The sequence below is a fragment of the Oryctolagus cuniculus genome, chromosome 1 (assembly GCF_964237555.1).
Source record: "Oryctolagus cuniculus chromosome 1, mOryCun1.1, whole genome shotgun sequence".
NCBI lineage: Eukaryota > Metazoa > Chordata > Mammalia > Lagomorpha > Leporidae > Oryctolagus > Oryctolagus cuniculus.
In genome coordinates this window covers 39,264,348-39,408,526 of record NC_091432.1, presented here as the reverse complement: position 1 = coordinate 39,408,526, position 144,179 = coordinate 39,264,348, and the positions used below count along the sequence as shown (strand labels likewise).

The 144,179-nt window shown below is 38.5% G+C and overlaps 2 protein-coding genes and 1 long non-coding RNA gene across 5 annotated transcripts in view; 2 read left to right on the top strand and 1 right to left on the bottom strand.

The window, feature by feature from the left end:
- Positions 1-1,385, top strand: part of FIBIN (fin bud initiation factor homolog) — a 2,861-nt gene extending 1,476 nt beyond the window's left edge. The window contains exon 1 of the mRNA XM_002709021.5: positions 1-1,385. This exon is cut by the window's left edge and continues 1,476 nt beyond it. Coding sequence (XP_002709067.2) covers positions 1-393 — 393 coding nt within the window. The 3' untranslated portion in view covers positions 394-1,385.
- Positions 1,386-39,016: 37,631 nt separating this feature from the next.
- On the top strand, positions 39,017-117,201 carry BBOX1 (gamma-butyrobetaine hydroxylase 1). Of its 3 annotated transcripts, none has more exons than XM_008269063.4 (9): positions 39,017-39,334; positions 39,499-39,725; positions 57,429-57,682; positions 58,458-58,572; positions 76,434-76,632; positions 102,820-102,925; positions 107,110-107,306; positions 114,546-114,712; positions 116,662-117,201. In XM_008269063.4, the coding sequence occupies exons 3-9, from the start codon at positions 57,464-57,466 to the stop codon at positions 116,820-116,822; spliced, it is 1,164 nt and encodes a 387-aa protein (XP_008267285.3). In that variant the 5' UTR covers positions 39,017-39,334; positions 39,499-39,725; positions 57,429-57,463; the 3' UTR covers positions 116,823-117,201. The 3 variants fall into 3 exon arrangements, with proteins under 3 accessions (XP_008267285.3, XP_002709068.3, XP_008267282.3); XM_002709022.5 differs by having other exon boundaries at positions 39,441-39,725; positions 57,432-57,682; XM_008269060.4 differs by having other exon boundaries at positions 39,441-39,725.
- Positions 114,646-120,333, bottom strand: LOC127484451 (uncharacterized). Its single transcript, XR_007911452.2, has 3 exons — positions 119,834-120,333; positions 117,588-117,692; positions 114,646-114,771 (listed from the first exon to the last, which is right to left on the bottom strand). It is a non-coding gene; the product is annotated as an uncharacterized lncRNA (long non-coding RNA).
- Positions 120,334-144,179: the final 23,846 nt, after the last annotated feature.

Below are 144,179 nucleotides of genomic sequence, written 5' to 3'. Positions count from 1 at the left end.
GAGGAGTTCACCGTGCTGGGCCGCCAGGTGGAGGACGCTGGGCGCGTCCTGGAGGGCATCAGCAAGAGCATCTCCTACGACCTGGACGGGGAAGAGAGCTACGGGAAGTATCTTCGGCGGGAATCCCACCAGATCGGGGATGCCTACTCCAACTCCGACAAGTCCCTCACGGAACTGGAAAGCAAGTTCAAGCAGGGCCAGGAACAGGATAGCCGGCAGGAGAGCAGGCTCAACGAGGACTTCCTGGGGATGCTGGTCCACACCAGATCCCTGCTAAAGGAAACGCTGGACATCTCAGTGGGGCTCAGGGACAAATACGAGCTGCTGGCCCTGACCATCAGGAGCCACGGGACCCGGCTAGGTCGGCTGAAAAACGATTATCTGAAAGTATAGGTGGAAGGGTGCAAATGCCTGGGCCCTGGGCGAGGGAATTGGAGCCGCCCTACTGTGGAGGGGGAGGGGGCAGAGAGAAGAGGGGGCTCACATTTCCCTTAGGCCTATTATTTTTTATATACATATTTGCACTTTGAAAATGAATCTGAGGTCATCTTTTAAAAGAGAGAGTTGAGAATTGAGTATAGTTTTGTTTTTTGGTTTTGCATACGTTATTTATGTTATTGTTATGGATTTATCACCTGGAAAGAAAACTTAAAGCAATAAATGAACTCCTGCCTTTCCTAGTGGAGTGCTGCAGAGAGAGCTGACACAGCCACATCAAAAGGACACAGTTTATGCAGGAGGGACAGATTAAACTTCCCTGACCTGGAGTTTCTGCTAAATACCCAAAGAGCATAGTACAGAGCTCCTTTCTGCCTTTAACATTCTCTCTCTTGGGTCTCAAAGCTGTCAGAGTTGTGTGTTTCGCAAATGTCCAAAGTGCTGCTCTGCTTGCCTGCCAGCCCATGGGAGTCACTTAATTCTTTTCTCTTTTATTTATTAACCAAGGTCTGCAAGTTGTTTTGAGTTTTTTGTTGTTTTTTTTTTTTTTTGTAAATATTGGCGAGAAATTATAGGCAAAGCATGCTTTGCAGGGAGATTTCCAAAGTGTCTCTATGGGTGTACGTCAGTTAAAGCAGCCACATTTCAGAAGTCTAAGCTTTGTAATGGCTGCACAGTCACATGCATATGCTGATTCACTATGTCTCTCATCATATGTCTTTGCTTTGTCATCAGTTCTACAGTCAATTACAAAAAAGTAGAGAGATTGCTTGAATACACCCCCTAAATGCCTATGAAAAGGTTACCAATGTATTCATTGTCATTGGGAGAGATTTGCTTCTGTTTGCTTATGGAAACTTGTACTTGGGGGGGGGGGGTGCGATTCCAACTCTAATGACCCGTTAGCTGAGCTTTATTATTCAGCCAATAAATATGTTTTCATATAATACTGGCTTATTTTCTAATTCACATCTATATTTCAAAAGGGGTGCAATGCCAATGGAGAAAGGGTGGGATTTAAGCCAGTTTATTTAGACTGCCCAGCAAAGAAGGCAGAGGGACAAAAATTTTTAGCAATTCTTCCCTTGGATCCCCTGACCGCCCAAAAATAACCTAATCTATGTAAAACTTTTGAATCTCTGTGAGTCTGCTAAAAATCTTTAGTTTTCTCCCAAGTTCCCAGTGTTCCTGACAGCTTCAACAGGAGACGTTCGTGAATGTGCTCTTAGCATACGGGGAGAATCATTTTCTGGGTTAGTAACAGCAGTAGTGCTTCATAATTCTGAAGCTAAGTCAATGCTATTTAATTACCAGCTTTAAAAGTTGAAAATTTACTTTGTTTCATATCTTCCACTGGACAATCAATCATCACCCTCAACTTAAATGTGCATCTTTCACACATACATGTGCAGGCACATATATGCATATATGTACATACACACAAATAAGTAAATATTAATCTTACTTTATTCTTCAGAATACTCTATTCTCTCTCATACGTGGAGAAACCAATGTTCTGTTCCTATGAATTATCTGTTACTCTCCTATCACAGTAGGGGAAACCAAGACCCAGAAAGGATGAGTGACTGATCCTCAGCGAGCTGTCACAGCCTCAGTACTCATAGATCTAAGTACAGGACTTCTCCACACTGCTCTTTCTAGACATTTAAGGACGAGAGAGAATAGCCTGAAGCCTAAACCTTTGGTTAACTAACTTACCTCTTAAAATTAAAACAAAAGAACAGAGGAAGGAACAATACTGAAAAATCATCATTTATAATTTCATTTCAGCACTCAAAGGCTTACTTGTAGCTGCTTTCTGGACTTGTTTGTGGAAATAAGGCCACTGATCATTTAAAAGGGTTTCTTTCTTTATTCTATGAAAAATGAGAGAAAAAATGATGGCAGATGTAAAAGAGTGGATGTTTGGTACTTAGATGTTTGTAGGTTAATGCTGCAGCCCATGACACTCACTTCACAGTGCTCAGGGCTGATCTGTAGACATATCAGTTGTAATCTCCTTGACTTTCCAAACTGTTATGGGGGGATATGAGATGTGTGGCAGTCATAGAAAACTGCTTTCCTCATGCATGCTAATTTCAATCAACAGCCAATGGTTGCCCATGGTATTATGTTAAGAAGGAGTCATAAGGCAAAGAAATAAAGAGTGCTGTCCCCAATTAGAGATGTCTTCCATGGGCGTAGAAAAGGGAGTGGTGACACATCTGCTACAAATTTGGAAACACTTAAATAGATTATGCATGAGGTTCTTTCCAGTGCTAACATTCTACAATTCCTACAAAACCAGAACAAAATTATCTGGCACTGAATCACTCCATTCAAGCCCAGATGTGTGGCCAGCAATCCCACAGAATCTTATGTAAATGGCCCCGGAGGGCAAATGGGAATTTCCAGGTAGGGAAAGAAGCAGTCCTGTACCACCAGCCCGAAGGCCAGCATCACAAACCTTTTCTAAACCTTCTGATGGTGAGAAGCCAGCCCCACTCAGATCTTTCTTCCCCACTTGCTCATTATTCTCATTAGACTTTAGTACTCACATAGTGACAAAATACCTTTTAAAATTGTGGTTCCATATTAGACCATGAAATATTCAGAGAATCCAAGGGGGAAAAAACTGACATATTCTCTTCCCTGAGCAAAATCTACTTAAAAATACAACCACACAATTTAGGATATTAGCTATTTTTATAAATATCTGTTAACCACTCAATCTGTACCAGGCTCTGAGCTAGGTTGCGGGCAATTCTGAGATGTAACAAACCTTGGGACTTCATCTAAGAATCTCTTAGAGTTTTAGTTGGAGCATGAATTATTTATTGTTATTGCTGTTAGTTACAGTAACATTAAAATATCTAATTTTTTGAGCATTTAACATTAATGGGAAGGCCCTGTGCTAAGAATTTTGCTTGGGCAATAATTCTTCATTCCACAACAAAGTGTGTGAGGAAAGTGCTTTATAAAAGGAAATTGTATGTGCCCAGTATTTAGAACAGTTCCTGGACAGGGTAAATCCTCAATAAATGTTACTTGTTGTTTTTACCCTTTTTAGTATTACCATTTTTTAAAATAACTGAGACCCAGGACAACTACCTATTTTCCCAAAGTTAAAAACCGCGATGGCTTATGTACGAATTTCACTTGCTTTCACATTTGTCTGCTGGGTATCTTGGGGAATATACAATCAAATGAAAGGAGAATGTGGAAGATAGGGATCCACTCAGGCATCTGCCCATCTACCTGCCCCAAACGGTGTCTACAGTTCAGAATGATGATACTGCAGCAGTCAGAGCACTGTGCCTCAGCACCCCGTTTATAGAATCACTCATTGCTACTTTCTCTTTGAGATGCATTGTTCAATACCACTAATTCTCACTCTTGATCTGATCATGTTAAAAATTTCCATAGACAAGAGTACTTCAGAAAGTTTATGGAAAACAGAATTAAAAGGTTATTTAACTGCAAAAAAGTTGTGAAACCTGTGTATTATTTTTCTGTAATATACATTTTCTATGAAATCTTTGAAGATCACTCATACCCATTTTTTAAGCATGTTGCAGATAACATGTATCTAGAGTCTGTTGGTAAAAACACTAGGCAACTTTAGCCTCTACAAAAATCAAAGTCAGGCCCAAAGAATTCACTGAAGCCTCCAGCAGCTGGCAGGTTTGTTGTGCATGGCAGAACTGAGGGGATGTCCAATACTTCACAAGCTTCTCATTGCCTTTTTAACTGTCAATTACATAAGGGCTCAAACCTTTGTGATAGAGGCCTTGAAACTTAGATTATAAACTATTTTAATAAGTAATGAAAATATCTGTGAGAAACATTAGCAATATAAAATTACCCTAAGGATAGTGTGGTCCAATTTCCTTGGGATGTTTTTCAGAGGATGATTATTAAAATCTTCTTGAGATAGAATATTACCTTGGTAGGAAATAGTAGTGTCAAATGCAGTTTTTAAAATTATTTTTTGTAACATGGAAAACAATTAGAAATATAGGAAGTATTGGTTAGAAATTGAATACAAAAAGGTGTAAATCATCTTACTAATTATGCAATTGGGGTGGTACTTCAGAATACCATTTTTTTTTCTTTTTCTTTTTTGACAGGCAGAGTGGACAGTGAGAGAGAGACAGAGAGAAAGGTCTTCCTTTGCCGTTGGTTCACCCTCCAATGGCCGCCGCAGCCGGTGTGCTGTGGCCGGCGCACCGCGCTGATCCAAAGGCAGGAGCCAGGCGCTTCCTCCTGGTCTCCCATGGGGTGCAGGGCCCAAGCACTTGGGCCATCCTCCACTGCACTCCCTGGCCACAACAGAGAGCTGGCCTGGAAGAGGGGCAACCGGGACAGGACCGGTGCCCCAACCGGGACCAGAACCCGGTGTGCCAGCGCCGCAAGGTGGAGGATTAGCCTATTGAGCCGCAGCACCGGCCCGGAATACCATTTTTGAAGTCAGCATAGTGATGGGTAAATTACTCACCAAATAGTTTTGATTTATCACCATAAAAGATACCCAGGTTAGAAATCGCATATAGATATGTGAGGAAAATGACACCTAAATAAAGAATTAGTGTGTAATAATGTAGGGGACTAGAGATTTATAGTGCTCTATAGAGGCTCTGCAAGAGTCTAAATTAGAAGTGCCTGGAAGATGCAAACCAGTGTACAAAAGATGAGAATTTTACATAATCACACATTCAGGAGCTGTAGAGCATTGATTCCTGTTATTAATGTTGTTATTTTGTCTTTTTAATAACATTTTCTCTCTCATTATAAACATCATACTTTAAATGCTAAAGGAGCCGGCGCAGTGGCTCACTAGGCTAATCCTCCACCTTGTGGCGCCCGCACACCGGGTTCTAGTCCCGGTTGGGGCGCCGGATTCTGTCCCGGTTGCCCCTCTTCCAGGCCAGCTCTCTGCTGTGGCCAGGGAGTGCAGTGGAGGATGACCCAAGTGCTTGGGCCTGGCACCCCATGGGAGACCAGGATAAGTACCTGGCTCCTGCCATAGGATCAGCGCGGTGCACCGGCCGCAGCGCGCCGGCTGCAGCAGCCATTGGAGGGTGAACCAACAGCAAAGGAAGACCTTTCTCTCTCTCACTGTCCACTCTGCCTGTCAAAAAATAAAAATAAAAAATAAAAAAATAAAAATAAAATGCTAAAGGAAAACACAGTAAGCACAAGGAAACCAAACTCATTCATATTCTGGAATTTGCTCTATCATACACACCCTGTTTGCACTTTGGCATGTGTTCTTTCAGTATTTTTATGTGTGTCTGTAATACATTCCTATGTAGTCTATGTCTATTTTAGATATTTAATATGTTTAGCAGCATGTTTTTTAAAGATTTATTTATTTGAGAGGCAGAGTTACAGACAGAAAGGGAGAGACAGAGAGAGAGATCTTTCATACACTGGTTTACTCCCCAAATGACTGCAATGGCCAGAGTTGGGTCAACCTGAAGCCAAGAGCTGCAAGCTTTTTCCAGGTCTCCCACATGGGTGCAAGGTCCCAATCACTTGGGCCATCTTCCACTGCCTTCCTAGGCCATTAACACAAAGCTGAATCAGGAGAGGAGCAGCTGGGAATTGAACTGTCACCCATATTGGTTACCACAGGTGGAGGCTTAACCTACTACACTACAGTTCTGGCCCCTAGTAGCATAATTTTTTCAAATATGTATTTATTTATTTGAAAGGCCGAGAGACTCACAGAGAAAGATACAGAGAGAGGGAACTCCCACCTGCTGTTTCATTCCCCCAGATAGTTGCGACCACCAGGACTGGGTAGGGACAAAGCTGGGAGCCAAGAACTAAATCCAAATCTCTCATGTAGGTGGCAGGAACCCAACATCTGAGTGATAAATACTGACTCTCAGGGTTCACCTTTGCTGGAAGCTAGAGTCAGGAGTAAGAACTAGGAGTTGAACACAGACACTTTGATATAACATGCAGACATCTTTACTGCTAGGTCAAATGTTCTCCCTTAACTGCACTAATCTTTTTTAAATGCTTAGAGCTATCCATAATGATTCAGAAGCCAGAAATTTCAGATTCTATATCTTGGTTCACAATATATTAACTATGCTACTTTGAATGAATCCCTTAAATGGTATGAAATTCAGATACTTTGTTTGCAACATGTAGGTAAGAATAGCTAATGTTTATTGACTAGGAATTTTTCAAAGTGTTTTCCATATATTATCCTATGTAATCCTCCCAGAATTATATATAAGAGCAATATACATTTTTAAATGTTTTAGATTTTCCTTCTTTAATACATAAATGGGATAAATGATTTGCCTCAGGTTTCATAGCTAGACAAGAATGGAATCAAGACTCAAACCCACAGGACTGGTGCTGTGGTGTAGCAGGTAAAGCCAACATCTGCAGTGCCAGCATCCCATATGGGCACAAGTTCAAGTCCTGGCTGCTCCACTTCCCATGCTGCTCTCTGCTATGGCCTGGGAAAGCAGTACAAAATGGCCCAAGTTCTTGGGCCCTTGCACCCACATGGGAAACCTGGAAGAAGATCCTGGCTCCTGGCTTTAGATCAGCACAGCTCTGGCTGTTGCAGCCATTTGGGACATGACCCAACGGATGGAAGACCTCTCTCTCTCTCTCTCTGCCTTTCTTTCTCTCTCTGTGTAACTCTGACTTTCAAATAAATAAATAAATCTTAAAAAAAAAAGACTCAAACCCAGGGCATCTGATTCCTATACCTTCGTGAATGCTTCCCATTTCTGAAGACAGGAGACTGGACACACTATTTTTAACTCTCTATTGTAGGATCTATAAACAGCTGCCTATGAAATAAGCACTTCTATTTTATAGTTTCCTTAATTGAAAAATTTCAACCCAATTCCCCTCAAATAAGCCTTTTCTTTCTCTGCTTGATTTTTTTGTTAGGTAGATTATAAATTCCTTAAGCCTGCTGTGTCACTCTGATTCTTCGTCCAAGAACAACTGCTTCTTGCTAAATCTACCATTCTCTGAGCACTTTCCCGTGTATTATCACATTTGACTGTAACAAATTTTTGTAGATCCTGAACTGGCAAATTCAGTTCGTGACATTCAATATTTGGTAAGTGGTAGCCCCATGTTCACAAGTAGCAAGTAATTCTGTCAGTGCTTATGGAGTCCGGATATAAAGACCTCTCATTTATGCAGGTCTGTCAAACTAAAAAATATATCATGTTAGACAGTGTTCTGTCTTATTTTAGATAAGATGGCTTTAAAAGCCTTGCCTGAATAAGTAGAAGATATTTAAACTGAGGATTAAATTTTGAGTAGGAGCCAAGAATGTAAATGTCCGAGGAATGTTCCTGGTAAAAGAACAGCAAGTACAAAGTCTTCTGAGCAGAGAAAACACTGCATGTTTCAGAGATGAAAAGAAAAGGAGAAAGAAGCAGAGTTTATCAAATAAAAGAGAGTGAAAAACTTTGAATTGAGAGAAGAGGGGCTAGGTAATTTCAGAAATGGATGGCCATCAAAAGAAATTTGGGTACTATTCTAATTTTATCAGGAAGCCAGTTGGGGTTTAGACAGAGGACTAGCATGATCCAACTTAGCAAAAAAAAAAAAATCATAATAGATGAGCCTGCCTAGTGTCTGCTAATACTAACTGATAGAATTAAAAAGGAGAGAATGATCCAACATGGGAAGCAGGATACACAGCAGACTCATAGAATGGCAGATGTCCTAAACAGCACCCTGGCTTCAGAAGCAGCCCTTAAGACAGACATTCGGATCTGGCTAAAAAGCCCATGAGAGTATTTCAGGCATGGAAAGCCAAGACACTCTGGAAAAAAAAAAAAAAAAAAAAAAAAAACTAAATGAAAGATCTTTGTGAGTGAGATCCCAGTGGAAAGAACAGACCATCAAAGAAGGAGGTACCTTTCTCTGAAGGGAGAACTTCCACTTTGACTATGACCTTGTCTAAATAAGATCAGAGTTGGTGAACTCAAGAGGCTTCCATAGCCTTGGCAGCTCATGACAAGAGCCTCGGATGATTACTGACGTCATAAATCAGAGTGTCAATTGTTAAATTGACAACAGGAGTCACTGTGCACTTACTCCCCATGTAGGATCTCTGTCCTTAATGTGTTGTACTATGTGAATTAACAGCATAACTAGTACTCAAATATACTAAATTGATCTTCTGTATATAAAGATAATTGAAAATAAATCTTGATGTGAATGGGATGGGCGAAGGAGTAGGAGATGGGATGGTTGCAGATGGACGGGAGGTTATGGGGGAAAAAGCCACTATAATCCAAAAGTTGTACTTTGGAAATTTATATTTATTAAATAAAAGTTAAAAAAAATAAAAATGCTTGGGCCCTGCACCCTCATGGGAGACTGGGAGGAAGCACCTGGCTCCAGGCTTCAGATTGGCGCAGTGCGCCAGCCATAGCAGCCATTTGGGGGGTGAACCAACAGAAAAGGAGGACCTTTCTCTCTGTCTCTCTCTCTCTCTCACTGTCTGACTCTGCCTGTCAAAAAAATATAGAATAACAAAAAAAAAAAAAAGATGAGTCTGCAAGGCAACAAGGATAGAGCAGGAAGGTCACCTGGCTGGATGGACACTAGGTCATATTGATCATAGGTGATCGTTGCTTCTACTAAGAACGTAGTGGTGAAAAAGTCAGCAACTGGTCTGGACCCTGTGCAAATATGTGCTGTTAGTGCTTTTGCCCCCTGAAAAATGTGTCATTCTTCTCAGTCTACTCCTTCAATGGTTCCCCAATTCTCACTTCCATTTCATTTCTTCCCCCTCTACCCTTTTGGATTTGATGCTAGCATTATCTCCATTTGATTATTTTTAAGTTTATTTTTATTTATTTGAAATGCAGAGTTAAATAAAGATTGACTGACTGACAGGCATAAATTTCCTATTCACTCAAATATTTATAATGGTTGAGGCTGGGCCAGCCCAAAGTCAGGAGCTGAAAACTCAGTATAGTTCTCCCATGTAGGTGAACTAGGCACCCAACTACTATAGCCAACACCTGCTAAATGCTAGGGTGTGCAATAGCAGGAAGCTGGACCACTTTCTCCTCCCTACTCTCAAGAGATCCCAATATATATGAATAAGATATAGTTACTCCTCCCAAACATGTTAGGATATCTATAGACACTAGATGATCTCTCTGACCTTAAACCCCAACTATGACCCACAAGCTCTAGCTCTATCTACCCTATCTGATGGACTAGAATAGAGACACCTGTGAAGTTGGGCCTTTTAGTCAAACACAGGCATTCCTGATATATTTCATTATTACACAGAACAACTACAATTGCACAAAAGTTTTTATATCTTCCCCTTATCAATGATCTCAAGTGTCATCACATGTCTTTATTCTACAGTTTTCTTTATAATAGTTAAGATATGTCAATATACATAAGCTATATTAAGGATAAAATGTTGTCTTGAGGAATTCTAATGACTTTAAAATTTTGCATTTCCCTCTATTCACTAAGACAAAGAACATCCTATTTTGATCTAGCCAACATGTTCTTTGATGGCTTGTATTTTACCATTTCCCTCTTTTGCTTTTCCATGAAATACAGAAGATATTTTGTATGTCAACAGCTTGCTGTTTACGGAAAGAAACCTGACAGCTATGATAAATGAGGTAAAATCTCCATGCTCTGGGGTTGGCAGTAACGGCTTGCATTTTCCAGTTGTGAAAAGTTTCTTCCTTCAGGCAGTTAGAGAAATGTGTTTCCTAAATGTCTTCTCTTGCTTTGATCTTTGCACAACTCTAATTACAAGACCGAGCAAACATGGGTGCTCCCTCAACTTTCAAAGTGTGTGCGATGTTGGCAATACTGTTGCCACTAACATTTTCCACAAGTCTCTACTACAGATTAAATTATGCAGACAAGAAAATCTCATGGACTTGCTTTGCTCTGAATTATATTTTTGCCAACACTTCAAGGGTCAGTTTTCTCCTAGCCTGGTTCCTCAGTCCCCTTGCCTCAGCCAACCTCTTTGTTTTCTGTTCTCTCCTGTCTGCCTCAAGACAGAAAAATTTGCTGCTATGGGAACGGGTAGTAGAGACAGAACCATTTTCACATTGTGCCTCCGCTGATCATTAGCAGAGGAAACCAAGCAAACACTAACTTCTGAGAGCCTCAGTATCCTCTTCCATTTACCAGGGACTATGATATATACCTACCAGGGTTTTGGGAAGATACAGAAAGGATTTACTGTAAGACTTCTTACATAATCTGGCAATGTACAGTTCATCAAGAGGGCCCTCTTTTTAATGTTTACTTATTCATTTTTAATTTATTTGAAAGGCAAAAGTTGCAATCAGAGAATGACACAGAGAGGTCTTCCATTCTCTGGCTCACAAACAAATGCCTGCAATAATTGGGGCTGTGCCAGACAAAAGTCACAAGCCAGTAACTCCATCCTGGTCTCCCATGTGGGTGTCCCCAAGTTCTTGAACTATCACATGCTGCCTCCCAGGAACATTATCAGAAAGCTGGATTGAAAGGGAAGGTAGAACTCAACCCTAGGCATACGTGGAAGGGATGTGGGCATCCCAAGCACTGTGCTGCAAGGCCCACCCCAAGAGACCCCTCTTTTAAGAAGGGATATCTCATGGACTTATGTGTTCTTCAGTCGAAATGAAAAGGATTGTGTTCCAAATAAGCCTTAGACATTCTGTGCATTTCCTATTAACTAGTCTTGACCTCCCCATTCTAGGCAGGCTCCATAGACGCCAAAGACGCATTTGTTCTTACTTATATAAAACAAGCTCCTATACTACATGTGATCCCTATTTGGGCTAAGTGAGTGAATGTGCCACAAGAAATACCAGAAAAATGTTTATCCTTAATTTCTAAATGTTAACAGTGCCTTTGCTTTATGCTGTGAGCATGAGAGTGATGCATATGGAAGAAATTCGGGTATTTTGAAATACAGAGAGCCACAGTGCAAGAACTCTCAACACTTCTGAGTAAAGCAACCACCAGAGAGAAATTAAGAATATTAACTCCTGATCTTTACTGAGCATTAACCACATAGTAGGTTTTCTCCTTGAAATGTCCAGTTTTTAGGCCTATAATCCTGAAAGTCACACCCCAGTTCTGGTGACAGTCTGTAAGTTATCTCAATGTGGAAAATATTAGGGTAACAGCTTGAACCTCTGCATGTAACCCCAGACTCTCAGTGTATGATTGCTATGCCTAAATTCCTGACCAGATTTTGTAGTCTCTGGACATGAGCTTTCCAGAGCATTTCCTTGGCATTCCAGCTCCTATGTAAATGGGCTTTAATGAGTACCTGGAGACATATATTTGCATGTAGCTTTGCAGGCTTCCTGAAGTGAGAATGTAGCCGGGTTACACTCAGTTGAATAAGAACTCAGAAAAGGACCCAGGGACCCTCCAACTCATGCCCAGAAAAGACTTGAAACTGTACCCTTTTTATTACAAAAGTAGACAATCTGACCCAGTGAATACTAATATGTGCATATATTTAGTTCTAAGTATAAAGAATGAATAAATCTATTTCTTTTCTGATTTAAATGCATTTGTTCACATGAAAATTCAGAAATAGAATAATTTTAAATGCTTGACTCAAAAATTTATTTAGGCTTATAAATTGGCAAAAGTCTCACTAATGATAAATACTTATCCCATAGTCATATTTTCCATAGACCTTCTAATTTCCAAGAGTTTCACATTAAAAAAAAGTCACGGTGAAAATGTGGGCAGACAGCTCCCAATAATGGCATTATATTAGGAGGATGTCAGGGTTTGCAGGGCTTTCCCATTTCCTCTGTAAAACTCTAACCATTCCCAAGGCACACAGCCACCACCTCTGCCTTTGAATCATTGTTTCATTACGCTCTTAAAACTGTATGCATGAAATACATAAAATTTGTTCCCCTTTTATAAATAAAAAGATTTTTTAAAAAATTTTCACCAAACATATCATTGTTTCAAAACCATTATTCACTGAATAGTTGTTTAAAGCCCTATTTTTCAAAGAGGCCATTGATTCATTTCTTCACTCTTTCAACAAATATTTTTTGAGCATGCGCTATATGCGGTGGCTGTAACAAACTCAGAGATGATATTAGTAATGGCAAAATAAATCACATTTTTTATACTATTTGTTATGTGGCAGGAACACCATCCTAAGGAAATCATACATGTTTGACACAAAGTAATCACCATGACAACCTTTCACAAAGGTTGATTATAAGTTGCTCAACTACCTATCTAGAATGTCATCTGATGCCTATGACAACCCTCCCCTGTTGCTCTCCTTGGCCACTGTCCTATTTCAGAACTGACCTATTCTGACCTGGCCCATCTTGCCTTCTCACAGAACAATAATTCTGGGAAATCAGGATATCTTCAGATCAGGAGTTCAGGAGTATGTGGAGAAAGTGACCTCAAGAACTGAATAAAACAAACATTAAACTAAGGAAGAAATAAGAGCAAATTAGCAAGAGAAGACCTTGACCCTAAGCTCAAGTTTCTAGTTTTGAGCCAGCCAACAAAAAGATTAAACTTAAGATCTCAGTATTGTGCTAACCTATTAGACTAATAAAACCATACTTATAATTACACCCCCAGCTATGATTTTACCCTCAGAGATACATAGTCAAATAACATCAGAGATAGAAATAACCTTAAAAGAGAATCAATATGAGACCTAAGCAGGTGAAGATAATTGTCCAAAGTCAAGTGAACTAGTGTTGCAATAGGAAGCCACAGAATTACAAATCCAGAAGGCCAACCTCATCCAGTTCATCCCCAGGAGAAGGCTCAATCCTCCCTATAAAATAACAGCCCAACCAACTGATTCCCCCAGCCCATGTTTGAATTATTTAACTTACAGGGCAATCTCTTCCCTCTACAGGAGAGGAGTTCTCAATCATAAGACATTCTTCAATATTTGATCCGCAATCTCTTTCCATGTATTTTCCACCATTCATGGATATATAGGCCTGATTTATTCCTTTTCCACACCAAGTAAATAGAATATTCTGACACAAAATCCCCAGCTCCTTCATCCCTTCCTCAAGTAACAGAAATAACTCACATTTCACCACTCTGGTTTGTTACTAAGAAGAGAGGATTTTAGTGCTTAAAGCATAAAATTCACTCACTGGGTTGAATACAATTTTACATTCATATTAATGACCAAGGGCAGTTTACATAACCGAACCACACCTTGAGCTAATTTTTCATAAATAAATAATAATAAAACCTACTTGTAGAGTTCTTTGGGGTGAAAAAATGAAATTATATATATATAAGATGCATGGATAAAAAATAAAATTATATTTAATGCCTAGCACCATATTCTACTACCTTGTATGAATCCAAACATATTTGAATGGATAACTAAAAGAATTCCTCATTGGATGCTTCCTCTAAATTTGACACAAATAGTGAGTTTTATGGATGAACAGTAAACCTGGAGAAGATATTGTGTGAGAGAAGGGCAAAGGAAGAATAAAGATGAAAGGCCCCAAGGAGAGCCCAAATTACTGTGTCTAGAAACTTTCTCCATTGGGCACCCACAGCCCTTTCTGTCCCAAGTTCACCAACAGCTAACAAGCAACATGCTTCACACTCACCACTCTGCTCAATAAGGGGAGAGGGAGAACGACTTTAAGTTCAAGTCCTTTTCAATTAATTCTGGACTTTCTCATAAGGGTCTGGTCACTTATGAGTTTGAAAGTCCAAATATTATGTTATTTTGGGATTGGGAGGAAAGGTACTTTATATCTTTTTTTTCCCCCTCTACAAAAACAGCTGAACAGAATTTCCTAACTCTCTCCCAAAACCTTCATGTTTGGGCTGAGCTCAGCCCTGGAAGGTCTCATTCGAGAGGAAGGCCTGAGAAAGTCATTACAGGCAAGTGAAAGCCCTGGAATGGAAATACAGGGGAGATGGAAATTCAATTGGCTTTTTCTCCCAGGTGATCCATCTTCAGTGCCAGGAAGATGAAACCCTGTCACAAGGATCACATCCCGTAAATCATTATAAACTTAAACATAATCTAAAGCAGAGACTTTGCACACAGTCTGCATTGCCTTATAGCATGATTCCTTTCTTTGTTATCTGTGCTGAGTGTTGGGTGAAAGTCCCTGCACCTCAGTTTTCTCCTCTGTAAAATGGGAATTATGGTACATATGAGACTTTGAGGGAGATCAAATGAGAGAATCCATTGTTGATATATACATATGTAATGTATTGCATTAGTTGTAAAGCAACATATGGCAATACAGTCTTTTTTCTTATTAACACAATGAGATCAAATTATTAACACCAGAAGTCTACCCTCTTCTCCCTTACCAGTTTAGCCTCTCTTCTTCATCCTTTGTCTCTCCTAGCTCTCCATAGAAGCAGAAAAAAAAAAAAAAAAAAAACTGCAGTAGCACATTATCCACCTTGCTTCCCAACAAAACATTTATCCAAGAGAAGAATGTGTACTATAGGCATAGAGCATGACATGAAAGAAAAGAAAGGCCCAAGACGAGGCTGGGAACCCTGCAGTGTACAGGGCAACCCCCTCAGCAAGGAATTATCTGACGCAAAATGTCACTAGTGCAAGGGATAAGAAACCCTAATGTAGAACACAGAAAACACAGGGATTAATGGGACAAGAGGAAGGTTGTAGAAAGATTGAGGATCTTGAATATCAGGCTAAGGTTTCTTCCAGTAGTATGTTACAGGATGTGATGCATGTGGACAAACTAATATTAGGAAGATTTGTGTTACAAAAGTATGACAAATATATCAGAACATAGATATACTAGAAAGTTCCAGGAATCCTAACATGCATTCATTATATAGCATTATGGTTACAATGCAACAATCCCTAATTTAAAAATAAAAGAATGTATCAATATGTTTATTTTATTACCTTGACTTCAATGAATAAAGAGGATAAATTTTTGGTCTTCATATTGATTAGGCCTTCCTCTTCCTACATTCTAACAAGACAATTAAAGGTGAGCCATGTTGGTCTAGTAAAACTGTTTGACATTATGTAGACAAAACATCTGATTGGTGCTTTCATTTTACAGTTGATGGTTTTGATGTGGAGAAAATGTGTATTATTGAAAGAATACACATAGGCCGGCGCCGCGGCTCACTAGGCTAATCCTCCACCTTGCGGCACCAGCACACCAGGTTCTAGTCCCGGTCGGGGCGCCGGATTCTGTCCCGGTTGCCCCTCTTCCAGGCCAGTTCTCTGCTGTGGCCAGGGAGTGCAGTGGAGGATGGCCCAAGTCCTTGGGCCCTGCACCCCATGGGAGACCAGGATAAGTACCTGGCTCCTGCCATAGGATCAGCGCGGTGCGCCGGCCACAGCACACCGGCCGCGGCGGCCATTGGAGGGTGAACCAACGGCAAAAGGAAGACCTTTCTCTCGGTCTCTCTCACTGTCCACTCTGCCTGTCCAAAAAAAAAAAAAAAAAAAAAAAGAATACACATGAATACATGAATATCAATGGTTTTCTTCTAAGTATACTTATTTTAATTTAATTTTCCATGAACTTTTTGAATTATCTTTATATATGCTCATGAATGTTTACATTTTAGGTTTCTATTTTTTAATTTTGTCTAAATTATTGTTTTGATTTTATTTAAACCTTAACCTGGGCTGTTTTCTGGAAAGGTGGATAAATTGTTGATAGGAAAATAAGGGATTCAACTCTGAGATGAATTCAAACAGAAAAATGCTAACACTCAGTGTTTAAGAGGTTAAAATTCAGATCAACAAGTAAGCACAGACTCTAGACTAATTGGGAACTTTGTTTGAATCTTGTATCCAACACTCCAGATATTAGGAGCATTATATAATAATGTATCTTTAATGGATAGATTCTTTGTATTTAACAAGTATTTGTGGAGCACATGCTATTCTAGATTTTGAGAATATAACAGAACACAAGGTAGACAGCCTTTTCTTTCATGAAGGTCATAGTTAATCAATGGAAAAAAGGTATCTGAAATGTAAATTATAAGTAACCTAAGCATTTCCTCAAAAAATTCTGATTTAGCAATGATCTCCTATAAAGTGGTTGAGATGGGTAGATATTGTGATGCAATGGGATCAACCACAAATTGGGATGCCTGCATCCTATGTCGGTGTGCCAGTTTGAGTACCAACTACTCCGTTTCTGGTCCAGATCCCTGCAAGTGAGTGTGAAAAGCAGCAGATGATGGCTCAAGTACTGTGTTTCTGCCACCCATGTGGGAGACCCAGAAGGAGTTCCTGACTCCTACTTTGCTTGCCCCAGCCATAGCTTTTCCAGTCATTTGGGCAGTGAAATTGCAGATAAATGAACTCTCCCCCATCTCTCTGTCTATCTCTTCCTTTCAAATAAATAATAAATCTTTTAAATTGTTGACATGATTTTGTAAAATAATGCACATGAAGTCTTTTTTACTGTGTGGTACATCCTACATTCAATAATTTGGGGTTCTCCAGTCCCTGGACATCGAAGAACACAGAAAATGAACTCTCAATATGTCCTGGATTTGAAATATGCATGACAAAAGCCGTATCTGTCCATTCTCCATTATAGTTCTAATGCTTGATTTGGGTTAGTGAATGACTGAACTGGTCTCTCTTAAAGCTCAATTCTGGCTGGCGCTGCGGCTCAATAGGCTAATCCTCCACCTAGCCGCGCCAGCACACCGGGTTCTAGTCCCAGTCGGGCGCCAGATTCTGTCCCGGTTGCCCCTCTTCCAGGCCAGCTCTCTGCTGTGGCCCGGGAAGGCAATGGAGGATGGCCCAAGTACTCGGGCCCTGCACCCCATGGGAGACCAGGAGAAGCACCTGGCTCCTGGCTTAGGATCAGCGTGGTGCGCTGGCCACAGTGTGCCAGCCGCGGCGGCCATTGGAGGGTGAACCAACAGCAAAGGAAGACCTTTCTCTCTGTCTCTCTCTCACTATCCACTCTGCCTGTCAAAAAAAAAAACTCAACTCTAATTGAATTTTGCAAGTATGTAGCTTTTAGGAACTTCCTTCTCTTCAAGAGCCAAAATATGCCTCAATCACCTTTTGCAAACCCCTAGTGATCAGCACAATGTGAAAAATACAGAAAATGGAGACCAATGGGAAAACACTGCACTGATAGAATAGTTCCAGCTCTGCCACTTCTCACCTGTAAATCACATAATCTCTAAATGCCAATGCCCTACTTGTCAAGTGGGTTCTACAACCCTTCTTCCCTCACAAAGTAGTCAACTGAGGTAATGTAAATAGAAATGCTTTGAAAATTCTCGAGATATAACAGATATAAAGGAGTATTAATGTTAAGACATTTTCATGTTTTAACCCTCTGCAGTATGGTTTTATCCAACCATCTCTTCACTGAGACTCTTTTCCCCAAAGTTAACTATTTAAGACAATTGAGACAGATTAGGCGATTAAGTGTTTTTTTGGTTTTTTTTGTTGTTGTTGTTCAGAGAAAAGTAGACAGCTAGCTGCCAAGATACCTCTTACTATGCCACTTACTTTGAAGAGCTCAGTAAAATACAGACTCTGACCCTTAAATTGTCAGTTCCAAAACAACCTTGGCAGTTTTGCAGAACTTATCAAATCATGACTCATGCTGATTTCCATATGTGAACCAGGATATGCATTACCAAAAAAAACTGTCAAACCATCTCTTTCTATTGCATATTCTCTCTCACTATAGAGATATATATTATATATATTTTATATACATTATATATATTATGTATTATTTATAGTATATATCTATATATATATAATATATTTCCTATAGAGAGAAAGTTATGTGAAAGCCAATTTATCAAAAGTGATCTTGGTGGGCAAAGAATGAAATATGTTGTCATTCATTCTGGTTATTGGAATGCTTAACCAATGAGTCTGTTTCCTTGATAAGGATGCATCAGCCTGAGAAAAATGTGTGTTTATAACATTTAATCAGGGCACTGTTTTCTGGCTGTGTCTCTCTGCTTCTCCCTTGCTGTCCAACATTTCTTCTGAATCACACCTTATTAGATAAGGGAACACCTTCAGTTCTGCCTTACTGGTATGGACAACATTCTGTCTTTTATGTAACTTTCCCTATTTCAAACTTATCAAATCTAAAGTATTAACTTTAAAGATGAACTCTGATGTGTTCATCTTACCTCATTTTCTCTGGTCCATTTGGGGACACTTCTTTGTTGCTTCACCTATCAATAGCAAGAATTATCACCTTCATATTCAACTATCCATTCTTGCTCCTTCATTTCTGTGTAGCATGACAATGTTTATGCCGTCTACAGTACTTAGCATCATCTCTTTTCCAAATACTACCCAATTTTTTGTGAGGAAATGAATACTTTTTCCCATTGTGTTTGACTTTTGTAGAACTCTTGCAAATGTCCACCTCCACCCATGGACTCTGAGGAGACCAGAATTTGGTTCCACCAGGACAGGTTTGTGACTGGACCTCAGACTCTGCTGGAGCTTTAAGTGGAAGTCATCTTCACTACTGGAAAAGATTGTGTAGCAATAGTGGTGATGTCACCAGTGTACAGTCATGTGTATTCCTGCTAGAGATATTTGTTGAATTCCTGCATTTCAAACCTCTGGACTGACATGTGTATATGTGTGTATGTGCATGCACACAACATAGATAGATGATAGATGACGTAGATAGATAGAGGAATAGGCAGGCAGACATATAAACAGATTTGTCCTTGGTTCTCCACATTCATAAACCTGGTCTCTTGATTCTATAAGTCCCTAACATCCTGTCATTAAATCTTTGCTTAAAGTACTCCAGCTGTTTGTATTGCTTACTATCAAGAATATTTTTGTCTCCCAAAGTAAACCAAAAACAGCAAAAACTTTTTCATTATCTCCCCCAGCAAGTGCCTTGCACGTAGTAAATGTTCCATGAAGTTTCATAATTGAACTATTGTGTCTTAAATGTTTAGCAACTATAACTCGGTTGAATTTAATTCAAATAAATTAAAATGATCTCTTTCAAACACGTTTCAATATACGATCCAGAAAACTAGTTCAAGATTAGATTCTGGATTCTTGACAGATAGGATTACAGCAACTCCCTATTTAAACACCTTTTAGACAAATTATGTGTCTCACTATGTTACTGAGAGTCCTGGTGGGTATCTATTTGGGTATCTATAAGCGAAATGTTCAAAAACAACTGTGTTTGTAGGTGGTATGTCATCAAGAAGTTGCTGTAATGGGTTTCAGTGTTAGTTTAGGCTTATGACTTAACCACAGACTAAATCAACAGCAACACTGGTTTTCAGAATCAGAAGAAGGAATGCATGCTGAATAGTAATTATTGATAATAGTGTGGATTGAATTTTTTTTTCCTTCTGAAAGGGGAAAAATCTGTTCAGGATAAAAAAAAAATTTGTTTTCCCTTCACGTCATTGGGTTTCTACAGTATCTCCTTATCCAGCGTTAGATCAATTCTTATATGCAGTGTGCAAAGATCTGATAAATGAAGTGAGACAGAAATTTTGTTTCAGGGAAACTCTTTCCCTTAAGCAACCAATTAATAAAATGCAGTTTAAAAATAAGTAACAACAGGCCGGCGCCGCAGCTCACTAGGCTAATCCTCCGCCTAGCGGCGCCGGCACACCGGGTTCTAGTCCCGGTCGGGGCACCGGATTCTGTCCCGGTTGCGCCTCTTCCAGGCCAGCCCTCTGCTGTGGCCAGGGAGTGCAGTGGAGGATGGCCCAGGTGCTTGGGCCCTGCACCCCATGGGAGACCAGGATAAGTACCTGGCTCCTGCCATCGGATCAGCGCGGTGCGCCGGCCACGGCGGCCATTGGAGGGTGAACTAACGGCAAAGGAAGACCTTTCTCTCTGTCTCTCTCTCTCACTGTCCACTCTGCCTGTCAAAAAAAAAAAAAAATAAGTAACAATAGATCTTGATGTTTTTCAAAAATGGCTCATATATGTGTGGCTGAAAAGTTTCTTGAAACAAAACTATACACTAACTCCATCAAGTAACTATTTCTACTTCTTTCTAGTAATGAACCTATCCCTGGGGAGAAATGTCATTGAAAGCCACAATTTACTGCTAGCCACAGCAGATCTGGATTTCATCAAGCAGAACGTGTTGAACACTGCCCCATACTTCTACCGGGGAGGCACACAATGCAGAGAACACTATTTCAGCAGCTCTCCGACCCTGGGAAGGGTGTCCCTTCCCAGCTATGCAGAGGACTCAAACTTGAATGTGCATGATTCACCCTTCACTCAGGTAGACAAGGCACACAAGGTACCCAGGTTTCATCTTCACTGATTGTGAACTTGGAGGAAGGTTCTATGGGCTACTATATGGGGCCTACCCCAGGACAATCACTCTGAGGCCAATTCGTTAAGAGACATGACTTAAAGCAAATAGTTTTGACATAAAGAAGAATATAAGCAATAGAATATAATATGCAGTTCAGAGGCATCCATGAGTAATTAAACAAGTAAATAGCACTGAGAGGGAAAGTCTTACCTTACCTCATTTAAATTATCATAGTCTGTTAAGATTGGTGTAACAGAAAATCATAGACTGATGGCTTATAAACAAACAAAATTTATTTCTCAGAGTTCTGGAGTCTGTGAAGTCCAAGATGAAGGTACTGGTAGTTTCAATGTCAGGCAGGGACCTCTTGTCTTGTTCTTGGGGGAAACTTTCTCACCTTTTCATATAGCGGAAGCCTCTTTTGTAAGGGTACTAGTCCCATTTGTAAGGGCTCTGCCCTCATGACCCAGTTGCATCTGAAAGACCTGACTTCCTAACACTCATGTTGGTGATTCAGTTTCAACATTTGAATTTAGGTAAGACACAAATATTCAAACCAAAGCAGTAATGAAGGGTGAGTTGACCTACTGGATGTGATGTGGTTGATGATGTACAAAGAATGATTTTAATCTGGGTGGAATGCCATATTCACTTCCCAGAAATTATAGATAATGAAAAAAGGCCACTACAAATTACTGATCTATACCAGAAAAAATAAAATTGTATTTTCACCTGCCCTATAAAAATCAGTTCCAGAAAGATTAAACATCTAAGTGCCAAAATAGAGATTTTTTTGGAAAATATGTGACTTTGTTTCTGACTCTAAAGTAAAGAATTTCTTTTTAAAAAAATTTATTTATTTGAAAGTCAGAGTTTCAGAGAGAGAGGGAGAGTCAGGAAGAGAGATCTTCTATCTGCTGGTTCACTCCCAAATAGCAGCAACAGCTAGGGCTGGGAAGTTCAGAAGCTAGGAGCCAGGAGCTTCTTCCAGGTCTCCCAAGTGGGTGCAGGGGCCCAAGCATTTGGGCCATCTTCCACTGCTTTCTCACAGATTAGCAAAGAGCTGGATCAGAAGTGGAGCAGCTGGGACTTGAACTGAAACCCTTATTGGATATTGATGCTGCAAATGGAGGCTTAACTTGCTGCACCAAGCTCCAGCCCTGAGAAGAATTTCTTAAAACATAAAATGTGTCAATATAAGTGGGAAAAAATAATGGATTTAACTATATTAAAGTTAGCATCAGTTGCTAATCAAAAGAGACATTAAAGGAAGTGAAAACACACGTTATAAACTGGAAGAAGCTATTTCCTACATGTACAACTAATAAAATGTTAACAAGAACATATATAGAACATTTGGAAATCATAAGGAAAGAACAACATCAACAATAAAAATGGTTAAAAGGAATGAGAAAACACTCCAAGAAAATGGAAACACATATATTCAATACATATACAAATAAATATTCAGTGTCAATAAATATCTGGAAAATACAAAGTACAACAAAAGATACCATTTCAGACTCATTATTTGGCAAAAGTAGTCAAAATTACAATAATGTTTGATAATATCAAGTATGAGAAAGAATGTTGATGAACAGGTTTGAGAGGTAAAAGATAAAATTTACAAGACCAATACACTGCAAGTTGATTTTTTGGAAAAGAATCTGACCTTTCTTTCTACAAAGCTTCATGGAAACTAGCTTTGTTCAAATGCTTAAGACAGTCAATACTAGTCAACCACAAGGTTTAAACCACAACTCCCAGATTATACCACAGGATGGGATGGGCTTGTGCTTCTTGAAACATAGACTTTCATGTCATGTGGAAAATCCTACCACTCACTTACATCATTCTACAGCTGCAGTTACTAGATTTGGAAGCTGACCTCCTGATTCTTATAAGGGAGGGGTTGGTGCTACCCCTATTAAGAAGAATCAATTAGCAGGCTAGAACAGTACCTAACAATTCTACTAGGTTACATTGCTGTGTTCATCTGGACTTCAGCACAAAAAAGAGGAGCTGGAGAAACCTAAATCATACAGATTAAAAACCCTACAAGAGCCAAGTGCCTAGCTCAAAGAATAAGATGCCTGTGTCCCACATTAGAGTGCCTGGGCTCTACTTCGTGACTCCAGTTCCAGATAGGCAGTGGTGATGGCTTAGGTGATTGGGCCCCTGCTACCCTTTGAGATACCTACGCTGAGTTTCTGGCTCTTGACTCCAGCTTAACCTAATTTCAGCCATTGTAGGCATTTAGAGAGTGAATCAGCAGATGAGAGCTCTCTCTCTGTTTCTCTCAAATAAATAAATAAATAAATAATTTAAAAGCTCCTCAACCCAAGAGTTGTAATCTCACCCCATAATTAGAAATCTGGCTAGCCTAAGTGTCTGTGACCTACAATACATGGGTAGCCAACGTATTTTTTTCAAGCATTACTCTTATTCTTATATTGATTAGTACAAACTCGAGTATGGGCTGTGATGTTGAAAATAAATAAATAAACTGACAGACAAAGCCACAAGGCAAGCATGACCATTCATGAGCAACAACTCTGATTAATCCAATCTTGTACTGTTGAACCCCAAACAAAAGGAAAAATGGTTGTATATATCTTATGTAATATTTTATATATTATGCTGTTTTGACATCTTAAAAGCCTTTCTGGCTGGAGAGAGACTGACCCTCCTGGGACTAACCAATTTTGAAAGATAGCAAAGGACTCAGCAGGGAGTATGCATTTGATATGCAAACTGTTCCACAGCCAGATGGCCTACATAAGGCCTGGTTACCCTGGAGGCAATATCCCATGCCTTCATCATCCCAGAGCAAGGTGCCAGGCAACCCCTACATAGAATCCACCAAAATTATTCAAACTATTCAATCCTAAACTGTCTACTCTGCCCAGCTTTGTCTTTATCACAGAAAAGGCTCTCGCCTCACTTCTGCTCTTTCTGCCTAACTGACCCTGGCACTTTCCAATGTGTCCTGTGCGAAGTGCCATGCCTCCCGCTTCTGGGACTTAAGAATGTAACAAACTTTGCTTCTCTGAGTCTCTCCTATGTCTCCTGCATTTCCAGACACACCCAACTGAGCATCACATGAAAGAACACAAAACCTGCGGCTATTACCATATCCTTATTTCACACAAAACAACAAGCTCAGACAGGCTAAGTGAATAAGCTCAACTCTAAGTACATAACAAGAATTAAACATCCGTCTGTATCTAAATTTGTCTGATTATGTAATTTGACTAAGATGGGCTATAGTAAGATTGAGTACTTAGTGACTTAATAGATCTAAAGGCCAAAAGAGTCAGCAGGGTGATTGTCCTCTTTGTAGTCAAAGAAAGATCAAACCCTTTACCTTGTGGCTCCACAATCCTTGGGGGTGTCATCACTATATGTAGAAAACAGCATAGAAGAGAACACTGGGGAGAGTTGTGTAGGTCGAATATAGAACTACATTCATCATTCCTACTCTCATTTCATTGGAAAGAATTCACACACATGTACACACTTAACTGGAGGAACCTTTGAAGAAGTGTGGGAAGGGTGAATTTGGGTGGACAACTGACGACTGCCCTTGCAGATTCCAAATATCATGCTTTTCCCAATGTGAAAGGATGCTTCCTATGAAGACAGATGCCAAAGGTCAGACAACTTCAGAATAACACATGGAAACAGCAGGTGATGAGCAGTAAGTTGTGTGTGATTCTAAAGTACATAAGCTGCACGGACTAATGTACCAATTCTCCTAGAGTATTAAAAAAAAATCCCAGAGCTAATGGCTAAGATGCCCATATCCCACATTGAAATGTCTGTGTTCTGGGCCAGTGCTCTGATGCAGCAGGTTAAGCCATCTGCAGCACTGGCATCTCATATGGGCACCAGTTCCAGTTTGCATTCAATTTCCAGCTCCAACTCCTGAGTCAAGGTGCTGGCAATAACCAGGTGATGGCTTAAAAAACTGTGTTCCTGCCTTCTACATGGAAAACTTGGATTGTGTTTTCAGTTGCTGGCTCAGGAACCAGCCCAGCTTATTCTTGGCTTGGCTGTGGTAGGCATTTGGAGAGTAAACCACCAGATGGGAGACAGGAAGATATTTCTCTCTCTCTCTCTCACTCTCGCTCTTGCTCTCTCGCTCTCTCGCTCTCTCACCTCTCCCAAATAAAAAATAAAATGTTTAAAAATTCCAAGCAAACCTGGTGAGGTACTTTCTTATGCTGGAATCCATGGATGCCCACTGAATAACTGTACTGTACTGTACCAGGAGCAGACCATCATTCAACTGGTAACCATGGAGGGGAGAAAGGGATGTATTAATATAGTGTATGTGTGTTCTATGGAAGAGTACAAAGAAATAATGAAAGATGGAAACAATCATAACATAGAAAAAGTTATATTTTGGTTAATTTCCTGGGCTTTGCTTTGCAGGCATAGAATTTTCCTTTTGTTTTGATTTTGGTCAGACAGCCATTTCAGCATAATATATTCAATAATAATCAATGCCTTTACTAGGTTCTTAAAAATTAGAACTCAAAAGAGGGAAGGTTACTCAAACAAAACTAAAATCATAAGTATGTCTAAGTTATTAGAGGATGTGGAAAATATTTCCTAGCAAAGTATGCATGAGTATATGTCATTCTGATTTAGTTATCTTTCAAAATTTCCTAAATATTAAATGTCTACTGTGTGCCAAGAGTTTTGTGTACATTATATCATTTCAATGCAACTCTTATGAAGTAATTATCACTCAGATGAAGATACTGAATTTAAATCATTTAAACTGGGGCAGGCATTGTGGTTCAACAGGTAAGGCTGCCACTGGGAAAGCCCACATCCCTTATCAAAGCTTGTTTGAGTCCCAGGTATTCCACTTCTCACCAGCTTTTGGCAAACGCACCTGGGAAGGCAGTGTAAAATGGCCCAAGTACTTGGGCCCCTACACCACATGAGAAGCCTGGATAGAATTCCAGGCTCCTGGGTCTGACCCAGCTTAACCCAGACTTTTACAGGCATTTCTAGAGGGAAATATTTCGGTTTGAGCATTTCTAAGAGGAATGGTATAGCTACTCTAAATAGGATGAGTACAAATTATACCTTTAACCTCAGGTTGACTCCAATAAACCATCAATTTTGGCCTACCAGGGAATAGGGTGCCAGACAGTTACACTGAAAATAAAAGAGATTTAAATTTTCTCTTAGATTAGTCCCTGTAGACCAATGCTTTTCCTACAGATTACAACCTGTTTTGGAATTGAGGAGTATGTATTTTTAGCCAGGACAAGATCTTTCCAGGGCATTTAAATTATATCCTGTAGGCATAACAATTTCCCTAGTAGCGTGCCTGATTTTAACTGGAAACCCCAGATTTCTATATGCTAAGTAAAATGAGACTGAACGTTTTCATTTCCTTAGAACTGACTCTTGTAATCCAGTACTAAAGATACAGGAGTGTTAAATATTTTACATTTCAAAAACAGTAGAAATAAAGGTGGACCAGAGTCTCTCCAAGGCTTATTTAGAAGAGATGGAACTGGTTCTTCCCATTCCAACTGCATCTCAGCTACATGAATCATCTTCCTCTCTCTTCCTCCACAATCTCAAGTCAGGATAAAGAGAGTGGCAAAAGTGTGTAGATGGCCAAGTGGAGAGTACTGTGTGTTCTCTCTAACACCTTCTTCCTATGGATTGGGGAATAATGCCCACAACTCCATTCCAAACCAATTGAGGATGACACATAGAGAATCACTTGAGATCCAGAAGGTGCCTGCACTAGCATGGAATAGGCACCTAATTCCCTAGTTGAACCTGTACAAAGGTAGCACCCATGTTAATCTTCCTTCTGTGTCTATGTAAGCAAAGGAAAAATGACTTGGGATGAGGTGGCAACATGCAGGAAGGAACGGCAATGGTGATGCTTGACAAAGGTGTATGAACATTTCAAGGTTAAGCAGACATTGAAAATGGTAATTAAGGTCCAGTGCTATAGCCTAGTGGGTAAAGCAACCACGTGCAGTGCTGACATACCATATGGGCACCGGTTTGAGACCTGGCTGCTACACTTCCAATTCAAGTCCCTGCTAATATGCCTGGGAAAGCAGCAGAAGATGGTCCAAGTGCTTGGGCCCTTGCACCCCTGGGGAAGACCTGGATGAAGCTCCTGGTTCCTGACATTGGCCTGGCCCTGCCCTAGTCATTACGGCCATTTGGAGGGTGAACCAGTGGATGCAGGATATTTCTCTCTCTCTCTCTCTCTCACTTGCTCGCTCTCGCTCTGCTTCTGCCTCTTCCTCTCTATAACTCTGCCTTTCAAATAATTAAATAAACCTTTAAAAGAAGAAAAAAGAAAATGGTGGTTAAACAGAAAATATATTACTGATACACACCCAAGAGGACTAGGCATCTAGTGAGGTATCAAATCATTGAGAGAAGCTGAGATAGATTGCCAGGAGCACAGGCTGAAAGGATTAAAGATAATTAATCTAAAACAAATCTCAAATTGGGAAAACTCCATAGTAGGAAAATCTCAAAGATCCCTCTTTCATATCACATTACATACAGAATGTGCATGTTTGTCATACAGGGGCATCAGCAGACAGGTTTTGCCATAGATTCAAAGACACTTAAGAAACATAGAAAGTTGTTGTGATCTAAATTAATAATATATGTACTATTTCATCTTTTTCCATATTGGAAAGAACAAGAAAAGGAGGAGAAAAAAACACATCTTTGCAAGTATCCTTACCCTATGTCAATTGAAGTTGGATGCAGATGAATAGGACATGAACATTAAATTGAATCTATGACAATGAAGCTTGACTGAGTTTCTGCCACTTATGTGGGACCTGGTTTGCATTTCACTCCTGACTTTGGCCCTTTATAGGGGCTTATTTGGCATTTGGGGAGTGACCCAGCAGATAGAAGAATTTTCTCTGTCTCTGTCTCTCTCTCTCCTGTCCATTAATTAATTAATTATTTTTAAAGAGTGGAAAATATTAAAAGATAAACTTATTTCTGTGCAAAAAGTTTTGAAATCTGTTCATATGATGGTTTTTCAAAATATTCTTAGAAAAGGTATATTATGAAAAAGTATGTATGGATTTCAAAAATGTTTTGCACCAAAATAACCATCTTTTAATTCTATTTTCCATAATCTTTTTGAGTTATATTTGTAAAGCATCACAAACTTTTGGGCCTAAATTTCCCTGAATAGGTTTTAAGACTGTTTATATCTCTACCTACTGGATATAAGGACACCTGTTTCTCCAAACCTTCCTACATATAGGCCTTAACATTTTTTAACATTTTACAAAACTGTTGAAAAACAGAATCTCCTTGTTTTGATATTATTGGTTAAGGTATAAAATAGAATCTTACAGTTTTAATATCAGAGGTTACAAATAGTAAGGTATCACTGTGTGTGTATACATGGGAAAGTTTCCCCTACATAATTGAAATTACAAGTGCAGAACTTTGTGTGATAGGATGTGATTTCTGTGTGCACATACAACCTTATACATGCCTCACATATGAATATGTATTTATGTGTATGTGTGTGTAGCTATTCCCTTATGTAAACATTAAAATATGGATGATATTCCTTAAACTACTACCATGGTTCTTCCTAAAAAATTAGTTGGGAGATATAGAATTTTTTTTAAGATTTATTCATTTTATTTGAAAGGCAGAGTTAGAGAGAGAGAGAGAAGAGAGAGACAGTGAGAGAAAGATCTTCCATCTACTGTTTCACTCCCCAAATGGCCAAAATGGCTGGAGCTGAGCTAGACCAAATCTAGGAGCCAGGAGTTTCTTCTAGGTCTCCCACGTGGGCACAGAGGCCCAAGCACTTGGACCATTTTCCATTGCTTTCCCACACACATTATCAGGGACCTGAATTGGAAGTGGAGAAACTGGAAATTAAACTGGCACCCACATTGGATGCCATCATTGCAGGGCATAGTGCAGGCCCTTAAGGGAGAAGTTTCATTGTTCTCTTCAAATACCCCCATATTATTTAAAATTTTATGTTCATACAATATTTTCTAATAAAATTATAGAGAATAAAATGCTTCTTTCAGTGTAAAACAAAGATCTTTGTTAGATGACAGTATGCAGCCATAGTCTTCATTTAATGATCTATTTCCAATCTCACTGTGAAAAACAAATAAATTACTATATTTATACAATAAGCTACCATTCTTCAGTGTCTAGCATTTATCAGTAATGATAATTTAGTAATATCAAACATGGTAAGCTATAAACAAAAAAGTTCTCAACATCATTTACTGGTAAGGTGGTCAATAGTTACAATCCTCTGACTAATTAAAGAAAGATGAAGTAAAAGAAAACCACATGCTACTTATATCTATGACTGAGTTCATGAAACTAACCAAGCAATGTCAGTGTACTATAAAACAAATGAGTTCCAGATTTCCATTTGAACTGCAAGAGGTTCTCAGCCTCAGAGCTCTCTGTTTATCAATTTCTAAAGCCATTAATGGGCCAGCCTCACTTTTTTAAATAATTTATTAGGAGAACAAAATAACTTCTTCATTGAGATGTTTTGATGTTTCCAGCTTATCTGTCTAAGAGGATCACAGAATTAAAACTCACTCCTGCATTTGCAAATAAAGTACACATGTCTGGATAAAGCATTTTTTTTCAGTTACTTTTGAAACTCAAATATGACATAATTTTCTGAAGTACCAAAAAATAGTGTTTTGAGGTTCAAACCAATGTTAGGGTGTTGATTTGGGCATCATTTGTGAATCATACAAAGGAACTAGTATGTTTATGTCCTCAAATTCACAGAAAGCATTTGTTTTGCACCACGTACCACATTTTGAGTTACCTCAGGCAGTTAGTGTGTTATACATCTTTCTGAATGTTCAGATTCTGACACTAACTTCTGAAAGTGGCAGAGGTGGCAAAGGACCAACTCTTTGTTTTCTTTTTTCTTAAAGATTTATTTATTTATTTGAAAAATGGCATTACACAGAGAGAGAAGGAAAGGCGGGGAAAGAGAGAGAGAGTCTTCCATCCACTGGTTCACTCCCCAGGTGGCCACAACAGCCAGAGCTATGCCGATCCAAAGCCATGTGCCAGGAGCTTCTTCCAGGTTTCCTATGTGTTTGCAGGGGCCCAAGGATTTGGGCCATCGTCTACTGCTTTCCCAGGCCACAACAGAGAGCTGGATTGGAAGTGGAGCAGCTGGGACTTGAGCTGGCACCCATATGGGATGCCAGCACTGCAGGCAGTGGCTTTACCTGCTATGTCACAGTGCCGGCCACAAGGACCAACTCTTTGTAACTAGTAACACTATAGAAAATCATGTGTTTTGTGTTCAAGAGATGCTCCAATGAATGCAATGTGAAACCTAAGCACTTCACCAGATCTGAGGGGAAGGGTAGAGTGAAAATTAAGAGTAATTGTGGGCAGTCCTTTGTTCTGGCAGTTAAGATGTCACTTGGGACAACTGTATCATATATCAGAGTGCCTGTTTCTAGTATTCTTTACACTGCTTCTGACCCACCTTCCTATATTGTGTACCCTGGTATACAGCAATCTTTTTTTTTTTTTTTTTTTTTTTTGACAGGCAGAGTGGACAGTGAGAGAGAGAAAGAGAGAAAGGTCTTCCTTTGCCGTTGGTTCACCTTCCAATGGCCGCCGCGGCCAGCGTGCTGTGGCCGGCACACCGCGCTGATCCGATGGCAGGAGCCAGGTACTTCTCCTGGTCTCCCATGGGGTGCAGGGCCCAAGTACTTGGGCCATCCTCCACTGCACTCCCTGGCCACAGCAGAGAGCTGGACTGGAAGAGGGGCAACCGGGACAGAATCCGGCGCCCTGACCAGGACTAGAACCCGGTGTGCCAGCGCCGGCCGGTATACAGCAATCTTAATGGAGCCCTTTCTAGCTTGTTTTTATTGAAACCTAGATCCTGTCATCAAAACCTAGATCTTGTGATGGTTGATAAGTATGTGTTACAAGGGGCTTCCATTCTGTTCTCTTTGGTGCGTTCATGCTGGGAAGGAGCTGCAGGATGGCATGAGTCTGGCCTGCTTCCAGCCCTGGGCTCCCTCCGTATCTTAAAAGAAATGTAAGAGGAGGTTCTGCTCCCCACTTTTCATTGGGACTGACTTGAGCCCTGCCATTATAACTTCAGCTTCTCCCAATCGCCCCTTTACAATCACGTGCATTCGCAGTAGCCTGTCTCGCCATGGAATACACCAAGTGAACCCCTGTCTCCAACACTTTTGCTTTGCCTTTCTGCCTTATCTTCTCTCTACCCTGCTATTCTCTCTGCCTGAATGTTTCTCACTTCTAACGGAGTAGGTCTCATTTAGGTCTCAGCTTAGGCATTTTATCCTTAAAATATACAAAAAAAAAAAAAAGCTTTCTTTGATCCACAAAACTAATGTCACTTCATTACATTTCTGTCCATTCTATCATCCTATTGAATATTCTTTAAAACACTCAACACTATTTCAGCTTATTTATTATTGCCTGTGTTCCTCAATAGAATAAAATAAAAGCTCCTGGGGCATCTTGAGAAGTTGTAGTGGACTCTTAAACATGCTCATTGAATAAATGAGTAGATGAATACTGTGTCCACTTTCAGTCTCTTCATTAACACATAATGGTGATGAGCTCAGGTTTTGAAGTCAGAACTGCATTTATACATCAGTCTTGTTCATTACTAGTTTAGTAAACTTGGGAAAGTTATTTAACTTCAACTTCCATTTCCTCATCTATGATCCTTGAAGTAGGATTAAGATTATCTACCCCATTGGGTTTTATGAAAATTAAGCAAAACAAAGCACAAGCACGAGACACTAAAATATCTGTCCTATGGTAAGTATTCAATCAACATTGGAAACAAAGTAGTGCTTCTCTCAGAGGGCATTCATGTGTGAAAAGATAGCAAGAGATGCTGTGGGGTTTGCACTGTGGTGTAGCAGGTAAAGCTACCACCTGCAGTGCCAGCATCCCATATAGATGCCGGTTCAAGTCCCAGCTGCTCCACTTCTGATCCAGATCTCAACTATGGCCTGGGAAAGCAGTAGACGATGGCCCAAATCCTTGGGTCCCTGCACCCGTGTGGGAGAAGGGGAAGAAACTGCTGGCTCCTGGCTTTGGATCGGCCCAGCTCAAGCTGTTGTGGCCATCTGGGGAGTGAAGCAGCAGATGGAAGACTTCTCTGCCTCTGCCTCTGCTTCTGCCTCTAGGTAACTCTGCCTTTCAAATAAATAAATAAATCTTTAGAGAGAGAGAGAGAGAGAGATGCTGTGCCCTTCTGTGGATAGGGCATCTCCCGCTGGTGTGGTTTCTTTGGACAGAGAAGAGATCTCACTAAGAAGAAAACTAAACTAGTACTCTACACATCACACTCTGATATCAATGGGGAAGACCTGAACTGTCTCTTGGGTGATGAGAGAGTGTAAGAGCAGAAGCCAGATTTTGCCAGGATGTTATCTGGATGATTAGTAGAATACCTTACTGGTATTTCCTGGGTGAATTTACCACAATCAATTATTGGCCATGCACACTTTGAAAATGTCAGCTTTCCAGAGTTGATGAAGCTTACTGAGATTGCCCTGAATGCTCCAACCTGAAGTCTATAAATCAGAGTCCAGTTAGTTGACATAAGACATGCACTCTAATTTTCAAATATCAAACCTGAATGGCCCATTCATTCCCTCTAAGAAAATAATTCCTGGAAGCCAATTTTTGATATGAAAACAGTTTGAGTTAGGAAAATTATTTGTAGGTCTCAAGCATTATTGTATATGTGTTATAAAAAATAATGCTTCCAAATGTACTGTAAAATACCTGGGCACAGAAGGATAAATGCTATCAGTTTTTCTCCTCTAGCTCCAGTTTGTCAATGCTTCCTCACATTCTGGCCAGTCCTGTGCTTATCCTGTAACATCTTAGTCTCAATTGAGCCAGATGACAGCTTGATCGCTAGGACAGGACAGACTTTTCAGATACTCAGTTACATGATAATCTCTTAGAATACATTTGTATAGTTACATTCTCAAAACTAGTTATTGTTCTTAAAGTCTTAATATGCTTTTCTATTCAATGCTTTTTTTATGCACATCAATGAGAATACATTTGAAAATTGTCAATAATTCTAGGAATAATAAGGATTTGCAGATGTTGTGATTGCTCAAAAATATCCATTTTTCTCCTTCCAAGAACAAAGTAAGTTTGCCACCCATACTCCTTGAAGGGATGCATGACTATTGACTTACTTGACTAATGAGAACAGTGAAGTGATATGGGACACTTTCAGTGTGGAGTCTTTAAGTTTTGGGCATGATTAGCTACTATTATTTTTCTCTCTGCCACAGGATGTTACAATTAGTGAAGTCCTCATCAATTTTGACTGCCAAACTCATGGATCAGATCCTCCTGCTCACCACAATGGGTATGTCATATATATATATATATATATATATATGCTATATTAGCACCATATGCTAATTAGTTTCAACCAGTATAAAGATGAAAATGTCTAGAATATAACCTGGATAATATCTGGCATTACTTTAGCTTCAACGTATCTCATGTTCATCATCTTTAAAAATCAGACTGTTAGATCAGAAAATGTCTAACAGTCTTCTAACTTTCATACTTCTAAATTCAGAGTTGATTATTTTGTGCTGTGTTTCTAAGTTAATGTCCCTACCTGTTTTTATTCCATAGCCTGTTCAGATGAGTTTCCAAAGCCATTTGAGAGAGAGAGAGACAGAGAGAGAGAGAGAGAGAGAGAAAACCATTATATATATTATATTATGTATTATGTATATACAGATCATGAGACTCTTTTTGGAAAGGATTGCTTTTTGATAGCATAAAAGAAGACTCCCAGACAAGATCTTTGCTGTGTTTAGAAGAAATTCTTTTCCTATGGATTTGAAGCAGGGCTCAGCCAAAGCAAGTTTCTCTTAGTAATAGGTAGGCTAAACATAAAGGTATTTGTGGCAATGAGAGTGAGAGAGAGAGGGAGGGAGGGAGAAAGAGAGAAGAGAATATTGAGGAGGAGACAACTCATTTATATCCTGGTGCAATATTGAAATACTTTGGAGGGGAAGAAAAATTCATCATGAGAGGTAAACATCTGCCATTAGAAATTACTGAGAAAAAATGTTATACTAAATGTATAAACTAGCAAGCATGGAACATATGCATGAGTTACAACTGCTTCAAGTAGAAACTATCATTCATCATTAAGTTTTATTCCATTAGCCAAGCAAATAAGAGAAATAGAGAGTGCCACTGCTGAATCTTTTATACTTCCTATTTCTTGGTGTTCATATTAAAAACTCAGCATATTCCGCTGTAAAGACAATATATGGATGGCTAAATCTCAAGTATTAATTCAAAGCCATTTTTCTGTCCACTGTCCCAGAATACAAATAGAGCTGAGCACAAAGTACATAAAACATAAACTTTCCTCCCGTAGGTTCAGATAACAGATGTGCAGCCAAATGGAATTTTACCAAACTTTCTAAAATGAGTAACATTGTATGAGCAGTGTTCCCTTGGGAACTTTATGAAAATGAGTTATCTATCACAAAGGGTTCCCCCAGAAGAAAACCTGGAAGAAATGGGTATTTGTCTTGACCTAGAGACAAGTGCAGAAAATTGTAAATACCTAACAATAGCTTAAAGTACTTGAATTATCCCCAAATATGATAATAAAAAATAAATTAAAATTTATTGAATGTCTGCTATTCATTCTTTCAGCAACATTTATTGGTTGTATTTAAATGCCAAAAACTGGGCTAAATGCTTTCACATGAACTGTCTCATTTAGTCAAGTAACATATTTAGTATAGATTAGTTTACAGATGAATGACTTGCCTAAAGTCACACAACTAATAGGACCTGTTATACAGGGGGTATTTATTAAGAGTCTACTACTACATGTTAGCACTTATCTATGTACTATGGCCCATCATTAACATTGCAGGGAGGTAGGCAGAATAATAATATAAGTTGAAGTTCCTATGCCACATATCTAAATGTTTAAAAGTACACAATAGTGGGAGGCAGCCAGCTCTTACGGGCTTGGGAAAGCAGATTGTACACATCTCTTCCCAAATGCACATTCAGCAATGTTGTATTGGAAGCTTACAATAAGCCATGGTGAAGCATTTAAATGTAAATGATGAATAACATGATTGAGTGCTAGTTAAATATTTACCAAAACAGTACAGCTTATAAAGCATAACTGTTGAATAAGATAAGTCCTAGTCTAAGACTTGAAAATAGAGGCCGCATCATAATAACATACAGACTTTCACATTAGTTCCAGGTTCCCTAGACCTTCGCCCTCAGCTGGCAGCTGCCTAATGCCCTGGCTCTCTTTACTTCTCATATGATCCCTATTTTCATCGTGCACTAGGAGGAAGCTCATGTGAGTATATGTGAACAGGCCAGCATGAGCTCAGCTTCTTCTGTGTGTACAGCATGCACTCATATGGCGTTGCTTCTAACTCACCTCCTAGCTTAGGGACATATTTGCCAGGGATTCAGCACAACCTCAGTGGTATGAACAAAGAAAGAGATCACTCATAATAACCCCTGGAAGTTGGTCCAAGCCTTGAAGGATCTGAAATTGTAAGGCCTATGTTCTCAGAGTATTAATTAAATAGAGGGATCATGAAGCTTTTGAGGGATCCATTGGTCCCAGAGACAACTTACTCTATGAAAAGTGGTACAGATAGAAAGGGACCAGAAGAGAGTCCTCTAAAACAGACTGTCTAGGGTAGACACCCTACTGCCTGACCTAACAATGGTACCAAGTACAGATATCCCAAAGCCCTCACAGAGCTCCTGTTCCATTGAGAGGAGACATAAACAAATTATTCTGAAGATCAAAAAGTCTTTTCAGTCTAAGTAAAATATTTTTGTAATTATCATAATTGGCAATTTGTAAATTCAGAGCTTACTAAGCCCTTGTAGACTGAATGACTAAAAATTCAAAGCTTAAGTCAGCAAAATGATTACTATTACTTATTTATCAGAAAATATTTGTCACTAGAAAGACTCAGGGCAGCTTCCCACTCAATGACAGTGCTTCCTGTATCTTCCCAGCTGAATCATTTTGCCAGTTCCCGACTGGCCTTGCTCCTTGTTTGTGGGTTCAGTCACCATCAGTAATAAGAGTACTTTTATTAGTCAGCTGAGACTCAGGAACATACAGACAAACATGAGCAACATTGCCATCAATGCCAGTGGTGCCACTTATATTTCCTGGGTAGTTCCTGGATCATGGTGGTCTCATTTCCTCCATCTTAAATCCATATTAATATTGTTTCCTACTTCCAGGCTAATACTCTGAGAGACCATATATGAAAGTGAGTTGAAGACTGTAAATGGTTAATACAGATAAGGGAGCACACTAAGTGAAATGCTTTTTATTAATCTTAAGGAGGCATTTTTAAAATAATGTTTTTGTTAAGGTATGTTTGAAAAACAAAAATTATATATATATATATATTTGTACTGCATGATATGATGTTTTGATATATGTGAACATTGTGAAGTGGTTAAATAAAGCTAATTAACATATTCTTCACCTCACACACTTATTTTTTGTTGTGAAGACACTTAAGATATACTCTTGGGGCCTGCACTGTGGTACAGCAGGTTAAAGCCCCAGCCTGCAACATCGGCATCCCATATGGGCTCAGGTTCAAGTCCTGGCTGTTCTGCTTCCCATCCAGCTCCCTGCTAATGGCCTGGGAAAGCAGCAGAGGATGGCCCAAGTCCTTGGGCCCCTGAACCCATGGGGAAGACCCAGAAGAAGCTCCTGGCTCCTGGCTTTGGATCAGCTCAGCTCTGGCCATTGCAGCCATTTGGAGAGTGAACCAGCTGATGGAAGACCTCTCTCTCTCTCTCTCTCTCTCTCTCAGTCTGTAACTATCAAATAAATAAATTTTAAAAATAAATTTTTAAAAAGGATCTACTCTCTTAGCAATTTTCATTTATACAGTATGCTAGTATTATCTATAGTCACTATGGTGTACAATAGATCTCTAGAACTCATCCATTCTAAGTGAAATTTTATACCCTTGAATACATCTCCCTTACCCCAGTGCCTGACAATCACCATCCTATTCTTTGCTTCTACAAGTCTGACTGTTTGGATCCCACATGTAAGTGAAATAATTCATTACTTGTTTTTCTATGCCTGGCTTGTTTCACTTAGCACAATGTCTTTTTTTACTTATCCGTGTTGTTGAAAATGACTGGAACTCCTTTTTTAAGGACAAATAATACACACACACACACACACACACACACATCACATTTTTTGATCGACCCATCTGCTGATAGACACTTAGGTTGATTCCCTTTGCCATTGTGAACAATGTCACAAGGGAATTGATCTGAGCCATATTTTTTTTGGATATGCTCCCAAAACACAGACAACAAAGGAAAGAATAGACAAGTGGGATTGCATCAAGCTAAAAAGCGTCTGCACAGCAAAGAAAGTAGTCAACATAGTGGAAAGACAACCTTTTCCTACAGAGAAAATATTTGCAAATAAGGAGTATAAGGAGCTCATATCTAATTTGTATAAAGAAGTCAAACAACTCAATAGCAAAATGATAACTTGATTTAAAAAAGGGCAAAGAACCTGAATAGACTTTTCTCAAAGGAAGACATGCAATGCCTAACAGGTATGTGAAACAACACTCAACATCACTACCCATGAGAGAAATGGCAAACTAAACCACAATGATATCTCACCTTACACAAGAACAGCTATTATCAAAAAGATGAAAGATACATTTGATGGAATGTGAAGAAAATAGAACCATTACACACTTTTGGTGGGAATGTAAATTGGTAAAGACATGGGAAACAGTACAGAACTTTCTCAAAAAATTGATAATTGAGCCATAATATGATTTAGCAATCCCGCTATATCCCGCATATCCAAGGAATATGAAGTCAATATGTCAAAGTTATACCTGTACTCTCTTGCTCATTGAAGAGGCTTCTTACAGTAGAGAGCAAACTCTAGGTTTATGTGCCTATTTGTTTCATTTTTGCCTGTTTGCAGGTATTAATGATTTATGTGCAGGTTTTTAATTTAATTATATCAGAATATAATTAACTGGTTCCTTGTAGCATGTCTACACCTTCAGTTTCTGTGGGTTTATTTTTTTCAGCTTTATTTTATTAAAGAATAAAGATTTATTTATTTGAAAAGCAGAGTGACAGAGAATGAGGAACAGAGAGAGTAAGAAATTTTCTATCTGCTGTTTCTCTTCTCAAATGGCCCCAACAGCTGGGGTTGGGCCAAACTCAATCCAGGAGCCCAGAACTACATTGGGATCTACTATGTGGGTATCAGGAAACTAAGTGCCTGCACCATCTTTCACAGCTTTCTCAGTCGCATTAGCAGGGGGTTGTATTGGAAGTGTAGCAGCCAGGCTTCTGCTATGGATGCCAAAATCACAGGCAGTGGATTAATCTGCTGTGCCAGAATGCCTTCTCTTATTGTGAGTTTAAAATGCTGGCAACATTTACCACAGCACCCTACATACACATACCTAACTTCCACACATGGAAATGAAACCTGCTGTCATTTTTACTGGACACTAGATGTCAGTAATTTGACCTTGAGACTTGGGAAAGGGAAGGGGGAGGTGGACAAGAGGATCTAAATACAGGACACAAGTTAAATTTTAATGTGGAACAAACTGACAGAGCACCACTGAGGGAGGGGGCAGGGGCATTGCAATTCTGGGAGCAGCAGTTGCCTGGCCAAGAAAACATGGAGGTTACAGGAGAGCAGGGTTACATTCTCTCTCCCTCTCTCTCTCTCTCTCTCTCTCTCTCTCTCTCTCTCATTAGCTCTTCTGTTCCTTTTTGTCTGAGTCTCACAGCCATGTGAGTCCTGTGGGCAAGAAGCAACAAGTTGCTGACTGAAGCTGGTTTTGTGTCTTCCTGGGAGGGTTGGTGACGGTGGGAATAAAGCAGAGGGCTCTTGCTTCTCTTTCTTGGACTTTAGTTGACACCTGAAGACTTTCTTTATAATGTATTCTGGACCCTGTTGGAACTAGGATTTGGGACCTGTCCAATGAGCCCTCCCCTGGGCACTGAACACTCCCCAGTGAATGCCTGGCAGCCAGGCTCTGGGTCCATGGCATGCTGCCCATCCTGGCCGTCCACTTTTGTTGTCCTAAAGGCTGTGTGTTGTGAGTCAAGTCACTGAGCAACCAAGCGCCTTCAGAAGAGCCCCACTCTGGCAATTGCTGTTCATTTCAGCCAAAACTACAGAGACAAGGGCACTGGAGTCAGGGAGACCAATACCAGTCTTTCTACAACTAAACGAATCCCCTCCAAAGAGGCTGATATTGGAAAATCCTATGGTCAGGTAGATTCCACCCACCTCTGCTCAAGTGAAAGCTGAAACTCCTGCCTGAAAACATACATCTCAATTCCTCTTCTAGTGAATTTTGCAATAAAATTGTGATCAGGTGGGAAAGAAGTAGAACTGCTTGTTCTTATTCCTGTGACTGCCATTGGGTCAGGGACAGGAGACGAAACAGGTGAGAACTGTAAGGAAAAATTCTAAACTGAGATAATGTTTTGCATTGAATCCTAGGGGGTTGTGGTTTTGGGAACTGATGATATTTAAAATATTTTCTCTCCTAGCTACCTCTCTTTGGGGTCATAAAAGCTCTTTACTTTTCATTTTGTTAAAACCTCCAAGCTCCCTCCAGGAGTTGCTACATGTTCAGATTGAGACATCCTTCCTCATTTGCAAGCCTCAACTGTGGGGGCAGGGCCACAGAAGAGCTGCCAAAGCATAAAGGCGTCCAAGGAAAAGCATTACAACAGACTTGAAAGTGGGGGCAGATGAACCCTTGTATGTGACAGGCACAGAAGGCTCCTTCCCCAAAGGACATCTGGGACCTACACTGACCTTTTCTTTACTTGGTAAGTTTTGTGTGCTTCCGTAACTAAAGCATATCTGAGAACAGGTATGACTGAGCCTGGCTTGCCCTTATTTGAAGAGCTTGTGGATTCAGGTGTGCGGATTGGGGGCTGGGGAGAGCCTCCAGTTGGAACTCCAGTCACACGTAGCTTGCAGACATGTGGGCTGCTCTGGGAATGATGCATCAGGCATTTGGAATAGGCTTGATTTTGGAATGCCATGGATCTGATTGCTTCTTGGCAGCTTCCCTTTCTCAATTATATTTGGCTTAGTCTGGTAGTCAAGTTACTTTGCAAACCCTGAGCTGATGCAGAACATATACAGAGGGGACAGCAGACTGGGAATGAGAGAAGGAGGGTTCTGACTGGATTTCTGAAATGTTCCCTGAATAATCCTCTACCCAAACCAGGGCAAGCTGATTTCCTATTATACCTTGGCCTTTTGCTAAGCTCTGAAAACTGAATGTAATGAGGTTTTCTAAAATGCTGGTCAGCCTAGTACATGTATATACCTTCAATCATTTTGTTCTCTTGGTAAAGCTCAAGAGGAGATATTATAGATATTTTAAATTGATTCGATTAGGGATATAAGATTTCTCGTTGTAAATGTGTGTTCTGGTTCAAAGAATTAAGAAATCTTTCTAATTTCCAGATCCTGTTCTTTGTCTTATATCATTAAACGAAACACATTGATAATTGGTATTCTAATATAAATGTCAGAATTCTGCTGGAGTGAAACTAAAGTTTTCTTTTATATAATTTACAAAGGAAGTTTGAGACTTTGAATAAGATGGGCAGAATGGTCAACCTATTTAAGAGAATGGACTGTTTTTCCTCATGCTTTAAAGAACTGATCATATTCACAAAACATTAAGTATTTCAGCCACTTAAAATCAAGTTAATAATATCATTTAGGTAAAAATATCTACAAACTGAAGAGTCTTAGTATCAAGTGTCATGAGTAGGCTATGTATATATTTACAAGATGTTAAAGTTCAAGCACCACAATGTGGTCTACTAAACTTCTACCACACCAAGTGGAAATTAATTGAGTTTTAAAACTTAAAGGTTGAAATATAAATGAATAGTAATATTTTTGAGCCTCTATGGTGTAATGTCTGGAAAACTTCTTCCTGCCCTCTTCTTCCAAAGCCGAAATGTCAGATGGTGAGGTTAACTAATTACCAACAATGTTGACATTTACCTCCTATTTTAATGAAACATTTTTGGTAAATTGAAGTTATTGCCTGGAAAATTATTCAGCCATAAATTTTCCATAATGTAGTCATATGTTAAAATTCCCATTTCCTTTACTTTCAAGTTAGTTGCTTCCCCTCTCCAAGCTTAAGATCATCTGTGAAATAAAGGTGATAACAATGATCTCATAGGGTTTTCTGGGGGATTAAGTGAGGCAAGGCATTGAAAGAATCATCTGAGTGGCTAGAACTGAATAAATGATGTTAGACACATATCTCACACACATACGCTCATGTGCAATTTGCTTATTCGTTTAGATCATTTTCTGATCCTCTCACACAGTGGTGCATCATGCAGTATGACCACAGGTTTGAAAACTTACTCTAAGGAAAAGAAATGGAAATGTGTACATTGGCATTTGATAACATGGATTCATGCTATTCTTATCTTCTATAATTAAAAACACTCATGAAATGACACTCTTTTATCCTGGGGGTTAGCAATACAGTAGATGAATTAGCTGTCTTGGGTACATGTAAACTATGAAGCTTCTGCAATAACTTCCCGTGAATCTCCTCCAAAATCTATGATTTAAATTTGTTATATTAGCATTTGAAGAAATGTTGTACTCCATCGCTAGGGCTCCCTCATTAAAACTAGAAATATTTCACTTTATTTGTGTACACTGGGCTTTCAAACCTAGACTAACCAGCATTGTGCACTTGGACAACCACAGCCAACACCTCTGAGCTTACATTTTCAGACATGTTTGATGTGGGGACTGAATCCCATAATTTCACAGCTTGTTTTGTTCTGACTCTAACAAATCTAGTTTTAAGTTGCTTTGATTTCCAAGATCAATGCCTAAAATAACTGTAAGAACTATTTTCTTGATTTTTCCAAATGAATGTTTGAGAAATTGAGCAACAAATTCATTTATAAAATTAAGTGAAAAAAAAATACCAAAACAATGCCTTCCTAATGGAAGTAGGATGGTATCAAAAGCAGTTTACTTGTGCCAAACAGAAGTCTTAAACTGTGAATAAGGAAGGAATACACACACACAAACACACACACATGCACACACACACACACACAGAGGAGAAAGGAGTAAGAAATCCATCCCATTATAGCAAGCCATCAAAATTCAACAGCTGCTTTTCAGGACAAAATTACTCCTTCCCACCAAAACCAATCTGACACTTCATAAACTAAATTGTAATTGCAAGGAAACATAAAATAATAAAGTATAAAATGACTTTTCATTTTATAGGTGTTCTTTAACTTGGCAAATAAAGCTACTAGTAAAATAGAACTTATGTGTCTACTTTTTTCTACAGATAAATTCAATAACTTAAAAATAACTAAATTGTCTTTATGTTTCAGTTAGGCTCAATTCTAACAAGTTAAATGGATTAAGTTGAACAAATTCCAACAATCATGTAAAACCTGTAAGTTTTCAGTAAGAATTTGCTTTCAATAGTGATGATACTTAATGTTTGTCTGTCTAAATTTCTATTATGTTTGCATCATTAGAGCTTTAAATAAGCCAAGAAAACTTAAAGTGGGAAAATATTTTCCCATTTCACCATGCATATTTTTGAATCACCATTCAAATTTGTCATAAAGTTAAGAAATGTACTGTGACAAGCAGAAATGACCTGCCAAGTTCCTGCATAGATATCCAAATAATTTAAATTCAGCAACCAGGTCTTTCTAGTTCTTCCACACCCTCCTGTGGGCCTCAAGCAGAATCTCAGCAGCCATGTTCCTAATATCTCCACCTCTCTTGAAATAACTTCCTCGAAGTATCCATTTGATGAGATGAGTTAGGGAAAGGGTCTCAGGTTCCTCTATCGCCTAGAAATGTGCTTTGCCCTTTCCAGGTCAAACCTCCAAAATAAAGAAGGAAATAAAAAACAAACAGCAACAATAAAAAGACAGACAAAGCTCAACATAGCAGTCTGAAATATAAATTGTATTTGCCAGGGTAGATGTCTACAGCTGTGACCACTACATCTGTAGGTGTGGCATGGACACAGTGCTATGCATCCTCAAGAACATGAGCCATGTTCATCAATCACAGTGGGACATGTACCCCTCCAACAGTATAACTACAAAGTATCAATGTTTTGAATTTTTAATTATATAAAAAATTCCTTCAACTCCAAAATATTGCAAAACTATTAATGAACACATTATTTTAAATGAGTTGACTTTAGAATATATATAACAACACACATGGAATTTTCATGATAAAAATAAACAAGGATTGTTTTTAATTGTCTGATTCCTAAGAGAACTCGAGAGGGGTTCTTCTGTCATCTGTATGCTGATATTTCCTAATCTCTTTCTATTTCTGCTTATGTGGGCAATAGCAGTATATCTTTCTTGGGTTGAAATGATGATTCAATGAGATCTTGTGTAAGTGACACTCAGAATAGTGAATGGCATTTGATAAACTGTTCTACAACTACTGCTGTTTCTACTGTCATATCTTTACTGTCAATATGATTAAAAGTAATACTCTATTATTTTTCTCTGTTTTACTAAAGTATAGTTGACAAACAAAATATGTATATATTTCTGGTGTTAAATGTGATTTTTATATATGTTTACATTATTAAGTAATTATGATAAGATAATTAATATGCTCACTGCTTCACAAAGTTATCATTTTGTGTGGGGTAAAAGCATTCAAAATCTGCTTTCTGAGCAAATTTTCTAAGTACAATACTATATTATTTTTTTTTAAGATTTATTTTTATTTACTTGAATGACAGAGTTACAGAAAGAGGTAGAGACAGAGAGGTCTTTCATCCTCTGGTTCACTCCCCAGATGGCCACAATGGCCAGAGCTGTGCCAATCCAAAGCCAGGAGCCAGGAGCTTCTTCCGGGTCTCCTATGTGGGTGCAGGGGCCCAAGGACTTGGGCCATCTTCTACTACTATCCCATCCTATAGCAGACAGCTAGATTGGAAGTGGAGCAGCTGGGTCTCCATCAGGTGCCCTTATGGGATGCCAGCACTTCAGGCCAGGGCGTTAACCCTCTGCGCCACAGTACTGGCCCCACAATACTATATTATTAACTACACTCACAATGCTGTATTTTAGGTCTCTGATACTTATTCATCTTTCATACTGATACTTTGTACCTTTGACCAACATCTCCCTGTTCCCTCCAAGCAGAACCTGCCAACCACCATTGTACTCACAGTTTCTATGAGTTCAACTTTTTAGATTCCACATACGAGTAAGATCATGTAATACTTGTCTCTCTGTGCCTGGATTATTTTTTACTTTTTTAGCATAATGCACTTCAGGTTCATCCACATTATCCCAAATGACACAATTTCCTTTTTAAGGCTGAATACTATTCCACTCTATACATGTATCACATTTTATTTATCCATTTATCTGTTGGTGGACCCTTAGGTCAATTCCATATTTTTGCTATTGTGGAAAATGCTGCAATGAACATGTGAATGCAGTGATTTCGTCAACATACTGATTTCATTTCCTTGGATAGATAACAAATAGTGAGATTTCTAGATCATATGATAGTTCTATATTTTGAGGAATTAGATGAATCAATTTTCCATTAAATTTCTATGTATTCACCAAAGCTTGTCCTTTGTCTTTTTTGATAATAACATTCTAACAAGTGTGCGATGATAACTTCATGGTTTACATTGCCCTGGTGATAATTTTTCCAGAATATTCTTATATGCCCATTGGCTAATTGTTTGTCTAATGTCTTTTAAGGTCCTGTACCTATTTATTAATTGGGTTATTAATCTTGCTGTTGTTTGCGTTACTGATACATTTTGGATATTAACCATTTTATCAGATGTATTGTTTGGAAATATTTCCTCTCATTTCATAGGCTGTCTGCTCATTCTCTTTATTATTCACTTTCCATGAAAAAGTTTTTTGACTTAATGCAGTCCCACCTATCTATTTATGCTTTTGTTGCCTGTGCTTGAGATTCATATCTAAAAAAAAGCATTGCCCAGACAAATGTCATGCAGGTTTTAATATATGTTTTCATCTTGTAATTTTATAATCTTGGGTCTTATGCTTAAATCATTCATCTTTTATGAGTTGGTCTTTACATATAGTATGAGTTAAGGAACCAGTTTTACTCTTCTGCATGTGATTTCCAGTTTTCCCAAAAACATTTGTTGAAAAGACAATTCTTTCCACATTTAAGGCTCTTGAAATCTTTTTCAAAGATCAAATAACCTAAAATGCATTGACTCATTTCTGGGTCCACTATTCTGTCCCATTGGTTTATATGTCAGTTTCTTAGCCAATAATATGCTGTTCTGATTACGGTATTTCCATAGTATATGTGTGCACGTGTTTGTGTGTGTATAGCAGAGAGATGCACATTCACATACAGAGAGAGAAGGAGGGAGGGAGGGAGGGAGGGAGGGAGGGAGGGAGGGAGGGAGAGGGGGAGGGAGGGAGGGAGGGAGAAAGAGAGTTCTCATCCACTGATTCACTAATCAAATATCTGCAACAGCTAGGGCTGGACTGAGGCCAGAGACAGGTTCTGAGATTGAAATCCAGATCTCCCACATGGGAGGCAGAACCCAATTACTTGATCCAACATCACTGCCTCCCAGGGACTGAATTGCAAAGAAGCTGCAGCCAACTACCAGACTAGAAATTGAACCCCCAGCACTCCAATGCAGGATATGGCATCAGATCTACTAGGATCAATGCCGATTCCCTCTTTTTAGCATATTTTGAGAGCAGGTAGTGTGATGCTTCCAACTTTTTCTTTCTCAAAGCTACTTTAGATATTTGATGATTTTTTGGATCTGTATGAATTTTTGGAGTGGTTGTTTCTATTTCAATTACTTTTCTTCCCCAGAAACTTTTTATTTAAGGTATACAAACTTCATGCATTTCATAAATACAACTTTAGGAACCTAGTGACTCTTCCTACCTTACCTGCCCTCCCTCTGGCACTCCCACCCTTCTTCCTCCTCCCTTTCCTATTCCCATTAGAATTTTTTAATAAGATCTATTTTCAATTAACTTTATACACATAAGATTAAACCTATGTTAAGTAAAGAGTTCAATAAATACTATTTTAAAAAAAAAACTGCTCCTCAACAACCAAGACAAGGGCTGCTCAAAGTCACTGCATCTCAAAGTGTCAATTTCATTTCTATAGATGACCTTTTAGGTCAGGAAGAATATATAGTATTTGTCCTTTTAGTACTGACTTATTTCACTAAATGCGATATTTTCCAGTTGCATCCATTTTGTTGCAAATGATAGGATTTTTTTTACTGCTGTATAGTATTCCATGGTGTACATATCCCATAATTTCTTTATCCAGTCTTCAGTTGATGGACATTTGTGTTGATTCATATCTTAGCTATTGTGAATTGAGAAAATCAATACAGACAACTCTTTCATAGGCTGATTTCATTTCCCTTGGGTAAATTCCCAGGAATGAGATGTCTGGGTCATATGGTAGGTCTATATTCAGATTTCTGAGGTATCTCCATACTATCTTCCACAGTGGCTGTACCAGTTTACGTTCCCACCAACAGTGGATTAGGGTACTTTTCCCCGCATCCTCGTCAGCATTTCTTATTTGTTGATTTCTGTATTAAAGTCATTCTAGCAGGGGTGATGTGAAACCTCATTGCAGTTTTGATTTACATTTCCCTGACTGCTAGTGATCCTGAGCATTTTTTCATGTGTCTGTTGCCATTTGGATTTCCTCTTTTGAAAAATGCCTGTTTAAGTCCTTTGCCCATTTATTTACTGGATTGTTTTGATGTTGTTGAGTTTCTTGAGCTCTTTATATATTCTGGATATTAATCCTTTATCAGTTGCATAGTTTGCAAATAATTTCTCCCATTCTGTCGGTTGCCTCTTCACTTTGCTGAGTGTTTCTTTTGTAGTGTAGAAGCTTCTCAATTTGATGTAATCGCATTTGTCAATTTTGGCTTCAATTGCCTGTGCCTCTAGGGTCATTTTCAAGAACTCTTTGCCTATGCCAATGTCTTGTAGGGTTTTCTAGGGAAAATGTTACTAAAATTTTGATAGCAACTGTACTGAATCTGTAGATCATTTTAAGTAGCATGGCTATTTTAATAAAATTAACTCTTCCAATCTCTAAATATGAGATAATATTCCATTTATTTGTATCTTTTTGAGTTCCATCAATGTCTAATGGTTTTTAGTGGACAGTTCATTTATCTTCTTGGTTAAATTTAATCTTTTTTTTTACAGATGATGTTATAAATGAAATTATTTCCTTAAAGCCTGTGAAATGATCATTGCTATTACATATATAGTTGTTTATTGATTTTATATCCTGAAATACGTTAAATTAATTTATTCATTCTAAAAGTTTCTTTCTAGGGTTTCCTGTACATAAGATCAGGTTATCAGCAAACAGAGAGAGATAACTTTATTTCTTCCTTTCACAATTGCATTTCTTTTATTTCCTTTTCCTGCCTAATTTCTCTGGGTAGGTCAATACAGTGTTGAATAGCAATAATCAGAGTAGGCATGCTTGCCTTGTTCCTAATCTTACAGGAAAGATCTTATTTCAGCTTTTTCTCACTTACTATACTATTTATTGTGTGTTTATAATATATAGCCTTTATCATGTTGAGGTATATTTCTAGTATTTCTATTTTGTTGTTACAATAAAAGGATAATGAATTTTTACAAGTGCCACTTTTATATCTATTGAAATGATTATGGTTATTATCTTCCATTATGTTTGTTTGATGTGTCACATTTATTGACTTACATATGTTGAACCATCCCTGTTTTCACAGCTAAATCCAACTTTATCATTATGTGTGATCCTTTTAAGGTGTTATTTAATTCATTTTGCTAGGATCTTGTTAAAGATTTTTGCATTGTGGTCATCTGGGCTATTGTCCTGTAATTTTTTATTCTTTTAGTCTAGTATGATTTTGGTTTAAGAGTAATGGTGGGTTCTAAATGTTAATTTGGAAGTACTCCCTTTATTTCAGTTTTCTGGAATGTTTTGAAAAGAATTTATATTAATCCTTCTTTAAAGTTGTTGATAGAATGCACTACTGAAGTCATCAGGTCCTGTTCTTTTCAAGGTTGAGAGGTTTTTTATTACTGATTCAATCCACACTTGTTATTATTTTGTTCAAGTGTTCTATTTTTCATGATTCAGTCTTGGTTGATTATATATTTCTAAGAGTTTATTCATTTCTTCTAGATAATCTGGTTATTGGCATATAATTGCTTAAAGTAGTCTTTTAGGATCTTTGTATTTCTTTGGTACCAGCAATATTGTCTCCTTTTCCATTTCTGATTTGATGTTAATATTCTTTACTTAGTCTAGCTTTTAGTTTAAAAATTTATCTTACCAAGAGAACAAGTCTGGGGGCCAGAGCTATGGCATAGTAGGTTAAGCCTCCACTTGTGACACCAGCATCCCATATGGGTGCCAGTTTGAGTCTCAACTGCTCCATTTCCAATTCATCTCCCTGCTAATGGCCTGGGAAAAGCAGCAAAAGATGACTCAGTTCCTTGGGCCCTTGAACCCATGTAGGAGACCCAGAGGAGGCTCCTGGACCCTGGCTTTGGCCTGGCCCAGCTCCAGCCATTGTAGCCATTTGGAGAGTGAACCAGTGGATGAAAGACCTTTCTCTCTCTGTCCCTCCCTCTCTCTGTAACTCTTTCAAATAAATAAATAAATCATGAAAGAAAAAGAGAATATGAGTCTCATTAGTTTTCTTATAATTTCATTTAATTCTACTCTGATATTTATTATTTCTGTCCTTCTGCTAACATTTGGCTTAGAGTATTTTTATTTTTCTAGTTCTTTAATATATCAAGTTGGGTTGCTCATTTATTTATTTCTGCTTACATTGGCATTTATCACTGTAAACTGCCCTTTTAGAACTGCTTTTCCTGTGTCCCCTAAGTCTTAGTAGTTGTGTTCCATTTTCACTTGTTTCATAACATTTTAAATTTATGTTTTGCTTTCATTTTTGATCCAGCGGTTGTTCATGGATCATGTGTAGATTATCAAATTTCCTTTCATATAATTTTCATATGGTCAGAAAAAAATAGTTAGTATGATTTCAATACTTTTAAATCTTATAAGATTGTTTTCTGACTGAACATATGATCTCTCCCAAAGAATGATCATTTGTATTTGAAAGGTATGTGTTTTGTTGGATAGAATGTTGTGTATTTTTCTGTGGGTTCATTTATTCTCTCTCTTGTTATATTCAATATTTCCTTGTTGATTTTTTTAAAGATTTATTTTTATTTATTTGAAAGACAGAGTTACAGAAAGAGGTAGAGACAGCGAGAGAGAGAGGTCTTCCATTCACTGGCTCACGCCCCAAATGGCCACAATGGCAAGAGCTGGGCTAATCCAAAGTCAAGAGCCAGGAGCTTCTTCTGGGTCTCCCTTGTGGGTTCAGGGGCGCAAGGACTCGAGTCATCTTCTACTGCTTTCCCAGGCCATAGCAGAGAGCTAGATCAGAAAAGGAGCAGCTGAGACTCAAACCGGCACTCAAATGGGATGCTGGTGCTTCAGGCCAGGGCTTTAACCTGCTGTGCACTGTGCCACAGTGCTGACTCCTCTTCATTGATTTTCTGACTGAATGATCTATGCATTGCTGAAAGTGAGGTATCAAAGTCACTGTTACTATATTATTGTCCATTTCTCCCTGTTAATATTTGCTTAGTCTACTTAGGTGGTTGCCATTAGCCCCACATAAAACATTTTATGCTAATAACAACTATCTTGGACCACATACAAAAGCTCTACAGTTTAACTTCTCCTGCCTCCACATTTTATAGTTTGAATGTCACAATATATATCTTTGTATACTGTGTATACATTAGCAAATTCTTATAGCTATAGTAATGTTTAATACTTTGCCTTATAAATTTCATTCTAGAATTAAAATATTTAAACTTCAGCATTATGGCATTAGAGTATTCTGAATTTACCATATTCTTACCTTTAGAGTGACTTTTATATTTTCATCTGTTTTCCTGTTGCTAGTGCCCTTTTATTTCAACTTGAAGAACTGCCTTTAGCATCCTTACAAGAAGATCTAGTGATAATGAACTCTACAGCTTTTACTTCTCTGGAAATATTCCTTATCTTTCTTCATTTCTGAAGAACAACTTTCCAGATGAAGTGTTTTTGACTGGGAGGAATATTTTTCTTTCAGTACTTTAAAGACATAATCCCAGTCTCTCCTGACCCACAAAATTTCTAGTAAGAAATCTGTTGGTAACATTCTGAAAATTCCCTTGTACTCATACATAATTAATAATTATCTCTCTTGCTGCTTTCAAAATTCTTGTCTTGCACCATCAAGAATTTGATTATACTATGTTTCAGTGAAAACCTCTTTATATTTAATCTAGTTGGAGGTCTTTGGGAACTGTGAGTATGTTCATTTCCATCTCCGTATTTAGGAAATTTCATAGTTATATCTTTAAGTAAACTTTGTCCATATATTTTTCTCTGCTCCTTCTCTGACTCCCAAAATACTTGTCTTGATTCACTGGATGGTATCCCATAAGTTACATTGGCATTCTTCACTATTCTGTCTTTTTCTCTTTCTGTTTCTTGGACTGGTTGTTTCAAATGATTTATATTAATCTCACAGGTTCTTTTTTCTGCTTGATAAAGTCTACTCTTGAAACTCTCTGTGGAATTTTCCAATTCAGCTATCATGTCTTCAGCTCCAGAATCTCTCTCTGATTTCTTTTTATGGTTTGTATTTCTATGTTAAATTTTTTATTTTGTTCATATTTTTCCTGTTATCATTTAGTCATCTGTGTGTGTTCTCTGGTAGCTCCCCAAGCTTTTTAAAAATGAGTAACATGAATTCTTTAAGGCAGTTTGTAGATCTCCATTTCTTTTTTTTATAAGATTTATTTATTTCTTTGAAAGTCAGAGTTACACAGAAAGAGAAGAGGCATGGAGAGAGAGAGAGAGATCTTCCATCCACAAGTTCACTCCCCAAATGGCCACAATGGCTGGAGCTGGGCTAAACCAAAGCAAATCTGAAGTCAGGAGCCAGGAGCTTCCTCCAGGTCTCCCACACTGATGCAGGGACCAAAGGGCTTGGGCCATCTTCCACTGCTTTCCCAGGCCACAGCAGAGAGCTGGATCGGAAGTGGAGCAGCCGGGTCTCAAACTGGCGCCCATATGGGATGCCAGCATTGCAGGCAGCAGCTTTACCCACTATGCCACAGCGATCTCCATTTCTTTAGAGGGGATCATTGGTTCTTTATTTTAGACCTTTGGCAGTGTAGTGTTTTCTTCATTGTTGGTGACCCTTGTGTCCTTGCATTGGCTTCTGTACCTGTGAAGACGTAGGCACATTTGCCAGCCTTTGCAGATTGGCTTCAGCAAGGAAGTCCTTCACTAGTCAGTCCATCCAGAGACTCTGGGTGGCCTGACTAGCAGGTAGGTTTGCTGCTGACATCTTTGGGTAGGTTAGCCAGGCATGCAGATCAGTGGTTTATTAGGCCTGACCTTTGTTTCCATGAGACTGAGGCTAGAGTTTAGTTCCATGATTGTAGGTCTGGTGTCTGGATCTACAGGACCTAGCTTGATAATATGATCTATTGGGATTGGCTTGGAAACTAGGCACCACAACTAGAACTTCAAACTAAAAACTCTTATTATACAACAAACTAGCTGTTGTTTATTAAGATCCCATTAACAGTTACTACAATTTTCTTCCAAATCCTCAAGGTAAAAAAGTGAAAGGAAAAAAAAAAAAAAACACTTCAATTTATTCTCTATTCTTCCTGCATCTGAGGTACTGCTTTCTGGCCTTTATAACAGAAATGTTACATCTATGAAAATTTGGAGTCCCATGTTTGAAATTAGAAAGGAGCCTTGATGAAGCATTCTGAAAACTGCAGAATCTAGGATCACATCTTGTGAAGATCAATCAGGAAAACTGGAAGGCCTTAGATAAGAGAGAAGAGGGCACACGATTAAGTCCACAACAACTGAAGCCCTTTACCATGGGATGAATACATCCTATGTTCTTTAGGAAAACCTGGCCAGGACCAATAAGTAAAATGGATTTTAGAAGATAGTATATACTCGGAAAAAGAAGACAAGGTTCCAAGCCATCTGTATATATATATATATATATATATATATATATATATATAATATTTGTGCGTGTGTCTTATATTACATGTGTGTTTATATTATAAGATAATCCTGTCTTGCTTTTGGCAAGTTATTTTATCCAATTAATAATCCCTTGGCTTAGAAATATATGACGCTAGATACCAAAAATAATAATGAGATAAACAACAAATGATTTCTGTTTTGCTTGTGGGCTTTCTATCATCTATGTTGATATTCATTTGCTGTGAAACCATAATATTCAATACATCTCTGTCCATTTGCCACCCAGTGAAAAAGCATTACCTGTTCTAAGAAGAAAACTTTATATAACTGCTTGCCTTGGTAAATACATTGACATTTCTATGTAGGTATTCACATGAACCGTTGTGTTCTGCATTCAATTTCTTGATCCTTCTAAATAGATTATTATATTGCATTTTGGCATCCATGAGGATTAAATACATAAGGAATTCATTTTTTCTTATATAAAAATAAGTCCAGATATGAACAACTATTTCTGGTGCTATGACATCACAGAACCATGAAAAACTCTTATCACTTTTATATTTTGTGCTTCTGCTTTTTGCCTCATGCCTCCAAAATGACTGTTCCATTCTTGATAACACAACATTCCAGAGAGGAAGAAGTGGAAGGAAGCAGGGAAAACAGTATTTGACATAAAAGTCTGCCTACTTTTTAAAATTTCCTACCTATCAACTTGTGATATGATTGGCATAATGATATCACACACTAATCTTAGCTACAAGCAAATTTTGGAAATATATACATTTACTGGTTACACTCTTAATCTAAATAAATCAATGTTATATTGGTGAGGAGAGAAAGTAAGGTATAATAAACACACACTCAACAATGTTGAATACAGATCCTTGGACTTACACAAATAGTTTTATCTTCTCTAAGGAAGTGCGCTGAGCCTGTCCCCAGCCTTCCTTTCATTTACTTTCATAATCATTTTAATTTTCCTTGTGGTCTAGAACTTCAAGCTCATCTGTGTATCCTCCAGGGCCAAATGTACAAAGAAGATACTTGATATGTATGTGAATTGTAAATATGCTTTTATATAAAGGAGAGAAAAGAGAATTATTTCCTCTATTTGAGTATGATTGTGTTCCACAGTAGTGAAAGCATGACTTAAACAAGTTGAGGGCCAGCGCCGCAGCTCAATAGGCTAACCCTCCACCTGCGGCGCTGGCACACCGGGTTCTAGTCCCGGTCGGGGCACTGGATTCTGTCCCAGTTGCTCCTCTTCCAGTCCAGCTTTCTGCTGTGGCCCGGGAGTGCAGTGGAGGATGGCCCAGGTCCTTGGGCCCTGCACCCTCATGGGACACCAGGAGAAGCACCTGGCTCCTGGCTTCAGATCAGCACAGTGCGCTGGCTGCAGTGCGCCGGCCGCAGCGGCCATTGGGGAGTGAACCAACGGAAAAGGAAGACTCTCTGTCTCTCTTTCTCTCACTGTCCACTCTGCCTGTCCAAAAAAAAAAAAAAAAAAAAAAAACCAAGTTGATCAAAGGTAGGAAAATAACCGCTCATTGGTTAAACATGGTCTACAGACTGTTTTTGCGTACCCCATGAGCTAAGAATAGTTGTGACATTCTTATAGAGCTTACAAAAATAAAACAAGGATATACAACTGGAAGTATGTTCTGCCTACAAACCCTAAAAGATGTGCTGTCTTCCCTTTTACAGAAAACATTCACCAACCTCTGACACAGAATAAAATGTACTGTATATCTCCTTTTTGTCCTTGTGTGTAACTGGGTATTTAAGAATTTGTTATATTAACCCAGAGTTACTGGGCTGGTCTTGTCCTCTGAAACCATGGATATGAGAGAATTTGCCAGGCTGTGCATTAATTCTTCTATCAGGAAAACCCAATGTCCTCCCCTTTCCATCCAAGAAAATGGGTGTTTAGATTTCCCTAGAGCCCCTTACTCAAATGCAAATACTTAGTTTCTACTAAATTAAACTGTTTGAAGATTTGTCAAGTAATAGGTCACTCCTGTCTTCATACAAATTTTGAGAGAAATGTACATGGGAGTTCCCTGCAGGAAGAAGCATGAGTTGCAGTGAATGGTGGTTCTCCCACTTGGTCATTAGATAACTGCTGCAGAAGAGGCCACATGGAGAAAGCCATGTTTTGTGCTTGACTCTGCTCCATAACTTAACTAAATCATACAAGCTACTGATTTACAAAGTATAAACTCCCAAATCAATTTTTTGTTGTGTAAAATATTTTTAAATTATTTCAATCTTATATAAAATCTTCCTGTAAGCTTAAGAAATGCAGGATTTTTTTCATTTGCCATTGAAGACTCCAGGGCCTATTTCAATCTCTGATACATTAAAGGCATTTTAACAACAGTCATTGCACTTGGGAGAAGGGGTTATGTGTCTCTGTGTGTGTCTGTATGTGCTTTTGTCTGCCTCCCTCCCCTTCTCAAAGCAGTGAAATCTTGCTTCCATTGTCACATGTCACCTTTTATTATTTTTGAGCTGATCATTTTATGGAAGTTAAAAAGTTCTACCATTTCCCTATGAATAGTACTTTTTCCATAGAAATGCCAAATAAGTTTCCATGTAAGTTTCTTCCCTAAAAGTATCGAGTCCTAAAAAGTAAATAAAATTTAGAAAATCAGCATGATTTACAAAGATCAAATAAGTAGTCTTTAATAGAATCAGGATTGACATGAGGCATTCAGACAATAATATCATGGTGCCTCTCTTTCACTAGAGTTCCTTTACTATAAATATTGCATGTCCTCAAATTTGGTGTATTTTTTAAGATTTATTCATTTATTCGAAGGTAGAGTTACAGAGAAGCAGGGGCAGAGGAGAGAGGTGGAAGGGAGGGAGAGAGAGGGATCTCCTAGACGATTGTTCCCTCCACAAATGGCTGCAATGGCTGGAGATCAGCTGATCTGAAGCCGGGATCCAGGAGCTTCTTCCAGCTCTCCTACATGGGTGCAGGGACCCAAGGGCTTCAACCATTTTCTACTGCTCTCCCAGGCCATAGCAGAGATCTAGGTCAGAAGTAATGCAGTCAAGACTTGAACTGGGGGCCGGCACTGAGGCACAGCGGGTTAATGCCTTGGCCTGAAGTGCCGGCATCCCATATGGGCACCGGTTCGAGACCTGGCTGCTCCACTTCCAATCCAACTGTCTGCTATGGCCTGGGAGAGCAGCAGAAGATGGCCCAAGTCCTTGGACTCCTGCACCCACGTGGGAGACCCAGAAGAAGCTCCTGGCTTCTGGCTTCAGATCAGCACATCTCTGGCTGTTGGGGCAAATTGGGGAGTGAACCATTGGATGGAAGATCTCTCTCTCTCTCTCTCTCTCTGCCTCTCCTCTCTCTATGTAACTCTGATTTGCAAATAAATAATCTTTAAAAACAAAAAAAGACTTGAACTGGTGTCCTTATGGGATGCCAGCATAGCAAATTGCGGCTTTACCATCTATGCCACTGTGCCAGCCTCTCGCGTATTTCTTAATAATCCGTGTATTCCAAAGTAAAATGAAGATACAGAAAAGTACTTCATAAAGATATAGCATAGGGGCTGGCACTGTGGCACAACTGGTAAAACCACTGCCTGTGACACTGGCATCCAGTGTGGGCACTATTTCGAGTCCCAGCTGCTCTACTTCCAACCCAGCTCCCTGCTAATGCACCTGGGAAAGCATCAGAGGATGGCCCTAGTGCTTGGGCCCCTGCACCCTCATGGGAGATCTGAAAGAAGTTCCTGGATCCTGGCTTCAGATTGGCCCACCTCTGCCTTTTGCAACCCTTTGGGGAGCGAACCAGCAGTTGGAAGACCTCTGTGCCTCTCCCTCTGTCTCTGTGTAATTCTGTCTTTCATTTAAAGTAATAATCTTTAAAAAAAAAGATATATCACAATCCAACATGGAAGTGGGATACACAGCAGACTCATAGAATGGCTAATACTAACTCTGGCCTCAGAATCAGCCCTTAAGGCATGTGGATATGGCTGAAGAGCCCATGAGAGTATTTTAGGCATGGAAAACCAAAACACTCTGAAAAAAAAAAAGAGGACCTAAATGAAAGATCTCTGTGAGTGAGATCCCAGTAGAAAGAATGGGCCATCAAAGAAGGAGGTACCTTTCTCTGAAGGGAAGAGAGAACTTCCACTCTGACTATGACCTTGTCTAAATAAGATCGGAGTCAGCGAACTCAAAAGGCTTCCTAGCCTCAAGACTAGAGCCTAGGGAGATCACTGACGCCATAAACAAGAGGGTCAAATTGTTAAGTCAACAACAGGAGTCACTGTGTACTTACTCCTCATGTGGGATCTGTCCTTAATGTGTTGTCCAATGTGAAGTAATGCTATAACTAGTACTGAAACAGTATTTTACACTTTATGTTCTGTGTGGGTGCAAACTGATGAAATCTTTACTTAATATATACTAAATCAATCTTCTGTATATAAAGATAATTGATAATGAATTTTGATGTGAATGGAATGGGAGAGGGAGCGGGAGATGAGAGGGGTGCGGGTGGGAGGGAAGTTATGGTGGAGAAAGCCATTGTAATCCATAAACTGTACTTTGGAAATTTATATTTACTAAATAAAAGTTTAAAAAACAAAAACAAAAAATAAATAAATAAACCCTTTTTAAAAAAATTTTAAAAAGATATATCATAAACCAACCCAAGTATCATCACATTGTACTGATTTGTATTAAGGCAAAAAGTTTCAAGTAACAAAGTTCCTTGAAGAACCTAGATAATTCATATTTATTGAGAAAATTAACTTATCTGATTAAAAAAGTATGTGCTAAACAGAAATAACATCATATTCTGAACTACAGCATCCCTCAAGATAAATACATGACATTAGTATTACCTTCACTAGAACAGGTTTCTAATTTACTCTCACAGAAGCATTTGTTTTTCAAAAGCCATATACAAGTATACATCAGTTAAAACAGCACAAGCATGATTGATGTACTTTCATTTTTTGGAGCATTTTTTTATCACTCAAAAAATTCCAGAACTTTTATGTATACATAATTGCAGAAGTTCCTATGTCATTAGTCCTCAACTTAGTATAAAAATCTTTGTGAGAAAAACAAGGAATTCTTTTCATCTGTGTCCTGACTCAGGGTTTTGTCTTCTTTACCTTTAGTCACTGTGTTTCTGTTTAGAGCATAGAGAATCCTCCCATCAGAACAAAGGTCCCAGCATTGCTAAGTCAAATGCCAGATGCTGGCCGCTAAGCAAATACCAGACGGCAGAGTCCACTTAAATGGTTCACTTGCTTAGAGGTCAAATTCGGATCTGATCTGCCTGAAATTCCTTTAACACTGATCTGTCACAGCAGGTGTCTGAGATTTGCCCTCCAAGACCAGAAGCATGTGTTGTGCCATCCAAAAGGCAGAAGCCCTGGGTGGGGCTCACTTGATGCAGATCCTTTGGCACAACCGGGAAGAGTCTCTCTACCCAGCAATATGGCTAAGGGACAACTGCCAGTGCTCTGACTGCTACCTGGATTCTGCCAAAGCACGGAAACTTCTCATCGAAGCCCTCGATGTGAACATTGGTATCAAAAGCTTAACATTTGACAGAGAAAAGGTAATTATCTCTAAATGATCTCTCTCTTCTCTTCCAGGTTAAATAAAGGGGCTACTATATAATAATGTAAATTGTGATTTTTTCATCTGGTCAAATATATACGAATGTTTATGTGTATATATTTAACACTCTTGGCAGGAGTCCTAATTGATCACTAACTTCAGTCATCATGGAAAGTTTGGGGACCACAGGTTTAGAAGAGAAAGGATGATCTTGGCTGACGCCGTGGCTCAATAGGCTAATCCTCCGCCTTGCGGCACCGGCACACCGGGTTCTAGTCCCTGTCGGGGCACCAGATTCTGTCCCGGTTGCCCCTCTTCCAGGCCAGCTCTCTGCTGTGGCCCGGGAAGGCAGTGGAGGATGGCCCAAGTCCTTGGGCCCTGCACCCCATGGGAGACCAGGAGAAGCACCTGGCTCCTGGCTTCAGATCAGCGCGGTACGCTGGCCACAGCGCGCCGGCCACAGCGGCCACTGGAGGGTGAACCAACGGCAAAAGGAAGACCTTTCTCTCTGTCTCTCTCTCTCACTGTCCACTCTGCCTGTCCAAAAAAAAGAGAGAGAGAGAGAGAGAGAGAAGGGATGATCTTGCCAGATTCTGCTTCTTGTGTGCTAATGAGAGCCTTCAGACCTCAGTTGTATCTCTATGGCTTTCAATTAAAAAAAGGAGAGAGACCATTATATTTCCTGATTATCTTAAATAGCACAACGAAAGAGAGAGCAGAAGTAAATAAAAGCATAACATACATATGGACATATCTGCTTTCTGTGTTAAAAGGTTTACATCACGTGGCCCGATGACCATTACAGCGAATTTAGTGCTGATTGGCTGAAGAAGAGATGCTTTTCCCAGCAGGCCAGAGCAAAACTCCAAAGAGAACTGTTTCTGCCAGGTAACACTGCCATGGGCTTCAATACTTCTTAAAACCCTTATAATAGGATTGCACAGCAGGAAATTTGCTCAGCAATGAGTTCAAATCCTTGTCCTTTGATTAAGTATTGTTGTAGGGGAGGAAATTTAGCTAAAGAGGTCAAAACAAAAGAAGGACAGCACACCACAGACACCATAGATGCTCCTACAAAGGAGGAGACTGGGCCAGAGATGGATGTGTCCTTCTTAGATTTCTCTTAGGCCAGAAAAAAAAAAATCAACAAATCAGGAATTCCTAACCTGCTCTCCACTGATAGAATGAAATGGTATGCATAACACTGAGTATGCATGTGAGCAGGTGTTATGTGCATGGGTATTCATACACAGGCACACTGGACTGAAGACAAGGCATAGATCTCAAGGACATCAGTGACCAGAAAATTATGCCAAAAAAGCACAATGAATGGATTCATTGGAAGAAAAGAGAAATTTATTTCTGTGCTTAAAGATAAATAACTTAAAAACGTAGAAGTTTTTTTAAAGCACAACTTTTAGGAGATAATGCCGTCACAGTGCTCAAGCAGAGGTACTGGTGAGAGGGTTACAGAGTCTCTGGTTCACCCTCTGCCTGTCCTGAAAGTTTCTTATATGAGACTATATGGGTCAAAGGCAAACTTTGTTAGCATGATAATTTTGTATTTGTTAGAATCTTGATTTCTACAAACTTCTACAAACAGTAACTAGGCAAGCTTCTCTGAACTTTCTTCTCTACCGTTCACCAAATATATCAGACTGTTATCCCTTTCAGGAAGTGAGCACCTTGTTGAATCATATAATACCCCCCCCCCCTAGGAATTCTGACTTATACACCAAGATATTTTACCTCACTCCTTTCAAATCTGTTATTCTCCAATATGTGTGATGGTTTTAAGAGCTAATTCATGACAGTTTATTGGACATGAAGATGTTCCTAACTTTTTAAAATGTCTTTATTTATTAATTTCTATTTTTTGAAAGGCAGAGAGAGTCCTATATATATATATAAATATATATATATAAATATATATATATATATATATATATAGAGAGAGAGAGAGAGAGAGAGAGAGATCTTGTATATGCTGGTTTACTCCCCAGATGCACACAACAGAATAGCCAGGACTAGATCAGACTGAGCTAGGAGCCAGGAACTAGATCCATGTCTCCCATATCTGTGACAGAGACCCTACTACTTGAGCCATCCACCTGCTACCTCCCAGGATGCACGTTAAGCTGGAATAGGAAGCAGAGCCAGGACTCACACCCAAGCACTCTGACATGGGATACACCATCCCAAGCAGCATCTTAACCACTGCACCACCCACTCCGGATGTTACTTTTTTTTTTTTTTTTTTTTTTGGACAGGCAGAGTGTACAGTGAGAGAGACAGAGAGAAAGGTCTTCCTTTTTTGCCGTTGGTTCACCCTCCGTGCTGAGGCCGGCGCATCGCGCTAATTTGAAGCCAGGAGCCAGGTGCTTCTCCTGGTCTCCCATGGGGTGCAGGGCCCAAGCACTTGGGCCATCCTCCACTGTATTCTTGGGCCACAGCAGAGAGCTGGCCTGGAAGAGGGGCAACCGGGACAGAATCCCGCGCCCCGACTGGGACTAGAACCTGGTGTGCCGGCGCCGCAAGGCGGAGGATTAGCCTATTGAGCTGCGGCACTGGCCGCTCCAGATGTTACTATAACCAGCTTCAACCACATTGCTCACTTTTTTCTGTGATTACCAATAATAGAGTATGATATTGTGACTTTCCTCTACAAGCACAGACCAGTCTTGTCAGGAATATGTTCCTCTCTTCCTTTAGTCTTATCATTCTGACAGTTGGCAATGTTTTGTTCTAGTGCTTTCTGTCTAAAGCAGGAGGAATGCATTTTCTGCCTTGTCCAGCCCTGTTGGTTGGTTGAACACAGATGGGTATGCAGGATGTTTTTCCTGACTTCCTCCAATGAGTGCTTTACTAGATTCTTCAAAGGGTCTCCAATTACACAACATAGTAGCAATTGTCTGGGTCAACTAGAAATATCATGAATGTATTGTTTTTTCGTTTATTTTAGACTTTTTCTGATACTCCAAATATTTTTACGTAACTCTGCCCTAATTTTATAATCCTGGTGGATTTTACTTTCATTTCCTTCCAGTTCTTCTTTAGATTATTTCAGGAAATAAAATCCTTCTTTTTATTATTACAGCTTAAGCTCTTAAGTATTGGAAAAAATATGTCCACCCTCTCCATTAATATTTCTTGATGAGTACAGTTTTATAGCTTAACATTTCTCAGCACTTTCAGGTAGTAGCAAAGTGGAAATGATACTACACTCAGTTAAGTAGTGGAAAAAACTGGTCACAATGACAGGCTGTAATCATGAATAGTATAAGGAGACCTGGCTGCTATTTAGACACTGGAAAATGTTTCAATGGTTTAAAATAAGATGAGATTTTTAAAATATACTCTCAAGCTGTGCTGTTGAGTAAAAGAAGAAATTAATGGGTCATTTTTGGAAGATTCGCGTTATAGCTTTTTGCCTGCAGAATTTGATACCACGTTTCACTGCCATTGCACATTTTCAAATGTTAATACTCTAGAGCATGTAAACAGAGTTACATCTGTGAAAGGCATTTGTTTGTTTGTTTGTTTGTTTATAGCTCTAGAGGCACTGTTTTCTCTTGTGCTCTTTCCTACGGGCATTTTAAAATCTGGAGTCAAGATGCAAAGCACTTTTCTTTGATATTTCCCTGGCAGGGGCCACTGAACTCAAAAATGAAAAAAAAAAAAAAAAAAACAAATAATAATCAGCCGAAAAACTCTTGTCATGGGACAGTCACAGCTGAAGGGAAAATGTGGAGAACAATCATTCCCTCATAAGTTTCTATTCAGTTGCATATATTTTGATAATTATTTTGAACCAGAAATGGTGTGAGGAAATACCAAGATAAAAAAGATATGAATTCTGTCCTCGAAGATTTATTAATCTTGAAGGGAACAACACAAGCTAAAACAAATTGAGCATAATGCATTACTTTAAGTGCCCTACAACCATGTGTAGAACATTAGTGATGACATAAAGGGAGGAATTTGAAGAGCTGAGGGAATCCTTCTCAGCAGGGAGGTGATGCTTGGGCTGGGTCTTGGAGACTCAATCAGATTGTCAGGCAAAGAAAGAAAGTCAGGAAATTCTTGATAGAGAAAAGGGCGTATAGAAAATCATTGAAGTAGCAAGTAGCAAGATGGATTTCTGAAAGCACACCTACATTAATGTTTGGTAAATTTAAATTGTTAGGTAACAAAGAAGGACAGGATCAGACCACAAAGGGGCTTACATGCACCTTTGTACTAGGCCCATAGCAAGAAAGAGTCTTCCCAAAATACAGCTTAGAATCCCATTTCATAGAGACCAGCACTGTGGCACCTGCGCACTGGCATACCATATGGACACTGGTTTGAGTACCAGCTGCTCCACTTCCAATCCAGCTCCCTGCTAATGTGCCTGGAAAAGCAGTGGAAGATGGCCCAAGTGCTTAGGCCCCTGCACCCACGTGGGAATTCTGAAAGAAGCTCCTGGCTCCTGGATTTGGAACAGCCCAGTTTCAGCTGTTGTAGCTATTTGCGGACTGAATCAGCAAATGGAAGATTCCAACCCCCCCACTCCCCCACCCCCACCCCGTAACTCTGCCTTTCAAATAAATAAAATCTCAGAAAAGAATTCATTTCATTAGTTCCCCAAGCTGATTCTCTACTTACAAAGCCAGAGAAATTAGTTCAAGGTCTTAAAATTTAAGATGATTGTTTTTAACAGTCTGCACTTTACATTTTCAAAGTTCATTCTACTTTTGATCAAATGAAGGTAATTTTTTCAAATGTCTGCAAACTTATGAGTATCCTCTCTGCTTTCTCCCTCCTCCTGTGTGCCCTCTTGGCTCTTGGTTGTATTTATTTGCCAGAGAGGATGAAGTGATCCAATCTGTGCTGTAGAAAATTTTGTCATGGCTTTGTGTGTGGGATACATCAGCATGAGGAATGCTTGGGAGCTGACTTACGAGAATGTGGCCCAGAAATGATCTTGTCAGAGACAGTGAAAGCCAAAGAAGCAGAAAGGTTGGGGGTAGAATTTCCAGTCAAAAGAAACTTACATTGACTGGTAGGACAGCAAGTTACTGGCTATGTTTTTTTTTTAACTTTCATTTAATGAATATAAATTTCCAAAGTACAGTTTATGGATTACAATGGCTTCCCCCCCATAACTTCCCTCCCACCCGCAACCCTCCCCTTTCCTGTTCCCTCTCCCCTTCCATTCACATCAAGATTCATTTTCAATTCTCCTTGTATACAGAAGATCAGTTTAGCAAACATTAAGTAAAGATTTCAACAGTTTGCACCCACATAGAATCACAAGTGAAAAATACTGTTCGAGTACTAGTTATAGCATTAAATCACAATGTAAAGCATATTAAGGACAGAGATCCTACATGAGGAGTAAGTGCACAGTGACCAGTGACTCCTGTTGTTGACTTAACAAATTGACACTCTTGTTTATGGCGTCAGTAATCACCCTAGGCTCTTGTCATGAGTTGCCAAGGCTATGGAAGCCTTTTGTGTTCACCGACTCTGATCATATTTAGACATGGTCGTAGTCGGAGTGGAAGTTCTCTCCTCCCTTCAGAGAAAGGTACCTCCTTCTTTGATAACCCATTCTTTCCACTGGGATCTCACTCGCGGAGATCTTTCATTTAGGTTTTGGTTTTTTTGTTTTTTGGTGGTGTGGTGTTGTGGTTTTTTTTGTTTTGTTTTGTTTTTTTTTGTTTTGTTTTGTTTTTTTTTTTTTGCCAGAGTGTCTTGGCTTTCCATGCCTGAAATACTCTCATGAGCTTTTCAGCTGGATCCGCATGCCTTAAGGGCTGATTCTGAGGCCAGAGTGCTGTTTAGGACATCTGCCATTCTATGAGTCTGCTGTGTATCTTGCTTCCCATGTTGGATCATTCTCTCCCTTTTTGATTCTATCAGTTAATATTTGCAGGCACTAGTCTTGTTTATGTGATCCCTTGGGCTCTTAGTCCTATCATTATGATCAATTGTGAACAGAAATTGATCACTTGGACTAATGAGATGGCATTGGTACATGCCACCTTGATGGGATTGAATTGGAATCCCCTGGTATGTTTCTAACTCTACCGTTTGGGGCAAGTCAGCTTGAGCATGTCCCGAATTGCACATCTCTTCCCACTCTTATTCCCACTCTTATATTTAACAGCGATCACTTTTCAGTTAAGTTTCAGCACTTAAGAAGAATTGTGTATTGATTACAGTATTCAACCAAAAGTATTAAGTAGAACAAACAAAAAAAAATACTAAGAGGGATAACGTATTAAGTTGTTCATCAACAGTCAGGGCAAGAGCTGATCAACATAAAAATTGACTGTTGAAGCCTAGCATAAGAATGGTTCTGAAGATCTGTATGAAAGTTTAAGGATTTACTAGAATATTAGAAATATTAAGTTTTTAATATGACATATTTCAGCTCCCATGTGATATTTTGACATAAATATATATCAATTTTTGTGATTGAAAGTTGCAAAATTCCTAATATATATGAATAGTTGACAAGACTAAAATGGGATAAATCACTATATCATATGATATTATGTAAATGAAGCTAAATATTTGTTCTTTTATAATATAATATTCAGTGCCAGAATGAACAAATCCTTGTTTTTCCAATCTTTCTCACCTGATCCTGAATTATTTTTTTAAACTTTTATTTAATGAATATAAATTTCCAAAGTACAGCTTATGGATTACAATGGCTCCCCCCTCCCCATAACGTCCCTCCCACCCGCAACCCTCCCCTTTCCCACTCCCTCTCCCCTTCCAGTCACATCAAGATTCATTTTCGTTTCTCTTTATATACAGAAGATCAGTTTAGCATACATTAAGTAAAGATTTCAACAGTTTGCTCCCACACAGAAACATAAAGTGAAAAATACTGTTTGAGTACTAGTTATAGCATTAAATCTCAATGTACAGCACACTAAGGACAAAGATCCTACATGAGGAGTAAGTGCACAGTGACTCCTGTTGTTGACTTAACAAATTGACACTCTTGTTTATGGCATCAGTAATCAACCTAGGCTCTTGTCATGAGCTGCCAAGGCTACATGTAACTTCAATAACATTTGTTCTTGAAAATCAAGAGTTAACAAGTACAATAAGAATAAAATCTTTCTTTCACAGTCTCCTCCATTTTCTCAGCAATTCAGGACTGAGGACATTGCATAGTCAAGAAAGAACATCTACTCTACATTCTGCATTTACTCTCCCTTCTTAGGGCAAAGCAGGTCTTCACTAGCTACTTCATCGGATTACAAGCCTGCCGTCTGTAGCTATAATCCCCTCTTTATTTCAAAAGAGCATGGCACAAGAAGTGAAAACTCTCAAATCATTGTCAAGGCCCACTAAGATCTACTTGTCTTGCACATGGTGAGAAAAAAATAGAGTTTCCCCTTTCTTGCAGAGAACCATGTTTACTTGAAAATGAAGATTTTATTACAGTGCAAAGAACAGAGCTGGCTTGTTGCAGAGATGTTATTTTTACACCGTCCTGTCAAAAAGCAAATATCACATGTTCTTTTTCCTTTTAATTAGCAAATATCGTGCACAATAAATATGTGTAATCCCATGTGAAATTTTACTCCCCCCTCCCCACCCCATCTAAGCTTTGCCCCACTAATTCTTGAACCCTTAGACTCCAGATGTGGGTGTCCAAGATGCAAGTCAGGGATAGAATGAGGGCATTCATTTCACATATTACTTGGAGAGTTCTTTTTTTTTTCACAGGCTGCTTTAGAATATTCCAACTATATCAGGGCTGCCAGGTCAGAATGGCTCTGAACAGCTCTGTCAAAACAAGGCCTCAGCGTAATCAAGCTGCTAGGTCACTCCCAAATGTATTCTCTTTCCAAGACAGAACTAATAAAAGTTTCTCCCTAGAGTTGTCTGGGCTTGTATGCTTATGAGCAGGTGGGAGACTAACCCAAAAGCTTCAAATGCTAAAAAAAAAAAAAAAAAAAAAAAAAAAAAAAAAAAAAAAAAAAATCCATGTTCCATTTCGCATATCATAGGTGAAGTGAACCTACTGAATGTCTGAGAAACATCTTTGGGTTTTTGGTGGAATGAATACACCTATCTCAAGTGCCTGAGAGTTTATGAATGCATGCTTTTCTTCACATCTCTTCTGTGTCCTGTTGATGGCTTTAAGTGTGGACTGATCTTTTCTGAGTTATATATTACTTATTATTCCTATTCATTTCTGCTTTGTACTTGGTAAATTCAGACGTAATAACTAAAGGGCCTAGTGTTCCTCCATAGGATAAGACTGCTCTTGTTCTGTCAATTATCCCCCGATGCGAGACCCTGGGCCTGGGAAGTACACTACAGTACTCTACAAAATTAATTTCTTATGAACTAGGCTTATCTTTTCCTGTATTCCCAGGCTCAGTTTTGTAACACTGGCAGTTAGCCTGCAAATTTAGAATTCATGAACTTAGGAAATTTTGAGGTATGAGGTTTCAAAAAGTAAAGTTAAATTATTCTATACATTGCCTTCACATTTACCAAAAGTACACATAAGGGATACTTATAGTCAGCCAGTTTTGCTAGTGCTAACACATCAGATTAACCAGACAAAAGAAGAGGATCACTGATTGAAAAATTTTCCCTCGCTTGTCACGTCCTGCTTTATTTCTTCAAGATGACAGAATATAAAACTACATAATTTTAAAGCAGCAGATACCTACACCATATATAAGTTTCTTCTTAAAACCCTAGACTAAACTTTCAAATGTACCCATGGAATAGCTATGGGTTACCCAGAAAGTAAACAAAATGGTTTGTTAAAATTCTGATGTTGCAATTTGTACATTTTGTCAATGTGTCTACTTTCTAGCTGAATAAGTTAGGTAAGTAATGCTTGAACTCTACTCCATTCAGAGAGTTCTCTAACTTAAGTATTTTATTTTTCTAAAAAATCTGTATTTTTCTCAATCTATAACTTCTCTTTTAATCAAAAAGGCAATATAGCACTGAAATTGCTAGATCCATGAGAAGCTCAAGTTTTTATGCTCCCCAATCTTTGTGTTATAAGGATAATAGCACCTACCTACTTGGATGTCTATTTTCTTGAATAATACAGTGTTGGTGAAGGGCAGTGTCACACTTTACATAATAACTCATTTCATCTTGATCATGTTCCCTTGAAAGCTGTAATGAGAAATTATTGACGGCAGCCTCAAGAGGTTCTTTAACATTGAACATTGTATCAGATTTTTTAAATGTGGTGTTCTAATATTGAAATTTCTTTCTTTTTTTTACTCCATTGACTCTCACATTTCCAAGTTCATTCTCTGGTAGCACAAAGAAAACTGACCATCAGTAAGTTATAATGGAGAAAGAGTGCATAGGTTGTCACTCTGGTCAGTTACCTGGAGCCTTTTAGCATCTCAGGTCAGAATCAGTGAAATACATGGGCTACCTGTTCATATCCATCTGCACAGTTTTGCAGGGTAATCTCCGTGATGGCCATGATCATCTCTCCTCCTCCTGGCTATCAAGTCTTACTGCTTTCAGGACAGTCCAAAGTCTGCAGTGAGGCTTTCCAACCATTCCACGGTCTGATGCCCTTTCCACAAACAGGTGGACTCCTACTTCGCCCAAACTCTGCCTGCTTCACCTACCCATTGTACAAGGTCTTCTCACATCCCAATGAAGCTCTTTATCAAAGATTCCAACCTGTATTTATATGTATACCTAAGCCAAATCACACAAAAAAATGGTAAACTCGAGAATTAGAAATAATTTCACCAGTAACACCAAACTCAAGGTTGCAGCTTAGTAATTGAAGTATAAACAATTTTCAAAGAGTTCGTTAGAAAATTTTAGAAAAAAATAATGAAAGTTGCAGTATTTCAAGAAAGCGCTTCACCCATGAAGCAAGTTAGTGTTATGACAGGAGCATAGGCCTTGGAGTAAGCAGAGTTGGCTTTGATGTTCTGCTCTGTGAACTTAACTTAGTTTCATAAATAATCTGAGCCTTACTTTTTCCACATGTAAAAGAAGCAATGCCAGAGCCAGCACTGTGGCACAGCAGGATAAGCTGCCACCTCTCGTGCCAGCATCCCATATGGGCACCAGTTAAGGTCCCAGGTGCTCTACTGCCAATCTAGCTCCCTGCTAATATGCATAGGAAAGCAGCAGAGGACAGCCCAAGTCCTTGGGACCCTGCACGCACAGGGGAGACCTGGAGGAAGCTCCTGCTTCGGCCTGGCCCAGCCCTTGGTCATTGCAACCATCTGGGGCGTGAACCAGCAGGTAGAAGACTCTCTCTCTCTCTCTCCTCTCTAAAAAAAAAAAAAAGAGAGAGAGAGAGAGAGAGAGAAAGGAACAAAACAAAACAAACAAAAAAAAGGCAATGCCCATCAGCTTTGGGACATGAAGAATAGTAGTGAACTGTTAAACACCACGGTTAGTACACTGTGTGACACACCGTGGCTCCTGAGAGTGTGTGAGATGCCTTCCCTCACCCCTTTTCTTCCTAGTTACAGAGCCACGAACATAAGAACAGAGGCACAGTCAAGAGTATTTGGTTAAAGACAAAAGAGAGGACAACAAAAGTGCCATAATAATATCATGTGCTTGAGCTACCCTCATATGAAAAATAATTGTATTATTTTCTTGAGGAAAAAACACACAAGAGTGACTCGAAGGTGACCTATTGCAATGAAAGGATTTTAGTCCTTGGTTTCATTCCTGGCCAAAATTTACTGAGCTGGCACATAGTTGAATTGAATAGAATTAAAGAAGGCAGTGAAAAGACTGGTCCATTACAAGCCATATTCTAATAAAGGATGTAGAAATATTCAATGAAGCTGAAGGACTAGAAAACTTGAGAGACTGCAGCCATGCTATCAATTAAGTAATTAAGGATGGCCAGAGATGAAAATATCAGCAATTGGGCTAAGTGTCTGGTGCAGCAGTTAAGACATAACTTGGAAAACCCCACCACACCTGATATCAGAGTGCTTGTGTTCAGGTGCCTGTTCCACTGCAGATTCCAGCTTTCTGATAATGCATATTATGGGATGCAGTAGATATTGGCTCAAGTACTTAGGTCTCTGTCATCCATGTTGGAGACCTGACTTCAACTTCTCTCAGTGCTGCCCATTGTGGACATTTGGGAAGTGAACTGGTGGGTGAAAGTTCGTTCTCTTTCTCTCCCTCCCTTTAAAATAAATGAAAATAAATAAATAAAAATTTTTAAGGTCAGAAGTCATCATACGTGTCATATATGTGCTAAATTTTTAGAAATGAAGAATTCTGGACCCAAACTAGGTACAGTTCATGACCATATAACAATACATACACTCAATAAGAGAAAAAGGACAGAAGAATCTAGGAAAGCAATACAACCACACAAAGAGGAAGTACAGGGTCTCTAAGACCTAACATCCAAAGGGCATAATGGAAGTTTCTAACCAAGAATAAATTGATAAAGTAAATGATGTACAACCAAAAAAAGGATTAATTAAGTGATTGGCTTGGAGCAATAAGAAAACCAATGAAGAAAATCAGAGGAAAGATTCTTGATGTTTACTATCCTTTTTAAACCCAACAACAGCTCCACAGAGGCAGACTTATTATTATAACCACTGTATACATTTTCAAAATGAGATTGATATAAATTAATAATTATTCCATAACTAAAAAGACAAGAATGGAGTCAAGCTATGGCTGAAGAACATCTTCCCTATTTTATTACTTTCCGTTTCCTCTTCTGTATGTTCTTAGCAATTTGTGTGAGTTCCTCACTTTGTCAATACAATTATTGCACTTAATGGTTATTGTATGTATATTTGACTCTCTTCCTCACAGTAAAATATACTTATTGAACATCTACTAAGCATTGTACATTTATTCTCTCATTGTCCTTGATGAGTATGTGCTTTGTACCAGGTATTATTCCAGGAACTTACGATATGGTGGTAAATACAACACAGATGCTTAGGAGTTTACATTTTGATATGGAAAGAGACCAATAAATTTACAAATGCATCTAGAATACTTAAAGTTGAGATACAGACAGAAACAAAGATGGATGGAGGTAGTGGTAGGAATATATTTGGAGTCCTATTTTTTCACTGAAAGAAGCAGCAAAGTTGTCAGCTTCATACTAAGGAGGAGGAGGAAGTATGGGAGGTTTAAGGAAAAAGAATGTGACAAACAGTGAGCTAGAGAAGTATGACAAATAGTTAACCAGTGATCAGTGGTAGTGAAACAAGGTGTGTCAGTCTAGCATGTTCCCCACCAGCCACATTCAGCTACTCTAATTTGTGCAGATTTAACCAAACAGCCGGCCCACTATACATTAAATTATTTAATATAGTCTCACTAAAATTTCATAATACTAGTTTATTTTCATCCTGTATTTTCCCAAGGAAGAAGCTAAACATAGAATTTCTCATTTTATAAAGATTATGCAGAGGGGAAGTATTAAAATGTAGGTTTGAGTCCAAATCTGTCACCTTCAAACTTTGACACAACGTCCCTATTGGAGGAGGCCTATAACCTCACCTCTAGATGAGCTGGTAAGTTCTCAGTGAAATAGCTTCAGGAATGAAATGCATAGCACCAGAGGAGAAAACTTGGCTAACAGGCAAATCGTACATGTTCTAACTGACTACCAAAACAGGCTGAGTATATATGATCTGCCTCAACAAAACTATGGTAGTGAGCACACTAAGCAGCCATGGGCTAGACCACTCCTATAGTATTATGTCGGATTCAATACACCAACACCACCTTATAGCATCTGCATCCTGAAATATAATATCAACAGGAGAACAGAGAAGGCACTGGAGGTTTTGCTACCCATAAAATGAAGCAATACAAAGAACAAAAGGCTGCATAGCTGATGCCTCTTGCGTTCTAACCTCAGTAACTTTGAGGTCCTCAAGAAGCTCAGAAAGTCTGTCCTTTAATGATCCCTCCTGGGTTGTGCTCATCTCACAGGATTTTTGGCTTAAACAGCTTCTATTCAACTTTGCCACATCTAAAAGTGTTCCCCATACCACTACCAATGATTGTGTACCACTGTTATACTCCCCATTTGTTCCCTTGATGGTACTTGCCATAATTTTTAATGTATTTATGTACCAGCTTCATTGTTTATGCATATTTTTCTTCCAACAAGGGCCGTTGTCACAGCTATCTTTGTTCAGGAATGTGATCTCAGCAAAGCTTCTAACAAATACATGTTGAATAAGCGAAAAGTTTCAGCGTATGTAATGTAATGAGCACTGTGACCGAGGGATGTACCACTGAGAACAAAGACATCTACCACTCTTGGCTGATCCGGAAGGTTTGCTGAAGGAGGACATTGCAGAGGCTCTTCTGGTGATCCAAAACAGCTGTTCAGCTCTCATCCCACACATGCCAGGCTTCCTGTTGCAAGATTACCAATCTCCCTTTCTGCCTGAGGAAACTTGCTTGGCCAGCACACAAGGAAAGCTAGAAAAACACAGGTGTGGATCTCCAAAGGAGTAGCTAGCAATCTATGAGGTCTAGGTGTAGGCAACCTGTGCACCTTAGCTTCCTTATTCTGAAGTTTGACACCTCACCAGCATATTCTACAGTGATCTATCAGTCTGCAGGTACCAAGCCCCAGTTTCCAAAAGTGGGAATCTGTCCCTTAAAACACCTTCCAGAGATTTTCTCCCCAGTCCTGCTTCTCTGTCTCCTGTTAGTGCCCCCAAGGATGCCCCTGTAACAAATTTCTTGCATTGAAGTATTCATCTCAGAGAGATCTCAACAGAGAACAAGTGAGCAGAATCTTGAAAAAGATGAAATTCCCTGGACAAGAAGTAAAGAACATCCAAAGAAGGCAAGATTTTCCCAGTGCAGAAGAAGAAAATCAGAACTCCATTTTCCTCAGGCACCTGTCCTCTACTGGGGTTAAATTTTGTTTTGATGGACCCTACGGAAGATATTTATTGGGAAAGTTGTTAAGAGAATGGCTGATCCCCTGCACACTAGAAAAGCTATTTCTAAGCCAAGAACTCTGTTTAGTGCAGGTGGACAGAAGGTCCTAAACTTGAAATAACACATTGCAACCCAGTATGCTGTACTCATTAATCTTTAACTGAAGAACTTCTTTGTGTCTTTCCCTTTTTTTTGAAATATAGCTCAGGATCCAGGAATGCAAAGCTTAACCTTGAAAAGAGAACCTTGTACAAATGGTGCCTTGAATGCCAGCATGTAGTCTGTTCATAAATTTTATGATGTGTGAAGTACATGTTCAAGGAAGTATTTATTAGTAAGGCCCTAAGTTAAATTAGGAAGGGTGGTTCATACCTTACATATTCCGTCATTTTCCATGCTGTTTATGTTTCTAGACCCAAGTGTGCAACTTAAATTTGTTTTTAATGTATACTCCTGACAAATGATGGACTTTAGTCAATTGTATTCTTCCTTTGGTTCTCTGATGCTTACGTTTTGCAGATGGAATAGGAATATGCTTTTAAATTAGACTCTGGATGCTGAACTTTAATATTCTGTGCAGACATTGCAGAATGATTTTCCTGTTACATTTCATGAAATGTAATATTATCTTCTAAACATTAGGGTATTTTACATTCAGCACATTATGATGAATTTAGAAGGTTGTTAGTGACAGTGTCATCTCTGAAACTCATACTTAGCGTGATCAAGTATGTAAGTAGCTCCTATTCTGTCACAGGTTTTGTGGTGCTCTTGGTGTCTGAATTCTGCAAGGCTGTGGGTATGGCACTGCACAGTAAGTGCTGTGGTTGAAAACTAACAAATTCTACAGAACTTAAAAGTCATTGTAACCATACCCTGAAAGCAAAAAATATGGTATCTATCTTATTGACATACTCATACCTCGCTTCATACTGGAGTCTCTTTGTGCAGATATGGTTAATTTTACACATTTGAAGAGTAAAATATTTGGTAAAAGAATTTATATTTTTACATATTTTAAAGGCATATATATTTATTTGAGAGGTGGGGGAAGAGAGGGAATGAATGCCAACCATATTATGGTTCATTCACCAAACACCTGCGATGGAAGATCTGGGCTGATCTGAAGCTAGAAGCTCGGAACTCAGTCCAGGTCTCCCATGTAGTTGGCAGGAATCCAATCACTTGAGCCATGTTTCCTACCTCTCAGACTCTGTATTAGCAGGAAACTGAATTCAGGAACCTGAGCGAGGTATTGAGCCCAGGTACTCTGGTGTGGAACATCGGCACCTTAACAACTAGACTAAACACTTTCCCCTTTCTATGTTTTAAAAACAAAGACTTGTGTGTGTGTGTGTGTGTGTGTTTTACAATGTATATGTATTGTTCCATTATGTGAAAAATCAGTAATATAGAAACAAAAATTCATTAAAACTATGAAAGCATGTAGCATGCACCATGACAGCCTTCTTGAATTCAGAAAGCAATAAAAATATAAACCCAAAGTTCTAAAAACAATCACATTTTAGGGAACTTTGAAAAATCTCTATGTATTACATCTCCCTGCCACAAGTTACTAACTCTTTAGAAGGTAATAATGGCTGTAAATAAAACCAAAATGGTGTAGGTCTTGGAAATACACTGATAGCAATTAAAGAAGAGAAGCTAGATGAATATGCAAAGCTTTGGCTTGTTTTGCAAAAGGTGACTAGCAATGTTTTTGTTGCAATGTTGTGCAACAAGTCCTATTTCTAATGTTTTCTCTGTATTTAATATCCTGACAAGAAGCCAAGTTTTATCTTTAAACAACCATTCTTTAGCAAGCTCAGACAAAGTGTTCCTAGTTGTAACTTGCCTTGCTTTCTTTATCTAATAGACCTCCTTTATAAGGAACAACATAAACTATAGACATCCAGATGTAGGACATAAAAATATCTATGATGATAGCATTTCAAGGCATCAAATGTTTATTTTATAGTAGTTGTTAAAATGATAGACTTCGGAATCAGTCTCTTGAATTGGACTGACATGCTCTGTAAATCATTAACTGAACAACTTGGACTTCTGCTCCCTTCTCTACAATACTGAAAGAATCTATCCCATATATTTGTTGTGGAAGGTAACAGAACTAAAGTGTGGAAAGCGTCTAGTATTTTGCCTGATGCCTAGAGAATACTCAGCATGTAATAGTTATTGTTAATATTACAGGTCTACCATGTATCAAGCATTCTGCTAGACTTCTTGCACAACTTTATTGCATGGTCACAAATCATCACAGTGACAGAAAACTAGAATCCTCAGCTAAAGTTTAAGCAACGTCTTTGTTCAATGAGAACTAATGATTGGAAATGTTAAAACTAACACAAGAGTGGAAGAAGAGTCTCTAATGTCACATCCACCTCTGATACCCAGGGGGGCCTGATTTGTATTCGAGGCAAAATGAGCTTAAAGATGTTCAATATTTAGGTTTCTGTATAGAGCCCACTTAGGTGTAAACTTTGGCAAGAAAAGATGGTGATTTAGTATTTATGTGCTTAATGCTGATATTTTGCCCAGGAAATTTTTCTCCTAACTGGAATCTCAGTGACCTTTCTAGTCAGGCAGCAAATATGCAATATTTGTGGTATTTATCACCCTCTTTTTGCAGACCTTTTTGATTGGTATCAGATACAATCTGGAGACTCAAAATGTAATAAGTAAATGGGAGTGGCAAAGCAAACAGGCACATTATTCAATATTCAAAACAATGCCAAGCTGATTGCCTCTTTGAAAATCTCTTTCATGTAAAACTAATCCTATTAGATTATAAAAGATTGTTGAGGCATGAGGGAACTTTGTGCATATAACAGAGTATTGAAACATTAGAGCAATATCACTAGATGGGAATCAGAGCAGATCCTCTGGTATTCTGACCACAACTCAATAGCAATCATAATGTTTTGATTGTTAGTTTCCATGTCCGATTCTCCTATACACTATGAACCACTTAAAACCTACTACTTAACACAGTGCCTTGTGACATGCTAAAATATTAGGCTTATTGAAATTACAAGCCAGCAAATGACTATTACATAGTTAAAATGATCAAGAAAGTCCAAGAACCTGTATATAAATCTTAACAAATCAATATCCTTAAATCTTTACACTTCATTATCTGTTATTGCTTTAACAAATTTGCCACGGTCTAAGCAGCATGGACCACGTGCTGACCTGCTTCTTTGCAGAGGTGACTTGATTAATATTAAATGCTAAGATTTTCTCAAATACAAGAAGGATTTGAAAAGCAATGCTTAAAAGAAAAAAAGAAGGCAGCATACATTATAGTTTTTCTTATTAGTCCCATTGAGAGAAGAATTACAGAAATTAGGATCCTATGGCTAGATATCAGTTCAGCTCCTTGAGAAGATACAATTAAGTCTCCTGAGCCTGTACAATATGCTTGCTACTAAAGATATTAATATAGGCTAGCAAAGTAATGCAGCTGCTAGGGAGGCCAAATTTACAGTTGGTAATTTAGACCTTGGAAATTCTGGCTCATTATGTAAGCTGTTATGATTAATAACCCAGAAATGTTGGCAGTGTATGTAGTTATAGCCTAATTTGGTCTTCCTACATACACACATCCACTCACTTCTGCAAATGTCTTTGTGCAACAAATAGCCAGTAGGCGAGAAGTGGCTCCCTATACCTACTTGTATCTTTTCAATACCTTAGCCACTATCTCACACCTAAAAAATTCTTATGTGCACAGAAAACTGCTATCCTGGCATCAAAGAGGGAGAGACTTCCAGCCAACAACTACTACAAGAGTCACTGATCCTTTCTTCACTCTTGAATTGAGGGCTTTGAGATTTTTTTTCTCCATGACATGCTATGTTCCGCAGTTCAAAAAGTAAAGCACGTTCAGGATGATATTTAAATCATAAGTTCTCATTCTGTCACTTGTTAGGGGAGTTTTGATTTCCTAAGGCAAATTTCTTCCCAAGGAAGAAATCAACTACATTAGCTAAAGTCAGGTCTTTCCTAAACGCAGTTCTTAATACATGAGTTGTTTCCCTTAGCAAAATGATATTTTTTCTGTGTTGCACTTCTTTTTGGAGAGCCTGGTTTGCAAGCCAGTTATTTTTTACATTTGCTTACCTTTCTGTGTTTTCAAGTAAACATTTTTAAGAGGAATAAAATAATTAGAAATGAGAAATCTAAAGGTGTTTCACCATATCTCCCATAGCACTGCTACTAAAGGGTCTATTCTTCACAGGAATATTCTGCAATTTCTTTCCCATGGGCAGCTGTTGCTGACTCCAAAGGATGTCTTCATTCCAAGAACACATCTTATCAGGTGAAATAAGAAATAAGGAGTTGTGCCTACCCTGGCAAACAACATCAGACCCGCCAATCCAAATAGGCATATGATGTGCTAGTCCGCCATATGATTTTATCATCTATTTCGAATTAAGCAATGTAACTTGTCTGTTGACACATGCAATATCTCAGAGTTATTTTGAAGTGGTATTAAGGCAGAAAAGTACTGACAACATACAGACCAAGAGCAATCCATAAACTAAACAACATTCCCTCAGCAAATAGGGTATACTGAATACCTGTTAAGAGCCAGGCCCAGTTGAACTTTTGGAAGAACTCATATATAATAGACCAGCACAGCTCCAAGAAAGGTCTGGTGACTAGGGCATTCCTAATATGTCTAATATTTAGTAAACTCTGTGATCAATCTTTAATAACTCTAAGGAACTAGTTCTTTCTCTGAGGTGTATAAAAATAAGTCATTCATCTGGTTTCTTCATTTTCTTAATTTGCAGAATGTCAGTACTGGGGCTCAGAGCTCCAGCTACCTACCCTGGATTTTGATGATGTTTTAAAGTCTGATGAACATGCATACAAGTGGCTGGCCACCCTCAAGAAAGTAGGCATAGTGCGACTCACAGGAGCATCTGACAAGCGAGGAGAAATCGTAAAACTTGGGAAAAGGATTGGTTTCCTCTATCTCACATTTTATGGGTGAGTCACAAAATGTTTTGTTTTCTTCCTTCACAAGGAACATTTCACATATTTCCCAGAGGGGGTAACTCCTCTGATGAAAGATACAGAAATTTCCATAATGTTTTAAGCAGGAAATCAAATGGAAAGGTGAGTTTAAGAATAGTAGTTCTCTGGGCCAGCGCTGTGGCTCACTTGGTTAATCCTCCACCTGCGGCGCCAGCATCCCATATGAACGCCGGGTTCTAGTCCCGGTTGCTCCTCTTCTAGTCCAGCTCTCTGCTGTGGCGTGGGAGGGCAGTGCAGGATGGCCCGGGTGCTTGGGCTCCTGCACCCGCATGGGAGACCCGGAAGAAGCACCTGGCTCCTGGCTTTGGATCCACGCAGCTCCAGCCATAGTGGCCATTTGGGGAGTGAACCGATGGAAGGAAGACTTTTCTCTCTGTCTCTCTTTCTCACTGTCTATAAATCTGCATGTCAAATTAAAAAAATTTTAAAAAAGAATAGTAGTTTTCTGAAAATGACCAGAACTTGTGAAAAACTAAAAGCTGAAAGACATCAGGCACCAGAGACATCAGGCTACTTATAAGTGGTACATTAGTCTTCTCAAACTACCATAATACAACACCAGAGACTGGGTGACTTAGCAGAAATTTGTTTTCTCACACAGTTCTGGAAGCTAGACATCTAAAATCAAGGTGCCAGTAGGGTTGGTTTGTGGTGAGACTTTTTTGTTGTTGCAGATGACTGTCTTTTTGCTATATCTCCACGTGGCCTTTCCTGTGTGTGTAGCACGCTCCTGCTGCCTCTTCCTCTTCGTAAATGGACACTAGACCTTCTGGGCTTGGATCTCACTCTTATAACATCCTTTAACCTTAATTACCTCCATAAAGACCCTACTTGCAATTATTTTGGAGGTTAGGGCTTCAACACATGAATTTGAAGAAATACAGTTCAGCCTATAACTGGTGGGATGAAAGGCTATGTTTCTCCAAGACTTTTAGAAAATATTTAACTTTATAAATGTTAAGGATTGTTAAGGTTTTACCTCCCAAGAGTTGGCACAAAATAAAGTTAGATCCTGGGGAATTGAAACCAGTCACCAGACATATAAAGTTAAACCATGCTTTAATAAGTAACAGGAAATAAAATTAATTTTAATTTTGGAAGAAGAAGCTGTTTTCATAAGAATTTCCTCGGAAGTAGCATTAATTATGGATAGTGAAACACTAACAACAGGAAACACTTATCTGGAGGTGGGGTATAACTGTATTTCTAATTTTAAGGTAAGCCCCTCATGCAAGATGGATGCAATTATTCTTGGGCTCCTAGAGCAGAGAGCATTGGCAGTAAAAGGGACCTTCAGATTCCAAAGGTTGCAAACTGGTAGCACACAGGCTGGATTCAGATGTGTTTATGTTGGCCCACATGATGCTAAAAGAAAATAGTGGCAGATTTTACATTAAATATGAATTTAACTTTCCTTGAAAAGTCTAGTCCAGCACCAACGGTGCCTAAATCTCTACATGCCAACAATCTGCTGGACATAATAAAGACTGCCCCTTGAAGAAAGCATGGGCTCATTCTCCAGTTTACAGAATTCCTCCCTCCACCCCAGTCCTGAAAGGACCTGCTAGCCTTTGAGCTTTCCACCCCAATTTAGAGTAAGACTTTGGTGTAGACTGACAAAGGATCCAAAATATTCAACTACTGGCCGTCAATGACTTGAGCATATTTATTCATGGAAGACTCCACCATATTTAGATTTGGACAACCCAATCCCCACCCCACCCCATGCCAAGAACTTTATTTTACCATTAGCATATTTGCATTGTATAAAATTTGTGTGCGCCTCCATCTACAAGGATTTGAGCTGCCTTAGGCATTATGGCAATAAAAGAAAAAGGGGAGAAAAAATTCTTTAAATAATTAGGAGCCTCAACTCTGTTGTTTGCTCTTTATTTATCACAAGGTCTCTGTGAAATATTATCCTCCAGTTGATTGATAAGGAATCTGAAAATCAAAGAATTAACTTATAACCTCAGTTCCCACAGGAACCAAAGTATGAATGCAGTCTGTCCTCTCCATTGGCCTTCTATTCTACCTCACCATCAAGAAAGTGAAAGCAAGTGGGTTGCAGGCACTGTAGTTAAACAAAACACTTCAGAATACATCTAAGTTGTTTATTTTCAAATAACAAACTTTTTGCATCTTTTCCAACTTATTTCACAATTTTATAACAGTGACCAAAGCTGGGGGCTTTTGTTGGAGTTCCCTTACTCTCCCCACCCACCCATCAACCTAAGGGTCAGAGTCTTAGTCCTGATTTATTATTTTCTTTTTTTTTTTTTTTTGTCTTATAGTAGGACTTAATTATTTGGCCACTGATCTAATGTTGTGAAATATATTGGAGTAAATAAATATATTGGAATAAATACAACAGATATTTATATCTGTTGTCAAAACAAATCAACCCTTCTGCTACTCTTCCTTCTCCCTCTAAGACCTTGCTGTCTAACCACATTGGCTGAAGCTACTCCATTTCACCTTCCTCAGATGATCATATTTTCTCATCTCTCTAAAACAATACGCATGCCAAGAAATACCTTTCTTGCCATCTGCCCCTACTTCTACCACTGATTTCCAAAATCTCTCTAAATATTTGGAGGGAGGGGGCCAACTTTTAAATTCTCTGCTTTAAGAACTTAAAGAACAGTTTTATTGTGATTGTTGTTTTACTTTTGTTAAGAGAATGAGAAAAGTAAATATTTTCTCTGAAGTTATCCCTCAACAAAATATCAAATGATAAGAATGTCCCTAAGGAATGTCTAGAACCATGGTTCTCGATCTAGGTTGCACATCGGAACCTAGATGTCTGGGTCCCATCAGCAGAGGTTTGTTGTTTTTTGTTTTTTGTTTTTTTTTTTGGTGTTGTTTTGTTTTTTTAGCAGGACTGATATTTGGACTGAGTATCATGATTTCTAAAAAAACTCTGCAGGTTATTCTCATGCACAGCACGGTTGAGAAACTCTGCTGGAGAAGCAGGGGTATTTCAAGAGAAGCTAAATCTCAGCTGGGGTGGACCTTGGGTTTTTTATGACCTCTGAATTCTCAGTTTTATGCACTAAGTGGTGTTTATCGTGTTCTGCTTGGTTATACTTGGACGTAGCTATACTGTTTTCTTTGTAAAATAAGTAACTGCCTAAAACAAGCGCCCTCTCATTCAGATCGTTGTGTTTGCACTTACTATCTATTTCTTGTTTGAAAAATAACTGGTTTGGAAGTGAATGAATGGAATGGATAAATGAAGGCAATAAACAAATCATGGAGGCTAGAGATTATCAAAAATAGGACAGAGGTAGAGAAAAGAAAAAATGGATGAACCAAAGCAATAGATGCCAGCATATCATAAAGTCTTGATATATAAAAGTCAGGGAATAAATGTTCAATGACTAAATGTAAGAACACTTCAAAACATTCATGCAAAAGGAATTAAAAGACAATTTTATTTTCATGCCAAAAAATATTTTTAAATCCACGCATAAATTATTCATAACATGAATTTGCCAAAAACTTTTTGAAGTACCCTCATACATGCCTAGATGTTTTTAAGACTGAAACAGCAGATGAATGCAGTAATTATTAGAGAATTTCCTAATCATAAACTTATGTTCAACTATACCAGAATGGTAATAGCTTTGAGGACAAAAGTACACGTCATTTTCCACATCTGTATTTTCTCAGATGCTTGTAATTATTTTGTCAGCACATCATTTGACAATATTTTTTATGCCACCATGTGAAATGCTCAGTAATCTTAATGCCTTGATGGTGAAAGGTTTCCTGGAGGGCAGAATAAGAGTTAGTAAAGGAACTTCTACTGCCTATGTTGTCAAATATATATAGATGTGGAGCAGTATGTAAAAAGGTATAACTAGTACTCAAACAGTATTTTTCACTTTATGTTTCTGTGTGGGAGCAAACTGTTGAAATCTTTACTTAATGTATACTAAACTGATCTTCTGTATATAAAGAGAATCGAAAATGAATCATGATGTGAATGGAAGGGGAGAGGGAGTGGGAAAGGGGAGGGTTGCGGGTGGAAGGGACGTTATGGGGGGAAGCCATTGTAATCCATAAGCTGTACTTTGGAAATTTATATTCATTAAATAAAAGTTAAAAAAAAAGGTAACCTTTTTGGAAGGATTTTAGTCTTTGATTCAGAGCAATGTAAGTTTTTATACACTGGACCTAAACAGCCTCATCCCTATCCTTGTTCCACATATAAAAATAACTTTCTGGAGATGTTTTGAGGAAGATGATATTATTGAAGAAATTATCTGAATCTTATGATGTGATTTAGACCAATGGAAAATGGCCATAAACTATATTCTATGAATATAATGCCATCTTCAATGATTATACCAATTTAGAAATATTTCAAGAATATATCCTACAGAGTAATTGTCAAAGGAATGACAATTTCTGTCAACCAAACAGAAGAATATTGGAGTGGAAATTTGTCTTAGTGACTAAGATCTTATTTGAGATGACTGCATCCCAAATCAGAGTGCCTGGGTTTGGGTCCTGGCTCCCCTCTGAATTCTAGCTCCTTGCTAATGCACTCCGCTGGAAAGCAACACACAATAGCCCAGGCAGACATTTGGATTAGAGAGTGTTTCTTTCCCTCCCTTCCTTCCTCTTTATCTTTGTCCCTTTATCTCTTTCTTTCTCTCTTTTTGCTTTTTTCTCTCTTTCTGCCCTCCACCTCCTCCCCTACCTCCCTCTCAAATGAATGAAATAATTTTCTCAAAAGCAGAATATCTTTTTTGCATATTAGTATTTGTAGGCATATTTTTCTGAATTATGTTTGTGTTTCTACTTTATAAAATTATCTTTGGTGATTGATGTATGCAAGTGAATATAACTATTTGAATTGGCTTCTTCTAAATAATCTGGGCAAATAAGAATTAATTAAAACCAAGGGATATACTGAAAAGTAACCTCAGATTTTTTTGGTATCACAAAGTAGGAAGTATGACAATCAATGCACACCACTTTCAGTTCAGAGTAGGATGGATACTTCAGCAGAACAGTGCAAAGCATGGACAAATGGGGCAATATCCAGCTAACAATATGGCCTTAAGAGAAAACAAAGCTAGACTCTTTAAAATTTACATTGGCTACTGCTGTGTGAGTAGATGTGGTCTTAGTAAATACATAATTAAAAAAGACTCTATGATATCATGCATCCCCTTCTTGCTCTTCCCAAGTTAATCCAACTCAGACACAAGCCATTTTTATTAGATATAATACCTCCTGAACATCTTCAAAAAATGGAACAACCATAGCTATTGTCCCTTTCTCAGTTGTTTGATCAGGATGCTTCCCTGGCTTCCTATTTGATTCCCTTTTTCTACCTGCATCTCCCTTGCTTTTCTCTCTCCAGCCCTTTTATTGTGCCTAAAAACAACCCATGCCAAATCTTGCTCTATTTTTTGCTGCTTTATGGTCATTCTATATCTTCTCACTTGACATACTAACTTTTTCTCTCCTCCCCTCCAACCACCACTCCTACAACAGCCTTCCTTGATTCATCAGACTGCAAAATTAAACAAAATCATTATTTTGCTCCTTGCCCAAATTCGTCCATTTTACATTCATCATGGTGCATCAGGAAAGATAGGAACTTCTCTGTCCCACAAATGCTTAACAAAAAGAAAGGCAATTCCTACTCCTTGCTAGAGATTTTATGTTGAGTGGTAATGCATGCAGTGTAAAGAAAATGAAAAACACTAGTGTAAGGTGTCACTACTCTCTACTGGGTTGTAGTAACATGATCTTTTAAGACTATAATTCTAACAAGGCAACACTGAGTAATTCAGAAAGTCTTCTCTAAAAACAAAAATCATACTCTGAAAATTTCCTAATTAATTGGGCAACTAAATAAACTATGTCAAAGTATAATTATTTATATAAACTCATTTGTATGTGACACACATGGATACACACACACAGGAGTAGGGGAGAGGGAGGGAGGAAGACAATAGGAGCATTTGGGTTTAATGTCATTTCAAAAAAGGTATTTCCACCTATATCATATATAATTACTTATTTTATTTGTAATTTTACTAGTCAAGATAATCCTTGAAACTAATGCAAGCATATCTTATTAAAATTGCCAATGTTTTATTAAGCTCCTTACAGACAGAAATGGCTGTCTTATCTGGGTTGTATCTTTATTGCTAGTTCAGATGGTAGCACAGTTATCTACAGAGTGGATTGAAAATATGTCTTTTCAAAAATTAGAGAGAAAGGAGAAGGAAAAGAAAGAGGATTGAGGTAGGGAGGAGGGAGGGAGGGAAGTATGGTTGTCTTCTTAGAGCTGCACCTGTGAAATACATGAATTCTGTTCTCTATATTTCCAAAAAGTATTTTTAAAACAGGAAATTTTAATAAAAAGGAACACACACTAAAATATTGAAGACTACCATCAGATTAACACTTGAAAAATTCTTTCTTAGGGGCCAGGTGCTTGACCTACCAGTTAAAATGCTAGTGAAGAGGCCCAGGCCACATACCGGAGTGCCTGAGTGATACTCTGACAATGCAGACTCTGGGAGGCAGCAGGCAAAGACTTAAGCAGTTGTGTTGCTGCTTCCCACGTGGGAGACCTGTGTTGAGTTCCCAGCTTTAGTCTGATCCAGCCTGAGCCATTGCAGTCATTTTGGGAGTGGATGTGTCGATAAGAAAACTTCCTTCTCTCTTGCTCTGCTCGCTCTCGCTCTCTCTCTCTCTTCTTTTTCTCTTCCTCCCTCTTTCTTTTCTCCCCACTGACTCTCCCTCTCTTCTGTCTGTCTCACTCTTTCTGCCTCTTGAATAAATAAATAGAAATTCCTCCTTAGCATTGTCTACATGTATCAGTCCCTAGTTTAAAAATTACTCTCATGGGCAACTGTAAGAGACTCTTCTTTATTAGTAAGTCAAGCAAAAGAGTGTAAAACTTTTGACTTAGCAAAACTGCTTTCTTTCTAGAATTGAGCCCAGAAATTCAGATTTGCTTTTTTTTTTTTTTTTTTTTTTTTTTACAGGCAGAGTGGACAGTGAGAGAGAGAGAGAGAGAGAGAGAGAAAGGTCTTCCTTTTTTGCTGTTGGTTCACCCTCCAATGGCTGCCGCGGCCGGCGCGCTGCGGCCGGAGCACCGTGCTGATCCGAAGGCAGGAGCCAGGTGCTTCTCCTGGTCTCCCATGGGGTGCAGGGCCCAAGCACTTGGGCCATCCTCCACTGCACTCCCTGGCCATAGCAGAGAGCTGGCCTGGAAGAGGGGCAACAGGGACAGAATCCGGCGCCCCGACCAAGACTAGAACCTGGTGTGCCAGCACCACAAGGTGGAGGATTAGCCTATTGAGCCATGGCGCCAGTCAGATTTGCTTTTCTAAAGAGTATTGTATTTTTTGAGAAGAGCAAGTTGCACTAATACATGTAGCAAGGATTAGACTGAAAGAATTAGATGAAAAGGAAAAAGTTCTTTTTCTGAAATAATAACTTTAGGAATAAAATAAGGAAGGCAAGAGACAATAAGGGAGCCGGCACTGTGGTGTAGTGGGTTAAAGCCCTGGCCTGAAGCACCGGCATCCCATATGGGCGCCGGTTCTAGTCCTGGCTGCTCCTCTTCCAATCCAGCTCTCTGCTGTGGCTTGGGATAGCAATGGAAGATGGCCCAAGTCCTTGAGCCCCTGCACCCACGTGGGAGACCTGGAAGAAGCTCCTGGCTCCTGTCTTCAGATCGGCCCAGCTCCAGCCATTGCGGCCATCTGGGGAGTGAACCAGTGGATGGAAGACATCTCTCTCTGTCTCTACCTCTCTCTGTATCTCTACCTGTCAAATAAATAAAATAAACCTTAAAAAAAAGAATGAGGGAAGAATCTGTACCTATTTTTTAAAAAAGAGATAGACAATAAACATTTCTTACCAAAAAGTAATAAAAGAATTGAAGACCCAAAGCCCTAGAGCATGTGTATTGCCTTACTGCCCATGAAGCTGCTCACAAGGCCCATAGGAAAATAGCATTTAATCAGGACTCCATCCTGGGCTGTGTGTAGGTGAGAAATTGATCAGTTTGTCACACAATTGCCCTGAATCCTCAGACCTCAGAGCATTCTCCTCTACTGAGGACTTGCCTCACTCTAGCAGCAGGTCTATGTTTAATATCTATCATGCCCTTTGAAACCTTTGTATGAAAATTTGCTGGAAACATAAAATGCTGCTACTACTGCCCAGTTTTGCATCTGCATGAGAGCCTTGCATGCAGACTTTATCAGATAAATAAAATCAGTTTCTAACAGCTGTTTGTCAAATATGGTAGCCAGGCTGATTAAGAATCAACACTATTGAAAGTCTCTGGGGAGTACAATTATATATGCTTCCCAGCATCCACTGGATTTCTTCTGACATTTCCAAAGAGAAAAAAAAAAAAAGTCTGTGTGACAACTCAGCAGCATTTCACACGCTGGGTTGCATTAGAGATTGGAGATGAATGAGCGAAAAAGATTATTCCTTGGCATCTGGCCCCTTAGAAATTGCTCCTCTCATTAGCACTGCCTCCAAATCTGATTTTGAAACAGCTACTTGCTTGATACACATGTTACTAGAAAGCATTTGTGAAGTGTGGGGGTTGAACAGACAAAGGAAAAACAAGTTTGCCCATTTTGTTGAAGTTTCAAGCCAAGAAATTGCTTGAGAAAACCACATAGCCCTTCTTGAGTAAAATTTTTTGGGGTTATTGTAAAGCAACATAGACAATTCAGACATGGAAAGAAAACTTGTCTGAGCTGTGAATTTAGTTATGATCCCATCTGACTTGGTAAAAAGAAAAAAAAAACACTGGGATTTTTAATGAGTTATTTTAGATATAGTACCGACTATGATGTTTTAGTTGGGGCTGAGGGAGGGTTGTAAAAAGGACCTTCTAAATATGTATTCTAGTACGATTAGGATTCCTTAAGCACAGTAAGAAGCTACATTCTTTCAGTCATTCTGAACCCCAGTTTATATTATCAACCGATCCCTGGGGTTTCCTTTGCAGTACAAGTTTCACAGCAATTAATGTTGCTGCCAACAAAACCACTTGAGGATGAGATCATCTTGTGAATGAAAAGAAAAATAATTTCTGTGTCTCATGCTCCTCTAGAAATCATTTGACAAAATTTATGAGATAACTATTAAGGCCAATTGCTATCAACAATTCCCATTCTTCCCTTGGTATACTCTGGGCAGCCAGGATGAGTAATTGTTATTGGGATGGAAGGAATAATATTTTACTAAGCACCTTTTATTCACTAAATGTTGAGCTCAACACCTTATAGTCATTACCTTGAATCTTCATAATTCTGATAAAATAATTAGCCCATTACACAGGTGAGGAAACTGAGGCAAAAGAATGAGGTTAAATGCCTATGATTGTTTACCTCAACAGCCTGAAACCTTTCCCTTACACCATTCTTCTGTGGCAATTTGGTATATTTTCCCCATCACTTTTAATGCCACAATAATCATTAGTGATCAAATGTGACTTGGCTATAGCTCAAAAGAAAGGAAATAATTAGACACGATTATATGGAAATTTTTCAAACTAAGCCACAAGGATAGCAATAGAATGCTTCTTCCCTTCTCCTCTTTTAAATTCAAATTGTGGCCAACTATTCATACAAAGGGAAAGTGACAATTGACCCAGAATCAGATAAGATATTAAAAGAGACCATGTATATCCAATCTTTCAAATTAAAATCTAAAGTAATGTCTAATTCTTGTTCTGATGAAATGAATTAAGCACAATCTGATACATCCCAACTCCCCCCAAAAAGCTACTAAATATCCTTACTGCTAAGTTCTCATAAATTATTTCATTTTTCATAATGAATTGCATTCACAATTTTTCACATAAAGGCCTTTCTTCCTTTGCAGAAAATTATCATAACTCATTTCTTTATATTCTTAGAGGTGAATTGGCATCTTTCTATCCCTACCTGTTTTCATCTTTATTATTGGAAGTATTATTGTGATTAAAGATAAATGTAAAAGAATGCTTTTTTAAAAAACTTATTCATCTATTTGAGAGGCACAGTCAGATGTAGAGTCAAAGAGAGGGAGAGACAGAGAGAGCTTTCCATCCACTGGTTCACTTCCCAAATGGCCACAACAGCCAGAACTTGGCCAATCTGAAGCCAAGAATCAGAAGCTTCCCCAAGGTCTTCCACATGGGTGCAGGGGCCCAAGCATTTGGGCCTCCTCCAGTGCTCTCCCAGGCACATTAGCAGAAAGCTGGATCAGAAGAGGAGCAGCAGGACAACAACCAGTACCCCTATGGGATGCTGACACCACAGGCAGAGGCTTAACCTACTGCACCACAGTGCCTGCCCAAAAAAAGGCTTTTTAAACAGTTATTAAAATGTTCTCGGCCAACGCTGCGGCTCACTAGGCTAATCCTCTGCCTGTGGTGACGGCACCCCGGGTTCTAGTCCCGGAGGGAGCGCCGAATTCTGTCCCGGTTGCTCCTCTTCCAGTCCAGCTCTCTGCTATGGCCCCGGAGTGCAGTGGAGGATGGCCCAGGTCCTTGGGCCCTGCACCCGCATGGGAGACCAGGAGAAGCACCTGGCTCCTGGCTTCGGATCAGCGCAGTAAGCCGGCCACAGCGCGCTGGCTGCAAAGGCCACTGGAGGGTGAACCAACGGAAAAGGAAGACCTTTCTCTCTGTCTCTCTCTCTCACTGTCCACTCTGCCTGTCAAAAAAAAAAAAAAAAGAAAGAAAAGAAAAGAAAAAAAAAATGTTCTCAGGCTGTACTGAGATATGACTGACAAAAAGTAAATATATATAATGTGTGCAACATGATGATTTCATAAATATATGCACTGTGAAATAATTATCACAATCAAGCTGATGACCATTATCTATCACCTCACATAGTTACCTCTTTTTTAAACACTGAGAAAACTGGCATCTACTCTCAGAAAATGTCAAGTATACAATAAAATATGTATATTGCTTAACAATTATTATAAAACAAACACCCTTAAATACTATCCAGGTCAAGAAACAGAACATCGGGATGGGTATTTGGTTAAGCAGATAAGATGCTGCTCAGGACACCTGCATCTTATATCAGAGTGCCTGGTTGGCACCCCTGTTCTTCTGCTTTTTATCCAGCTTCTTGACAATGAACTGCTTGGAGGCAGCAGATGATGATGGCTCAAGTATTTCTGTTCTTGCCCATAAAGACCTAGATTGAGTTCTGGGCTCCTGGCTCTTGCCTGGCTAGGGCAGCAAGCATCTGGAAAAATGGTAAATGGAAGATTGTTCTCCCCTCCACCCTCTCTCTGTCTCTAAGTAAAAACAAATTTTAAAAAACATTTAAAAGAAGACGAAAAAAGAAACAATACCGACAGCTGTCCCATTCCATCCACATGTCCCAAGCGAAGACAAACCTCTCCTTTTCCCTGAACGTCAATGATGCTCCTGAATTTTAGGGTGTTTCTTTCCACGTTTTCCTCATTTAGTGTGTTGTCACCCATGTGTGTGACCCTGAGCATTATAGTATGGTTTCCATACTTTTTAGTTTCTCAATATTTTTTTCTCTTCTACCATTAATACAAGTAAAGACACATTTACTGGGCAGCACTAATCCTACCTCAGTCTGTATTCATCTTGTTTGTCTCAGCCCATTTTCTTGTAAATTTCTCAAGAAGGACTCATGGGAACAATATTCTCTGATTTCTTGCATTTTGACAGCAGTTTAAGGCATTTATACTTGAAAATCAATTTGTCTACATATAAAATTCCTGGCTCATAGTATCTTGAACATGTCACTATGATTTTATTGGTAATCTGTTTTATCTCATAATCTGGTATTTTTACCTGGATGCTAAAAAGATTTATTTCTTTAAAGTCTAATAATTTTACAGACTTGTTTTGGTTCTGGATCAAATTTTTCAGGGAGAATATTGTTTGGTCTATCAATGTGCATTTTCAATTTTTATTTAATTTCAGGATTTTTTTAAATGAGTTGTACTCTTTAGTATTTGTTCTCTTCCTTTGCTTTGAGTTTCTTCTTTTAAAGACTCCTGTTATGTTTATACTAAATCTTCCTTGCTTATCCTTTTGTTACTTTCTCATAGAAATCCTTTTTCTTTGTTTTAAAAAAATATTTATTTATGCATTTAAAAGGCAGAGTTACACAGAGGAGAGGCAGAGAGAGAGAGAGAGAAAGAGAAAGAGAGAGAGAGGTCTTCCATTCACTGGTTCACTCCCCAATTGGCTGCCAACGGCCGGCACTGTGGCCATCCGAAGCCAGGAGCCAGGAGATTCTTCCGGGTCTTCCACGCAGGTGCAGGGGCCCAAGGACTTGGGCCCATCCTCTACTGCTTTCCCAGGCTACAGGCAGAGAGCCAGATAGGAAGTGGAGCAGCCAGGCCTTTTACCAGCGCCCTCATGGGATACTGGCGCTTCAAACCAGGGCGTTAACCCGCTATGCTACAGCGCCAGCCCCACCTTTTTCTTTTTTTGATTTTTAGGTTTTTCTCCCCTTTCTCTCTTAGTTACATAAAGTTGTTATCTGTTGTGTTTATTTAAACTTGCATTTCTTCTAGTTTAGACATTGTTTGATTCAATTTTTTTTCTTTCCTGAACATATCTCCGTTTTTTTGATTTGCAAACCTAAATCTAGATTATACTTTCATGTATTGGACCATTTCAGTAAAGATTTTTGGATTTACTAGAAGTAGTTACAAGTAGAAAATAGGAAGTATAAGTGGGAAAATACATTTTTCAACTTTTGGAAGGTAGTCCCTTCTGGCTTGTATTGTTTATAGGTATGCTATTTTCTTACATAGTCTGTTTTTCTTTTTCATAAAATAATTTTAAGTTTAAAAATTATTGTAAGGTCACCACAAACGCCAAACACTGGAATTAAAGGAATTGTTTATTGTCGATGAGGGAGAAAACCAGACATGCTGGAGGAAGAGGGCAAAAGAGGGCTGAAGAGAGAGAGGGGCCAAGGGGGGTGGGTGGGGTCAAGACAGTGCACATGTGGGAAGCAGGTCCTGTATAGTCTTGTAGGGGGTAGGGAAGTGGGAGCAGCAAATCCTGTTAGGGTTGGGGTAGAGCTGACGCTTGTGGTTGGGCCATTTGGTCACCTCACTTCTAGCAAGCCTGGCTGGGCTTAAGACCGAAACCTACTGTACAAGATGACTATGGAGGCCAGAGCTTAAGATGGTGCCCAGGACTTAAGATGGCACCACAGGAAAAAAAAAAATGGGGCCAGCACCATGGTGCACTAGGTTAATCCTCCACCTGCAGCGCCAGCATCCCATATGGGCGCCGGTTGCTCTTCTTCCAGTCCAGCTCTCTGCTGCGGCCTGGGAAGGCAGTGGAGGATGGCCCAAGTGCCTGGGCCCCTGCACCCGCATGGGAGACCAGGAGGAAGCACCTCGCTCCTGGCTTCGGATCAGCATAGCTCCGGCCATTGCAGCCACTTGCGGGGTGAACCAACAGAAGGAAGACCTTTCTCTCTGTCTCTCTCTCTCTTACTGTCTGTAATTCTACCTGTCAAATTAAAAAAAAAAAAAAAAGATGGCACCACAGTTAAGACAAAGACAGCACCATTTTCAATTATATGCTCTTGCTAATGTTAAGTGAAATTCATTTTCACAATTAAAAGGAGACATGATTCACAAACCATTTTTACTTCATGATTTTAAACTGTTTCAAGACTATGCCTGATAACCTTCTGAAATCTTCTGAATTCTTTTCTTCACTTTCATCTGGACCTTATGTTTCCTTTGCTTTGATTGTCCCTGTATTGTTCAATATGGAGTCTTTCCTCTGAGGGGAGCATTACCATGGAAGCTTTGGCTATTTCTAGAATTCATGAGACCCATACAGTTTCAATTTCTTCCTTAGACCCCTTACACTCAGCTATTTGTGAAAGTAGGAATCCCCTCCTGCCTTTAACTACCACTTATAAATTGCCCTACTGCACTTTCTGGGGCGTATCTGTCAGTGATTTGGGGATTCTTCATATCTGTATTGTACCAAGTTGCTTCCCTCTTCTTCCTGAATAGTTGATGACATCACATAGGCTTGTAACCTTGGAAGGTTTATCTCTGCCCACTACTATTTTGTTGTTCATGTGAATATCTTGTCATCTAATTTTGGTTTAGATTTTATCCATGGGTTTTTAAACTATATATATTTTACAGAGGAAATTCAGAAACATTTTTTTTAAATTGTATCACCGATATGAACCAGAGTCTTCCTTGTTTATTTGTATCTTTATGTCTCATGGCAACTTCCACGTTCATTAAATGGATTGAAAAAGAACAATACTAGACATCAGAAACATTATTTTTGTTTTTGTAATTTGCATTTGGGAATGATGATACTTAAAATGGTAGGGAAATTTTCATTTTCAGGAATAAATGCAATGTGAACATTTGTCTATCACAAGAAGAATTTTCACGGTCCAGCTTTGTGGCCTAGCAGGCAAAGCTGTGGCCTGCAATGCTAGCATTCCACATGGGCACCAGTTCATGTCTTGGTTGCTCTACTTCTGATCCAGCTCCTTGCTAATGGCCTAGGAAGAGCAGTGGAAGATGGCTCAAGTATTTTAGCCCCACCACCCACATGGGACTGTTTGATGAAACTCTTGGCTCCTGGCTTCAGCGTGGCCCAGCACTAGCCATTGTGGCCAATTATTTTTCTTTTTTTTACTTTAATTTTTAGTTTTAAGAGATTCAAGTGATTTGTAGATACAATTCTAATAATATAACGATATTCCCTCCCTTCTCTTCCTCCTACCCTTTTTCTTTCTTCCTTTCTTTTTTTTAGTTTTTGAGATAACATATTTTACATTTACATTACATTAAAAAGGCTTAAAGCCGGCACTACAGCTCAATAGGCTAATCCTCCACCTGCGGCGCCAGCACCCTGGGTTCTAGTCCTGGAGGGAGCGCCGGATTCTGTCCTGGTTGCCCCTCTTCCAGTCCAGCTCTCTGCTGTGGCCCGGGAGTGCAGTGGAGGATGGCCCACGTCCTTGGGTCCTGTACCCGCATGGGAGACTGGGAGAAGCACCTGGCTACTGCCTTGGGATCAGCGCAGTGCACTGGCCGCAGCGCACCGTCCGCAGCGGCCATTGGAGGATGAACCAACAGAAAAGGAAGACCTTTCTCCCTGTCTCTCTCTCTCTCACTGTCCACTCTGCCTGTAAAAAAAAAAAAAAAAAAAAAAAGAAGGCTTAATACTTCACCAAATAAGAAGTTTTACAAACAAAAATCAAAGACCCTAGTTCAGTGGGAATATAGACAACAGCTATAAACAATAATTCAATAATTGAATGAAAAAATGATCCATATGCAGTAAGTTGTAACATAATCACAGATCATTAAAACTACAGTATAACATTCTTAACCATTGGTTTGACAGAGATATAAAACATTCCACAAAACTGTATTTATAGCAATACTAATACATACATTTATTTTTTATATTTTAAATTTTTTAAAAATTTATTTTTTATTTATTTGAAAAACAGTTACAGAGAGAGGTAGAAACAAAGAGAGGAGTCTTCCGTTGCTGGTTCACTCCACTAAAGGCTAGAGCTGAGCCCATCTGAGCCAGCAGCCAGAAGTTCTTTCTGGGTCTCTCATGTTGGTTCAGGGACACAAGTACTTGAACCCTCTTCTGCTGCTTTACCAGCCGCATTAGCAGGGAGCTGGATCAGAAGTGGGGCAGCCGGGACTTGAAACTGGCACCCATATGGGGTGCTGGCACTGCAGCCCGGGACATTAACAAGCTGAGCCACAGAACTGGCCCCTGTTTTATAAATTTTAGCTGCCACATATAAGGGAGAATTTGTGGTATTTGTCTTTCTGGGTCTGGCTTATTTCACTCAACATTATTTCCTCCAATTGCATTCATTTTGCTGCAAAGTGTAGAATTTCATTCTTTTGTATAGCTGAATAATATTGCATTGTATGTATATACCACATTTTCCTTATCCATTCATCTGATGGTGGTGGACACTTCAGTTGATTCCAAACTGGCTATTGTGAACGGTGCTGCTATAAATATTGTGGTGCAGGTATCTCTTTGATACACTGTGTACAAGTCTTTTGGGTATATAACCAGGAGTGGGATTGCTGGGTCATCCGTCAAGTCTATTTCTAGTTTTTTAAATGTCCACACTGTTTTCCACAGTGGCTGCACTAATTTACATTCTCACCAACAGTGTATAACTGTTCCTCTTTTTCCAAATCATTGCCACATTTGTTACTCTCTGTGTTTATGATTTTAGCCATTCCTGTAGGGGTGAGGTGATATCTCATTGTGGTTTTGATTTGCATTTCCTTGACAGCTAGTAATGTTGAGCATTATTTCATATATTTGTGGGTCATTTGTATTTCTTCTTTTGATAATTGTCTATTGAAATCCTTTGCCCATTCTCAACTGGATTGGTTGTTTTGTTGTTGTTGTTGAGTTCTTAAGTTGCTGATATATTCAGGGTAGTAACCCTCTATCAGATAGGTGGTTTGCAAATAATATTTCCCATTCTATGGGATGTCTCTTCACTCTATTAATCATTTCCTTTGCTGTGCAAAGATTCTGAGTTTGATACAGTCCCATTCATTTAGTTTATCTTTTGTTGCCTGTGCTTTGTGGGTCTTGTCCAAGAAGTTGTCCCCTAAACCAATGTCTTGGAGTGCTTCCCCTATGTTACAAAAGAGATCTTTTATCTTTTGGTTCTCCCCAGATAGCCCCCAACAACTGAGGCTGGGTCAGGCCAAAGCCAGGAGGCTTAAAACTCCATCAGGGTCTTGCACATGGGTGTCATGGGCCCAAGTCCTTGGGCCATGTTCCATTGCTTTCCAAGGTAGATTAGCAGGGAGCAGGATCAGAAGTGAAGCATCCAGGACTCAAAATGGCATTCATAACGGATGTCGGCTTCTCAGGTGGTGGCTTAATCGACTGCACCACAATGCTGTCCCCAATAAACTAATCTTTTAATTCTTTTTTCTACCAACGTTTTTGAAGTACTCTCATACAAGTAGAATTGAAAAGATGATCACTTTTTAAAGCACAACTCTTGAAATTTTGCCAAATACTATTTACAAAAAAACTGTAAGGACTTTTCCTAGAAATAAGATAACAATAATGATTAATGTCTAAAATATTCATGGCTTAAATATACTTAAAATATATAAAATGGGAAAAGTTAGCAGAAATAGTCAGGAAAATGGCACAATTTTCTATTGTAAAGTCCACACATTCATTCAACAAACATTTTTGGCAGTAGGTCAACTGCTATAAGTTAAAGAATATGTTCAAACTCAATTCCAGAAAGTAACAAAATTTTTGTTTTATAAGACTTTACAAGGGAATTAGAAAAGAAGAAGTTTGATGGGAAACTAAGAATAGCCATACAGCAAATTCTCAACCCTCCAGCCCTTAAAGACTTTTGTCGCTTATTCTCATACATGTTTTCCTCTCCACTGGGCCTTCCTGTATACCTGCAATGACTTTTCTTTATGTAGATAAATCCTACTCAATCTTCAGGCAACCACTTAATCTTTATTTCTTCACTCTCATAGCACCTTGCATTTTATAGTTGAGTGATAAATAACACTCATCTGTGTTCCCCATGGACTGTAAGTTCAGTGTGGTCAAGTGCCATCTCTATCATATTCACCTCTGAACCCTAATATCCTAGCCCATTGTGGGTATTTAATAAAGGATAATGGAAATAGAAATTTCTGGAGCTCTGGTGAGTGAGTGCATCTAAATGATCATACATAAAATCGTCACAACAAAAACAAGCAATACAATATTTCTCTTACTGGTTAGCTTAAAGATTGCTTTTTATTCTATTTATGAAATAGTTTTCCCTGTTGAAATTTTTAAAGTAAAAATAACATATGGGTGTTGTGTTTTGGATGCAGTGGTATTAGTATTGATGATCAAAATAAGGCACTTTTACATAATGTGAAGACAAAGAGTCCATTCTCTGTCAATTGAAGGTGGCAGCTGCTTGTGATAAAGAATCTACTTGTGTAAACATAGAATATTTTTTCACAAAAGAAGTACATCATCAACAGGGAAAAGGATTATAAATTAATCTAGCATTATTTTGCAGATGGAAACTACTAATCAAAACAGTGTAATGTCTATCCCCAAAAGCATAAAGAACTAATCCAACAAAAAGTGTTCAAGAATTCTATAAACACAGAAAGATTCAAATTTGTCACAAAACATTATTAATGTCATGTACATCTGTGACTGATCATCTAGGTCTGGACAAACCTAGTGAATTAGCATTCAAACAAATCCCACTCAATATTCTCTAAAAATCATGATTTTTTTTTTCATTTTCGATTCTCTTTATATACAGAAGATCAGTTTAGCATATATTAAGTACAGATTTCAACAGTTTGCTCCCACACAGAAACATAAAGTGAAAAATACTGTTTGAGTACTAGTTATAGCATTAAATCTCAATGTACAGCACACTAAGGACAAAGATCCTACATGAGGAATAAGTGCACAGTGACTCCTGTTGTTGACTTAACAAATTGACACTCTTGTTTATGGCCTCAGTAATCACCCTAGGCTCTTGTCATGAGCTGTCAAGGCTATGGAAGCCCCCTGAGTTCACTGACTCTGATCATATTTAGACAAGGCCATGGTCAAAGTGGAAGTTCTCTCCTCTCTTCAGAGAAAGGTACCTCCTTCTTTGATGACCCATTCTTTCCACTGGGATCTCACTCACAGAGATCTTTCATTTAAGTTTTTTTTTTTCCCCCAGAGTGTCTTGGCTTTCCATGCCTGAAATACTCTCATGGGCATTTCAGCCAGATCCGCATGCCTTAAGGGCTGATTATGAGGCCAGAGTGCTGTTTAGGACATCTGCCATTCTATGAGTCTGCTGTGTATCTCACTTCCCATGTTGGATCATTCTCTCCCTTTTTGATTCTATCAGCTAGTATTTGCAGACACTAGTCTTGTTTATGTGATCCCTTTGGTTCTTAGTCCTATCATTATGATCAATTGTGAACAGAAATTGATCACTGGGACTAGTGAGATGGCATTGGTACATGCCACCTCGATGGGATTGAATTCGAATCCCCTGGTATGTTTCTAACTCTACCGTTTGAGGTAAGTCAGCTTGAGCATGTCCTGAATTGCACATCTCTTCCCTCTCTTATTCCCACTCTTTTATTTAACAGCGATCACTTTTCAGTTAAGTTTCAGCACTTAAGAAGAATTGTGTATTGATGACAGTATTCAACCAAAAGTATTAAGTAGAACAAACAAATAATACTAAGAGGGATAACATATTAAGCTGCTCATCAACAGTCAGGGTGAGGGCTGATCAAGTCACCGTTTCTCATAGTGTTCATCTCAGTTTAACAGGTTTCCTTTTTGGTGCTCAGTTAGTTGTCACCTATCAAGGAGAACAAGTGGTATTTGTCCCTTTGGGATTGGCTTATTTCACTCAACATAATGTTTTCCAAATTCCTAACAGGGATCACTTTTCAGTTAAAATTTAAACACCTAAGAACAATTGTGTGTGAATTAGAGTTCAACCAATGGTACTAGAACAAAAAAAAAATACTAAAATGGATAAAGTATTACATTGTACATCAACCGTCAGGACAAGAGCTGAAAATCATGATTTTAAATTATAAGAGCTTCAGACAAAACACTTGAATAGATAATAAAATGTAAAAGAAAGTTCTAATAAAATGCTGAGGATGACAAATAACAGTATAAATACTTCAGTTTGTTTAAAATAAAGTCTTTGGTGAAAGCAGGATTATTTGTAGGCTTTGCAGTACCTGCCTCAGCATAATGGCAAACAAGTCTACACCGTTGGATAAAGATGCTATGTTGAGCTTGCCTCTTCACTGTAGAAGAATCTTGTCTCACACTTCTGCGTTAGTCATGACACTTCCTGGTAATCTGCTTGAGTTGCTGCCTTACTTACAACATTAGAGTCCAGTCTATAAGAAGGGGTGCATGAGATACACTATCATTGCACTAAGCCCTCACAATTGGACTTTAAAAAATAGTGTCTACCTAGTCCAGTGGATCATATTTTTTTCTGCTGTGTTTTACTGAAGATTTGGACCTGAGATGAAATATAAACTTAAGAGTCACAGATAATCAGCAAGAGCCTTCTTGACATAATTCATCTCTTAGGAAGTAGAAAAGTAGACCAGACTACCTTTCTAGGATTTTTCAGATCTGCACTATAACTGGTAGGAGAATGGTTTATGATTTGAGTTGGTGGAATACTCCCCTGGGATTTATCATACTATATGAGTGTAGACTTTTAAACTATATACTTCTACCACGTCTAAAATACTTTAGTGCTAAAAAGCATTTATTATTCTCTGCCAGCTAATCAAAGGGCTGGAGTGTACTCCAAAGTTGAATCACAGGCTTCACCCTTGTAGACCCAGTTAATATCAAAGGCAAGATCTCTTCTCTGGTTGTAGTTTGCACGTTGAATCTCAGCCAGCTCTTTGCTATAGTAAAACTCTGTCAGTTTACCCTTGACCATTGGAGAAACTAGGAAAAGAATGTACGTGGATCAATGTGAAACTATCACCACTCTTTAAAAACGAAAATCTAAATAGTTATTTCCAACTGACAGTGTCGACAGAATCATCTCAGTAATCAGAAGATATTATACATTCTACAGCCTTGTGAAATCACTTTTTTGCCCTGCTTAAATCCTTTCCTACATGTTGATTATCCTTAGAATGTAAATTTTGACAACAGTCTGGATCTGTATTATACATGGACTATGCCAACTATATAGAGAATATATATTTCTTGGCTCTTGGCTATAGTCTCTGCAATATAATATCTTGCCTGACTCATACTCAAAATGAGTTTCACTAGGCTATACATACTCCTATTTTCATTTCTCAGTTTCTTTCCAGTTCATATCCACAGATGGCTGACTGACCTTTAGTAAAAGATATACCAAGTTTTCTATTCTAATTTTAAATGAGAAAAACACAACAAAATAGCTAGCTCATCATCAACCCCAGAAAGCAGGTAAGAGTCCCTACATCTGCTCATTGAGAAAAATACTCCCAGATGTGGGAAGATGTATTCCCAGGGAAAGAGCTGGACAAACGTTTTGACTAAGTTATCTGTCTTTTCCCATTTAATATATTAAAAGAGCATACAGTCCAGAGAGGAAGCAGGGTTATGGATTCATGGATTTAAATGAAATCAGACTTATGAGAACTCTTTAAAATTTGTAACTAACTTCACAAAACATCCAACAATTTTAGGTTCATTAGAGTTATGAATAAACGGTCAAATGATAGAAAATCAAGAGAACTTCAATGAAGTTTTCATAGAAGTTTAATGTACATATTCATTAAAGATTATTTGATGAACACAAATTAATAAATCAGCATTGTAACAGCAATAAAATGGCATGCACACGTGGTGATCTTCTTATCAAACCAGTTTGGGTTAATTTTGAAATACAGCTTCCATCCAATTACCCAGTGCCTCAATCTTCCAGGAGAGATTTCAAGTTTGAATAATGGATTGTTTTCTTGCCATGAAGTTGTGGGTGGCAGGGGCCCAAGTACTTAGGTCATCTTCCACTGCTTTCCCAGATGCATTAGCAGGGAGCTCAATCAGAAGTAGCACAGCCAGAACACGGACCAGCATCCATTTAGTACATTTATAAAGTCATGAAAAACTAGTTGTTCAATTGGAGTTCCAGGAAATTTATTCATTACATGGCAAAGGGTAAATAAGTGAAAGGAATCAAAGATTTATCTCATCATCTCCATCTAGGTTATTTTCTGGGTAACCAAATTATAAATGTGGAAAAAATACTTTTTAGAAGAATTTAAATAAGTTTAATAATAATAGATGAGGGAAAATGCTTTTTTAAAATATTGTGACATGTTAATCAAAGATATTAAATTTAACAAAGGAAATCTGGGGCTGGTATTATGGCATAACAGGTTAAACTTCCTCCTGCAATACCTGCATCCCATACCAGAGCACTGATTTAGTCTCAGCTACTCTGTTTCCAGTTCAGCTCCATGTTAACATTCCTGGAAAAGCAGCAGAAGATGGCCCAAGTACTGGGGACCCTGCCACCCACATGGGAGATTCATGTTGAGTTGTCTTTTTAAAAAATAACTTTTATTTATATAAGGTGAAGAAATGTAATGTATTACATATGTACAGATTTAGATGATAGTGACACTTCCCACTGGCTTCAGCTTGGCCCAGCTCCAGCCCCAGCCATTGCAGCCATTTGGGCAGTGAACCAGGAGATGGACGATCTCTTTTTCTATCTGTCTTTTCCTCTCTCTCTGTCATTCTGACTTTCAAATAAATAAATAAAATAAATTTTAAAAGGAAGAAGGGAGGGAAGGAAGGAAAAGAAATGAAGGAAGGAAGGAAAGAAGCAAGCATGATATACTATCACACTGAATAGTGAAATTCTGAAAGCCTTCTCAATGAAATCAAAGATGAGAAAAACAAGTTGGAAGTCCAATCTTTAATAGATTAAAGAAAGTGGGAAAATTATAAAATATTGTAGAGAAAAATATATATATTCCAATCAATCAATAAAAAAGAAATTGTCAGTTTGATATTTCACTACTTGTAACTGATGAATTCAGTAGGTCCAGCCACTGAGCATGACAATTTACAAACAACACAAACAGAAAGACATTAGGAATTATGGGTCTAGCAATGAAAGAATACACATCAGTTTTGGTTTTGCCAAAGAGAGTATAATCTCTGCATTTAGCTGTGAAGTTTCCAGAAGCCCAGCGGACAGGGGAACATGTTGAATGGCACCATGAGTACACTCTGTAGGTCAACTTCTCCAAGTTTTTCAAACAATAAATGGGGAAGAAAAAACCAGAGTGGAGGGACAGCTTGTAGATTAAGAGCAGTAAAAGTCATAGTAATTATTTTTAGTGAGCAAGATTAAACACAGCGTCTAAGAGGTAAGGAAATGCAGGATAAAGAAATATAAGGAAATGGTAACTTTGAACAAGAAAGAAGCAGTTATGACTGGAAAGGGACACAGGCAGAAGTTTGAAGCTTTATTTCCTGATCTGAATAATAATTCTAAGAGTATATTTTAAAATGTATCAAGTTTTTCCCTAAGAGCAGGAACAAGACAAGCATGCTAGCTTTCACCACTGCTATTCAATATTGTACTATAAACTCCAGCTAGAGCAATCAGGCAATAAATAAAAATGTCATCCAAACGAGAAAGGAGGAGATAAATGTATCTTTCCTCACAGAGGATATGGCCTTTTCTATAGAAAATCCTATAGAATCTGCATCTAAATATTTAATAGAGATAATAAAAGAATTCAGTGAATTTGTAGGGTACAAGATAAACATACAAAAATCAAATCAGTTGTACATCAGCAATGAGAAATCTGAAAGGGAAATTATAACAATTCATTTACAATAACATCCCAAGAATAAAATATCTTGGAATAAATTTAACAAAGAAGGCAACAGATGTATACAATGAAGACTAAAAACATTGCTGGAAAAATTAAAGAAGATCTAAATAAATAGAAAAGAAAATATGTCCAGATATTAGAAGACATTATACTCATATTATTGAGATATCAATGCTATCTAAAGCACTCTACAGATTCAATGTAATCCTATTTGTAATGCTATAAAAATTCCAATGACATTTTTTTTAAGAAATGGAAAAGTCAGTCTTCAATATGATTTAAAATTGTGAGGGGCTTCAAGTAGACAAAACAACATTTTAAATAAAGAATAAAATTGAAGAACTCACACTTCCTGATTTTGAAATTTACTACCAATCCATGATAATTAAAAGTGTAGGGCTGGCAATAGGATATATCTTCATACCAATGCAATACAATTGAGAAGCTAGAAATTGAGCTATCTGTGGCCATCTGATTTTCAATAAGGATACCAATATCATTCAATAAAGAGCAGTTTCTCAAACAAATAATACTAGAACAACTGAATATCCACATGTGAAAGAACAAAATTGGATGCCACTACGTCATAGCTTATACAGAAGTTCAGATAGGCTAAATATAGCAACTAAAACCAAAGAACTCACAGAAGGAAAACACAGAGCAAATCTTCATGACTGTGGATTAGGCAAAGGATTCTTAGATATAACACCAAAAGCATAAACAACAAAAGAAAAAAATGTATATTGGGCTTCACCAAAATTAAAACACTTGGGTATCAAAGAACAATAGAAAGAAAATGAGGCCGGCACTGTAGCTCACTAGGCTAATCCTCCGTCTGCGGCGCCGGCACACCGGGTTCTAGGCCCAGTCGGGGTGCCAGATTCTGTCCCATTTGTCCCTCTTCCAGTCCAGCTCTCTGCTCTGGCCCAGGAGTGCAGTGGAGGATGGCCCAGGTCCTTGGGCCCTGCACCCGCATGGGAGACCAGGAGAAGCACCTGGCTCCTGGCTTCAGATCAGCGCGGTGCACTGGCCGCAACGGCCACTGGAGGGTGAACCAACAGAAAAGGAAGACCTTTCTCTCTGTCTCTCTCTCTCTCTCTCTCACTGTCCACTCTGCCTGTAAAAAATAAATAAATAAATAAAATAAAGACTATGTACAGATGGTGTGAAAATATTTGGAAATCATATATCTAATAAGGGTCTAGTATCTAGGATATATGAAAAAACTCTTACAAGTCAACCATAAAGACAACTCAACTTAAAAATGGATAAAAGGCTTAAATTGACAATTCTCTAAGGGGGATACACATTGGCCAATGATCACATGAAAAGATACTCATATAATTAGTCAGTAGGGAAAATATAAATCCAAACACAATAATACCACTGCATACCCAGTGGGTTAGCTATAATTTTAAAAACACAGAAAATGACAAGTGTAGGTAAGGATGTGGAGAAATTAGAATCCTTACAGACTTCAGGTAGAAATGTACAATGTCATAGTCGCTTTGGAAAACAATTTGTCAGTTCCTCAAAAAGTTAAACATAGAGGGGCTGGCACTGTGGCATGGTGGTTTAAGCCACAGTCTGCAGTGCTGGCATCCCATATGGGCACCAGTTCATGTCCCAGTTACTCCATTTCCAATCCAACTCCCTGCCAATGGACCGGGAAAAGCAGTGGAAGATGGCCCAAGTCCTTGGGCCCTCGCACCCATGTCGGGAGACCCATAAGAAGCTCCTGGCTCCTGGCTTTGACCTGGCCCAGCCCCAGTTGTTGCCTTTCAAATAAGTAATCTTTTAAAAAAAAGTTAAACATTGAATTTTGATATGATGCTATAATTCTATTCATATTTATATATTCAAAAATTGAAAACAGTTACTCAAATACAAACATTAACCAATATGTTCATAGCATCACTTTTCACAATAACCAAAGAGTAAAAAAGCCAAAATGCCCATCAATTGATAAAAGGCTAAACAAATTGCGATTTATTCATGCAATAGAAAATCATTCAACCATAAAATAAATGATATACATGCCACAATATAGATGAATCTTAAAAATATTATGCTAAGTGAAGGAAGCCTGACACAGAAGTTATATACTGTATAATTCTATTTATATTAAAATCCAAAAAAGATAAATCCATAGAGACAGAAAGTAAATCAGTACTTTCCAAGGCTTGGGGAAGGGAAAAGTGGAAAGAAACAGCTTACTGGATGTGAGGTTTTAGTTTGGAGTGATGGAAATGTTTTCAAACAAGTTGTACAAAGCCAATGATTGCCACCATTGTGAATATACTAAATGCCACTGAATTGCTCACTTTGAAATGGTTCATCTTATGTTATTTGAATTTTACCTTAATACACCATGTTTAAATGTATTGTTATTTAAAAAGAGAACCTACAATCCCATGCACCGTTTTTTATAAAATACTGTAGGAAAGACTAATGTGCAAATGTGTGAGTACTTTCAGGAAAAGAGAAATGAGGAGATGCTAATTCTACAATCATCACTTTCAACAAAGAAAAGTCATGCTCTCTTTCTGGCTCCTACTCATTATTTTAATTACTTCATAAAATGAAAAGTTTCCATTTCCCCTCATATATCGAACTCATTCTAACACATTTCCTTTGGTTTAATGACAACCTTTTTAAACATGTGTTGCTTGTATTTTACAGACATACTTGGCAAGTACAAGACAAAATCGATGCAAACAATGTGGCTTACACAACTGGGAAGCTAAGCTTTCACACTGATTATCCAGCCCTCCATCATCCACCTGGGGTAAGGTGAGCTTCAACATATTTTACACAAGTCAGGCCAAGGACAATTATCCTCCTGTGTTTTGAGTTCAGAAGAGTGTATGTTTAGCCAGATAATATCTGACATCAATCTCCTTTCTCTAAACACAATCCAAACTCACAAATTCTGTGACTAAATCCTGAGTATCGTCACATTCCTAAGGGATAGAATTTTTTCATGTATCTTTCAGAAAAGTATTTGTTTTATCCTGGAAATTCCTGATGGCACTCTCTATTGCCTAGACAAATTTTAAGAGAGCAGTACACTGTGAGGTCTTTCTGCCCAAATACCTCTCCCAAGAGAGTTAAAATAGAAAATGAAATTAGGGAATACAAAAATAGGGTTTTTCGACAAAGTCACATGGCCATCATTCATATCAGTTAGCTACTACTGCGTAAAAATGCACTCCATAATTTAATGACCTAAAACAATGGCCAATTTCTACAATTTAGGCTGCATTCAGCTTGGCATTTCTTCTGGTCTGAGGACATGTACCTGTACTCAGCTGCTGAGCTGGCTAGGGACAGGCTGACTTCAGCTAATAAGGCTTATGTCTGTTCTGCTTGGTCTGTTGTCTTCCAGCAGGCTAGCTCAGTTTATTCAGAGGACAGCTAGCAGTTTCCAGAGAGCAAGCCCACACACGCAAAGTCCAGGTTTAGGGTAGTAATCAACACAAGGTCACTTCTGCCATTTTTTTTTTTTTTTCTGGTCTACCTAAATCTTAAAGCTAGCTTAGACTGAAGAGATGAGGACGTGAAAACCTCATGGTAAGAGTGGCAGAAATGCATTAAACGGTTGTAAATTGAAGCAACAGAATAACCCTGGCTATTTTTGGAAACCATTTACCATCTTATCTATCAGATCCCTTGTCAAGGAGGCAGATACTCTGTCTGGAATCACAAATCCTTGGGATAATTTCTGAGTGGTCCCTCATCCTTTTTATAAAATTACCATTTTACTGAATCAGATACACTTTTATAAAATCATCATTTTAATAGTAACTAAAACATAAATAGTTGGGAAACTACCTTTTAAAAGATATTTTGTCCCTAATTTTAGAGGTAAATTATACTAAATAATCACATAGAAATTTGTGTCATCAATGTTAAATACAACTTGACCAATTCTCAGATTAATGGAGGAGAAATGGATGAAAATCAAAACCCATCCATTTACTTTTCATCGTCTTAACTGAACATGTTTTCTTTGTGCTGTCATTTTTTCCAATTGCTTTGGCCAGTATTAGCTAAATTGATCTATTATTGATTTCACATGGTGTAAGTTATTTTGTTGATTGTAAACTATCACATGATTTCTTTGAACTACATGATGACAAATTTTTCTGAAATCCTTGACTTAAAAGCCAGAATAATCAGCTAAAAATAGGTTAAAGAAATTGAGTTGAATAAAGCTTGAGGGATGAGAGTAGAAAATTAAATATTTGAAGATTTTTCCAAGATGGTGGAATAGGAAGGTGGTGTACTGCTCTAGGCTAGGAGAAGACAGAAAGAAAAAGGAGTGGCCATAGTGCAGTCTCGGGAAAGTTAAAGAGAAAACTGTGAGGCCAGCACCTTGGCGTAGTGGGTTAATCCTCTGCCTGCAGTACCGGCATCCCATATGGGCAGTGGTTCTAGTCCCAGCTGTTCCACTTCCGATCCAGCTCTCTGCTGTGGCCTGGGAAAGCAGTGAAATATGGTCCAAGTCCTTGGGCCCCTGCACCCACATGGGAGACTGAGAAGAAGCTCATGGCTCCTGGCTCCTGGCTTCGGATCAGCACAGCTCCGGCTGTTGCAGCCATTTGTGGGGGAGTGAACCAATAGACTGAAGACCTTTCTCTCTGTCTCTCCCTCTCACTGTCTGTAACTCTACCTCTCAAATAAATAAATAAAATCTTAAAAAAAAAGAGAGAGAGAGAGAAAGAAAACTGCAGTGGAAATTCTACAAAAGGAATAGAGACACTATGGATTTAGGTGGAGGGTGCAGATTTAGAACACAAGCATGGACAAAACACAGGACCCCAGCAGCTGACAGCCTGAGAGAGGACCAACCTTGGAGAGTGAGATGAGATCAGACTGCAGCTGCCCCTGCCACTGGCGATATAGCCAGATGACAGCCTGGCGTGAGTTTGACCTGGAGCCCTGTGGGAGACAGGGTATCTGCTAACCTAAGTGAAAAAAAGAGACAAGTTTCTCTCTCTCCATCCCCCCACCCCAAAATGACACCAGCAACCAGCTGAGAGGGTGGGCACCATTGTGAACAAACACAGCAGCTGCAGCAGCCTTTGTGCATGCTCCTAGCAACTGGCCAAGAGGAGATGTCGCTGCAGCAGCAACTTGGGTGCATGCAACCGGCAGAGAGAAAGCATCACTGTGAAATAAGAAGGGGCTGTGACGGTGGTTCTTGTGCCCATGTGTGATCCAGGGATTTTACGATAGGGAAAAATCTGCCTTCACCATTCATTTGGAGGCTGGCTGAGAGGATTGACAGGGATCTGGGAACCCAAGTGACTTGAGGTACCCTTAGCATCTCAACAGATCACAGGCCTAGGTTGAGCACCCACAGGCAAGTAGCTCTGCACATTCCTCTACCTCTGTGGACAGGACAGGATGGGGGGGGGGGGCAGAGAAGGTCCTCTGCACACCATGACAGTGGGAGCCTTGTGTGCTGAGACTACGGGAACTCTATGATTGCACAAAAGGGCACAGAGTGTAGCATGGTCTCTGGGCAATCAATGTGAGCAGCTCCACACACTCAGAGCTCCCTGATTGCCTGGGGTGGGTCATTGCAACAGAATCATCTCAAACTGAGGACTGCACAGATCTGTTGTGCAGTTCATAAGGTGGCACAGATGAGTACTGCACACACTGTGGGCCAACACCCAGGCATTGATTACCTTGGAAGAGAGAAGGTGAAGGTGTGATTATGCCAACAGAGGTGAACCACTCCATGCTGACTTTACAAAAAGAATGACAAAACCAATGAAAATTTACAATGTTATACTTTTGAAAATGTAACAATTTTTTAAATTTTTCCCTAAGTCTTATAAAAATTACTAATATTTACTATGATTTTTATTTCTCACTTCCAATATTTCTTGGATTTATCCATACTCACAGTCCAACCCTACCTCATTCCCTTCTTAGCTTTGTACCTGAACGATCACATTAGACTCCAGTAGCTCAAGTGACCAGTTCTCCCTCAAAAAAAAATTTTCATCCTATAGAATATCTTTGAACTAATATTCTTTGTGAAATTTATTTGTACTTATTTATTTTTATTTATTTTAAAGGCAGAGAGAGAGAATTTCTGTCCAGTGGTTCATCCCCCAAACGCCCATAAAGGCCATGGACAGAGCCAGGTACAGGCCAGGAGCCTAGAATTCCATCTGGGTCTCCCAAATGTTTTACAGAGGCCCAAATACCTTCTTGCTTTAGCCGTTACCTCCTGCCTACCAGGGTGCACAATAGCAGGAAGCTAGAATTAGAAGCAGAGCTGAGACTCAATCACAGGCACTCCAATATGGTATACAAGTATCCCAATCATTGTCTCACCACCACACCAAATGCCTGCCAGCACTGGTCTAATACTCTTTGATGCCGTCCTAATGACATTATTTCCACATTCAAAAGCTTTCAATGATTCCCCTCTACACACAATAGAAAGTACAAAAGTCCTTTATCTGACAACCAAGACTCTCTATGATGAGGCCCCAAATGCCGTTCCAGCCCTATCTACTCTTCCCACTCATGACCCTCTGCTCCAAACTTTCCTAGGTAACAGTGAAATTGTGAACATCCATTATCATTCTGTGTATCCCAAATCTTATCTACCACCTTTGCCCAGTTTAAACTCCATCTCCTATAGAAAGCTTTCCTGCCTACTCCACAAAAAGTGCACATTCCTTGCAAATCCTATGACCTGGGCCCTTTATTTGCTAGTGACCATTTTCATGCCTGAGCCTGTATCTTCAGTTATACCACGTTTAAACTATGTAGCAGTTATCATAAGTAGCTTTTTCCTTTCCAATCCTTTTCTCTGCTAACCCAAAAGGCACAGGTGAAAACGGTTTGTTTATCCACTCATGTGTTTCTGAATCTTTTCTTAACACAATATCAGAAAAAGTGAGTGTGTGTTATTTTTAAACATGTTTATTTCCTTTTTTACAGGTTCAGCTTCTGCACTGCATAAAGCAAACAGTCACAGGAGGTGATTCTGAAATAGTAGATGGGTTTAATGTATGCCGAAAGCTCAAGGAAAAAAACCCACGGGCATTCCAAATTCTGTCCTCTACCTTTGTGGACTTCACAGACATTGGAGTGGATTATTGTGATTTCTCTGTACAATCCAAACACAAAATTATAGAGTAAGTAATATTTTACAATTTTCCCATAGCAATAAAACTGACAGCAAAATTTGCAGTAACTTAAACAGCAGGAAGCTGTGATGAACTCTAGAGATTTACTTTTCATTAGCTATTTAATCCAATTTTAGAATAAAAGAGAAAAAATAAACTTCTTACCAAAAATTCTTTCTCAAATTACATGAAATCTGTTCTTAATATTAGAGCAAAAGGAACAAAGATTTAATTTTTAAAATACAAGTTCCATATAGTTGTAAACAATGTGATTGCACTATTCATAATTCAAACGGGAACAAAAATAATAATAATGATAACTCTAAATAGGTGATCCAGGAGTTAAACAATACCATCTGGAGTTGGCCTCTTTTTTTAATTCTTAGCCTTATTGTCTTTTGTGTTGAATTCATTTTCAAAGATGATTATGAGAAGCTCCAAGTTTTTTTTTTCCTTAGAGATAATAATCACAGCACAAAGGATGTATTGTGTTTCTCACTGACTATACCATAGCCAAATGACTCATGGCCCAGCTTATGTCCAGTCTAGCCTTGAAGTAATCACCATGGCTGGGTGGTTGGAGAATCTTAATTGGGCTTTTCTGGATCCTATGTTCATCTCTGCAGTAAAATCAGCTATGTCTGACCATATGGACTAAGAATAAAGCAGAGATTCTTCCCCAAAGAGGTGCTAAGTCAAAAAAATCATACATTCCCTGATAGACTAATTTATATTTTTTTCTTTTGACATTACTTCAGAATGATTTTGCCATATGCCTACAAAGTACACAGGTTAATTCTTTTATGTAATAATTATCTTACAGTGTCTTTCTAGGACATAGTTAATTTCATTAGACCTCAGTTAATTTGCAGCAGTGGTATGTTTCTAATTTTAATATTAATATTCTTCCTTTAGGAGAAATAGCCAAATAGAATATAAATAAATTCATTTACTAGAAAATCAAATCTGCAGTACACTAATCCAACTACTTTATATACTAAGAAAGACTTCATTTATTTATACAAGAGCTCAGACACTCTTCTTGGTGTAAGTATACAACAGTGAACAAAGCAAAGATCCATACCCTCATGTAGCTCACATTCCAACAGGTTAGAGAATTAAGATTTTTAAAACAATTAAGCAGATCATAATGAGTGTTAAAAATATTAGGAGCTCAAGAGAAAAAAAAAAAAAAGTAGGACAGAATAAGGGAGACCTGTTGGACCAAAGTCTCAGCAAGGCTGTAACTTGCCTCATTAAATAATAGTGAGGGAAAGCTTTACTGAGTAAAATTTGAACAAAGATCTAAAGAAGGAAAGACATCTGCCCAGAAGAGGAGGATTTTCTGAAAACCATTAGAGCAGACACCCTAATAAGCCCTAACAACAACTCTAAGGGAGGGTGTTCAAGAAAATCTAGGAGGTTGATGTGGCTAGGGAACACTATTAGAAAAAGGAGGTCAGATGGTGTTGCCTTTGATTTCTCAACAATGTTGCAGTGGATTGGTTTCTGAGAGGAGCGGCGTGGTGGGGGCAAGAGGCGGGGAGTCACCACACAGACCCCAGGAGTCGGGTGAAAGCAGGCTTGAGGCGAGCAGCCCGCAGACTCATTTATTACAGTTGGAACCACATCTTATATAGTCAAGACCAGCCAATCTGGCCAAGGGGCGGTCTATGCCCCAACCAATCACAGCCTGTTGCCAGGCAGGCTTTGTTGCCAGGTGGGTTTCAAAGCCATTCCTGAGTAACTGACACTTGCTTGCCAGTGGCCACCTTGGCATGGTCTTCTCATTCCACCACAAGATGGGGGCTATTTCATACAGCGTCTTGGTAGTAACTATAAAAACATTGTTATTCTAAGAGAAGGGGAGAGCATTTGCAAGATTTTGAATAGAGGAGAGGACATATTTATTTAGTGACATTTTAAAAGGATGGCTGCTGTGTTGAATATAGCATAAAAGAGTAAGGACAGGGGAGGGGGAATTTGGCATTGCAGTTGGGATGCCTGCCGCTTGCTATTCCCACAGTCCATATTGGAGTAGCTGCGTTCTGGTCCTGGCTCTGCTCCTGATTCCAGCTTCCTGTGAATGTGCACCCTGGGAGACAAGGGGATGGCTCAAGTAGCTGTGTCCCTGCTAACCACATGGGAGATTTGGACTGCATTGCTGCCTAGCCTAGACCCAACTGTTGCAGGCATTTCAGAAGTGGGGGATTTGAAGAGTGAAACATTTCACCTTCTCTTTCAAATGAAAAAGAAAAAAGAGCAAGGGCAGAAGCAGGAAGACCAGTTAAAAAGCTACTGTCAGAGTCCAAGCTAGACATGATATAGACTTGCATATAGAAGAAGTCTGAGTGACTTAAGCTGTAGTGTGAAAAATGATAAGCTTTGGGATATACTTTGCAGTTACAAAGAGATGATTTTCTTGAAAGACGGGATGAGGGGTGTCAGAGAAAGACAAGCTCTCTCTGAGAGCTCAGTCATCGAGAGGTGAAAGAAAAGAAACAACTCAAAATTCTTGGTTATAACAGGATGGTTTAAATTCTCCCAACATGACCTTAAACATCTCTAACAGGGGCAGACATTGTGTCTCAGTGGGTTAAGATGCTACCTGGTACACACACATCCCATATTCCAGTGCCAGTTCTATTCCTGGCTATTCTACTTCCAATCCAATTCCTTGCTAATGTGCCTGGGAAGCAGCCAATAATGGCTCAAGTACTTGGGTTCCTGCTACACACATGGGAGACCAAGATGGAATTCCTGGCTCCTGGCTTTGGTCTGACCCAGCCCTGGCTGTTGTGGAGTTGGAAGTGAACTAATTATAAGATATATATTCTCTCTCTCTCTCTCTCTCTCTCTCTCTCTCTCCTCTCTCCTCTCTCGCTCTCGCTAATAAGTAGGTACATCTTTTTTAAAAACCATAACAAATCAAAATTTATTGAAATACAATGTGACTGCAGATTCTATGAGACTGGTGAACAGAGGCAAGAAATTTAGCCATTAAGCAAGATTAACTGCATGTCTAACATCTGAATCATGACTTGGCTTTGAGCTTTTTTTCGTAGTAAAGTTCCAGAATTTGTCCATTTGCAAGGTCTCAGGGACATCCCTAGAGAATATCAAGTGTCTAACATCAACCCACTTAAAATATATTTTTAACAACAAGAAATGAAGCAAAGAGGGTTTTCATCAACCAAGGACCTCTGTCTCCTGAGGGTTTAGGTTAATTTTACTTGTGGTTAATTTTTAGAATTCGTTTGAAATTTTTATGTCTTGCCTCGTACAAAAACATCTTTTAAGCTGCTGACATAATTAGTTTCAATGCACTACAATAAAAAATAAACCAATGACAAAACCAGGGCTATAATAATAATGATGAGATTAAGCGTTCCTGTTGGTTCCAAGTTCAATCACAAGACTACATATCCTTTCCTTACCAGCTGTGTGATCTATTACTGGATAAATTATCCTTGCTGGCACATAGTTTATTTTCCAGCAAATAGGAAAAATAACCTAAAACCTGCCACATAGAGATGAAGAATTCAATTGTTAATATATGGAAGCCCCTAATGTATTACTTAACTTAGAAAATACAGAAAAATCTTAGCTGCCTATGATTTCCATAAAATCCAACAATTTACAAGTGACATATTTCTATTTTAGCTCTGAGTACCTAGAATCCAAAACAAGTAGAGAACATAATCAATTACAAGATTCAAGATGCTCCTGAACTCTGAAATAAAATTTTCCTATAGATCCTTATATTATATGATATAACAGAAAATAACTTAGTAGCATTTCTACATCAAATGGAAAAGGCCCTATAGAACGTCACATCTTAATAAGACATATATGGTAACTAATGAGAAATGTCCACAGCAGCAACTCTGTAGGAGATGATTCTACAGTCCCTGCATTAGGTCCTTTGGTTGGCATCATTGATGATGTTTTGTTTTTGCTGCTTCATAGTTACCATATTGCTTATTGTGTTTAAATTTTATTTATTTATTTCATTTAATAGAGGATCCAAGAGACAGAAACTGGGAGAGACAAATGAAGAAAATCTCTCATCCACTGGTTTACACCCCCAAATATCTGCAAGAGCCAGGGTTGGCAAGGCCAAGCCAGAAGCCAGTATCTCAATCCAGGCTCACAGGGGAACATCAGGAACCAACTACCTGAGCCATCAGTTGCTTGCTTCCCAAGGAACCCGTTAGCAGGAAGCTGGAATCAGGAGTGGAGCTGGACTCAAACCCAAGCTCTCCAATGTAGGATGAAAGCATTCTAGGCAGTGTCTTAACCACGAGGCCAAATTCTAGTGCTAGTTTCTTTTTAAATATTTCTCCCTTATGCACAGCTAAATTTATAGCCAATTTTTCTTATATTTTATAGATTTTGATTCTGGCTCAGGATATATACTTGTATTAGACCCTTTCCTTTCATTCTGTTGTGATATGAAAAATTACCTGATTTCCAAAGTTCAAATTTTCATTTTAGGATGATCTTCAAGGTACCAGCCGCCTACCTCCTCTAACATCCTTCAACTCTCAGAATAATGTCTGGTCTTATCTCAAGAGAAAACTTGTTTCCTTTTCCTCTTGTATCATTGCTTATAATGCTAGCTAATGAATGTGTATCTTGTCTTAGAGAGTAAGGATATTCTTTACTTATGAATGTTCATGTGTGTATGTGTGTTTGTGAGAGAGAGGTGTTGGGGTGAGATTACCTCATTGCCTATTAAGCCATATTTGTAACTTATCGGTATATGCAAATTCATGGTTTAACATTCTAACAGCATTTTGAAAACCTATTCCTTTCTTTTATACCCATATGGGAGACCTGGAAGAAGCTCCAGGCTCCTGGCCTGGCCCAACCCTGGCCATTGTGGGCCATTTGGGAAGTGAAACAGCGGATTTAAATCTCTCTCCTTCTCCTCCTCCTCTTCATCCTCCTCTTCCTTTTCCTCTTCCTCCTCCTCCTCCTCCTCTTCTCTATAACTCTACCTTTAAAGTAAATATAAAATAAATCTTTTTTTTAACTTTTAATTATTGAATATAAATTTCCAAAGTACAGCTTATGGATTGCAATGGCTTCCCCCCCGCCATAACTTCCCTCCCACCTGCAACCCTACCCTTTCCCTCTCCCTCCCCCCTTCCATTCACATCAAGATTCATTTTCAATTCTCTTTATAACAGAAGATCAGTTTAGCATATATTAAGTAAAGATTTCAACAGTTTGCACCCATATAGAAACACAAAGTAAAAAATACTGTTTGAGTACTAGTTATAGCATTAAATCACAATGTATAGCACATTAAGGACAGAGATCCTACATGAGGAGTAAGTGCACAGTGACTCTTTTTCCTGTTGTTGACTTAACAAATTGACACTCTTGTTTATGGCATCAGTAATCACCCTAGGCTCTTGTCATGAGTTGCCAAGGCTATGAAAGCCTTTTGAGTTCGCCAACTCTGATCATTAAAATAAATCTTAAAAAAAAAAAAAAACAAACAAAAAAAAAAAAACAATTGCCGGGGCCAGGGCCAGCACTGTGTCACAGTAGGCTAATCCTCCACCTGCATTACCAGCATCCCATATGGGCACCTGTTCTAGTCCCGGCTGCCCCTCTTCCAATCCAGGCTCTCTGCTATGGCCTGAGAAAGCAGTGGAGGATGGTCCAAGTCCTTGGACCCCTGCACCCACGTGGGAGACCCGGAAGAAGCACCTTCCAATCGGCGCAGCTCCAGCCATTGCGGCCATCTAGGGAGTGAACGAATGGAAGGAAGACCTTTCTCTCTGTCTCTCCCTCTCACGTCTGTAACTCTACTTCTCAAATAAATAAATAAAATCTTTAAAAAAAATTGCCATTATGCTCAGAGGATTTACCATTTCACAGGGGCCCTGAAAGTCACAATTTCTATAGCACAATCATATCCTTCTTCCTGTGTCTTGTATCCTGACTTGTTGATAATGAATGGTGACTTGGACTCCAAACCAGCCCTGACACACATGACATCTGTCACATCTGCTTGGCCTGCTCCACCAGGACTGGGCCCCAGGCAGTTGTTATTTCTCATTATTACCATCTGGAATTGCCCCCAAGGGAGAATGTCCCTGGGAGTAATCCTCAGACCATCATTGATAACTTTCCTTGACCAGTTTCCCATCTATCTCCATCTGTGTCTCCCATTTCTCACTAAAGAAGTCCCTTGAGGACTAGCTGGAAGTGCATCTTTCCAATAAACTAAAAAGAAAAAAAAGAAAAAAATCCCCTCATATTACTTCTGCATCTGGGCAATGTCTATGTCATGCTAATTATAATCAGGATAGCTCAAATCCAGTAAATGATGCTATCTTTCCTACATTGAAAACTGCATTAACTTAATTATCAAGGCCTTAATATGTATCTAAGAAATGGTATAAATATCCAAACATTAGGATCTCTTACGATACTAAAAACACCTTAGTCCCCTCCCTATGTACTGAAAAAACATGCAGAGTTGCATATATTATATATATATACTATATATATATTAACTGCCTATTATGCCCATGCTGTGTGTTGAGTGCTGGGAATACAACAGAGAAGAGATAAAGTACCATTCTTCTAGAAGCCTATATAGTAAGATTGGTAGTGTATGTAGATAGAAAGAATGTGACTCAGGCTAGTCTCTTCTTCTCTGTGTTTTATGTTCCCCATCTATAAAATTAACACTGAATTAGAACTATGCACTTTAAATGTTTAGATAGAACTTCCCATGCTGCACCTCCAATAAAACTATGTTTCGAAGCCAGATGGATTAAACATATAAAATAATTGTGACATAAAACTATTTTAATATGTTAAACTTGTTTTCAAAAACAAAAAATGAATGAGTTTCACTAGACAAAACTTGATAAATAAAAGTTAAAAAAATGCTAAAAAAAACCGCTATATTCCTAATATTGTACCTATGAAAAATGCATTCATTAAATAAAAGCTTTTAAAAAAAATGAAACACTTAATTTGAATCTTCTTGCTGCTTATGCAATAATATTTCAAAACACAAATATTTGCTAAGTGAATGAATGTAAAAATGAAGGAATGTAATTGTACCGAACACAGGCAACCTTGAAATCTTCTGTACATGTATTTGGGTTCTTTAATACTATGTTTAAGAAATACATTCCAAAGGAACTGACCCTTACAAATGTAAGAGTAGATGTAAGTAGATGTTTCATATTTTAACTTTGTTTCTTTAAAAATCAGGTTAGATGATAAAGGCCAAGTGGTTCGCATCAACTTCAATAACGCAACCAGAGACACAATATTTGATATACCTGTTGAAAGAGTTCAGCCTTTTTATGCTGCTCTGAAGGAGTTTGTTGACCTCATGAACAGCAAAGAATTCAAGTTTACCTTCAAGATGAATCCAGGTCAGTGAACACATTTTCTCAAACAAGTGAAAGAAAAGATTTTCTTCAAACTCAGCCACCTAGAATACACACAGAGCAATTTTTCTCAGATGTGACCATGGAAAACTCACAACAGAATCCTGGCAAATATTCGGCTTGCTTATATAGCAGACTCCCGGCCTCACCTCTGCTCTATTGACTCTCCAAACCTAAAAATAATCATTTTCTCAAGTTCCAGGTAGTTCTCAAGTACCCTAAACTTATGTGCCTCCTACCTAAAGAATAAATACTTGACAAGGTGTAGGCCAAATAAAATCTCACATCCAGTATTAAGGTGAATGTTTTATATTTTCTATCTTCATATAAAATTGATACAAATTGAGACTTGTGCTTCTTTATCCTATCCTTGTGAAGGAAATCATTCCCACAATTCTCACTCTAAAGTTCGTGACATCTGTGGACCTTACATTTATTCATTAAGCTTACTGGCAGAGATCATACTATGTGAAATGAAGTGGAACTTGGAAGTATTCCCCTTATTTGAAATAAATAAGCAGCAAGCATTATGGTTTTTTTTCTGGACCATCTCTACTCAGTAAAGTGCCACCAAATATGAGGCTTTTTCTTATTTACTTATTGATGAATAAAAATTATACATATTTATTATATACAACAAATTGTTTTCAAATAGGAATACATTGGGAATGGCTAACTCTAATTCATGCATTACTGCATATACTGACTTTGTGGTAAGCACACATAAAATCTATTCTTTTTAAAATTTTCAACAAACAGTACATTGTTATTAACTATAGTTGCCATGTTATATGATAGATCTCTTAAATGTGAGGATTTGGATATCGATAATAAAAGGAATCATTTTTTTCTGCTGTTGACTTGGCCAAATAGATGATTTGTTTCACTTGGGATTATTTTTTAGTTGAACATTTACGTAATAAGGTAATATTATAAATCCCTATAAATCCACTGCCACAAGAGCATATCTGTTTGTTATTAAGAGTGGCAACATAGGGGTGGGCATTGTGGTACAGCAGCTTAAGCTGCTGCTTGGGACACATGCATGCCATATCAGAGCGCCCGTTCACATCCCAGCTATTTCATTTCTAGACAGCTTCCTGCTAGTGCATTCAGGGAAGCAGCAGAAGGTAGTTCAAGTGCTTGGGCTCCTACTGTCCACATGGGAGACCCAGATGGAGTTCTGCATTCCTCGCTTAGGCCTGGCCCAGCCCTGGCTCTTATGGGCATTTGGAGAGTAAATCATCAGATGGAAGAATGGAAGATGTCTCTCCCTCTCCCACATGCCCTTTCACATAGATGAAAATAAAACATTTTTAAATAAAAAAAAATTTTAAAAAGAGGCAACAGATAAAATGGAAACTCATTAAGAAATTAAAAAACAAAAAGAAAAGTATAGGAAATTGGAATCCAAACGTTACCATTTAATAGCAGTATAGCTTTGGCAATCCCTAAACCTGAAGCTTCAGTTTTCTGTTGTATAAAAAGCTGAGATAATACTCTTTTCAGGATTCTTATCAGACTTAAAAGTAATGTACATAAAATACTAGGAACATATAAGCCAAATCAAGGATGTCACTACCTTTACAATCATTTGAACGTGTTAAACTGGGAAGAAAGATTTCTAAATGAGAGATAAGTAACCACCAGTAAGAAAAACACAAAATTTTACTCAGAGACCATTTTTAAAATGAAAATTATTCAAATATCCACAGGAGCCTACCAGGTGATATAGTTTAAATGTCATAAGACATAAAGTAGTTTACCTCCAGAGGCCTGATTTGGGGAAAAAAGTGTGTGTGCAGTTTTATATAAAGCAATAAACATGCTGTTCCTTGATGTGAACCAAGCAGCAGTGGTATTTTGCGTGTTACATTTTCTAACTCTGCTACTCATTTAAAAACAATTGTTCACACTGAAAATCTTTTATCCAGGAGATGTGATTACTTTTGACAACTGGCGTTTACTGCATGGCCGTCGCAGCTATGAAGCAAGAACTGAGATATCCCGCCATCTGGAGGGAGCTTATGCCGACTGGGATGTGGTGATGTCACGGCTTCGTATCTTACGGCAGAGTGTTGAGAACGGAAACTGAATCTCGTGTCTGTGATTTTAGATGATTCCAATGACTGTATTTAATAAGATATGGTGCAATTATTCACAGGCTATGATCTGTGACACCTGCATATTAATTTCCTTAAAACTGAATTTGTAAATCTCCCATAAGAAAACTCTTTTCTCTGTAATCATATGCAATATCAACTTTATAGATAATGTAGCAGTGTGCTTTCTTCACCCCTTCTATTCTGACACATACAGGCTTTGATTTCTTTTGTCCATATACTATGTCCCCAGAATGCCTCCAAATAGTTTTTGTCACATAAAACTTTTCTTCAAATAAAGCTTTTTTGTAAATAAATCCTTTGCTACAAATAAAGCTTATGTTTCAAATAAAGTTTATCTTTTAAATCATGCTTCTGCTATGTTTCCTATGGTCTCATTTTTCAGGACTGCATATGACTGTCTTTAGCTTGCTGGAAAAAAGACTTCCTATCTTCAAAGGTCTATTTTCCTCGGTTTTATTAGTGAATTCTGTGACTCAAATTTCCAGACCTCACAAACTTATTAAGCTCAACATTTTATTTTTAATACCTAAATTATGACATCAAACTCAAGAGAAAATCTAGTCTCCCTACATTTCTCTTGCCCAGAATAAATACTTCCAAGGACTTCCAGCATTGCTTACAACTCTCTGTGAAACAGTTCTCCACATTCCTTGATTTCAACTGAAAAGGGAAAAACCAAGATGCATGCGCCACTCATGAACGGACATTGTCTGCTAATCTCTGGACAGCCTTACCTGTTTGTGTTAAGATGATTGCTGCTTTGTCCTTATGGTGGAATGCAGGTGTCACTCCCAGCCATGGGAGCCCCTTTCCTATTGAGCCCATTCCATCCCCTATCCCTGCCAGAAAGAGGAAAATCAATATTATCATTTACTTAAATTTTGCTAGTACATCAATGTTTAGAACTAACCTAATCAAGCCTCCTGTTCTTAAAGTCTTAATCATTGCCACCATTGCAGGGCTCTTCCTGTTGCCTTATGACTATGGAAAATGCTACTTCCATCCAAGTTTTAACTTTTGCTTAACACTCATTTCTATTTCTACAAAAGAAGTATATCCAATACCTAAAACAATTAATTTGCTGTAGTGACCCTAGATCCACACACTTATAGTATCCAAATGCCAGGCACTTGCCAAGAGAAAATGACCTATTACATATGTATTTGTCAGATAATTCATCAGAACCATTGCTAGACTAAGAATATAAAAGGTTCGGGGCCTGCACTGTAGTGCAGTGGGTTAAAGCCCTGACCTGCAGCAATGCCATTCCATATGTGCACTGGTTCGTGTCCCAGCTGCACCACTTCCAATCCAGCTCCCTACTAATGTGCCTGGGAAAGCAGCAGAGAATAGCCCAAGAACTGGGTCCCCTGCACCAACATAGGAGACCTGAAAGAAGCTCCTAACTCTTGGCTTTCGAAGCTTCTGGCTACTGGCTTTGGATTGGCTCAGCTCTGGCCATTGCTGCCATCTGGGACGTGAACTATCAGATGCAAGACCTCCCTCTCTCTCTACCTCTCTGTAACTCAATAAAATAAATCTAAAAAAAATTTTTAAAAAGAATACAAAAGTTTCATATATAACCCCTTGTAGTCTAATAAGGAAGGAGATAGGATATTGACAAAGTTGTGTCATGTTAACAGAATGATTCACAGGAAGACAACCAAGGAAAACTGGAGAGACTAAGGAAAGCTTCAGTCAAGCTGAATTATGAGATGAGACTTAATAGAAGTAGTTTTCAGGAAGAGGTAGAGAAATGACTTTCCAAGTTAAAGGACACAGGAGGTATAGACAATTGAGAGTGATTCAGGGTATGGGTTGACTTACAAGTTAGAACATAACAGTGGTATAAATTCTACTACTAGATGTCTATATTCAAGTCACAATAATGACAGTTAACCATATATCTTTGGATAAATGGTTTTTCCCTTTAAGTCTCATTTTTCCTATCTAAATATAAATGACACTAATAAAGTTCTGTTGTCATTATGCTGTATGATAATTAAATCATAATCATCCTCCAAAATTTCTCACATGATGAGTCACACTCAATAATGCTTTTTTTAAAGACAGCTTCCCAAACCACTCTCTGAAGATAATGACTCAATAGGTCTGGAATAAGCACTAGAACTTGTGTTTTCACAAGAATCTCAGGTGATATGTGTCAATAGTGGGGTTTAAAAAGTACTTATATAAAACACTTAGAATAGTTATACAGGCTCAGCATAACTATTCAATAGATGTTTAATAGTATTACTTATTATAATGGATGTTGTAGGAGAAGTAGAGAGCATGAAAAGAGATATATGAGGCTACAGACAAGGATGGGGGACAAGTCGTGAAATGTCTAAATGCATGATGCATTAAGGAACTGGTATTTTCTCTTGAAAGCAATGAGAAGCCATTTAAAGGTTTTTCAACAATAAAGTTAGTTGGCTAGATATTTGCATTTTAAAGATCCATCTGGCTTCATGTTGAGGGAATTGCAAATGGAGAGGACTAAAGGCCATAAATCTGCTTATGAGGTTACTACAGGAAGCCAGATTAAAAATTAAAAAGAATTGATTCAGAACACTGGAAAAGGTAATAGATACTTTGCTAAATTTGAAGGACTTGACCCCAAACATTTTAAGAACAAAGGGTGAAGTCTAGAGTGTCTCTCAAGTTTCCAGGTAAAGGAAATAGTTTATATACAGGGAAAGAAGCCACAATAGCAGAGTTAGGCTTGTTTGGCAAGAAAATGAATTCAATTTTGAACAGAGTTTGGGTTGCCCTTCAGCTCATCTGTTTGGCAGCTGAATATGTATACACATATGAGTGGAGCTTGGGACAAAGATCTGGACAAGGGATCTACACATAGAAAATAGATGGGAGTTTAAATCATCACTTGTGACCAAAGTCAAAACCCTAATGGTCTAAAGATAAACTAATGACACTGACCTACCTTATGGAATCAATTACACTTACAACATATACTTACAACATAGAGAACCAGTTCAAAATCAGATAAAACTCTTATTTTTCCTCCAGAAGACAGCATTCCAAGTCATCACTCCAGGACCTGGCTGTTTTCTGTCTGATGCAAATATTATTTCAAACCTAGAAAGGAGGTACAGGAAGATTGGATGCAATTGCAACAATTTCTGAAGTGTTATATATGACATGACATATTATGGGCTACAGCAGCTTGTGCTGACTGAAGATGATTAGGTTTCCTGGATGTAATTGCCTGAGGATTTGACTTCCTCCCAAATTCATAATAAACCTGATGTAACTTGGATTAGAATGTACCCCTATTTGGCATTTATACTCTTACTGTCAGTTCCATTTCTCTGATTTGACGTGGCTAGTTAATTGGAACAACTCTACGTGTTACAAGGATGACATGACTCAGGTATCTACATTGCTCTGTATTTCTTTTTCCAGTCAACCACTAAAGTATAAGCAAATGAACATGGGAAAACTTTAAGCAAATTAGGGATTCTGTATAAAACTGAGTAATGCAGAGGCAAATTCCTCTCCATGAGTTTAAACCCTGGATCAGTAACTATATTGTCAACTGAAAACACTCCTTTATGTTAAATATCACTTTGGGGATAGAGTTGAAGTGAAAGTTCTTCAACTGAATATGTGATTTGGTTGGACTTAATGGCTTACAGCATATATCTGTGTCTCTAAATTTTTACAGCTATCTGGAATACCTTCCCTACTTCCTTGTATGTTTGGAAAACTTCTTTTCCTCTTCCAAAATTCAACTCAAGATTTGGAAGTAAAATTGTAGAATAGTAGGTTCCTAACTTACATCTCGCCATAGAAATAATAATCTCGCAGCCATACACAGCCAAATTTGCCTCTGCAGATGCTTTGGATGAAAAGCAGGAGGTTACAAAAATCCAAGCGGAGCCCAAGACTGAAGAGGATTGTTTAGAGAAGGCAGGTCTATATCCAAGTAGCAGGCTCATCAATCATAGTCATGAATACAGAACCAAAACATCCTTATCCCCTTGTAGATTAGATTCATCCCCATTTGTCATTGGTCCTGTCACAAGAACATCAGCCAAAAAAAAAAAGAGAGAGAGAGAGAATTATGGAGCAATAGCCCTGATGAACATAGATGCAAAAATCCTCAACAAAATAATGCTAATTGAGTTCAAAAACATATCAGAAAGATCATTCATCTGGACCAAGCAGGATTTATCCCTGGTATGCAGGGATGGTTCAATATGCACAAATTAATTGATATGATACATCACATTAACAAACTGAAGAGCAAAGAATGTATGATTATTTCAATAGATACAGAGAAAGCATTTGATAAAGTGCAGCATCCTTTAATAATGAAAACCTTAAGCAATTTGGGTATAGAAGGAACATTTGTCAACATAATCAATTCAATGTATGACAAACCCACAGCCAGCAACTTTTCAAATGGGAAAAAAATTGGAAATATTCCCACTAAAATCCAGAACCAGACAAGGATGCTCACTCTCACCATTGATATTCAATATAGTCCAGAGCCATTAGGCAAGAAAAAGAAATCAAAGGGATACAAACTGGAAATGAGGAAGTCAAATTATCCCTGTTTGCAAATGACATGATCCTACATAGAGGGGAACAAAAAGACTCCACTAAGTGACTATTGGAACTCAGAAAGAGCTTGGTAAAGTGGCATGATATAAAATTAACACAAATCTATAGCGTTTGTATAAACAGACAGTGCTATGGCTGAAAAAGAACACCTAAAATCATTCCAAATCACAATAACTACAAAAAAATTTAAATAGAATAAATATAATCAAGCATGTCAAAGTTCTCCTCAATGAAAATTATACAACATTAAATAAAGAAACAGAAGAAGACACAAAAAATGAAAAAAATCTTCCATGTTCATGGATTGGAATAATTAATATCATCAAAATGTCAATACTACCAAAAGCAATGTACAGATTCAATGTGATTCCAATCAAAACATCAACAACATTCTTCTCAGATCTAAAATAAATGATTATAAAATTCACAAGGAAACACAAGAAGCCCTGAATAGACAAGGCAATCTTCAACAACAAAAGCAAAGCCAGAGACTCCCCCATACCAGATTTCAAGACATACTATAGGGCAGCTATAATCAAAACCACCTGGTACTGGCAAAAAAAAATAGATGTATAGACCTATGGAAAAGAATAGAAATTCCAGAAACCAACCCATACATTTAAAACCACCTTATCTTTGACAAAGGAGCTAAAATCAATCCCTGGAGCAAGGACAGTCTCTCTTCAATAAATGGTGCTGGGAGAATTGGATCTCTGTGAGCAGTAAAATGAAAAACAACCCCTACAATATACCTTATCAAAAAAATCCACTCAAAATAGATCAAGGATCTAAATCTACAACTTGGTACCACCAAATTACTAGAGGAAACTCTGCAAGACATTGGCATAAGCAAAGAATTCTTGAAAAAGATCCCAGAAGCACAGGCAAACAAAGCCAAAATTAACAAATGGGATTACATCAAACTGAGAAGCTTCCACATGCAAAAGAAACACTCAGAAAGTAAAAAGGCAACTGACAGAATGGGCCAAAATAGTTGCACACCATGAAACTGGTAAAAAGTTAATACCCAGAATCTATAAAGAGCTCAAGAAATTCAACAACAACAAAACAAACAATCCAGTTAAGAAATGGGCAAAGGACTTGAGCAGGCATTTTTCAAAAGAGGAAATCCAAATAGTCAACAGAAACATGAAATAATGCTCAGTATCTCTAGCCATCAGGTAAATACAAATCAAAACCACAGTTAGGGGGCCACTGCTGTGGCATAATTGGTAAAGCCACCACTTGCCAAGTTCCTGGCTTCAGATTTCAGAGCTCTGGCCATTGCAGCCATTTGGGGAGTGAACCAGCAAATGAAAGACCTTTCTCTCTCTCTCTCTCTCTCTCTCTCTCTCTCTGTCTCTGCCTCTCTGTAACATGGCTTTCAAATAAATAAATAAATCTTTAAAAAATGAAAAAACACAGTGAGACTTCACTTCACCCAATGAGACTGACTATCATCCAAAAATCAAAGAACAATAAATGCTGGTGAGCATGTTGATGAAAAGGTACCCTATTTCACTGTTGGTGGGAATGTAAACTGCTGCAGCCATTTTGGAAGACAGTGTGTCGATACCACAGAAGGCTGAAAACACAGAATTTACCCAAAGGAAATGAAATCAGCATATGAAAGAGTCATCTGTACCCCCATGTTCAATGCAGCTCAACTAACAATAGCTAAAATATGGGATCCAGATGTCCATCAACTGATGACCAGATAAAGAAATTAGGGTATATATACACTATGAAATACTACTCAGTAGTTTAAAAAATCAAATCCTGTCTTTTGCAACAAATGGATGCAACTGGATGCCATTATACTTAATGAATTAAGCCAGTCCCAAAAAGACAGATATCATATGTTTTCCTAATCTGTGGTTACTAACAGAGTATGTAAAATGTAGTGTATTGTAATTAAATTGACAATTTAGGATTCTATGTTCATTTATAGCTCTTGTCTGTACTGTTGAGGAATGGTGTTTTTTAATTCTTCATACTATTTGTTGAACTCTTTAATTTGTGTAGGGTTAATCTTATGAGTATAAAGTAAACTGAAAGTAGATCTTTGCAAAAATTAAGAATGGGAATAGGAGAGGGAGGAGGAATAAGAGTGGGAGCATGGGCAGGAGGGACAGTAGGGTGGGTGTTATCACTATGTCCCTAAATCTATATATATGAAACACATGAAACTTTCATACCTTAAATAAAATCTTAAAAAATCAATAAAAATGTTAGTGATGCAAAAAAAGAAAAATTAAATAACATTTTGCATTACACAGTAAAAATACTTAGATCTATTATACAGAAAGTTATATTAAACAATATTTAACTTACTATTTCCCAAGCATAATAAAAATATTAGCAGTAGATGAGGTTATCTTAGAAATTTAAAAAATACTTTTCAAAATTTTTTAGTTATTATATATTTCATAGCTATAAATTTTAACTTTGGTAAGTGGCATTGCTTGTCTTCATGGACATGATAAAAAGTTCCCTGTGAAATCAAACTTAAATAATTATTAAGAGAAAAATACTACTAATGGTGTTGTAATTAGTACTATTTTGAAGGTAACATTCCACTGACTGAAGTTTAGAAAATGTTGATCATGTTACAAACAAGTAAACAGAATCATAAAGGAAAATTTCTTTCCATGATCATTTATAGTGAGTGACAGCCAGATTTCAAACACAAGTTTTGTTTCCAGTTAATTACTTGTTCTACTCTCCCACCCTATGATGATTTCCATATGATATGGAATTATGTTGGCTCCTTACTTACTTCCAAATGTTTGACAAATGGCTTTATTTTACAAAACGTATGAAGAAAATCTCACAGTTGAGTCAGAGACAAACATGAATGGGCACAGAGGTCATTTGAGAATCTAAAAATCATGAGAATCTGAATAGTGCAAAACTTTCCAATTGTAGAGTGCAGTAGAATCACCTTGGAATCATGTTTAATATTTTCCCTGATTCAGAGTTACTTGGCCCAGTTCTAGGGAACATGAACATTTAATTAGCATCCCAGAGATTTGGCTGCAGAGGGTGGGGATGGGGGTGAGGATGCTCATGAGCCCTATCCTGACTGAAGAGGCCTCAGGGTTGTTTGATATCCATGCAATGTCTACACTTCCTTCAGTCTCCTCAGGCAAAGGCCACCCTGGTTTCTTCTGGTTCACCAGAAGCAAAGAGAGGCATCCCAGAGAGGGTCTCCTTGCACTAGTCTAAATAACCAGGGGCCGGCAACTAGATCCCCGCTTAGCCTCAGTAAGCCACATTTCTTTCTCAGCCTCCTGCCTACCACATACCCTCATTATAAACTAAACTCTTCCTCTGAAGCATTGAGCACAACTGTAACCAAAGGGTTTTTTTGTGTGTGTAATTAAGTACCCAGGTATTATTTTCTCCCTGAGTGAACATATTGGCATCAGCATTGTGCACAACACACACAGTATTCAGCAGACACCACATGAATGGCTATTGAATAAGCAAGCAAACTATCACTTGCAGGTAGAGACTTTTTTCCTTTGGGAAATGACCTAAAATTCATACTTGACAGGTAGAAAGGAGTGAATTTTGCCTTTTCTTTATTTTGGAAGAGAGGGGCATATCCAAGGGTCACCCTATTACATGGCCAAGATGATATTGGCTATAAATGCTCTTGAATCACAGTAATGAATATAATGAGATGACATTTAGACTGAGTACCAAAATTAGTGCTATTAGCTTATTTATGGAAAATGTAAATAGTGGTCCTGGTTAAGATTTATGTTCTCTAGAAAATATCACTGATGCTTAATGAACTCAAATATTGCTACAGTTTCTCTACAAAAAATATGCATGTTGACCCACTGATTAGTGTTCATTATATATTCAACAACATGATTCACAAAGTTCTCCTTTTAACACATTTATGCGAAATTACAGACTTTACCACCTGAATATTTCTGGATTAAATCATATGCCAAAAGACCTAATTCTTCAACTGGTGATAGGGCAGCAAAGTGTGAATGATGCAATAAATAAAGCTATGTGACTTCATTTTATGACATAAATCCAATGTTTCCTTTTTAATACCCTCATGCAAAATTGTAATTCTTGCCATTCTAGTTGTTTTGAGCCAAAAACTGTCACAAAGGACAAAGAAGATCATTATGTAATGATAAATAGGTTAATTTATTAAGAGAATAAAACAATTATAAATATATGTCTCCAACATTAAAGTGCTTAAATATAAAAAGCAAATATTAACATAATGGAAAGGAAAAATAAATAGTAATACTTTAATAGTAAGGACTTCAATACCTCACTTCCAACAATGGATAAATCATCCAAACATGATCAATAATGAAACACTGGAATTGAACAATACTATAGAACATATAGACCTAATAGACAAATTCCAAACATTCTATATAACAATGATTGCAGAATACAGATTCCCTGAAAGTGCACATGGAATATTCTACAGGAATAACCATATATTAAGCCACAAAATATCTTATTAATCTTTAAAAATTAAAATATTTCAAGTATCTTTTTACCACAATGATACAAAAATTGAAATTAATAACACTAGGAAAACTGAAAATTTTACAAATATGGTAAAATTAAATAGTACACTCCTGAACTTTCAGTCAAAAACCAAAAGAAAAAAATGAAACACAATATAGCAATTCTGAGATGCAAGTAAGTAGCTCTCATAGGTAAGTTGATAGTGATAAATAGCCACATGAGGAAAAAAAGAAAATCTCAACTATACACTTCAAAGAACTAGAAAAATAACATCAATTTGAGCCCAAATATTGTAAAAGGAAGAAAATAGTAAAGATTGGGCAAAAAATAAGTAAAAGAGATTAAAAATATTTAAAACTAAGAGTTTTTTTGAATCATGAAATTGACATCTTTAGCCAGCCTAAGAAAAAAACACATAAGTAAATAAAATTATAAATGAAAAAGGAGGCATTAAAACTGATACCATATAAATATATATGGTCACAAGAAACTACTACAAACTATTATATGTTACCAAATTGGACTATTACTAGAAGAATGAATAAATTCTTGGAAACATACAACCTACTAATACTGAATAATGAAGAAATAAAAAACATGAGCCAAAAATAGCTAGTAAGGATATTGAATCAGTAATCAAAAAAATACCCAAGCATGAAAAACTGGGACTTGACGACTTCATTAGTGAATTCTATAAAGCATTTAAAATTAGTGTCAGTTATGAAACACTTCTAAAATGTTGAATAAGGTAGAACACAACCAAATTCATTATAAATGAGATTGGGCATGTTCAGGGTGATATGGCCACAGACTCAAATTCATTTTAGGAGGCTTGCATTAATCCAATACCAAAGCCAGACAAGTACACAACAGAAATAGAAAACTACAGGTCAATTTCTCTGATGAATATGTATTCAAATATCTTCAAGAAAATACTAGCAAACATCATTCAATAGCAAATTAAAATGGATCATATACCATTATCCTATGGGACTTATCTCTGTGATGCAAGCATAGATCAACATAGGCAAATCAATGAACGTGATAAACCACATCAATAGAATATAGCATAAAAATCAAGAGATCATATTAACAGATACAGAAAAGGCATTTGACAAAACTAAATATCTGTTTATGATAAAGTCTCAACATATTAAGCATAGAAGGAATGTGCCTGATGGAGAACCTTGCAGATCACACTGGCTTTGAGCCCGGCCTGAAGCCTTAGTCGGGGGCAGGGTACCCACCAATTCCAGTAAAAAAAAAAAAAAAGCACATTTCTTTCTCCCCACCCCCCAACAAGGGCACCCAAAAACCAGCATGGAAAAAACAGTGCCTTAACACTAGAGGCTATGGCAGCTCTCATGCATATGACCAAGGGATTTTACCACAGAGAAAAACCCACATTCCCCGCTCTGAATCTGGCTGAGTGGTTTGACATGGTGCTAGGCATCTACTTAGGACTGCGAGGTGTTCCCATCCCTTCATCCTATTACAGATTCCAGGGCTCAGACTGCTAAGGCAGAGTACTCAGAGGCAGCTGGCTCTGGAAATGTCCCTGCTCTCTCTGCGGACAGGGCAGGCTCACAGGGCTGAGAGTGGATTCCCTGCATCCTGTGACTGTGGGAGCCTTGAGCACAGTGACTGTGGCAATCCTGTGACTGCCTGATAGGGTATGATGTGTAGCTGCGTCTCTGGGCAATCTCTGTGTCTGGCTTCAAAGGCTCAGAGTTCCCCGACTGCATGGGGTGGGTCACAATGCGGACCACACACATTCTTTGAATGGTTCATGTGCCTCTGTGGGTGGGAGTTGTACCCAATGAGGGATAACCCTGGCGCAATAACAGACATAATCATACCCACCGCTGCTGACAATAGAGGAGTTCTACCACTCTCAAATTGAGTGTCACCCTGGTTTCTCACCCTGCCCTTGAGCACTGACCAGAGCTCCTTAGCACTACTCAGTACACATGTCTGGAAATCCATTGAAGAAGCAGACACTCCAGAAACCCACAAAGGCATAGTTCAAAAGCAAAACTCATCGAATAAGAAAACTACAAATGTTTCCACAAATGCCAAAAAAATGCAGAAATACAAGAAATAAGAACAAGAAAGAAAATATGATTCCCCAAAAGGAACATAAAAAAGCCCTTCAATATTAGAATGTGAAGATGAAGAGACTGATGAAATAGCTGGAAATGGATTCCAAAAAACAATCACAAAATTGCTCAGAAACACAGAGAAACAAAGTCATGAGATAAAGAAATGAATGCATACATGATATGGGTGAAATAAAATTTTGCCTAGAGATTGACATGTTGAAGAGAAATCAAAATGAAATATTAGAAATGAAAATTCAACATGTCAAATAAAAAAAAAGTGGAAAGCCTTAACAACAGACTTGATGAGGCAGAAGAAAGAACATCTGAGTCAGAAGACAAATCCTTGGACCCCAGACAAAGGAGGAAGAGGAGGAAGAGGAGGAGAAGGAAGAGAAGAGAAGAAGAAATCAGAAAAATTGAAAATACTATACAAGATTTATGGAATATTATCAAATGACCAAACATATGTGTCTTAGGAGTTCTTGAGAGGTAGAAAGACAGAATGGGTTATGAGGACTATTCAGCAAAATAATATTAGAAAAGTTTCCCAATTTGGAGAAAGAAGGGAACATCCAACTACAGGAAGTACATAGAACTCCTAATGAACTTGATCAGAAAATATCTTCACCACAACACAATGTAGTCAAAATTTCAACAGTAAAACATAAAGAAAAGATTGTAAAATGTGCATAAGAGAAATCCCAGATTATGTTCAGAGGATCCCCAATGAGACTCACAGCCAATTTCTCATCAGACCCCTACAGGCTAGGAGAGAATGGAGAGACATAGTCCAAATCCTAAAAGAAAGAAAATGTCAACCTAGAATACAGTACCCAGCAAAACTACAAAACAAACAGAAATATTAAAATCTGTCACCGTGTCTTCAGCCTTACAAATGATTCTTTTTTTTAAAGATTTATTGATTTATTTGAAAGTCAGAGTTACACAGAGAGAGAAGGCAAGGCAGAGAGAGAGAGAGAGGTCTTCCATCCACTGATTCATTCCCCAATTGGCTGCAATGGCCAGAGCTGTGCTAATGTGAAGCCAGAGCCAGGAGCTTCTTCTGGGTCTCCTACGTGGGTGCAGGGGCCTAAGGAGTTGGGCCATCTTCTACTGCTTTCCCAGGCAGAGAGCTGGATCAGAAGTAGAGCAGCCAGAACTGGAACCGGTTCCTGGCTCCTGGCTTCAGATTAGCCTTGGTCCAGCCATTGTGGCCATTTGGGGAGTAAACCAATGAATGAAAGACCTCTCTCTCTGTCTTTCCCTCTCTCTGTCTGTAACTCTGCCTCTCAAATAAATATTTTTAATAAAAATATACACACTGGCTAAACAAATGAAAAACCAAGACCTATCCATATGCTGCCTACAAGAAATGCATCTTATCGACAAAGATACACAATTCTGAAAATGAATATATGAAAAAGTCCACACTAATGTAAAGAAAAAATGAAGATATGTAGCCACCCTAATATCAAACAGAATAGACTTTTTAAAAAACTGTTTATACAAAGAAAATATTATAGAATCCAACCAAGATAGCAGAATAGTGACAGGACTGTCTGACTCACATGGGGCAAAATTAATTTTTAAAAAAGGGAGGAAGTACATGCCTATGATAAAGCCATAAGAAACCCACATCAGGAAACCCAGTGAAAACAACAGAGATAGTCCAGGTCCGTACCAAAAGAGGAAATAGCATAGAAAACAAAAAACAGCAGAAGTTTGGACCAAAGGAGGAGAGCATAGGCCCCGGCAGACCAGGTGAGAGGGGAATCCATGAGACCATGGTGCTGCAGATAGCAGTGGGAGGGAGAGTTTGGTTGACTGCTGTTAAAGTTCCATGGGAACCTCTGGGGCATCAGAGAAGAAAAGGAAAGGAAAGGGAAAGGGAAAGGGAAAAGGAAAAGAAAAGGAAAGGAAAGGAAAGAAAAGCGAGACGAGGCAAGGCGAGGCAGGAGGAAGGAAGGAAGGAAGGAAGGAAGGAAGGAAGGAAGGAAGGAAGGAAGGAAGGGAGAAAGCACACCTCTCTCCCCTACCCATACCTGCTACAGCAAAGAGCTGCATCCAGCAGGCAAAAGGGTCTTTTCTTCTTAGATACAGGCAGGTGGCTACGGCTCCCCTCTCATGCACACACCCAGCAATAGTAGGGGTTGCCTCACCCCACACACAAACAGCAAAGGCCACAATAATTCAGAAGAATCCCTTCCTCTTTTGTGCAAGCTGTACAACAATGGGAAGGGAGAGAAAGCCTCATCTATGGGAATCTCCTACCCACCTACCACCAATGAGAAGTGAACAGGTCTCAAGTGGGTGGGGGCTCCATGTATCCATGATCCACAGACCTAACCAGAGGAAAAAAAACCCACCCTGAGTTGAGTCTGAGAAAACAGTGCCTGCATAACAGGAGACAAAGTGTGGCTAGCCATGGAGTAACTAGAGTACTTCCCACACCACCCCCCAAGCTCCTCACTTACCTATAGCAGCTCATAACAGAGGGAACTGTGCTCACAGGAAAGACTCCATGGATCAAACGTGCAGTTCACTATGGGGGGAGGGGGTCTTACCTTGGATACTTGCTTCCACCTTAGAATACTGAACAGAGCATCATGGCCACATCCAGGACACACACCTTGATATTCAAAGAAATATAAACATCCCACTAAGTCATAGAGACAAAAACCAAAGAAAAAAGCCACCAGACAATAAAAAAAACCTACAAAAATGCTGAAAAATAAAGGAAAAAGTTAAATAAGAATAAGGAAGACACTGTAAGTCCCCCAAAGGAACACTACAACATTCTAATATTAGAAGGTAAAGATGAAGAGATTGAGGAAATGCCAAAATTGGAATTCAGAAAACTACTCATTGGATCACTTAGAAGCAATTAGAATCAAATTCATGAACTAAAGAAAGCTACATGAAATGAATGAAAAATTTTTCCTATGAAATTGAGATATTAAAGAGAAATCAGAATGAAATACTAGAAATGAAGAATTCAATATATCATATTAAAATGCAGTGGAAGTTTTAACAAAAGAGTAAGTGAGGCAGAAGAATATCTTAACCAGGAGACAAATCTCTGGAAATTTTACAGTCAGAACAAAAACAAGAAAAGGAAATTAGAAAACTAAAAATCACTCTTGGAGATCTACAAGATACTATCAAATGACCCAACATACAGGTCCTAGGAGTTCCTGAAGAGATGAAAAGAGAAAAAGGATTAGAAGGCCTTTTAATGAAATAATAACAGAAAACATCCCCAATTGGAAAAAGAAAGAGACATCCAAGTATAGGAAGCACATACAACTACAATAGACATGACCAGAAAAGATCTTCAAGACAACACATTGTAGTAAAATTCTCCATAGTAAAACATAAAGAAAAGATTCTAAATTGTAGACAAAAGAAACACCAGATTACTTTCAGAGGATCTCCAATTAGACTCACAGAGGACTTCTCATCAGAAACCCTACAGGCTAGAAGAGAATGGCAAGATATATTCCAAGTCTTAAGAGAAAAAAATTGTCAACCCTGCAAAGCTCTCATTTATGACTGAAAGTGAAATAAAGACCTTCCATGACAAAGAGAAATTAAAAGAATTTGTCTCTACCTGCCCAGCCCTAAAAAAGATGCTTAAGGATGTGCTACACAAATAAACACAGAAACAGGGACATCACTATGAAAGAAGGTATAGACAGAAAATTGCTCAGTAAAAGTGCAAAGGAAACCCAAAGTAAAAAATAGGACAATTAATGGAAATATAGCAGGGCAAAGGCATTACTTAACAATAGTCACCCTGAATGTAAATGGCCTCAACTCTAGTTAAAAGACATAGATTGCATGAATGGATTAAAAAAGAAAAACCCATCTATTTGCTGCCTACAAGAAGCACATCTCACCAACAATGATACTTGTAGACTGAAAGTGACAGGATTGAAAACACAATCCTGGGGCTGGCACTGTGGCACGGCAAGTAGGGCTGCTGCCTGTAGTGCCAGCATCCCATGCAGGCACCCATTCGAGTCTTGGATGCTCCACTTCCTGTCTGGCTGTCTGCTGTGGCCTGGAATACAATAGAGGATGGCCCAGCCCTGCACCCGCGTGGGAGACCTGGGGGAAGCTCCTGGCACCTGGCTTTGGATCGGCACAGCTCTGGCCATTGCGGCCAGTTGGGGGGTGAACCAGCAGATGGAGGACCTCTCTCTCTCTCTCTCTGCCATGCCTTCTCTCTCTGTGTAACTCTGATTTTCAAGTAAAATAAATAAATATTTAAAAAATAAATAAAAACATAATCCATACTAACAGAACCCAAAAAAGAGCTGGTGTACCCATCCTAATATAAGACAAAATAGATGTTAACACAAAAACTGTTAAAAGAGAAAAAGAAGGACACTGTGTGATCGTTAAGGGATCAATTCAACAGGAAGATGTGACTACTATAAATATTTATGCATCTAATTACAGGGCACCTGGCTATTTAAAAGAAATGTTAATAAATTTAAAGGGAGACATAGACTCAAATACAATAGTAATTGAGGACTTTAATACCCCACTTTTAGAAATGGACAGATCAACCATAGAGAAAATTAGCAAGGAAACAACAGAGTTTATCAACACTATAGACCAAATGGACCTAACAGATATCTACAGAGCTTTCCATCCTACAGCTGCAAAACACACATTCTTCTCACAAGTGCATGAAACTTTCTCTAGGATTGACCACATGATAGGCCATAAAGCAAGTCCAGCAAATTAAAAAAAAAAATCAGAATCATACCATGCATCTTCTCTGAACAGAATGGAATGAAGCTTGAAATCAACAACTCAAGAATCTCTAGAACATATGCAAATACACTAAAAGTGTCAACATGCCCTGCAGAACAGTGGGTCATAGAAGAAATCAAATGAGATCAAAAAAGTTCTGGAAACAAATGAAGATGACAATACAACATATCAAAACTTACGAGATACAGAAAAAGCAGGGTCAAGAGGAAAGTTTATAGTAATTTTTGTCTATATCAAGAAATTGGAAAGGCATCAAATAAATGAGCTATCAATGCATCTCAGGGACCTAGAAAAACAATAGCAAACCAAACCCAAAATTAATAGGAGAAAGGAAATAATTAAAATTAGAAAATGTCAAATTGTAAACCAAAAAAATACAAAAGATCAGCAAAACGAAGAGCTGGTTTTTTGAAAAAATAAATAAAATTGACACACCATTGGCACAACTAAACAAAAAAAAAAGAGGGAGAAGACCCAAATCAATAAAATCAGAGATATAAAAGTAAATGTAACAGATACCACAGAAATAAAGGAATCATCAGAAATTACTACAAAGACCTCTATGCCAACAAACGGGAAAGGCTAGAAGAAATGGATAGATTCCTCAACACATACAATCTATACACTTTGAGCCAAGAAGACATAGAAAATATAAATAGACCAATAACTAAGATGGAAATTGAATCAGTAATAAAGACTTTTCCAGAAAGGAAAAGCCCAGGCTCAGACGGGTTCAAAGCTGAATTCTACCTCATATTTAAGGAAGAACTAACTCTAATTCTTCTCAAAATATGCAAAACTATTGAAGGAGAATGAATCCTCCCAAACTCCCACTATGAAGCCAACATCACCTTAATTTTAAACCTGAAAAAGATAAAACAGAAAGAGAACAGACCAATTGTCTGATGAACATAGACTCAAAAATTTTCAACAAAATACTAGCCAATTGAATCTAATAACAGATCAAAAAGATCATTCATGCAGACCAAGTGGGATTGATCCCTGATATGCAGAGATGGTTCAACATTTGCAAATCAATGAATGTGATACATCACATTAACATACTGAAGGGCAAAAACCATGTAAATATCTCAATAAATGCAGAGAAAGCCTTTGATACAATACAACACCCTTTCATGATGAAAATTTAAGCAAATGGGGTATAGAAGAAAAATTCCTAAACACAAACAAGGCAATTTATGACACAGCCTGCATCCTATTGAATGGGGAAAAGTTGGAAGAATTCCCACTAAGATCCAGAACCAGACAAGAATACCTTCTCTGACCATTGCTTTCCTTTTTTTTTTTTTTTTTTTTTTGAAGATTTATTTACTTATTTGAAAGAGTTACACAGAGAGAGGAGAGAGAGAGAGAGAGAAGTCTTCCATCCAATGGTTCACTCCCCAATTGGCCGCAATGGCCGGATCTGGGCCAATCCGAAGCCAGGAGTCAGGAGCTTCTTCCAGGTCTCCCACATGGGCGCAGGGGCCCAAGGATTTGGGCCATCTTCTACTGTTTTCCCAGGCCACAGCAGGGAGCTGGATCAGAAGTGGAGCAGCCGGGTCTTGAACCAGTGCCCATATGGGATGCCGGCACTTCAGGCCAGGGAGTTAATCCACTGTACCACAGCGCTGGCCCCTGACCATTGCTTTTCAATATAGTCCTAGAAGTTTTATCCAAAGCCACTAGGCATGAAAAATAAATCAAAGGATACAAATTGGGAAGGAGGAAATCAAACTCCCTATTTGCTGATGACATGATTCTATATATAGGGAACCCAAAAGACTCCACTAAAAAGCTTTTAGAACTCATAAAAGAGTTTGGTAAAGTGGCAGGATATAAAATCAATACACAAAAATCAATAGCCTTTGTATACATAGACAATGCCATAGCTGAGAAAGAACTAAGATCAATATCATTCACAATAGCTACAAAAAACATCAAAAACTTTGCAATAAATGTAGCCAAGGATATCAAAGATCTCTACAATGAAAATTATAAAGCATTAAAGGAAAAATAGAAGACACAAAAAAATGGAAAAATCTTCCATGATCAAGATGCCCATAATACCAAAAGTGATTTACAGATGTTATATCAACCAAAATACAAAGGACATTCTTCTCAGATATAAAAAAAAAATCATGCTGAAATTCATATGGAAACGTAGGAGACCCCAAATAGCTTAAGCATTCTTATACAACAAAAACAGAGCTAGAGGCATCACATTAATAGGTTTCAAGACACACTACAGAGCAGTTATAATCAAAACAGCCTGGTGCTGGTATAAAAACAGTTGAATAGGCCAATGGAACAGAACAGAAACTCCAGAAATCAACCTATGCATCTACAACCAACTTATTTTTGGAAAAGTAGCTAAAATCAATCCCTGGAGCAAGGGCAGTCTCTTCAACAAATGGTGGTAGGAAAACTGGATCTCCACATGTAGAAGTATGAAGCAAGACCCCTACCTTAATACGTTACACAAAAATCCACTCAAAATGGAACACAGACTTAAATCTATAACCTAATACAATCACATTATTAGAAAACATTGGGAAAGTTCTGCAAGACAATGGCATAGGCAAAGAGTTCTCGGAAAAGATTCCAGAGGCACAGGCAGTTGAAGCCAAAATTGACAAATGGGATTACATCAAATTGAAATACTTCTGCACTGCAAAATAAACACTCAGCAAAATGAAGAGGCAACCGACAGAATGGGAGAAATTATTTGCAAACTAAGCAACTGCAAAGGATCAATATCCAGAATCTATAAAGAGCTCAAGAAACTCAACAACAAAACAACCCAGTGAAGAAATGGGCAAAGGACTTAAGAAGGCATTTTTCAAAAGAGGAAATCCAAAAGGCCAACAGACACATGAAAGAAATACTCAGTATCACTAGCCATCAGGTAAATACAAATCAAAACCATGTGAGTTTTTACTTCACATACAGAAATCAACAAACAACAAATACTGGAAAGGATGTGGGGGAAAAGGTATCCTCATCCACTGTTTGTTGGAATGTAAACTGGTACAGCAGCAGTATGAAGCCGCCTCAGAAATCTGAATATAAACCCACCATATGACCCAGACATGCCACTCTTGGAAATTTACCCAAGGGAAATGAAATCAGCATGTGAAAGAGTTATCCATACCCCCATGTTTATTGTAGTTCAATTCACAATACCTAAGATATGGAATCAACCCAAATGTTCATCAACTGAAGACTGGATAAATAAATTATTGGATATGTACACCATGAAATACTACACAGCAGTAAAAAACAAAATGAAATCCTGTCATTTGCAAAAAAAAAAGTACACATCTGAAAAAACATTATACTTAGTGAAATAAGCCAGATGCAAAAGGACAAATGCCATATGTTCTCCCTGAACTGTGGTAACTAATAGAGCACCTAAAAGGTAATCTGTAGAAGTGAAATTGACACTTTGAGATGCAATGACTTTGAATAGTCCTTGTCTTGATTTTGAGGAACAGGGGTGTTTTTCATATTATTTATTGAACTCTTGACTTAATGAAGAGTTAATCTTATGTGTATAATGTCAATTGAAAATAGATCTTAGTAAAAAATGAGAATGGGAATAGGCGAGGGAAGAGAATGAAGGATGGGAGTGTTGGTGGGAGGGCAGGTAGTATGGGAAGAATCACTATATTCTTAAAGTTGTAATTATGAAATGCATGAAATTTATATACCATAAATAAGAGTTTTCTCAGGAAAAAACAATAAATGCTGGAGAGGATGTTGGGGGAAAGGTGCTCGAATCCACTGTTGGTGGAAATGTAAACTAGTACAACAATATGGAAGACATCATGGAGATTACTCAGAGATTTGAAAATAGATCTAACACATGACCCAGCCATGTATTTCATTTATTGTATGAAATCAGCATACAAAAGAATTATTTGTACCTCCATGTTTATTGCAACTCAATTCACAATAGGTAAGATATGAAATCAACCCAGATATCCATCAACTGATGGCTAGATAATGAAAATGTAGTAATATATGCATTCTGGAATACTACTCAGTCATAAAAAAGAATGAAATTCTATCTGAAAACCATTATGCTTAGTGAAATGAGCCAATCTCACAAAGACTGATATTTGTTTTCTCTGATATTTGGCAGCTAACACAGAATACAAAAAAATGTATAGGGATGAAATGTTCACATTGGGATATGATCATCATTTTAAGCTCATGTTTGTACTTTTGTAGAACTGTGATCTTCCTACTTTTTACTTGTTGAATATTATTACTTGTGAATTAAGCCTGTAAATATAGAATGAATTAAATTTATGTCCTTTAAAAAACTGATCAAGAAAAGGGAGGGAGAGAGTTGTAATAGGGGTAGCAAGAGAGTGAAGGAAGTATGGTTGTCTTCTCGGAAGGGCACCAATGGAATACATAAAATCTCTTTATATTCATAAAAATAAAAAGAAAACACAGGGAAAGATCTCCTTGACATAGATCTTAGCAAAAGCTATTTTGAATATGATCTAAAAACACAGGCAACCAAAGCAAAAATAAATAACTGAAACTTACAGCACACTAAAAAGTGAACAAAAACTGAAACAATCAACAAGATGAAAAGACAACCTATGGAATGAGAGAAAATATATGCCATATATAAGGCACTCATAATTCAAAAAACAAAAAAGCATTTAAAAATGGGCTAGGGCTTTGAGTTGATATTTTTCCAAAAAAGATACACATTTGCCAAAAGGCATGAAAAGAAATTCAACATTTTAGTCATCAAGGAAATGAGAAAAAAACTACAATGAGATAGAACCTTATACCCATTAAGAAATGAGCTAACAATGGTTGGGAAAGTTATAGCATAAAAGGAACTCTTGTACATTGTTGGTGGGGATGTAAATTGATAGTCATTATAGAAAACAGTATGTCATTTCCTCAAAAAATTAAAAATAGAACATTCATGCAATCTGGTAAGCCTACTTCTGGGTGTACAGCCAAAGGAAATGAAATCAGTGTCTCAAAGACATAATGTACAATGAGACATTGTTCATAATGACCCAAACATAAAAAAAATAATTCCCACTAATAAATGAATAAAGAAATAAAATATGATATATATAAATATGCATGCACACATATGTAAATATCCATAGATATATAATAGAATGCTATTCAACCAGCAAATAATGAATACTTGGCATTCGCAACAATCTGGATTAAACTGTTCAAGTAAAATAAGCCTAACACAGAAAATACTATATGTTCTCACTTATATGTGGAATCTAGCAAAGTTGGATTTATGGCAGCACAGAGTAGAATGGTAGTATCCAGGGACAGGAAAAGGAGAAAATGGAGAGCTATTTGTCAGTGGGTACATACTTTCAGTTAAAAGATGATGGAATTCCGAAGATCTAAAGTACAATAGTGTACAATGGGGGTCCAACGCTATGGCATAGTAAGCTAAGCCTCCACCTTCAGTGCTGGCATCCCATATGGACACTAATTCAAGTCCTGGCTGTTCCACTTCCAATCCAGTTCTCTGCTATGGCCTGAGAAAGCAATGGAATATGGCCCAATGCTTGGGGCCCTGCACTCACATGGGAGAGCTGGAGAAAGCTCCTAGCTCTGGCTTCAGATCAGCTCAGCTCTGGCAATTGTGTCCATTTAGGGAATGAACCATCAGATGGAAGACCTTTCTCTCTGTCTCTCCCTTTCTCTGTCTGTAACTCCCTCTCTCAAATAAATAAATATATTTCTTAAAAATTAGTATACAATTAATGAAGTACACTTGTTCAGTTGGAAAGTGCAGTGTTGACTATACTTAAAAATACTGTGTAGTGGCCGGCGCCGTGGCTCAATAGGCTAATCCTCCACCTTGCAGCGCCAGCACACCAGGTTCTAGTCCCAGTCAGGGCGCCAGATTCTGTCCCGGTTGCCTCTCTTCCAGGCCAGCTCTCTGCTATGGCCAGGGAGTGCAGTGGGGGATGGCCCAAGTCCTTGGGCCCTGCACCCGCATGGGAGACCAGGAAAAGCACCTGGCTTCTGGCTTCGGATCAGAGCGATACGCCGGCCGCAGTGCGCCAGCCACGGCAGCCATTGGAGGGTGAACCAATGGCAAAGGAAGACCTTTCTCTCTGTCTCTCTCTCTCACTGTCCACTCTGCCTGTCAAAAAAAAAAAAAAAAAAAAAAAAAAAAAAAACTGTGTAGTGTACTTGAAATTTGCTGCGATAATAGATCTTAAGTATTTTCACCATGAACCCACACAAAAATGGTAACTCTCTAAGCTGATGGATATAGTTGTTATAATTTCACAATACATGTACATATCAACTCATCACATTGTCTACTTTAAATATATACAATTTTGTTTGCCTGTTATACTTCAGTAAAGCTAAGTATTGGGTGGGAACTAATATAATGTTCAAAAAGAAGAACATAAACTATTATAATTTGTCCATCTAATAATTCAGACAAACCAGATAATCCTTACATTAAATTTGATTTGGGGCAAAGTCACCTTTTGTTTTTTGTGCTTACATACAAACATATGTAAAAACACACATAACGTAATCCATCAAGTATTTCCAATTAAAGTGGGGAGATATATGCAGCATTTGTGATTCTTCCTATGTCATTCTTGGTGGAAGAACTAGCATTCCTCTTCAACTGAGTGCCTGATGTTCAAGAGCTTAATAACAAAGCCAGCTTCATTCATTCATTATATTGTTGGAAGTGACACACTCAAAAAATCAGTGAAACAGAAAAGAGAATTCGGAAATAAAACTTATGTGTAAAAGAATGCATTGCATGACAAAGATTATAGTTCAATTCTGAAGTATAAGAATGAAGGACTTATTAAATTATAATGACACAGCTGGCAATCCTGGAAATATAAAAAATGGAAACCTCCCTACACAGATCTTACACTACCCACAAAGATAAATTATGGGTAGAATAATTACTTAAATATCAAACAAAGAATAAAATCTTTGTTTTAAAGATTTATTTATTTTACTTGAAAGTCAGAGTCACATAGAGAGAGAAGGAGAGGCAGAGAGAGACATCTTCCATCCACTGGTTCACTCCCCAACTGGCCACAATGGCCAGAGCTGTGCCGATCCGAAGCCAGGAGCCAGGAGCCTCCTCCAGGTCCCCCATGCAGGTGCAGGGGCCCAAGGACTTGGGCCATCCTCCACTGCTATCCCAGGCCACAGCAGAGAGCTGGATAGGAAGTGGAGTAGCTGGGACATGAACCGGCGCCAACATGGGATGCTGGCACTGCAGGCAGCGGCCCTACCCGCAACGCCACAGCACCAGCCCCAGAATAAAATCTTTAAAATGATCTTAGGTGACATGTACAATCTGAATTCAAAACTCGAAGCTATTAAATAAAAATTATCATTTGACTATACAAACTTTAAAGTATGTTTTTGTCTTAATAGCAAACAGCAGTGGCTATGTCAAATGTGACTAAAGCACAGACACAAAAACGAAATATGGATTCTCAGAATCAATGAGAAACTGAGATGTCTTAGAGAGAATGATGACTGTCTTGATTGGGTTTGGATGCTGAAGAAAATCTGAAAAGCAGTGGGAAGATAAATTGAGAAAATCTTTCAAATTCTTCTCTTGTCTTAGGCTCATTTCCTTAGGAAAATCATGACCTGAGTTATAGGCATCAACTTGGTAAAATCATGGCAGCTCAAAGGCCTTAGCAAAATAAAGAATTGTTGAAAATGGGTGTAGCTAACCAGCACCGCGGCTCAATAAGCTAATCCTCCACCTGAGGCACCGGCACACCGAGTTCTAGTCCCAGTTGGGGTGCCGGATTCTGTCCCGGTTGCTCCTTTTCCAGTCCAGCTCTCTGCTGTGGCCTGGGAGTGCAGTGGAAGATGGCCCAGGTCCTTGGGCTCTGCACCCCCATGGGAGACCAGGAGAAGCACCTGGCTCCTGGCTTCGGATCAGCACGGTGTGCTGGCCGCAGCGGCCATTGGAGGGTGAACCACCAGTAAAGGAATCCCTTTCTCTCTGTCTCTCTCTCTCACTGTCCATTCTGCCTTTCAAAAAAAAAAAAAATGAAAGAAAGAAAGAAAGAAAATGGGTATAGCTTCCAAAATTCTATCCCTCTTTAAATCTACTTTAAAAAGTTTCGGGAAAGATTGAATGAAAAGTATGAATTTGGAGGTAGGCATTTGGCAGAGGGGTTAAGATGCCACTTGGGATTCTGAGATCCGATGTAAAGTGCCTGGGCTGGAGTCCTGGCCCCACTCTCACATCCAGCTTTCTGCTAATGAGCACCCTGGGAGGTGGCAGGCAATGGCTCAGGTTGTTGGGTCCCTGCCACTCACATAGGACACACAGATTGAATTCTTGACTACGGCCTTTGGTCTGGCCCAGCTTCAGGTACTGTGTGCACTTTGGGTTTGAACCAGCAGATGGGATATATCTCTGTCTCCCTGTCACTCCCTTTCAAATAAACAAAAACTTTAAAAGTATGAGTTTATTTTGGTGTCATCTTTTGATGCAAAAATTCTCATAATACATGAAAATTCATATGAGAAAACTATGCATGATTTCAAAATCAGTTTTGCATTAGAAGAAATTCATATTTTCATTCCATTTTTCCCAAGCTTTTTGAAGTGCAAGGTAACATGTTGTCTCCAAAAGAATAAATGATCCTCCAAAATTAGACCCTGAACTGGAGGAAATCTATGAAATGACAGATATAGAATTTAAAATAGTAATTGCAAGGTAACTCGATGAGATGCAAGTGGATATAGAGAGGCAAATTAACAAAATTAGGAAATCAATGAATTACATGAATGAAAATATAACTAAGGAGATAGAACTCTTAAGAAGAGCCAAATAGAAATTTTGGAGGGGCCAGCACTGTGGCATAGCAGGTAAAGCCGCCACCTGCAGTGCCCGCATCCCATATGGGCGCCGGTTGAAGTCCCAGCTGCTCCACTTCTGATCCAGCTCTCTGCTATCGCCTGGGAAAGCAGTAGAAGATGGGTCAAGTACTTGGGTCCCTGCACCCATGTGGGAGACCTGGAAGAAGCTCCTGGCTCCTGGCTCCTGGCTTCAGATTGGCCCAGTTTTGGCTGTTGTAGCCATCTGGGTAGCGAATCAGTGGATGAAAGACCTCTCTCTCTCTCTCTGCCCTCTGTCCTCTGCCTCTGCTTCTCTGTAACCCTGCCTTTCAAATAAATAGATCTTAAAAAAAAAATAGAAATTTTGGAGATGAAATCTTCAACCAGTGAAATTAAACAAAGAAACGATTGAGAGCTTTAACAGCAGAATAGTACAAGTGGAAGAAAGAATTTCTGATTTCGAGGACAAGAATTTTGAAATAAACTAGTCAGACAAAAATAAAAAGAACTAAAAAGAATGAAGAAAGCCCACATGAAACATGATTGAGTCAAAAAGAGGTAGAAGTGGCATTTCTGTATGATTGAGAAAACCCATATCAGAATGATCCTCTACTAGGTGTCCATAGTGCAGGAGAAAATTCAGGAAACCACAAAGAAGCAAGCAAACACTTTGATATCTGGAGATGGAATAAGAGCCAAATTGTTGAGGGAATAAAAAAACACTTAGAGAACTCGAATAGGATGAGTTTTCAAATTTTCCTGCTTCAATTTTTGGCCTGAGGACAAACTGCCAATCTGACAGAGTGTAGGTAGGGTGACTTACTGTAGGGTGACTTACACTCTGAGAGAAACCCTGCCCCATGTTCACCTCAAGAACTAAGCCACAGGGGCTGGCGCTGAGGCTCACTTGGTTAATCCTCTGCCTGCAGTGCTGGCATCCCATATGGGTGCCAGGTTCTAGTCCTGGCTGCTCGTCTTCCAGTCCAGCTCTCTGCTATGGCCCAGGAAGGCAGTGGAGGATGGCCCAAGTGCTTGGGCCCCTGCGCCTGCATGAGAGACCAGGAAGAAGCACCTGGCTTCAGATCGGCGCAACGCCGGCCGTAGTGGCCATTTGGGGAGTGAACCAATGGAAGGAAGACCTTTCTCTCTGTCTCTCTCTCTCTCTCTCTCACACTGTCTATAACTCTACCTGTCAAATTATAAATAAATAAATAAATAAATAAAACCTTAAAGAAATAACTAAGCCATAGGGGCTGGCGCTGTGGCATAGTAGGTTAAGCATCCCAAATGGGTGCCGGCTTGTGTCCCTGCTGCTCCACTTCCAGTCCAGCTCCTTGCTAATGGCTTGGGAAAGCAGTGGAAGATGGCCCAGGGGCCCAGGCCCCTGCACCCACGTGTGAGACCCAGAGGAAGCTCCTGGCTCCTGGCTTCAGATAAGCCCAGATCTGGCCGTGTGGCGATTTGGGAAGTGGACCAGCAGATGGAAGATCTTTCTCTTTGTCTCTCTCTTTTTCTGTTTGTAACTCTGCTTCTCAAATAAATTAATAAATCTTAAAAAAAAAAAAAAAAAAAAGAAGAAGAAGAAGACCTGAGCCATGAAGCCTGAAGACTGCTGTTACCAGAAATGAGGATGTACTCTCAGAGGGCAGCGTCCCATGTGGGGATAAGAATTCTGAAACATGTGCTGGATGTGCTCCAACAACTCATCTGAAACTGAAAGAACTAATCAGGGATCCAAACTTCCGCCACTGTTGAGTCAGACCTCCCAGTCTGAGTTTAACTAAGTTAAGTCCTTGCTAAAACAAAAACATCAACACTCTTTGGACAATCGGAGGTTAGATGATGCATTTCAAAGACAGAAGAAACAAGTTCTAGTGCTCCCAGTACCATGAGATGACTAAAGTTTGCAATAACATAACGTGTTATGTTATATACTACATAAAGAACTAGAAGGGAGGTAGGCACCAAACACAAAGAAAACATAAGGAAATGAAGACTAGTTGCCTGGCTTCATTGGTTCATGCTGTGTATATGTGTTGGAATATTGCTTGTTACCCTAGAAAAATGTTCAAGTACTACATGTTCATCAATGTTTCTAAGTAATAAAGTGATAAAATATTTTCAAAAACAGTTCACAGAGTCCATTCTCTAAATTCAAAATGGGCAAGTTACAATAAAAAATTATTCAAAATATGAAGAGCCAAGAAAATGTGCAGCATTCTCATGGGAACAAAAACATCAGAAGTCAACCTCCAAATGACCCAGATCTGAGAATTACCATACAATGGCTTTAAAAAGCTGATATGCTCGTACAATGAAGGAAAATATGCTCTAATTAATTAAAAAGAACTAGCAAAGAACTAGAAAATAAAAAAATTGGAATTTTAGAAATAAAATATGCAATATCTGAAATAAAATTAGCTGAATTGGCTGAAGGTCGTAAGTGGAAAAAATAGGAAATAA

Bases quoted from the DNA above. Each gene is read 5' to 3' on its own strand.
- BBOX1 (XM_008269063.4), top strand. From the start codon at position 57,464: ATGTGTTGTGCCATCCAAAAGGCAGAAGCCCTGGGTGGGGCTCACTTG. The intron at 57,683-58,457 runs GTAATTATCTCT...CTGTGTTAAAAG, and splicing joins TAACATTTGACAGAGAAAAG to GTTTACATCACGTGGCCCGA. The intron at 58,573-76,433 runs GTAACACTGCCA...CTTAATTTGCAG, and splicing joins AAGAGAACTGTTTCTGCCAG to AATGTCAGTACTGGGGCTCA.